We start from the raw sequence: 144,179 nt of genomic DNA on the forward strand, positions 1-144,179 counted from the left end.
TTTTGCGTCACTGTATGCACGCAGATTTCCTCCCGAAAAACACTCATCTAAACACAGAATAAAAAGTGAAGACGCGATGCCACTTTTGCGTCTGTTCAGACCGGCATCATGTAAACGTAGCCTTAGTCAATCTATACAAAACTTGCAGAATTTCCCTCGTCGACCAATAGATTAGTTGAAGAGCAGGTGTAATTTCAGGCGACAAAGATTTCCTTTGGTTGACTGCAGCCCTAAATGATCTTTGACAATAAAAGAAGAATCTGAACACAAATCAACGACTGTCCCTTTAAAAACTGTTTTCTTGGCAGGATGAACAGTTTTAATTGCTGAGATGAATGAACCTTAATCACATTTAATCTGTTGAGGTGTCTAGTGAAATTAATAAATAAAAAATCCATGTCGCTCTGCTGTTTGATACCCAGATCATTTGTTTGTGTGCGTGGGTGTGAGTGTGACATGTGACATTGTTTGTTTCTTTGAGCATACTGAAAGCACTGTATGTTGCTTCTTTATCTGCTGTGTGCACGTGTTATTGTCATGGTATCCCTCATTGGTACTTTCCACAGGGGTGAGCTTGGGTATCCTTACAGTCGTTTCTAGAGGGTGCCCTGTGGCGAGGCCCTGGCTGTTTTCCTGCAGGGGCCACATTTCCTGCCAGGTGAGCGACGGATGATGAGCTGGGTGACCGCTGAGCAGAGGCCTCCTCTGCCTGTAGTTAGCCCAGACCTGCAGAATGGTCTCTTTAAAAGGCCGTGTTGTCAGTGTGTACAGAATGGGGTTCAGGGCGCTGTTGATGGGCAAAATAAATATGACTACCCAGGAGCTGATGGTACCTGCATATAGAGAAGAGACAGAAGTAAAACACAGTTGGCATATAGTCCGTGTTTGAAGATCATTAAGTTTTAACACGGCTATGAGTTTGGAAAAAAAATCTTTTTATGACAAACCCATTTATATAAAAAACATAAACCCCTTTTATCCCAACAGGGAACCTAATTAGAGAGCCAGAGCTCACCAGCTTCTGCATAATGGATTCTGCACAACACTAATGGGTCATTTGGGTATACAGTGCAAACCGAGTAGGTTGCAGTTCAATGGTCTTTATGCAGTGATAAATGCCTTCTGAAAAAGTGTGGATACCGGCTAGACTACTTTGAAATGTTTTAACATGCATTTCCCTGAAGATGGCTCTTAAAGTTGGTATAAACTGCTATTGGTTTATAGATCCAAAGTTAAATTTTGGTGATTTATTGGCAAAACAAAAATTATTGAGCATAGGAATAAACATCAGAGAAGTAAATTATGCTTCAGAAATGTATATGGCCATGTGGATGCTTATTTTTTGGTTGCCATTGAGTTAAAATCGCTGTGAATCCTGCTGTTCTGTGCAAAAGGGCAAGTTATAAACTATTCAGAGCCACTACTATCTCTACTGAGGGGCATATTTGTTACTCAACATGTAGACTTTCATTGGAGTATTCCTTTAAATTATTATAGCATGTCTACTGTACCGGGAATCTCCACCTGCAGCAGTGAAAGGATCTTAAGGATGAAGATGGGGATCCAGCAGAGGGAGTCAGTGATGACGATAGAGAAGAACCTTTTGGCGATGGTCACCTCTTTCTTGATGTGGTTGCTATATTTAGTGGTCTGAGTCCCTGTTCTCTGGATGTTATAAAACATGCTTGCATAGGATAAGACAATGATGAGGAATGCCACCAAGTTCAGACCTGCAGAGAGAATTTTGGTTAGTTTCTGGATTGCTATGAAACAGCAATATCTCATATGCAGATGCAGTGGATATGAAAATGCTATGCATACACATTAAAAACTACCTATAATGCACTCAAGAACGGTTCATCCAATTATATAGTGGGGATGCAAGGGTTTGCAGTGTAGTCTGAGGGTGATCTGTAACCTTTGACCAATCATTCTTAATAAAAAATATTTCCCTGTTTTCCTGGATGCTGTGGGTCGAGACAAATCAATCCATATTGGCCACGCCCATTTGTGTCTCAATCAGTTTTCTGTCATCCAAATCAGTTTATTTTTTTACATTTCTCCTACGCATTTTTTTTTTTTTTTGATGATCTTTGATGATCAATACAGTTTTGCTATAGCTTCCCTTAAATTGTGCTGAACTAGGGTTGATGGGGCTACTGCAAAATATGTCATATCTCCTGAAAGTTCCGCCCTATTGCAACCACATTCCTTGGAAATGTGAGTGACCATAACAAATTTGGTGCTATTGTGCCAATAAATACCACTGTGGCAGCATTGTCAAACTATAAAGGAAGCAATATTTGTCCGTCTTTGTGTGACTGTCCTTCAAAAATCTCAATTACTGGTCATCAAATCGATTCCCCACTTCCAGGTTAATTACTGTGGACACAAAGGAGCACAGCGTGAGGTTAATTGGATGAGTAGTTCTAGAGAACACTGCAAGAAGCACTTCAGGGTGCCATGCAAGGAATGTTTAAATGTTTTATAAATTCCTTGGGGCCAATTGAGTTATCTCTCTGTATGGGCGTAACGAATGACCACAAGCTCTGGACAGGCATGCCCCCTGACATCACACTACTTGAAGAGTGTTCAGACAAGAAAAGTCGAGAAAATAGGTCAAAGGACTGTTGCAAGAACAAATACCCACCCAGGAAAATGACGATGGAGTAAACATGAGCCCAAAGTGTCTCTGGCTGCTCAGAGTGAAGCGGGAAGCAAACTCCATTGGTCCCATAGAAGTTGCGAAACAGCCCCTTGCAGGCCAGTGGCAGAAGGGCAACAATAAAGCCGAACACCCATATCCCAAGAAGGATGGTGACAGTTCGTCGCCAGCCGGGCGTCAAGTACCGGAAAGGGTAGACGATGCAGATGTATTTCTCCAGAGTGAGGTAAGTGAGGAGAAGGACGGATACCTCAGTGGACAGCATGGCCAAAGAGCCGATGACCTGACACTGGCTGCTGTCCATCCAGGCCTGAGCGTGCCGGTTGTACTCGCCACGGAACTTCAGATCATACGCACCAATCATGAAGAGGTAGATGCCCATCAGCCCGTCTGCACCTGCAAGGAAACAGAGCAGCCATTTACAACATATTCAGAAAATCTTTTGACTATGAATATGTCTGGGTTATATGATGTTTCAGGCAATGATTTGATCTACAAGATCTTCTTTAGGCAGAATTTTGTCTTCGCTACAACTATACCTGGAGCCAGCCAACAGTGTGCATACCTCCTTTGTGCCCTGCAGTAAAATTCCTTTTTTTGTCTTGCTTGAATGCATGCACAATTGGTCCCTCTTGGGTTATACGATTAAGCAACTTTAACGATGCATAAGATCAAGTGTGTGTCGAGGTTTTAAAACATCAAACACCTGATCTGGTTTGGTTCATACAGAGCACAATATTAGAAAAACGTATTTAAACCTAAAATAAAGATACCAAGCCTTTGTGATGAAGCAGGTCTTCTGAAAGCAGTTCTCTTCAAAGGGAACCGCTATACCGTTTTTTAGAAGTGATAATAGTATTAAACCAAGTTCAGAAGTGGTCCGACATGAAAGGCTTCCGGTCTATAATATAGGGATGGATGATGATTAGCAAACAGACAGCAGCCACACAAAATGAAAATACATGCATAAAAAGAAAGAAACCAACGACGAACCACTTGATGCAACATTAGGCTACATCCTTCACATGCTCTTTGCTGCTATGATCAATAGAGCACAGCAAAGACAACAGAGAACATTGTGCTTTTGTTGTCAAGAGAGACGGCCATAAAACATACTTCTGTGCAAGCTTGTCTATTCTTTATACTGATTACATTAGATCACTAATCACTTATACATTGATGCACATAAATGGCATAATATACATTCGAAATCAAGAACTCTACCCTCTTTATCACACTGCATATTGTTTGAGAAGTGGCATTAGGTTTGATCCCATCTCCATTATTCCAACCCTATATACGATACAACAGAAAGATTGCATGTGCATCTTGACACACAAACTTTCACATGAAAATTTAAAGAAAATGGCATACAGGGAATAGTTTGACATTTGCTGAGAGCATGAAAAGATCCTCTCATATCTGCACTGTAAGTGTGTATTTAAGCCAGCAGTTCAGTTTGCCCTATTTTTTTTCTTTAAACTCACAACTCAGGCTCTTTATGTTGATGCTGGCTGCTAGCTAACTCAACATAAAGCGAATTAACTTATTATTCTAATGATGATGTTAATAAATACCGGAATGTATGAACACACATGACATGGCAAAAACATTTGATAATAGCTTTCTACCGATGATTGATGGACCGCAACAAGACTAACAGTACATTGGGGCTTTTTTTGTAGTGCAAAGACTGCACATGTATATTTCTCATTTCAAACATAGACTGTTCGATTAATGATATATTAATAAATACCAATGTCACATATTGTTTCCCTTCACTCCTACTTGCTCTGCCCCCAGGCAGAATATTTCGCTGACACTTTGTGTGAAGTTGAAATTGAACCCACAACTTTGAGGTGTTTGCGTCTGCTTCATCAGTCACTACTTGATGTTGAGTCCTTTGATATTATAGTAAATTCAAACCCACTGATAGTAATGCCTTTGATATGGAAACATACCAGTGCTCTTCAAAGAGCATTTTTAATCTCGCACAATATATATCATCATTAAAGACTGCATGTATGCTTTTTATGTTAATAGTGGTCATGTGAAAATAAAGTGGGACAGCTGAGCTGAAGCTTTGTTGTTCGTAATTCAGTTTACAGTTGACACATACCTCTATATCTATATCTATATCTATATATATATATTTCCTGTGCAGCTGCGAGTTGTTATTAAGTTATTTCATTACAGAATATATATGCAGTTTACATTGATATGAAATTCCCAGGAGTACATCAAAGTGTTAAAGATAAAAGTTCACCTCTGGCTCAACTGGGCTCAAGGTCCTCTTTGAGTTGATTGACTGTTATTTATTTTATTATGTATATCTGTAAAGACTTTTTGAGAAATAACTCAGAAAGGGTTAGGAAAGAAAATGTCACATACAGAGAGGCACAGAATTATAGAGGATAACTGTCTGAAAGGACTCAAGGTAACATAAAATAATTAATTAATTCGGCTCATTTAGAACTCAGGAAGAATCATTTTTTTAAGTTAACTCTCGTTCCGGCTCTTAACCGCAAAACTGGTGACTCATCTGCATGACTCTACTTTGTTACTAGACTCAACTTGTTCCATTCTTTTAATAAATGGATTAAAAGCAACACTCAAACATATTCTTTCATGGAGAGATATAATCCATTGTTTTTAGAAAGAAGCAAAGAATGAATAATATCTTGCTCATGTTAATTACCTTAAGCTCTGTTTTTGTCTTTGTCTAAGCCAGCAGATATTGGTGTGCCACTGAAAACAGTACCCACTGACATTTTAGTAATAAACTTTTTAAGGTCAACGAATTAAGCAAGTGAGCACCAAAATGAGACAATGAACAACGGAGCTTTTGAAAGATGACCGAGGCCCTGACCGAGGAAATGAGACAGATTTAAAAGAAGCGACTGACTCAGTTTAAGCTTAAATCATAACTTTATATAGTTATTATTCTGAGTCATGGGTTTTCTAATTTAAATTTGCAGGTTTCTCATTTAGTACTTTTAATTGTTTTATTGCCATTTTTTATTTATTTTGTGCAAAAAGTTTTTATTATAAATATTACATTTATAAAAGCTGGCTTCCTTTGCTTGGCTGTTATGTCAGTGTAACAGGTCAGAGAGTTGATATCTGATATAAAATAGAAATTCTGCTTGCATTTCTGAGCTCTTTGATGTCAGCTACTTTGAGACTTATAGTAAGTCCATATAGGATCCTTTATATTAATCTTATAGATGTAAAACGCAAAAATAGGCCATTTATTTCCTATATAGTTTGCGCTTTTATATTTTTTTCTCATGGGAATGATAACCACGATGTCAGTGTACACAAGACAGTCTTTATAGCTGCAGAGATCCATTCACTGGCTCCCTTTCAAGATGGATTTTTTTTGCTTTGTATTCTATTCAACAACATACTGTCATTTCTTCAGTTATACTACTTTGACTAATATATTATATATGCCGGTGAGAACACTGTATGTCAATCAGAAACTAAAGGAAAAATACATTACAGGGTTTCTGCAATGAGCAGCATATATTAAACTTCTACCTGTGCCTCTCTCATCTTCAAACAATATCTTTCCATGAGCGCACACACATCAAACCTTATCTCAAGCACTGTATTCACAGTATTAACTGTGCATTTTAAACCAATAAACCTGAGATTCTCCTTTTAAACACTGCTTTATTTCCTCAACAATTTTCTCCCTGTAGACAGAATATTTTAGAGCAGTATTACATAACTGCCTGCCCAGTGGCCTTATCTGGTCCACAATAGGGTGCTGGCTGGTGCACAGACCATTTTCTATTTCAAAATGAAAATAAATTACTTCACAATGGGATTTCTCTTAATTTTGAATAGGAAAAGATGCAAGAGAGAGCTTTTTAAAATATAAATAGGCCTATATATAGAAAAAAATGCCCTAGAAATGCCCCATGCATACACCTAACCTGTGCAAGGTTGCAGCGACTGGATTTTAACCTTTATCAACATTTGGAGTCTATACTTTGTGCTGGTCCTTATTCCTTCCCTTCTCAAGATTGTTGCTTTCTGTTCCATATACCCATACTGAATTTGGTAAAAGGGCTTTTGTGAATTAATTTCATTGAGCGCTTTTAAATCTAAACTACTAGAGTACTTGAGGCCGCCTCTACAACATGTGCGTGTTTTTCATAATCTGCTTGTAAATTTAATAATTTTTCCTTTTTTGTTTGCCCCTTTGTGTTTAAACTGTGGAACTGTGTTTGTGTTTGCTGCTGCTAATCTTGGCCAAGTCTCCCTTGAAAAAGAGGTGTTTAATCTAAATAAAGGTTATAATAATAATAATAATAATAATAATAATAATAATAATAATAATAAAAATGGCTCCCCGACCCATCTCTCAAACACCTTCATATCGTTTGCTGATGACACCACCGTGGTCGGACTCATCTCTGGTGAAGATGAGTCTGCCTACCGAGATGAAGTCAAAGGACTCACAGTCAACAACCTCACTCTCAACACCATAAAAACCAAAGAAATAATTCTGGACTTTAGGAAAGGCAGGGCAGACCCAGCACCACTCTACATAAACGTGACAGTGTAGAAAGAGTGCACTCTTTTAAAGTCCTTGGGGTGTACATCTCCGATGACCTCTCCTGGACTGCTAACACCATGGCGGTGAAGAAGGCACAGCAGCGTCTCCACTTCCTGAGAATACTCAGGAAAAACAACCTAGAGGATAAGCTGCTGGTTGCCTTCTATCGTGCTACTGTCGAGAGCATCCTGGCATACTGTGTCTCAGTGTGGTATGCTGGCTGCACAGCAGCGGACAGAAAAGCGTTGCAAAGAGTGATAAATGCTGCACAGAAGATCACTGGCTGCTCTCTGCTCAGCCTGGAGGACATCGCCACTGCCCGCTTCCTCGGCAGAGCAGAAAAAATAATCTAGGACAATCACCACCCCGGTCATCATCTGTTTGGCCTGCTGCCCTCTGGCAGGAGCTACAGGTCACATAAAACACGGACTAACACACTGAGGGATAGCTTCTTTCATTGAGCTATCACCACCATAAATACTCGGAAAAATTAGATCCACACACAACCTTCATCCGTCTTCTGTATCTGCTGCCTCCTGTTCTTACCGTATAAGTGCAATAATATTATGGTGCAATATATTTATATTATCTAAATTACTACCTCTACATGCTACCACTCATCCTCATTCGCCTCCTTTACATACAAAGCTATTTATTCTATATTCAGTATTTTTGGCCATTCAATTATTTATTCTTGCTGTGGTATTTTATACTTTTTATACCTCTATAACTTATTGCCCTTAAGTGTTGAGACTATTCTATTCTATTCTAAATCAATGGACGAGTGCAATATCAAAATCGCAGAAGGCAAATCCTGAATTAAGGACTGTAGTGTTGCAAAATATCCGGTTGACGCATGAGTGGATTTTCACTCCTTCCACTCACACACAGAAACTTGTGCCCTGTCCAAATCTCAGAAGAATTACTCCTACAGTCCCTTCTAATGAGGACCTGCTGCTAGGAAACTTTTTTTCTAACAATTTTGGCCAATAGGAGTCCAGAAAAAAGCAAAGCAAGATGAGTATCTCTGCTGTTAAGGAGGAAGAAGCCCTTTCACAAACTCTCACAGACCTTATCTGAATGCCTTCCCATATCTAAGCAGTCGATCAGGTTGCATATCCAAACACCACACTCACACATTTCTCAGAGAAGCTGATGCATTCATGTGAAGTCCTTTCTTATTTAGAGTGTACGCCCAGCAAATAGTAATCGATATAAAACACACTTTATATGTAAAAGGGATGTATGTATATATTTAAGTATTTAGCTAGTGTCAATGTTTCTATTTCCAGAATCTTTGACTATTTAATGCCATGAATCATTTCTGGGAGAAGGAAAATCTTTTTATTGATGTGGAAAATATAAATTAATCAATTTTGGAAGGATGTTTTAATATTTTTACATTGAGTATTCATGAGGATGTCTAACTGTGTGTGTAATATGAAATCAGGGTTGAGGGAAAAACACTGATAAGCACATTGGAAACTCATTTTCTACGAAGGCTCACAAGCAGAAAATTAAAATAATTTTGTAGAGTTTGTCCCTTCTATAGTTGGCATAAATCCAGAGACTACTGAGGTCCATACACATAATTAAGTAGTAAATATAAATGTGGGTAAACCACCATTTCCTCGTGATTATAACTGTTTTTTTTGGCAGTAAATAACTGTGAGGGTAAAGGTTATTATGTGATTATGAGAGCTCATTTGTGTAGCGTGACTTACAGCAGAGAGAGATGATGCACATGGCATGGAGTTTGTTCTCTGACCGGATGTAGGAGCGCATGCAGATGACGAATATGTTGCCGAAGCAGGTGGTGGCAGAGACCACCCACACAAAGACCCTCAGCACGATGTTGGCCAGCAGGTCTTCCAGGGACGAGATGCCGTCAGTGTTGGGTTTGCAGCTGCGTACATGAGGCGCATAGCCACAGTACTGGAACTTCTTAAAGTAGCTGTGATAATAGATAAATAAAGGTATCAAGGTTATTCATTTTGGCAATGTTTGGTGATCTTAAAGTTGAGTGAGCAGTCCAATTTCTTTTACAGGGTTTTGCTTTTTATGAATTGAAACAGTTGGAAAGCAGGAAAAGTGTCTCAGAAAAAAAATTGACCCAGTCAAAAAACCTATTTGGACTGAAATTGACACATTTCTTCTTTGTGAAACTTTTTGGCACAGCGAAGATGAATGAAATGCCATTTGTGAGCCTCACAGAAATAAAAATTACATTGGAGAAGGCATCTGGCCAGTCTTGAAGCTTTGTTAAAAGTGAGTATGCTAAAATGCTTACAATGGCATTTTTTAATATATATAATATTGTGTGGGACATATAACCTGACCACATCATCAGAGATGGCCCCATCTGGTGTCTGAAGTGATAAGAAATAACCATGTACCAATGTAACTCTTAAAATGTTTCATTGCAGCATAAAAGGGTGCGGTGAGAAATTTTAAGTGCACTAGTGCAACCAATATAAAAAGCGGGTCTGGAGCCCTGCATTAACGGTGTGTCCTCCGGCCTCTACAGTGCTCTCGCTCAATACTAAAACAGTTTCAAAAACAGTCACCCCCAATAATCACTTACACAAAAAACCCGGTAAAATAAGTTTTTAGTAATACCAACATTCTCTGTTAACATCCTAGCCTTAGGTTGTTCATGTTTACCATGGTCACCATCTTAGCTTAGTGTGTTAGCATGCTTATATCTGCTAATTAGTGCTGGACACAAAACACAGCTGAGGCTGATGGGAATGTCATTAATTTTGCATGTGATGTGTTAATGAATCTTTTGCAAGATAAAAGCTCAGAAGATCACCAAAGTTGTTACAATCTATCCTGGGGGTAACATGAATGTCTGTGCCAATTTTTATGGCAATCTAGCTGTGGTGACATTTAACTCTAACCCACCTCAAGGTTTAGGTTGGGGTGAGATATTTCAGTCTGGACTGACGTTGTGAATGAACCGGCCCACCTTCCAAAAGCCACTGGAATGGTTAAAGACTGAACAGCAATATATCTCTCTAGAACCATTGTTCTGGCAACACTTCACTTTGAAAAGTTTTCTTGCTACGAAAGAGATGTTGTTATTAAAAAATGGTAATATTCTTTTTTGATTATCTGAGCGTCACAATTTAAATTGCATTCACTTACACTGTGTTTCTGCAGAAGCAGAAATCCCATACAAAAAAAGCAAAAGAAAATAGACTCAGGTTTGAACTATAACAATCTTTGTGGAACTTAAACGAATCTCTACGAGATAAAGAGCCTTGAAGAGATTGAATGTATGCGGGGCGGAGAGGGTGTTCATTTTGCTCTGTTGCATCTTTTCTTGGAACTGCATGGGTGCATCTGAAGCAGTTCTACCCACAGAGAAGATGGATTAAACTAAGCCTGACATAATCATCTCCCAGTTGGAAGAGAAGCCTGAGAGCTTTGATAAGGCTTGCTGTGGACTCATATAAAGACACTAAAGATGTTCGTATGTAAGTCCTATGGTCAACATGACAGTCCAGACTGAATAACATGGATTAATAGAGCATGAGAACAGAATACTTACATATGAGTCAAGTACTTGAGAGGTTCAAACATCCTCCGCTGTATGTTTCCAATTTCTATGCCTTCTATGCTCCTATAGATGAAAAGCATATATAAAGTCTTTGTCAGATGCCACACACTTCTACAAGAGTCAATAATAAACAGCTGTCTGTCAGGCTCTCAACAAGTAGCTTTTTGGCTTCTCAAGGTCTTAAAGGGTAACATTTCTTCTCAATCAAACATTTTTATTTCAACTGTTAATACAGATTTGTCTGTTTGAGCTCATTCTTTTGTCTTAAAAGAAAGAGACCAACAACATCTGAATAACCATATTATGCAGTAAATTACCCTCACAAAATAGTACATGGTAATAATAATTACTCTAATGGCTTGTCAGGGCCTTTTCCTTCTATTTTCATTACCAATGCTCATCACACAATGTGATGAGAAGAAAGTTTTTTCCGGGTAAGGCTTATGAGCAAATTCAAAAGGTTTATGCTGAGTTACAATGGCAATTTATGCTGGCTAATTAGTTGAACTTGCATTTGAAACTTAACTGAAACAATCAGCAATATTGATTTGTTTAATTTGCTTTATCACATATTACATTTCACTATAAGCTCATGATAGACAACTCTGTGGTATTTTTATACTATATAGTATAAATATAGAAAATGTTTTGGACTACATCATAATACCATAAACAAACCATTTTGTATTCCAGTAATATTTTATCTGTTTATCTAAATTTGATCCAAAAAGAATAAATAAAATTAGAAAACACTATAGTGATGTATAGTATATGTAAAGTAATTTCCTATAGTGCCTAAAAAAAACATAGAAAAACTACAAGAAACACTATACCTACTATATAAATACGTATAAGATCATCATTAAGAAACTCTTATAACTCTAAATATTCTTATAGTCATTTTCTACAGGACATTCCAAAAAACATTAGAAATACTACCGTCAACACAAGATAACTAGTATACAGTTATACTATAACTAGTATAGTATAACTGTCACCATCAGATCTTCATAAACAAACTATATAGTATTAATGTATATATTAGATATCATTTATCTATAGTGAATTGTGAAAAACATAGGAATTCTACAGGAAACACTATAGTATTATAACTGTAATTTCAGTATAAAGATCACCATATACCCTACTCAATACTTTGTGATTATTTTTGGTATTTCTATAGTATTTTTTAATAGGAAGATGATAATACTTTTTGTAAGGCCCCTCATTCAGCAACACATACTCATACACTTACAATGACTTCAGTTTATGCAACTTGTCAAAGTGGTCAACTTGGAGCTCCAGGATGGGATTGTACGATATATTCCTAGAAGACAAAAAAAGAAAAGAAACCCACAGTTAGATAGTAAGAAAATAAATCCCATTTTCCCCATGATTATTACTTAAGTAACATTTTCTGCCTGTCTGAAATGTTTCTTTCAACTCCCACAACTGTCCTGTGCTGCTGCATGTCTTTAAGATGTTTCCATGCATTATTTCCCTTTAAGTGTCATCTTGTTTTCCATCCACCACAATGTTGAGATTCAGTGCAATCATGTTTTCATGAAATCAATCCTCATTTTAATACTATGTACGGTCAGCATGATCTCACATATACAAGTTTCAATAACCTATTTATATGGTAATTTTTATTGTGGCATTGCTGCGTTGAATTCAGATTACAGATACAGAAAAACAATGCAGCATGTAATTATGTCTCCTTGATGATAATAGCTTCACTGAAACAAAACAGATCAAAACATCCTGTGCATGCTGCTTCACATTAAAAGCTACAACTGGTAGAAACACCAGGTGGCTTTTATTGTGGAGCAACCAAAAGGAAATGCAATGTTTTGGTCACCATGGTTGCACTAATCTAGAAGAGTATATTTTGTATTCACTAATAGTAGTGAATTCTGTTGTCATTCTCTGGCATCAAAAAAGATGAATCCTATTAAATATTAATGTGGAAAATACGGTTGTGTGCAGAGCTGTACATCTTGTATATTTTTGTACTCACAGTTGGAGCAAATCCCCGAGTAAGACAAAGAGATTGGGAGGGATTGCTTCCAGTCTGTTGCTGGATAGATCTCTGTGCACAAACAGACAGACAAACAAACATAATGCCTTGGTATCTGACAGGTGTTTACACATCCTTACAAACATCCATCCACTGTAAGTCTTGCAGCGTACAAGAGGCAGATTGCATGACATTTAAACTGAATGCAACAATCCTGCAATAAATACTATATATATATATATATATGTATATATCACCTTTTTGGTGCATCCACAGCTTCATTAGACACAATGGCCTGCACATAAACTTGCAGTGTTCAGCAGTAACTTAAATGATGAAATAGAGATAGCTATGGTGCTAATGATCATAGCTCCAGGAAAGCATGAACTTTCACAGTCGATAAAAAGTCTCAGCCTTCACAAAACATGTTGCTGCCGCTAGACATTAAGGTCCGCTGAGGATTCATGCTGTTTACAGTTCATTACTCCTGAAGAACAAGGGCAGATGATTTTTGGAACTACATTATATGCACAGAAAAAAGATATGGGTGAGTTTCACGTACAACTTAATTCCTTTGTGACCTGCTCACCAATTTTATTTTTGGTACATGAAATTGTCTAGATTCTTGTGAAATGATAATTTCAGTCATTTTAAAAGACACACTAAGAAGGTTGCCCGTTTTCACAGTCTTGTCTTCTAAAGGATGTGAGCCTCTAAAGATAGCGACTGATGTTAATGGAAGCAGAATTCGAATTTCACAGTTCATATGTGTTCAATAATATCCACAAACTGTCCTTCATAGAGGCAGAAGCAGAGTCAAAATCAATAAAGTTTTCAGGAGAGTTGTTAAATCTCACAAAGCTTTTCACAGCTACAAAGAATTCAGTCAGCCAAAAGTAAAACACATAAAACGAAAGAAACTCAAAGGGGCACTGTGCAAAGATCACAGAAAATAACAGTGTGCAGTGTGACCAAGGTATCAAAGTATAAATATGTCAGTAACAAGAAGGGACTGAGGAGAGCGGTGTCCATTGAGGTATGCCACAAAGAAAAGTATTCATGTGGAATAATACTGTTAAGGCTTAGATTCACATTACTACTGTAACAATCTGGCAAGACATGAAGCCAACCATATCATACCCCCCAAAAAAACTAAGGGAAGAATATGTTCTCAGAGTTCAATCATTGTATACAGGTTATTTTAATTACGGTCAAGAGACGGTGCTAATAATTTATGTTTGTTGTCAGGTTCATGCTTTTATTCCTATTCTTAAAACTTAAAAGTGCCTGGTTGTCTACCATAGCTCTTTTACTCATAGTGCATTTGTTCCTGGTTAGGTTAAAGCACCAAAACCAATTTCCTAAGATTTGTAAAAAGAACAGGGTTAGGCTAAAAAAAAAACTATTTCTGTTCAGCTCCACATTCTCATTCCTGCAGTTCTCACTCTCCCAGGAATTTTCCACTCTACCTGCCAGCCACTCCCACCTCATCAGCCAACTCCAGCCTCACAAATAGTGATGGTGAAACGAAGCCTCATGAAGCTTTCTATCCAATTGGATGAAGCTTCATGGTGCTTCATTTGCTCTACTGCGCTGTCAAGTGGACAATGGCATAGCAAATGAATCACAATGAAGCTTCGGTCCATGAGCTTTGGTGTGTGAAGCTTTGAATAAAATTGTTCTTAAATGATTAAATTAAATTAATCCCAATAAGTAAATATACTTATTAATATAGTGTCTGTTTTTCTGATTGAATCATGGCAGGGACAGTAGGGAAGTTTAAACAGATTGGGAGATGGGTATCGATTTGCATGTGATACTTAGAACTTTGATTATTCATATTTGAGTGTTCCCTTCAGGGTTATTTTCTGACCATTTTTCCTGATGCTTAGAAGACTATTCAACGCTGCATTGAGTATGTTTTTTTTTTCATTTAATTTTCCTCTGCAGGTATTTCTGAAGTCATCATGTGTTGCACATTTTTAGATCAGCATTATTTCATCTTCTTATTGCTGCAACCCTACAAGTGTTTCTAAACAGTCTTTTTGGATATTTAAACAAAATTAACTTACAATTCTCCGAGCTTTTGGAGGACTGAGAAGGCCTGTTCGTGTATGTGGCTGATCCTGTTTTGCTGTAAAACACTGGAGAAATGCAATAAATAAATAGACATTGAACTTTCTTCTTCTTGCTCAAATAAAAAATAAAAATAATAATTACCCTGCATTTATTCACATTTTGAGAAACTAGGGCTGATTTACAAGCATCTCACAGAAAACCGGGCAAAAGTCAGAACTGGCAGGTAAAACTTTGCCTTTGCTGGTTTTATAATTATTATGTAAATGTATACTTACAGAACTGTCAGCATACTGCATGAGCAGAATGACACATTTCCAATGGTTTCAATGAGATTTCCCTCCAAGTCACTGGAAGAGCATGCCAGAAAATGCACACACGAAGAGTATATATACGCTCAGCCATATACACAGAAAAATTAAACACAAAATGTCACTTTTATAACAAGCAACTTTGGATTTGATATACGACTTACAGCCAGTTCAACCTCGGCATTTCCCGACAGATGTCATCCAGCTTTGTCAAAGAGTTATTCAACATAACCCTGTCAATCAGCGAGACACAATGTAACAAATTGCAGTGCATTTTCCATCAGCGTTCAAAGATCAACAAAAGCTCTTAAAGCCTGAAAATGTGATGATTTGAAAGGACATCACAGGAAAAAAAGCTCTGAGTGCTGTCGCGTAAAGTAAAAAAATAAAAACTCACAGTAACACGAGGGAGTTGAGTCCTGAAAAGGTCATGGAGGATATTTGGTGGATATTGTTATTTTCTAGGATCCTACAACAACAAAAAACACAGGATGTATTTCAGCCTCATTTGCAGAATATGGATTCACAAAAAAATGCATCAATAGAAATAAGTGTGATGTATTACGTATTATGCAATGAAAAAATAAAATCCACTGTGATCAGTAAGATCACTTATCACAAAACTGGAACTCCTAACCTTTGGCAAACCCATATTTACAGCAAATTAAGTATCCTTGTATGCTATGCATGCAGAATTATTGTGCAGCAGAACTTTCTTTCAGTATAGAATGAACATACAACCACTCCAGCTTGTGCAGGTCCTGGAACACCCCCGGCATCAGAACAGATATCTTGTTATAGCTCAGATATCTAAGAGAGGAAAGACGAGTTTGAAGATTTCCTGAAGGAAGGAGGATGTTCCAGAAGCAAACTTGTAACCTTTTGTTTTTATTGCACAGCTAAGTTTTATAATTTAAAGTTAAAGTTAAGCTAAAAGTCTTCATTTCATTTCATAGTTTATATATTTTCTATTAGCTTATACTTTTTCTGTTTTCTACACTCTTATGATGTATGTGCACATATTGAAGCTTCATCTATTAGCAAGATTTGTGTACTTTGTCCTGTTTATACTGTATGAATGATAATATGAAATAATGCTAAAGCGATACACACTGACAAGTTTTATAGAGTAAAGCAGAGGGAATATTGAATATGTTTCCATTGTCACTTAACTTTGAAAAATCAGCCTGATTAAATGTGACGGCTGTCTTAACAGACAATCTTACACTGTGAAACACTTCTCTTGACATTTAACCTCTACTCATCAACCCTCTTAGTCCATATATTGCCTCTCATTGTCCCCGCTGTTCTCTATAATTACAGTAATATATAGTATAGCACGTAGCATTTCAGTCAGAAACATGCAGAGGATTAGGCTATTTAGAGGAAATTACAAAGTAGATAGAAAAACAGTTCTGCACTTGGAGGGAGCTCTGAGAGAGTCTGAACAGCAATGGGGAGTCTACTCAGAGAGTTAATATCCCCTTCATCAGCACGCATAGTACTTAAATCAACAGTGATATAAACTAATTAAGGCGGAGGTTTGATCAAAGCCCTAAGAGGTAAGTGTGAAAAAAAACCCTCATGTTCTCAATGGACTGAAAGCATTTGTGTTTTCTGCCAGTTGAGTAACAGTTATGTTATAAAACTTGCTTAAACATAATATGTACCTTGCGTTCAGAAAGCATGGAGAAATTGCAAACCTGTTTAGAACGTAGGGCAGCTGTAGACAAAGTGTTCTTAAGTAATTAAATCAGGAGAGAAAGCTGGTCAGACTAAGATAATAGATGTTTTATCCCATCTACCAGCATGTACAGTTGGATGTGCATGACACAATAAACAGTGAGAAGTGTCAGGTCATCATGGCCGTGTTGCATGCAAATGATTTTATGCAGCTAGTTGAGTCAACAGCTGTGTATGAGCCAATATAGTGACTACGAAGCAGGAATGAAACAGCTGATGCCAACAAGCAGTAGCCTGAACTACTCTGATCCACTCTGCTTAAATAATATAATGTAGCATGCAGAAGAACTCCTAAGTACAGTCTAATCAAGTGATTTAATGCTGAATGAACCTCATTACAAAAATAAACAACAGTCAACTTACAGTCTCGTTAGATTATGAAGCCCTCTGAATGCGTCGGGACTCACGTCTTGAATTCTGTTGTGTTGGAGATATCTGGAATAATAATCATAATGTCAAACATTTGAATTAAAAAAAAACAATTTGAAACAAAATGAGAAAAACATTAAAAGGAAACTTGTATTTTTCAACCTGGACCATATTTTCCAATGTTTTTCTGGCAAAGTGACTCATCGGGACAACGGTCTCTAAAATTGGTCCAGTATTGAGTGAGAGCACTGCAGCCATGAAACAAGCTGCAATGTAATTGATTGGGGTAATTGTCAACAGTCAACATATGTGCCCTTACAGTGCTTGTTTTTGAACTTATGACAGGCTCAGATTGTTTGAATAAGTGACAGACAATGTCAAACAAAGGAACTGACAGAGAAATGTAATATTTTTCTTCTGCCTTAACCAGCCAGTTTATTAGTTTGTCTCATGCTGAAATCTGAATATAGTAACGACAGACTCTTTACAAAAAGGCATTCTGGGCGATATTATTTGTTATATTGGCCTATAAATGACATCAATACACAGCATCAGCTTATATATCAGCATATATGCTGTCTGATATGTGGTGATATAAAAACTTTGTTTACAGACCAATATATGCAAAAAAAAATGCTTAGGGATATTTAGAAGTGGTATTGGCTATTTATGTTGCTTTTGTTTATTATTTACTGAAATGGTCGACAACTGACTGATACTGAACACACAGTATTGATGTTTATTGATGTTTATCTATTTTTATTTAGTCTTTATTTTGTCATTTACTTGACAATGAAATACATTATATGTACAACTCCAGTTTAATATACATAATTATGAAAAACAAAAATCTGAATGCATTGACCTTCATTCAACTGATTACAGTGAAGAGATTAGATATAGAGATTAGACATTTGTAAAGCCCTTTATAGGGCACTCATTGAAATATTTGGAAATTTCAACGCAACCAAGTGTTATTGGAGGATATTACAACCTTTTACGTTTTTTTCAAAATGTTTCCTTATTTATGTTGCAAATCAAGGTCAGTTGAGTTATTATTATTATTATTATTATTATTACTACTATACTGACTGGTCAGATGCCATGGTATCACTATCTGTGATGTAGCCTGATCTTCACTGATTCGTGGTTCTATGACCTCATGGAGAGGCATGGGGACTCCGCTGAAGTTACCAAATATGGTTATTTTCCCGATAAAGGGTTTTAGGAAAGCAGCCTTCTGAGTACCTTTGCATAGTACCTTTGCATAGACATACTGGGGCAAAATCCACATAAAATTATTTTTATTATCTATTTTTAATTAGGCTGAAAAAAAAATCAGGATATTGGCTGTCACATCAGTAACATGGGAATGTTTCCCTCTAAAATTGGTCTCAAAAATCACATATGGGTCAGGCCCCACTCACTTCACCCACAGGAACACATCCGGCTTTCAACTGCTGAATCACTCTCCTTTGCCTTCTCTCTCTCTCTCTGAATTCAAAGTACCCTTTGCTTCACTTTGTCATAATAATCTTATTGAAAATCTTTTAGATAATACTAAGCTTCACTTTCTGTGCACTGACACCTCTCAACTCTCACACTCACATTTCCACAATATATCCTCTCAGGAAATTCAGACTTTTCCTCTCCTTCTCTTTCTGTATTTTTGTCAGACACCAATGATAACAACCTAAGCCTGTCAGTAGCATAAACAAGCACTTATAGTGGATGTAATCAATGGTTGACAATTGCCTTGAGTAATTAATTTGCAGCTAATGGCTGAAGAGCTCACACACACACACACACACACACACACCAACACACCAACACACCCACACACACACACCACAGCCCCAATTAGTCACATGCGCACAAAAACACTGGGACAATAGCATTGAGTTGAAAATGTTTCCCCTTCAAATAACCCTTGAGCCTGTTGGTATAATTAAAAACACATGCACGCACACTAAAATAAACTTTGTTTACATTTTAAATCCAGCTGAGAGAAATTAGTAGCTACATAATGACAAGAATGGTCTGTGTAATACCTGGCATGATCCTTCTGTGAGCTAAACAAACTTCTGCTGACAGCTGTGTTTTATCTCTGTGCATTTCACACACCTGGCCATTCATTCTGATGTTTATTCATGCATATCTAGTTCCATTTCGTTTTCAATCCAATCGCTCCTTCAGAGCAGCGACTGAAGTCTGACAGCCTGAAATAGTTTCTGGCATGGGATCACACCTATTCTCCAGCCGCCACAGTCAGTGGCATTGTGTGAGGCTGATAAACAACTTAAAGTGGTCATGAATGAATCTGCAGCAGAGAAGGACAATTGCTTCTGTCAGCGTTCCCAGCGGTCCTCTTTGCTTCGCACACATCAGCATGGTCGCTGTGAAACTCGCTCGCTGCGTATGTCACTCAAAAGCAAGACATTATCTCAGCTCAGCTAATTTTTCACTGCATGAAGAATGCAGGCTCTCATGCATGCTAAACATTTTTATTTTCTCTATCTCGTGCAGATATCTATCAATCTTTCCAGATCAAGTAAGCAGATCTGCACCAGGTGTGTCTACCTCTCTCCTCCCAAACAAAAATCAATCTCAGTCATTCTATACCCTGCAGTCATGATGGCAATGAAGATAACAAAAATGAGGATTTATTCATCTTCTGTGGTGCCTCACGTCAGTGGATCGGAAAATATTAGATATGGAATTAATCTGCAGGTGCTCCAATTCAAAATTAAACCCAACTTTCGATTGATGTCAGCTTTTGAGCCTGAACAAAATTTGGCCTTCAGCAGACGAGGTAAAGCCTTTTTTTTAGCCAAGCCTATTAGTGGGTCCGGATCTAGAAGTCAGATAAAAATCATACACCCACACACGACCAAATGCATGATCCACTCCAGGCTTACACCTGGTGGAAATACCGATTGCACAAAATATGAAGCTGTACATTGAAATAGAATAACGTAATATATATGTAAATGGCATGCAATCCATAATTCATGTGAAACTCACAGTTTTTGAAGGCTCTGGTATTTATAGAAAATCTTTGCTTTCAGTATCTGGAGATGGTTTCTTTGTAGAGACCTGAAGAAGAAAAGAAGCTCAAAATCAGAATACAGATCGACGTTTACATCACAAGCAATGCTGATTAAAAATCAGTTCTGATGCCTTAGGATCAACAATATTAGTATTGTATTGATAACAAGTGAGTTTGAATGATTAAGTGTCTGATTAATGGGGTATTTACCTACCTATTCAATGTTAAAATGTCTCATTTCAGTCTCAGCTTTTGGTATATACAAAAATGCAACAATACTGCAGTACTTTTTCCTCTCTCTCAGTGGTGAATCTTAATTTTAATTGGTGCACTGAGTCTAAAAAACAAACAAAACAGACAAATTGCATTCCTCAATCTCACTTTTGAATCACATTATGTTTGTTTGTCAGAAGGATTACAGAAAAAATATTGGCACATTTTTTGTGAATATATAAATACATAATATATATGAATAGGATGAGCCATTAAAGAACCAACAATTATATTTAGAAGCTGATCATCATTACGTAGTGGACACACAAAGTATTTTTTTCCCTTATGTTAACATTGCAAGATAAGGCGTTTGGTCCAGAGTGCCCTTATGTGTCCTATGTTTTTAAATGTGTAAAATGTCACTTTTCCATCTTTAATTTCCATGGACCAAGTTTTTGTGTCAGGACTTTTTTAGGCAAAGTAAAAAAATTGGATTCCAAAGGTAGGCAGATATAAAATATTTCACAGCCCTAAAAAAACACATTTTTTGTACACATTTTCCACTTTTAAACTAAATATAGCGCATAAAATGCTCGAAAAGTTTGACTTCCCTGTTAGCGATTTAAATCCCACCCCTTAATGCTATAGATTGTTGTGTTTGAAATTTTATTGGCTATATGAAACGCCAGTCATCAGCTTGCTGGGCTGTGAGTGGTTCATCCTACAGCTGACCAAAGATGGGCGGGTACCTTCCCTCAACACGGACCCTCATTGGCTATTGGAGGTTGTTGGTTGGACATAAAGTTCCGAATTGGTCAAATGTCAATCGAAAGGTCAGAGTTCAGCAGCCATTTTGATAAAATTTGCAATTTTGAATTATGACAGAGAATGAGCCAAATTAGACATATCTACAGAATTTTTATAAAGACGAAACAGCAGTCTGTGGGAAGTTATGAAAATATAAATGTATTTTGGACCAAAAAAATCAACTAGTGACCGTTTTTGATGTAATATTATTGATTACTAGATTACCATGAGACTTCAAAGGTTGCATAATTTCTGTAATTTGCTATTGGTCTGCCAGAGGCGTCGATAAATTCGGCTGTTTTGGTTGCATCTTAAAATGTTAAAATGTGGTTTTGTACATAAGCGTAACACAGGCGGCAACCTCCGGGTCTGAGCAGGGAGGGCCCCATTTAGAAGAAAATAGAAGATAAAGAATCGTATGATTTGTGGCGTGGCTACCTTTGATTGACAGGTGGCTAACAAGGCGAGCCGTCATCAGGAGGGAAGCAGAAGAATGCGTATCCACGGCATATATAACGTTATATAGATATAAAAAAGGACTTTTACTGGTTTGGTCTCATAACTTTGACTCCTTCACTGTATTTTCACTTAAGTTTATTATTAAAATGTCTTGTTTAGCGTTTGGTTGGACGAACAGACACTCCAAGGAGTCGCTGTTCAGTTTTCTGAGGTCAGTAACATACATTTTGTTTTGTTTTTTTGCTTGGATGCATGGCATACATAGCCTCCTGATCTTTATAATCTCAAAGTGACAAGGGTTGATTCATCTGTTGATTCCGAAGCTTTTAACGGATTAAAGGCTGATTAAAGGCTCTCCGACTCACAAACTGTCATGCCAAGCTCTTGGAAGAGGTCAGTTTTGGGACAATATAAGATTTTCTCTGTGTTAACACGGTCTCCTTAGGCTCACCTTGGGCTCTCTAACACTGTATTTTTTGGCCGACTGATGGATGACTGGTCCATTACTGTGACAACACTTAATGTACTCTGAGGATAATCTGTCAACAAACATGTTTTCATACCAAAACACATTAAGCTTCATACAAGAACATTTTTCATATTCTTTTCCTAAACCTCTCCAAGGATTCTTCTCCAAACCTGTCGTAAATTGCTCATTTCAGCCTGGTGAACATCACCTGTTCATGAGGAGGTACATTTGTGAGATTTCATCATTAGCATTAGAGATACAATGATGTCTCATTTGACAGAAAATGAATCTGTAACTATTTTGATCATCAACATACTGTTTTCATTTTTTGTTTTAAAGCAAAAGTGCCAAATATTTGATGTTTCCAGATTGTTAAATGTGATGATTTGATGCATAAAAACAAGACATTTAAAGACAGCACCTTGTCACTGTTTTTATATTATCATACTATTACTGCTACAGTTCCAGCCTAATAAGCATAATTCATTCCTAAAATTGTCGTACAAGGCTACAATTTCCACTTTTTGGTTTCATTCAAATAATTGTCATACACCATTATACAGAAAAATGTGCATGCATCAAGTCCTATCTTGAAAATCAGCAGACAAAAACATAACTTCAGCAGTTCACTTCATCAGTTATGAGTGAACTTTTCCCCTCTCAAATCGTCATTGGCCTCAAATACGTCACATTGGTCGTGCTCTACAGCAAATGTATTATGATTTCAGCCCGAAAGTGTTTTTTCTTTTGTGTGGAGAGAATACCTCTCAATGAAAATTGTTGAGTTGAATTCATTGTGTGTATCCTTGAGGCCAAACACTCATGATGAATCATTTTCTTAAAGCTGTTTTTTTTCTTCCAAAAGCCTTAAACCTGTATTGCTACACTGGCTATGCTTCTTCTTGCCTTGTTTTATTGGTGCACTGCTGCACTCTAAGATGCAGTAGGTGGGCCTGCTGATTTATAGCACAGAAAGTTCTGCAAATATATTTGGTCATTCAAATAAAATCTTCTGCATCCCAGCCCCAGTGAATGACTGCTCAGAGCTGTAAACACATTAAATGGCAACATTGAGGCTACAAATAATCCCTAAAGTAACAGACTCACTCTGTACCCTTGAAACAAACAGCTCTGCAGTCAAACAGAACATTGTCTATTTTGACAATGTCCTTAAATATTACATTTTCTCCATATCAAACACAATTTCTAGACATAATCACTCATAGTCTCATTTTCATGCCAATACAGTTAAGATGTCTCGTATCAACTCATTTCATTCCACCTCAGTCAGGACGCAGACAGAGTTTAGCTAAAAGGTCACACAGATAAAATTTAATTTAACTACAGCCTGATTAGTAAATTCAGGAAGAGAACAGGGACTAAAACTGTTGCACTTGAAAAGAAATAAAGAGTGAAGTGTTCTAATAACAGACTGGGCCTGTGAGCCAGAACTGTGGACTGTTAACAAAACAGTACATTGTGGAGCAGATAAAGGAACTGACTGTCATAACCCGCTAATTGTTTATTATTGCTGTCGCTGTATTTTCTAATTATGGAACAGTCTTCTAACTCATTCATTTCACTTTGGCTCTTCCAAGCACCAACTCTAAATATTTACTGAAAAAATAATTGAATGGAAAAGAAAGTGTGTGTTTATGATTTCAGTACGACTACAGTTACAGCACAGCACTTAACAGTATCATAGATGGCAATAGCTCTAAAGTCAAACGTCACTCAAAGATAAATCAAAGGAACAACGTTTCACTTTGTGTCAAACTTCTTTCTGCATAAAACATTTTGTTCTTCATGCAGTTCAGGTCTCAGCGACTCATTTCACTTCCTGTGACATTTGTTATCTCTGTTTCTTTGTTGTTGATGTTACTGGTTACAATATGTGATTCCTGTTTGTGATTGAAACATCTTAAAGACTGAAAGTTTGAAGCCACCCTAGCAGGTTTTAGACACAGCAGTGCTTTGCAATGAATGCTAAATTCAGCATGCTAACATGCTCGCAATAACAACATGATAATGTTTAATAGGTAAAATATTTGTAATGCTCAGTTTCAATTGGCATTTAAGTATGGCTGAGACTTATGGAAATGTTTTCCTGGTATTTATTTGTAACGTGAATACATTTTATTTTTGACTTGATGGCGCTTGATGAAAGGTAAGGGGGTCAGGGTTCGTCCTCTGTGCACCATGAATGTGGAAATATTTCATTGTGAACCACAGCGGTGGACCATAAGACACACCAACAAATAAATACTTGAGCTGACTGCCTTGTTTCCAAGAAGAAAACACCTATATGATAATAGAGACTCTTTTCCTAGTTGCTGTTGGGCCACAATCAGACAAAATATGTAATTTCATCATTTCACGTCCCTGGCCAATTACTCAAATGGACATATGCTGCACCCAAAAAGGAGAAAAACGACTGATTCTATAGACTCTATCACTAATCTCTCCAGACCACCATCTGAGGGTCACTTTTATACAGCTATTCTGTCATCTAGCCAAAGCCATGTTGCTTGTGAAAGTGAGAAATAAATGATGGAAGTCTGATCTCTACTGAGTGCTCTACAAACTACAAAATATTGCAAAGTAAACTAATGCAAACCAAATATGCCATAATGCAAACGATGCTGTGCCAATAACAGAGCAGACATTTTGTCGGAAATAATGAGGACAAGCCAATCTGCCTGGTAATTTCCTTAATGTTGCCTGAAACTAGCTCAGAGATGTTAATGTTCTTTCTTGATGGGGCATTCACATGAATTTTCCCAGTTGGGAGCTCTTTTCTCTGATTATTCAGACATTAGATGAATGCAGCAGAAATGCCCTATCACGCATTGTTAACAAAAGTGAAAAATAATGAGCATCTGCCCTGTGATTTGGATAATGTAATGGCTTCTTTCTCAGCCAATGCTACACCCTGCCACCAAGTTTCATGAAAATTGGACCAATAGTTTTTCTCTAATCCTGATGACAAACAGACAAATAACTCAAGCCAAAAGCATAACCTCTTTGGCTGAGGTAATAATAATAAGATTGAATAAAAATGATCTTCTTAAAACACTGACACACTTTCTAATAGCTACAGAGTTATATGTCCATGTTTAATACATGATGAAAGATTTTTTTTACCTGTCTCACACCATGAATTATAAACTTTTGACAGAAAGTTCCCTAGATAAGAAACCAAGTGTGTGATGCTTTTATAGTTGCACATTCAAGGACACACTCCTGAGCCGAAAGTGAAGGAGTTGCATTAGTCACTGCCACCAGAGATTTATCTCTAATTCTGTCTCAGACTAAGTGTGGTTTCTCACATGCTGTGGCAGTCACGTCCAGGGATGAAGGCTTCCTGGGGGATTGATTGAGCTTTAAGATTGTGGAAAAAAACAAGGGGGTTATTTTCTACTCACATCATGGTGACATTCATCGCCACCACTGGGATGTCTTGAAGCTGTGCGCCGTCACAGTCCAGCTCCAGGTCTCTGCACTGGCACAGCTCAGGAACGACACCCAGCACTGAGGAGATTGAGGAGAGAGAGAGAGGGAAGGGACAGCAGAGGATACGTCAATCAACTGGTCATGCAGTGACAAAGTGTCAAGCCTTCAGCTGTGGAAGAACTGCAACTAAGTCCTGCTGGAAGGGAATATAAGCAACAGAGAAGAAAAATAAAACCTTGTATTCTTACGATTGACTTGGAGGATAAGCTTACCAAAGTTTTTTCAAGATCTCTTACTGAATAGTCCTGAATGAAGCCAGCTTTAATTGTCTTTCATAAATCCTAGTTTGGGTATGCAAGATGAAAGAGAGCAGATTGATTAATAAATCGTCCTGACTCCAAAGCAAATTATGTTTGAGGACACAACAGAATTAGCCACAAGGGGAAGTTAAAGTAACAAGGTTTTTGTTTTTGTTGAGTTTAATTTAATTGTGACAAAACATGTAATTTACACACAATGGTAGACAAAGAACTTAGATATTCTCCTGAAGTAAAATTTACAATACCACAGTTTTGTTATAAGTAAAATTCCAGCAATCAAAATTCTGCAGACCTTTATTTTTTATTAGTTGATTCATATATATATATATATAAGTAAGTATATACATATATATAAGTAAAAAGTAGAGTAGTTCCATCTAAGATGTAGTAGAGTATTAGTATAAAATGGAAATACTCAGTTATTATAAAATTGTATTCAAGTAAGGTTCATGAGTAAATGTACTTACTTATCTCTACTTTATTTTATTTTCTGCAATCTTGCAGGAGCATCACATGCCCTAAGTACAACTTAAACTACTGTAATGTAAAAAAACAAAAAACTACTGTAATGTACAAAAGTCTTAGGCAGGTGTGAAAAAATGGCTAGAAGAATTGATGCTGGTTTGAAGGTAAAGGATGTTCACACCAAATATTGATTTGATTTAGATATTTCCTCTGTTCACGTACTTCCATTTTGTTTAATAATATAAATTATTAACATTTTCATTTTTGTTAGAACTAGACTTTTGCACAGTACTGTGCATTTCTTTATCTTGAGTTTTTTATTGTGTATCTGCTGATGAGAAAATGAAATAAGAATGACTGTATGAAAAAAACATGCCATTAAATCTTTTAATTATATGGGCAGTGAACCTCAGTGGACATCATCATCATTCTAGTAGTTTTAATTTGTAATTCAGGGCCACTCAAGAGCTCCAGCTTCAGCTTTCAATTCAATAAATGGTAATAGAGAAGCGGATGTCCTTGTACATGTTGAATGCTGCAGTGTCTGTTTGAAGTCACTGAAAATGCTAAATGAATCCTATGTTGGTTCTAAAGTATTGTGCTGCCATGTTGCTGCATCTCCTCCAGCTTAGCACAAAATAACAAATTGGTAGAGAGAAGATATCAAGGTTAAAAAATACAATCATGCACGAACATGCATGAACATACAACGCCATGAAAAGAGATCCCTGCAGTATATATCTAAAATAATTATAAGGCTGATGGGGTAAAACAGAAACCAGATAAAAGTAATGATTAGAGAGTCTCTGCTCAGACCAGAGGTCCACAGCTATAATTCCCACATTGACCATTTTCACAATCAACATGCTAAAAGAGTGACTATTACTCTGTTTTCAACCTTTCGGAGTAAATGTGGATCATTGTGTTTGTGCTCTGAATACACTATTATCTAATTCAATCAACGGTTCAAGAACGGTCTGAGGTTTCTTTTGATTTCAACAGAATAAAACCCTAGCCATCAGGGTGGAATTATTTTGGCTCAACTATAGCCACTTTCATGCCAGCAGAGCTGAAAAGTCTGAGCTTCAGAGAAGAAAAAGAAAAGCAGCAACATGGAATATTGTTTATTAAGTTGTTAAATAAAAGGAAGTGACTGCTAAAGAACATTCAAAAAGATTTATTTCAGGCTATAATAAAATGTAGGTTCCATATAAAAACAAAAGGGAGTACATAGGTCTCTGCTGGGACACAAAACAAATACAGTTTACATGTTATTTATAGTACAAGGAGAGAAGGAATTAACCATAATTGTTGCGGAGGTGGTTTGTGTTTTTAGGAGTAAAACATCCAGGTGTGGTCTCCCAAATTGGTCCAGGTGAGTAGCCAGACTAAGTGCACAAATTGGGACCTCTTTCTGAAGCCAGACCTGTACCGACAGATGAATTTGGGTTTTAAGAATTTCCCTTTTTAAAGTCTTTTGCCAGGGAGTCTAGAAGATCCTGTAGAACTAGTTGTATCTTTTAAAACGATCAATACATTCCATTAAAATGTTGTTTATTATCTACAAAATGAATAAAAAGATTACAATGATTTTGAGAGGGTTATCCATGCATTTGTATCCACTAGACTGGATTATTGTAATGTCCTCCTTGTTGGTGTCTCTCAGTCTTTCATATCACGACTCCAATTAGTCCAAAATGCGGCTGCTCGACTACTAACTGGAGCACGTCGGCGAGAGCACATTTCCACGATCTTAATGTCCCTGGCTTTCATTATTGACTTTTAAGGCTCTTACTGGGTTGGCCCCGTCTTACCTGTCTAGTCTTCTGCACCCCTGTGTTTCATTACATTACATTACATGTCATTTAGCAGACGCTTTTGTCCAAAGCGACTTACAATAAGTGCATTCAACCTGATGGTACTAGACATAGACCATAGGAATCAAGTAAGTACATAATTTTAAGAGCTAACTGTCATCGCTAAAGGAGTGGTATATGTTAAAGAAGAAAAGAAGAGAAAAGAATAAGAGCTTCTTTCTTTTTTTTTTTAAATATATATGTTAGGTGATCATGACTTAACCGAGGTATTGTTGGAAGGGATAGGTCTTCAGCCTGCGGCGGAAGATGTACAGGCTGTCTGAGGTCCTGATGTCGGTGGGGAGCTCGTTCCACCATTTGGGAGCCAAGACAGAGAAAAGTGGTTTTGAGGCGAGTTGACCTAGCAGGGTGGGAGTCGCCAGCTGTTTGGCTGATGCAGAGCGTAGAGGACGGGCAGGAGTGTAGAGTTTGACAAGGTCCTGGATGTAAGTAGGACCTGAACCGTTAGCAGCAGAGTACGCCAGAGCTAGAGTCTTGAAACGTATCCGTGCAGCCACTGGTAGCCAGTGGAGGGAGCGGAGGAGGGGTGTTGTGTGTGAAAATTTGGGAAGATTGAAGACCAATCGAGCAGCTGCATTCTGGATGAGGTGTAGAGGTTGGATGGCTTTGGCAGTCAGACCTGCCATGAGGGAGTTGCAGTAGTCCAGGCGTGAGATGACAAGCGCCTGGATCAGGACCTGAGCTGCCTTCTGAGTGAGAAACAGGCAGATTCTCCTGATGTTATGCAGCAAGAATCTGCAAGATCTGGTAGTGGCGGTGATGTTTGTTGAGAGGGACAGTTGGTTGTCAAGAGTTACGCCAAGGTTTTTGCCGGTTTCTGTGGTTTCATAACGTTCATTGAGGTCTGCGGACAGATCGCTCCTGACTGTCCCGAAAACCAGATTAAAGCAGAGAGGTGAAAGAGCCTTTGCTGTGGTGGCTGGTCCCTACTGGTCCCTACTCCCTGGTCAACGCTGTTGTTTTTAAATGCGCTTTATAAATATTTTCTGCTCTGTGCTGTTTGGAGCTGCTTCAATAACCATTTGCGGCTTTGGGGGGGAAAATAAAAGCCTCTTCAATACATAATTTTTTCTTTCATACAGATCCATTAATAAAATTCCACTTTTTAGTATCAGTATTAGTTGTATTCAATCATGCATTTCTTATCATTATAATCCAATAAATCACAATTTTGAGGAACTACCATCAGCTACTCCCCACGTTACTCTACCTTTCAGATAGAAGTTGTATGTTGATTTCGCCAAAAGCCTATTTCACAGCTAATTTCTGACTGGCGTGTTTAGATCGAACTACTGTCATCTTTAACTTGAAGAAACAGCATGGACATTCTGCTCAGATGGAAGAAACAGCATGGGGCCGCCCCCCTGTTGCTTACCACCTGCTGGGATCGATGTCAGTGTCTGGTTTACTGAAAGTTGTGGAGCAGGAGAAGGAAATACCTTGACAGCAGATTGCTGGCTTTCTTATGTGATTGCAGGGGCAGGAAAGGTCACCTCAACTGGAAATGGAACGAATGACAAGCCACATAAGCTCAATAATGTACTATTATAAAATGCATGTAAAACTAGATAGGTGCACATTCAGAGGATGATTTTCAGTGAACACAGTGTTGGATGTTAGCTTTGCAACTACAGCCTCATTAGGGGGAGAGTCAAGAGGCATGAGCTTACTAAGAAGAAAATAACTGTAAACTGTTTTAAATACTCAGAGCTGAAAATTCATATCATTTAATATAACTGCCAAAAATGAGAACAGACAACTTGATTTCCTCTGACGCGTTTGGGTTCCTAGGTTTGGGATTATGTAATTTAGTATGCATGAAAGTAAGAAATGTAATTATGTCTAGGCCATGCAAACACTATTCACCTTGACATTGATCAGGTCTGACAAAAAGATGGAAGCTAAAGTTAAAGCTGTCAAAGTATAATGTATTTAATTAGAACTTTAAATCATTCAGTTTATTCTCTGGATACATGTAAAGCTCTAAACAAGAACTGACTGTGTGAATAGAAAAGCTGCATAAAATGTACTTGTTTATCTGCAGAAAGGAGGGTGTATCAGAAAAAAAATAATTGACTAAAAATGTTATTGTGCTTAGCATATCAATGCAATGCTACTTTAAAAAGTAATCTGCACTGAAAGCTTTCTACAGTTGGAAAGAGTCCATGGAGGACAGTCCATCTCTCATTTGGAAACAATAATGAGCTTGTTAGTGGTGATTGTAGTGCAGTTTATGTCTTTTACTTTTTCTAACTAAGTACTTTATCACATTTATATCCATGCCTCTACTTTTTATATTTTCTGCCCTTCAGAATTTTCATTTGAATCATTTTATCTTCAGAAAAAAGCTTCACAGTCTCTTTTGTTGTTTCTTGTCTAAAGGACTGTGGAGGCACAGCTTAGCATAGCACAGCATAGTCAGCAGTGGACATGATTTATCAGAACTGCTTGTCGGACGGTCGAACAGCTTTGGAAACACCTAAACTCACGTTTCCAATGTGGTGGGACTGTGCACAGCCATTTCTGAAACAGACATGGTTTTAGTTGGTTTGGTTTTATTTTATTTTATTTGCACAGTTAGAATTACATGAAATGACAAAGATAACATATAATGTAAAGTGCAGGGAGAGGCAGAAAACCCAGATGGGCTTATTTAAAGCCTCCACCGAAAATTTCATTACAAAGTAATAAACTGATAATAGAAAAAAAAAATGTATAACATCAACAAGTTATAATGACAATAACAAAAACAATCAAAAAAAAAAAAAAAAAAAAAAAAAAAATAGCTTTCTCTCTTGGAAAGCAGTCATGTTGTTATTGACCGGCTGTGCATTAATGAGAAAGGAGCGAGGATTTGAACCTTACTCTCTAGCTCTCATTTGTTGCACGCACAACTGCATGTGGCATTTTGCATGTGTCCAACCCAGAGTAACAACATGACTGCTTTCCAAGAGTGAAAGCTATTGCATCTTCCCACTCTAACACAGAACAGATTTTCACTCTTCTTTCACCTGTGGCAGTTCATATTTCTGACATCAGGCTGGAACATGTTGCACAAGCACGTTTGTTTCTACCGTAACCCAGTCTTTATTGGTTTGGACTGGGTTGTGATTGACAAAAGGTTGGACTTCCTATGACCTACAGGTTTTAATCTGCAGATATATAAAACGGATTTGACAAGTAGTGATGTGGCTTTGCTTTCTTTGACAGTTAAAAAGAGAAGCTTAAAGCTTCCTCCTACCTTGTCAAAAGTTTCTTACGCGAAATTTTATGATGCAACTTTGATGCAACCTGTCACTGATGGCTCCTCGTTGACAGTAAATAATCAACTTTATGCTGCAGGACTGTAAGTGTCAAAGCAGTTTGCAACTGAATGATCATGGGATGAGCCTGTAGAGGTTAATTAAACAGTCAATTAACTTTCAAAAATAAATATTTATAGTACTGGAGTATTTTTGGCCTTACCCTGGATGCCTGTATGATCTATGTTCACTTAATTCAGAAATGAACACCTGTATCTAGAGTAATTGACAGTGAAGCCTTTATAATTATGGCTGGTTGTATTTTGATACTTATTTGTTGCTCCTTTTCTCTTTTATCGGTTATGGAGAAGCTTCATGAGGAGGCATAGTCTGTATATATCCCCCTGTACAATTGGTAATCAAAAATATATAATAGTTTAGCATATAAGAACTACCTGAAAAGAAGACTACCAGAAACAGACATTAGGAAAAAAATATTTGAGTTGTACTTTTTAGTTAGCCATGTCCCATCCGCTAACATAGAGGGGGCGGGGCTTATAACCTATACTGCAGCCAGTCACCAGGGGGCGATGGGGATGTTTGAACTTCACTTTTGGGGCGCCACAGTCTATGGAGGAGGGCTTTATGCATCCAGAAGTTCAAGCTATCACCCCTAGACCTCACCTCATCTCTATACAGGAAATCAATCTGTCAGTGTCACTAGAACATCCCTCACTGGATTCCAACTCACATCTGTATACACTCATGCACCCGGGCTGAACTGCAACTGTTGCTGGTAATTAAACCCATGTTGCTGTGTGGAGTGTTTAAACGCCGCCCCCGAGTTCCTTTAAAAGAAAAACTCTCAGCAGTAATGAAAACTAAAACAAAGGAGAAAATGAAGGACAATGATATCACTGCCAATTAAATAACTAATAAGTTATTTTCAAGAGTTTGTGCACAAATTTACCAACATGCAGTTAAGAAACAAAATACCAGTACTTACAGCATATATTGGACTTGGTGCCAGCGTTATAGCTGGGCATTCCAAAGTACTTGTCAAAAAGATGTGGCCATCCATTGTTATCTCCTGGAAAATAAAATAAGACACACAAAAGTAGTGATTACCATCTTTGGTCCTTCATAACCAAACGTTTTTTATGAAGTAAAGACTGAAGTTAAAATCTATCATAAAGTACACAGTTCCTCTTGCTCCTCCCTATTTTGGCATGCACAGGTCGAGTACACATTGCTGCAGGTGAGATGAAGGCTAATCTTGCTAGCTTTACAGTACAAACATATGGGAAATGGTTTTGCACATAAAATAAGTACTTGTGGACAACATTAGTGATTAGTAAAACTATTTTAATGCTATTTACATGTGTTAAATGCATGAAAATGACAAAGTTTAAAGGTGTCATCCGATAATTAAATGTTTGATTTTTGGACTTTGTGTTTGCATTACAAGGTGGTACTCAAGTACAAAAAGATGCCAAACTGTGCTGCTCCAACTCCCTTGGCAGAAGACAATAACTCCTGAGGCACAAAATTGCCAAACAGGAGCTGATAAAAGCAGCGACTCTACCACAAACCATCCAGTGGCACGAAATAACAGTCAGCAGTCTGAAAACATCCATCTTCACTCATTTACTCACCTCTCTCCCTCTCCCCCAATATGTCATTCATAGACAGGTCACATCACAGCAGAGTGTTTTTGCTCTCATTACAATAACAGCTGGTGTATCATTTGACGTGTAACCTCGGACATCTTATATAAATGCTCGCTGCGGCTCAGCCTGCTCTGACTTGGGAAACATCAGCCTCTCACTTGTGTTTACATCCTCCAGGGAACAGATACATGCCATGCGAATGCATACAAATGGTAATAATAGTGTCGATCACAAGATTTAGTGATGCAGACAGCTGCCAAGTCAATGTCAGCTCTAAAGTGCTTCTCAGAGCCAAATAGCCCCGAATCTTCCAACAAATAAAACTAGATTATCTCCTTGCGGTTGTAAGCCTCTGCCAATCAGTCAAGTCGCAAGTCTGTCCAGACTTATATGGAGCCATGCTACAACTTCTGAAACTTTGATGCTTCACACACATCTTGGATCTATACAATCAACACAGTTTAAAGTGGGCACCAAAATAAGTGTCACACATACAGAATCTGACCAAATATGGCATATGATCACAATCTCCCCTTCTGTTCATGAGTTATGGAGCGGAATAGTGGACAGAAAAGTGTTTTGTTGTCAAAAGTTGACCTTTTGGATAGAAAATGTCACCACTTCATGAATTTATCCCATTAGACATTTGTGTGAAAAGGTGGACGTTTGAACCAGATTAAAATAAATTCTCTACAGGCATTCATGAGAACGGCATAAAGGTGAGGTGACAGCGACCTTTGACCACCTAGAAACAAATAAATTCTTCCAATGTTCATGCCCACCTTGAACCTTTGTGGCCAAGCGGTGCACATAGGGACAAAGGAGCCAAGGTTTGAACTTCTCTCTCTTGCTCTTTTATTCCTAATCCTTAACACAACTACTTCTGTGACAATTAATGTGAACAACTGTGTGCACACTATGAATGCCGTCCAGGAGAGACTGTGTGAAAATGTGTCAATTAAAAGGTATCTTTGGGAGTAGATGTTTGCTCTGATTGCCAACTTACAAATGCAAAATCTTTATTATCCACAATGTGGAAATTTGCCTTCGGTTTAAACCATAAGGCATGTCATAAAAACAACAAACACAAAAACAAAACAAACACCTGCTGTCTGACCAAGTGGAAAAATGTTTTTTGTTATGTGTGAGCTCCTTCTGCTGAGGAGAACTGTGTTATATACAGTGCTCAGCATAAATGAGTACACCCCCTTTGAAAAGTAACATTTTAAACAATATCTCAATGAACACAAATAAAATTTCCAAAATGTTGACAAGACCAAGTTAATATAACATCTGTTTATCTCATAACATGAAAGTAAGGTTAATAATATAACTTAGATTACACATTTTTTAGTTTTACTGAAATAAGGGCGATGCAAAAATGAGTACACCCCACAACAAAAACTATTACATCTGGTACTTTGTATGGCCTCCATGATTTTTAATGACAGCACCAAGTCTTCCAGGCATGGAATGAACAAGTTGACAACATTTTGCTCCATTGATCTTTTTTCATTCCTCAAGAATGGCCTCTTTTAGAGACTGGATGGAGAGTGATGCTCAACTTGTCTCTTCAGAATTCCCCATAGGTGTTCAATTGGGTTCAGATCAGGAGACATACTTGGCCACTGAATCACTTTCACCCTGTTCTTCTTCAGAAATCCAACAGTGGCCTTTAGATGTGTGTTTAGGGTCATTGTCATGTCGGAAAAGTGCACGACGACCAAGGGCACGGAGTGATGGTAGCATCTTCTCTTTCAGTATGGAGCAATACATCTGTGAATTCATGATACCATCAATGAAATGCAGCTCCCCGACACCAACAGCACTCATGCAACCCCACATAAGGACACTGCCACCACCATGTTTCACTGTAGGCACCATGCATTTTTCTCTGTAATCCTCACCTTTGCGACGCCACACAGTTTAGAAGCCATCAGTTCCAAAAACATTTATCTTGGTCTCATCACTCCAGAGTACAGAGTCCCAGTAGTCTTCATCTTTGTCAGCATGGCCCTGGTAAACTCTAGACAGGCTTTTTTGTGCCTGGGCTTTAAGAGAGGCTTCCTTCGTGGACGGCACCCATGCATGCCATTCCTCTGCAGTGTACGGCGTATTGTGTCACCAGAAACAGTCACCCCAGTTTGGCTTTCTAATTCCTTAGATAACTGCAATGAACTTGCATGCTGATTTTCTTGGACCCTTCTCATCAGAAGACGCTGCTGTCGAGGTGTTAACTTCTGCGGACGGCCTGGACGTCTCTGTGAGATGGTTGCAGTTCCATCTTTTTTACATTTTTGTACCACTTTTGCTCCAGTATTCTTGACTGATAAGTAAAGCTTTGCTTATCTTCATGTAGCCTTCACCTTTGCGGTGTAAAGAAATTATTTTCCTTCTCAGGTCTTGAGACATGTGGTGCCATTGCTAACAACATGAAATGGGAAGGGGTTTTATTTAAGTAACACCCTTTTATAGTCAACTGTCTGCTGGACATCTGTGTAATGAATAATTAGACTCACCTGGGGTCGATTATTGTTAAATTAGACATTTGTAGTCTAAAACTTAGCTTTGCTCCCGAGACTTTTAGTGGGGTGTACTCATTTTTGCATCACCCTAATTTGAGTAAAACTGAAAATTATGAATGAAAAGTTATATTATTAACCTTACTTTCATGTTATAAGTTAAACAGATGTTATATTAACTTGGTCTTGTCAACATTTTGGAAATTGTATTTGTGTTCATAGAGATATTGTTTAAAATGTTACTTTTCAAAGGGGGTGTACTCATTTATGCTGAGCACTGTAGTTGAGAGCTTGTAAGTTGACCTTGAGTTTTCAGTGTCCAAGGTAAAAAAAAAAACTTTCATATTATACTTAAAATGTCTTTTGTCTGTTTTATATTCATGCAAACTCAGTATGTTTGGGATTTACCCAGAGAAAAGCAGATAAAACCTCACCTCACATTGTTTGGAGTTTTTGATGAGTTTTTGAAAAATCACTTAAACATCAACTCAAATGCAGAGGTGGAGAAAGTACACAGCAGCAGAGCTTGAGTCAAAGTATAGCTACACCTGGTCAAATATTTCTTCAATATAAGTGAAAGTCATGCAGCCGAAGTACTTTTAAAAATCCCCAAGTCCCTCAACTGACTTCAGAGCTTCACAGTAACGAGTACTTTGGAAACTTTCATTAATCAATTAATCAAATGTAGTCAAAAGAACTCAACAGATACTTTACCCTGTGTGAAGCAGCGAGTGTGTTGGGCAAATGAATGATTACTTTCCTCAACATGTCAGAATCTTGATCTGCACGAACTACGGCAGCATTACGAGAACAACATCCTGCAGAGAAATAACTTTTTTTTTTTTTTTAATTTGAGGTGTGCTACTGCCGGGACAGTACAGAGAGTGACTCAGCTTCAGCCTGAGTCCTTGTGAGACTTTGAGGTCAGAACAAACTGCTGTGGAAACCCTTTATCCTGCCCTGACAGACTGCCCAACACATCCAAGTCCAGATTCCAGAGAAGACTTCCTCTCAAGTGTTTTTTAAACCGTCCATTAACCGGTGCTTGACGGCTACTTGCAACCTCAGCCAAGTACTAATCCTCAAGTCACTGTGTGCTGCTGCTGTGTTTCAGATAGCTGCCAGTTCATCTTTATGAGCCAGTCATGACATAAATCCATAAAGCCTCTGTAATGTATTTATACGTTTCCACAGTGGTTGAAAAAGTATTCAGAGGTATTCAAGTTAAAGTACTAATACCACACTGCAGACACTACAAGTAAAAGTCCTGCATTGAAAACCTTATTTAAGTAAAAGTACAAATGTATCCAGCATCAAAATGTACTTAAAGTATCAAAAGAAAAAGTATTATTTGAATATAATGAAATATATTATTGCATTGTTATTATTTATGTAAACAGCATTTTACTGTTGATTTTAACTACATGGTTGCCTATAAAGTTGGTATAATTTTGTCAATTGTTAATTGTTGTTTAATTTTCATTGTGATATGCTTAGAAGAGTGTGATTAATGAAGTTTGAGAAGATATACACTTTATCCGTCAAGAATAAGTCACATTGTTACAATAATTTCATGGAAATAAGTAAAAAACATTGTCATGGTAAAGATTTTTAAGTGGTTTATACAGGCAGAATGAAAAGGAGTCAAAAACCGACAAAATAGCCCCAAACTTCAAAGGGTTGAGTCATGTGAATGCTTAGGCTTAGGCTTAGAAAATGCACATTACATTTATCATGTTTTTCATTGAAATTTTGACTTAAAAGCAACGGAAGCTGGTAGCTAAATGTAGTGGAGTAAAAAAGTACAATATTTTCCTCTAAAATGTAGTTTAGTAGAAGTTTAAAGTTACTTAAATTAAAAATAGTACCTCAAACCTAAAAAAAAGTACATTACTTGAGTAAATGTATATCCACTACTGTATAATATCTATTGCCAGCATATGTACAAATATGGTAGAAAATAATGTTTCAGTAACATGAATCATTTCTTTAATTTGGTGTTTTTGTTTGTGTGTGGTGAAAAAATACATAAATAAATAAATAAAAATATATAAATAATATAAATAATAATAATAATAATAATAATAGTAATAATAAAAATAATAAATAGGATTTATAAGTGCCTTTCTAACACTCAAGGACACTGTACAATAGTTTAAACAAGACAAAACAGGGAATGAAAACGAGACAAACAAGCAAGCAAAAAAAAAAAAGGCACCAAATCACACCATTGCACCACTAATCAGACTGCATTGTGTGGGCTGTAAGAAAGGCTAACTATTTTCATTAACACAGCCCTTGAAAAATTAACTCACTTGATATATTCTGTAAAAAACAAACAAATTTATTATCGAAAGAATCTTTGATTCTATCAGATCTATCAGCCATTCAGATTCAGTGCTTACGTTGACAGAAAGAAATCACCTCAACAAGACATGAAATGACTCACAATCAGAGTGTATTGATCTAAAGGGACAAACCTTGAGCAAAGCTCAATGGGTGATGGAGAGCGCATGCGATCTGCATGTCAATTGTGCCCACTTATAAAAACGGGGGGGGAAAAGATTGCGGAGGAAAGTGTTCTCTACATCAGTCATTATTGTCTGACTGAAATTACCTCATGAAATGTGTACAATTACCTTCCAGCAAGCTAAATTGACAGCTTATAGAATTCATGACTTTAGTAAAATGGAGGATAAAGCGTATTGAACATACGTGACAACAAATTATTATTAAAGGAACACTCCACCGTTTTTTCATATTAAAGCATGTTACTCCTGAGGGGAGAAGATTTTTCAGGAGTGATGATATTACTGCGCCGAGTCGAAGTGCTCCCAAGTGCTATTCCGCCATACATTATAGTTATCCTTTTTATCCGCTTAGAAAAGCGCCACGTTTTATTTTGTGTCGCCATACTTGGTCGTTTAACTACTTGTGTAGCTGTATTTAAATAGGGAAAACGTGGAGGAGTTTGGTCGCTTCTAACTGTCCATCTGTTTGGATCCTAATGAATGAACGGGGCTAAGCTAAGTGCTAGCCAAGTGGCGCCGCACGCCAGGGCGATTGAGTGCACGCATTGAGACGCAAGAGGTCTGTATCAACTCGTCTTACTTGACCGAATAACATGTTTTAATATGAAAAAACGGTGGAGTGTTCCTTTAAGTCCTTAAGTGTCTTTTACTCCATTGCCATTCAGCCCCCTGCTTAGATAATAATAATAATGATACATTTATTTTGTATAGCGGTTTTCATGACACCCAAAGATGCTATATCGGGCACTCATTGAAATACTTGCAAATTCCAAATTTCAACTTTAGAGAATATTGGAGGATATTACATACAGCCAGAATGTGTAAAAAAACATACGAAAATAATATCTTGAGAAAAAAGTTTACGAGATTAAAGGGGCAAAGAGAACAAAATGCGCAGATTTATGAGATTTAAAGTGGTGAATCTGGGAGAAAAAAGTGGCTTTTCCCCCCACTTTTTTCTCGTAAATCTCCGACTTTTTTCGCACAGATTTACCACTTTAAATCTCTTAAATCTGCGACTTTTTTCTTGTAGATTTGCCACTTTAATCTAGTAAATTTGCAACTTTTTTCTCAAAATATTACCTGAAGTTACTATAGTTCTTTGCCTGATAAAGGGTTAACAAGGCAATAACATATACATAAACATACATACGACAGACTTCAGACAGACTTCACATAGAAGTGGGACATCATCTAAAGGCTGGGAACCTGCAGATTAACTTGACATGCAGCTCTGCACTGTGTGTCAAGGATTTCTAGACATAAATATTGCATTTTGTTTGGCAACTTTTTAAATGTTGAAAGTTTAGAGTGCAGGCTTAGAACCTTACAATAGGAGTATATGATGGTAATTCTCTTGTTCAATTATGTCTTATACGTTGTTGCAGAGCTTTTTTTAGTTGATACCATTTGTTACATACATCTGGTGATAACTTTTTTCCAGAGACAATTGATAAAAATGGTCAAATGATCACATCAAGACAACAAGATCTTGATGAACATGTAGAAAAATTTAGTTTTTCTGATTTGGTATAAAAAAAATCATATTGTCAATATACCCAAGAAAGCCATCTATCCTCTAAATGCTCTCGGTCTTTAGTTCATGGTTGTCAACTTTCATGAGGCTGTGATTATATTGGAGGTCACAGCAGGTCATTTTATACAGTGTCATCAAATTTCAAAGAATGGTCTCACTTCATGAAATGCTACTATGACTAACGATGAGTCACACCATCACATAAATAAGTTGGCTCATTAAATCCACAAATTTCCACTTCCCAGTGATACCCGATCAATGCAATTTCAAGACTATTTAAGGACCCCAGTATGCAGAAATATTTAAATGCAATAGGTGAAAATATCACTTTTATATGTATGAGAAAAACTGCACGTATTTGCCCCTAATTGTATGGGGTTCTTAAAGTGGGAATATCTGCATAACATGTCTTTGTTATTTGTTGGTGTCTATATGTACAGTGCTGTGAAAATTAATTCCCACCTGGGGGCAATAAAAATTTAATCTAATGTCTGTAGAAGGAAGGCGCGTGGGTTTCCTTTGAACCCATTTTCATTCAGATATCTTGAGGTCAGGGGTCAAGGGACTGCTTTTAAAATGGCCATGTCAGTATTTCCCTCATCAAATTAAGCCTGTAGCATTTAGAATTATTTAGGGTTATACAACTTATAATGGTTGTATTTTGCATTCATCTTAAATGCTCTCTTGGTTTGTTTTTTTTAAGCCACTGGTCACGTCTCACACAAACTGTTTTCCCTTCTCCTATATATGGTCTCATATCTATTTGGCATCAATGACTGTTGCGACCGGTTTAAAGGAATACAAACAAGCCAGGGTGCTTTTTCCCTTATAGCATGGTGATAATGGAGGCAGCTACAAGACTACAATTTATTTGGAAAAACAGTCATTATCTTTACATTACATTTTGTCAGTTTTGTGTGGTATGAGGTTTGCTTTCCATGCACTCATACTCTCCTGTATGCATTGTCCCCCAGACTCTCAAGAAAAAAAAATGTCTCTGATAAATGCGAAATCCCTCCAATTCTTGCTGTTATTTCAATCAAAATTATAAATGCCAACCTTGGGGAAGCTCTAAAGGAGAAGGTGGGGGATCTAACAAAGTCATTAGTAGTCGAATTCTGAGAACCATGCAGTGCATTTTTTTAGAACTATTATGATTACAGAATACAGTAGGAGGCAAATTAATACTACTCTAGTCTGATAAAAAATAGGCTGGATTACTATTAAGAGCATGTTTTGATGTGCGGTCCCTGTATTGTTTGTGTCAGGTCTTCTATGAACACACAGGAATGCACATATACCACAAGCTCAAACAAAGGTCATGACAGTAGTAAAAGACAGCAATTAGCCAAAATAGGAGGAGAGTAAAGTACACACCACTGTTCCAAACAAAGCTGAGGACCAAAGGTTTCTACTATATTAATTTGTTTTTGTGATACAGGCTGGATATACATGAACGATTTATAATGAGAACTCCACAGGGTACGTTTTTAGCACGAGCATGCATATAATGTTCAGTTAGGGATTTTGGATCTCAGTGTAAAAACAACGGACCATTCGTGTTTAACAGCATAATATGCATCCTAGTTTATTGTGTTATGTAGTTGCAGTATTCCTGTAAAGCCTGCTGGTGGGGTGTCTCTGGGGACACCACCCAGCCCATTAAAAAACAGTTATGCATTATTATTAGCCTCATACATATGGAATGTTGGGATTCACATGTGGCAAGATTCCAACAGGCACAAGAGACGCCTGCTCCAATATCAGCTCAATAAATGCAATTTCAGTAGAATTCACTTTCAGTTGTTTTTTTTCAGTTCATGTGCCAAAGCTATGTGTTTAGATTTAGAAACATATATATATATATATATATATATATAAAAGTTACCTTTTGATTTTATATCATATATATATATATATATAGATATATATATATATATATATAGATTTTATATCATATATATATATATATATATATATATGATATAAAATCAAAAGGTAACTTTTCATTTCACACCATTAGTCCATGACAGGATGTGGACCCTGCTCTCCTCTTTTGCATGCCACTACTTTTGAATGTCACTTCCGCCTTTACTCCTGTAATAATTACTATGGCCACTAGAGGTCAGTGTCTGACAATAAACGTAATTTGCTCCAGTTCTCCTTTTCCCGCTGCAGACACACCTGATCTTCATCAGAGCAATCAAGCTCTCCTACAAAGAGCTTTGATTCATTTTTCAAAATATCATTATTTACATAGGATGTGTTGCGGCATTGCACTGTCTCCGATCGGATGCCTTTTAGGGTAGCTCCGCCCCATTGTGTGATAGGCCTACACCTGGTCAGTAACCCAATTCGCTCTAGATTTCCACGCCTGACCCATCTCATCTGTAAGTCTATTTAGCCTACCTATTTTTCTGAGTTTTAAAGTGCGCTACAAGGTTCGATTTTCCAATAATATTTTAATAGTTTCCAGCGAATATCAATGTTCAATGTGTATGTTCTGGATGGTATGCGTACCTTATGAAAAGTAAGTGTTTTATGGACTTGCAGACGTTGTAGTGGTCTGCATGTAACGTGCAAATTCTGTTATTCGCGATTAGCATGCTAATCGGAGATTTAGCTTTATTGACTACTTATATTGCATTACTATGTAATTCAGGGATGACATTCATGTTGCTTAGCGTAATGGCCATAATCATTTGATATTAGATACTTACATGCAATATAGTACATCAGCTAATTGGGTTCATGTTAATGTACTTTTAGTGCAGCATATTGCGTAATGTGCTATCTCATGATTAGCATGCTAACAAATACATACTTCCTACGGGCACTGCACTAGTAGCTTCAAATGAATGATATTTTCTTTACTGCATGTATAGTGCTAATTATAAAATGTTAGACCTAAGTAAGATGCCGAACATGGTAAGCATTATATCTTTCCAACAGCTGCATGTTATTTTGGTAATTGTGAGAATGTCACTGACTAATTGTTCATGAATAAACTATTATGCATACTGTACATAAATGGAGAGATTACATACCAATCCATGAACCTATCCATGTACACTCATTGTAGCCATTTGAACCAATTTGCTGAGGATTGATATAAAGTCAAAGCGGTAAGAGTGCTGGGGTTGCCCTTCCTGTCACTTTGAGCATTTATGTTTAGTGCTCTACAAATCATTGAACAGCCATTCTTCAAACGGGGGTGGGAGGTCTCACCGATTGCTGCAGTGTGGGTGTGATATGCAAATCTCACAAAGCCTGCCTGCTATGAATACCGTACTGTATCAGCTGTGATAAAAGCAGCTGTGAAAAAAAAAGCACACCTGGCACCAATTGATAAGCCTCCCAATAATGTGTGTTTGGATACACAAGTTTCAAACACTGAGCAAAGTGAGAGATACAGAGAAACGGTTTTATTTTTATTTTTTCACAATGAGAGTGAAGAGAAAGATGCAGAAACCTCATTTTCAGATACAAGTAAAAGACATTACATTATCTGCTACTAAGGACACTATGTCCAAAACCACAATATTGCATGGTAAGCTTACAGATTACAATAAAGATAATGAAGTGCATATGTTCTCTCTGGTTTTCTCCCACACATGCAGGTTAGGGGAACCAGTGAATATCAATTGCCTGTAGGTGTATTTTTGAGCGTCAAAAGTCGTTTGTCTCTGTACTGAATAATGCAGATTGTACACACTGTACATGAAGGATTGATGGTTTAACTTATAATACGATGTGACCTATGTGCCTCATGTAACAAAAAGCCTGATATTAATCCAAAAGAGCACGCTATTGATTGACCTGATGCTTTTCCTCCCGTGCTATGCTGGTTTTTGATCCCGGCTAATTGGACTCAAGTACGTCCTGATGATTGATGAAGTCCCTGTGACATCTCTCCCTTTAAAGATTAGTTCTTGTTTGGTTGTGATAATGACCTCGGACCTAATATTGATTTTCATATAGATTGGTATGGTCATTAACGACTTTTCATACATCTGCATTTATCTTAATCTCTGCATCTGATAAAAAGTTAAACTAATGAAAGCTATGATGAACACTGATATAATAAATGGATTATCATGCTGCATTAAACTTGAACAGGGGTGAAACAGTTCTGAACCATTCTGAAATGAAAGCTTCAACACAGCTTCCAAGGATCTCATTAAAATTTCAAATAAGTGCTGTTTATTTCCTATTTTTAAAACAAGTCCATACGGCCAAAAGTAAGTCGCGTGTTGTAGGGGTGTGCCATATCGTATCGTTCACGATAATACCGGTATATTTTTTTTATGGGTAAAAAAAATGCATATCACGATATTGGCAACATGCCCTACTTCTTGACAAAGTGGCTTAAGGATTTCCTATTAATTACCTAGACCTTGGCGGCCCGCCAGAGTCTCTTGTGCTGCTCTAACGTCACATTTCAAGCTACTGAAAGTATATCTACACTATTCATAGCATAAAGTTTTTTTGCGTTGTGTCTCTGCTCAGCAGAGTGTCTGTCACCCGTCAGTCAGTCTAAGCCCCGACCCACCTCTCTGTCCTCCTCCGAGACATGCGCACGCACGCACGCACTGAATATACCGAGCTGCCCTCCCACTGCGCTTCAAAACAAGCACCTACCTGTCTGTAATGTATCAGTCCCGTCCCCACTCTCTCTCTGTGCGTCTGCGTGTGCGTGAGCCGATCTAAATACTGTCAACATGTCCTGTCAGAGGTCCAAACGGTCCAAACACACTGTTGCATTGTGCCGTTCGTTAGCCGCAAGCTAACATTAGCTAACAATTAAAGTTGTTTTAATCACAAAAAGCTACTATTACTTCCTGTCGCTTCACAAATGCAGCTTTCAAAATAAGAGCACAGAATCCACCACAGAAATTACAAGAAGACTGTCAAAATAAGATGCCTTAAATAAAACATAGAAGAACCTTTATTCTCCTTTACAATAATTAATTAAAATAGGCAATGATGTGTTTGCTCACATTTAGCTCTCAAAGTGGACGAGATTGATCACATTGTACTATAAAATGTACAAAATTTTCTCCCAGGGGGCCCCCAAACCCCCTAGAAGGTTATTTTTTATTATTATTCGCTAATACTCAAGTAAGTTATTTTTTTGTATTTGGCAACTGTTGAGATTTGCAATTTACACTACATTTAGATTTATGATTGATTTTTATTTTGTTGTACAATTTTTATTTATTTATACGGACTAAAAAATAATTTTCTATATATTTTTTAGTATTTTTGATATCGTCAAGAATATCGTTATCGCGATAATACTCTGAAATATCGTGATAATCTTTTAGGGCCATATCGCCCACCCCTAGCGTGTTGTGTGGTTAAAGTGGCTATAGTCAAATTTTTTATAATAACAGTGTCACAATGGGTTATAATTGTGGTTATGATGCTGCAAAGAATTATCACCTGAACTTGCTGCTACTCGCATTTATGGAGCTTTAAAGTGAATTTTATCTCACTATTTGACTTACAAATGCAACTGTACTATTTTGGTTCACCCTAACGGCTCTCACATAATCATTTTCGGCCACAGCAGACACCTGTTTTAAGAGAATTATCTCTAAAAACCCACGGCACACTTCATGCTCAACACCAAACAGCAGACAGACACAGTAAGAGAGAAAATATTTCAGCGTATGTACAGCAAAAACAGGGTTAGACTAGAATGAATACTGGACTTACATTCGACTCTAAATTGGGCTTAAAGGAGCATTTGGCTGAAGCATGACTGGTCATTAAACTGAAAAAATATATTTTCTCATGGCTCGTCAATAAACCTTTACATTAGTCATCCTCTTATGTTTCCTCTCTGTTGTCCTGGTTCAATTCTATATGAAGCTAATCACGACTCAGTGTCCATAAGGATGCTCAGTCATGTTTGCAAGTACTAAATCAGGCAAGAAGAGGCAGCTAGACGGGACTCATTTAGTCCTTAGTGGGGGTTTTTTACACTTTAATGTCACGCAGGGTCTCCTGTGAGCTGTTAAAGCTCCCATGAGATTGTATCATTATGTCCTTATGTCCTCAATGTGATGTATTTCCTGCTATAAGAGGACAGGGAGGGATCCAGTGTTTTCCCTGCTGTTGCCCTCAGGGGTGGCTGAGGAAATGAGCATGCAGGGTGAAATCTACCCACGGTGTTCTGTCAAGTGATGCAGTGACTTTTACCATGTACGCAGAGGGTAACCGTTAGGCCTCAGAGAGACAATTTATAGTTTGAATATAAAGAGAAAACTGCACACTTCTCTATTGTAGTTAAGATAGTTGGATCATGCAAAATGTACCAATATGTTTCTTCCAGAGGCCTATGTCATGCACTTTGCATCTCAGCTAATTTTCCCCATATACCGCTGAAGTACACACACAGCTTAAGTGATGATGCAAATGTGTGTAAGGAGAATTTGCATTTTGCTTAAAGAAATTAGCTGTTCTTTGTTGTTTTTGCACTCTCCATGCTGTTTGCTTGTTTCATTGATATGTCGGTATCCATCAGTATCCATGTACATTTTGTCCGAGATACACTGATATGAATACAATGTTTCATTAGCCATTTATTGTATTTATTTGTTTCTATAATTGGTTGACAAAACATTGTATCATTTATTAATAATGTTTAATAATAATGTGAAATATTCTTTAATAAAGCGATTTGTTTAAGAAAGCAGGGGACCTGTGCATGGTCATATCAGTGGTAATCTACATAGAAAAGGTCCGTTTTCATTCCAGCTCAAAAATGCACTGTATCAACCAATATATTGGATATCAATGGATTTTCTCCTCTAAAATCAGTATCCAATATTGTTCAGACTCTCGTGAGTTTTTTTCTAATCAGAGAATTATGTATATTATGTACATTATGTATATTTTCAAGCTCTGTAGAAAAGTTTACTAGCTGTAGCTGCAAAAACAAGCAAGCAAATGGAAAACGCTGGAATAATCTTAGGTGTAAAAATGAAAACAACAACAACAACAACAACGAAAAAACAATGACAGTATGTTATGGAGATGAATACAGTACATATTTTCTTGGTTGGACTATTTTAGTATGAGTATTGGCACGGACATGTGAATGAAACCTCAGTGGTGAGCTCAAACATCATGTTTACACACAAGACAGCAAGAAGAATAAACACAATGGAGGATTTATTTGTTTTTTTTCCAGTGCACACCAAAAGGGACAAAGCCCTAGTTATTGAAGTGAACAGAATTATGAGTCACACTGACCACTGGTAAACAAGCCAATGATTATTTGAACCCCTCACAATGGGGCCACAGATGTGCCAACAAGCACAGAGGTAAAGGACAAATACAGCAGCATTTCAAAGAAAGGTCTGAACGCTGAGTGGATATCGGAATACACATGAGAGAGGACAGACAGACAGAAGAGAAGAAGAAGTGTTCTTGAAACCCAGAAATCCAGTCAGTCAGAAAACCACTCACCCTGGAGGCCAGACACACAAGCCCCTCAGCCTATGATGGCCCTGAAGTCAAGCTGGCTTACATCTTGTGCCTCTGTTCTATTATAACAACAGCTCTGCCTGTAGCCACATACTGTGCTAACTGTACAAAAGGCACAGTATATCATGACAACATGTTGCTTTTTCACATAAATATTACATGAGGATGTTGAACTTGGCATAAACACACTGTTCTTGTGTTGCAGTGAAGAGTCACTTAGATCTATGGCAGATTCCGTTTTCTAAGCCTCCGTTTACAGTTTACTGAAGATATTATAAGACAGCGAGTGCAGTCCTTTATTCCTCACCGTCTGAACACTGCAGAAAATAGATTGTAACATACAAGTTGCAAATAGCACATTGCATTCCCACTGAACGTACTGCAAAAAATAAGAAAAAGTATTAGCTTGTGAAAAAACATTAGATTTTGAATGCAAAGTGCATGTAAATATACATTTATGCTTATTTTTCTTTTATTTAGCAAGTGACTATGGTATAAGCAGGTTATTGCCCATAATTAGAATGTCACCAGGCATTAACCATTACACGATGACCAATTATAATTAGTTTGTCATTTAAATACTGGGGAATGTATGATGATGAGGAAGGTTTAAGCAATGGCCTACTTTTAGTATTTTGTTGTTTTCATGGATTTTTTCAGGTTTGACAAATGATTTGTAAAAATACAATACCATGTCTAATACTTTGTACTTTTAGCTAGTTAGAGGAACATGCTATCTATTGTAGTTTAGAGCAGATAAACATGCTATTGAATTGTTTATTTCACTGTGTGTTTATGGTTTTGGAAAGGCTCAAAATAAATGTGGAGAAAGTTTTACCGACATGCTGTAGTTACAGTTGCATTGATTATGCTTTGCAGTGATTTTGCTTTGCAAAAATCACTGTTTGGGGAATTGGTTAAGCTTCAGAGAAAACTATAGACAAAATACACAGAAAGTTTTGAATCTAGCTTTTTACAATTAGTCACTCACATTCCAATGCATTGCAATATTGCATTTTGTTTATTATTTTCAGTCAACAGTGTAATTAAAGGGGAAGAAAACCGTGGATGTGATTCCACGGTTTGATAAACCGTGGAAGTGAAATTATCTGAATTTCACTGAGTGACTTTGGCTTCAAAGGCAGATTAATTTATGCCTCTTTATATTATCATGATGAGAGACAAGTTAAAAAGCACAAACAGACTGAAGCTCAATGAAAGCAATTACTGAAGAACTGACTGGCGTCATTGGGGTTCAGAGATCTACAGCCACCGTGACACAAAAAGGGGAAGAGGCAGACAATCTGCGGGAACGTTGTGATGTAGGCGGCACACTATTTGAAGTCAGACTCAAAGAGATACACATGACACGCCTGCAGATACACAGGCAGGGCTTAGAGAAATTAATAATTGCATTTCTTTCTGATAACAACCCATCCCTTTCAATCATCTGTCATCGACCTAAACATTGTAGAAAAAGGCTTCACGCTCCTCTGTGGGCTGGGACACTTTGTTGTTAATGAACACACTTCAGATCAATCAAAAGAATACATAAATATGATCTCAAACAATAGACCTGATCTATATTGTCCCAGCATTCTAAACAGATCCTGAACTACAAATACAGAGAAACGTTCAGTTCTCAATCATCAGTCCAGGTCCTAATGACCTGGAGGTCCTGCTAGTTTTCATTTTAGACATCTAATCTGGATCCAGCCGTCATGCAGAGTAATCAAGTAGCCAGAACAGAAGCAGCACTTATTGTACCAAGGGCTAGGCCCATTGATAGAGAGTTCTTGTGTAATCATTTCTCATCAGGAGTGCACGGTTTCAATGTTTCTACTGCCCATAGAAGAGTACCGTTTTTTTCTCAAGGGCAAATGGATGAAGTACATGCGGCTCTAAAGAGAAGACTTTAATTTGAAGAACATTTCTATATGCCCCATGAGAATGTAACTCAAATTGTAAGGGAACTGAATTGAATCTTGTCCACCAAGGGCAAGTGGAAGCACTTACATCTTTCATAACCAAGACATATACAAGCTTCTCTGGGAAGAAACCTTTGTTACGCCGTGCTATATTCTATCACATGCCAATTGTTACCTCTGCAGTAGAAAACCTTTATGAATGCCCCACTGGAACAAAGTAACCAGAAACAGTTGGATGAATCAGTTCGCAGAAAACACATAATCCATTTTAAGTCCTTTGATGCTCATTTGAAAAAATTATCATCGCTGCACAATGGCCTTGAAATGATGCAACTGTGCTCAACCATAGGGTGTAAACAAAAATTGACTCTGTATGGTTTTCTTTATTCTTCACTGAACCGGATCTTCTCTCAACCACTGAATTTAACATGCAGGGGAAAAAAACACACATCATTTTTGAAAAAATAAACAACAGGTGTTTGCAAAGACTGACTTAAGGAGATCAGGTTTTGGATTTAAGCCCATTTCACACATTAGGCTTAATCCAAAATGTTCCTGGAATTATCCACGTCTAGGTCTTGTTTGCACTGCATTGCCACAAAATGAAAGCTGCATTCTGCACAGCATTTTTTTGGAGCAGAATAAGAAAAAGTTTGAAAATGGGGAATTATGCAGATCCCCATCTCGTGCACAAGGGTGTCAAGAGTGTCAAGATGATACAACACATTCCTGCCAATGGTTTCACACTATTCCACTGAGGCGCAGGTGAAGGTATGGTGCAAAGCAACGCAACAGTTTGCCAACACCGGTAAGGAATAAGATGCATTCAACATATAAATGAATTTTGGTCAGTGATACTGAATGTAAACAACAGAGACTACTTTGTGTCTATTGATAATTACACTACACAATAAGTAATTATGCAGACGACGCACACATTTACATAATCATATCACCATGGTCCAATGCAAACACTGATTAAGTGCAGACACAAATCAGCAATTAGATGTGCCAGAATGTTCTTCAGTTTTAAAAAAAAAAAAAAAAAAAAAAAAAAACTAAACGGAGGTAGTTGTTCTTTAGAGCCACAGAGAACAATCAAAAGCAAACACTCAGCTTCAGTCTGCAAAGTTAAAAACCACAAACCAAACAGAAATCTTGGTTAAGTCATGGTGTGGAATTTCAACAGCCACATTAAGACACTTTCAAAGTCAGCTTACAGTCAGTTTATATGATATGAAAGGTTCAAGGACTTATGTCTCAGTAGGAGACATTTTGTATTTATCTTCAGTAGACTCGACGACTGTGATGTTGACACTGTTTTATGCACCACATATCTGGAATAAACTCCCAGAAAACAGGTCTGCTGTGACTCTCAGTTTCTTTTATTCTTCTCATTTCTTTCTTACTGCACTGTAACGCTTAGTCTTGTTTTTGTTTCTGTTTAATTATATTTTAGCTTGTTGTTATTCTGATTCTCTTAGCTCTTTATGACCATTTTAATTGTATGTAAATGTGTTACATTTGCTCATTGTCTTAATGATTTTGTTGTTTCATGGATAGCACTTTTAATTGTCTCCACACAGCACCTTCAAATGGACAAGCCCTGCTCATTTTTACATTCATATTTGTATTCTGGGTATCTAATAGACAATGTTTAGATTTTTAACATTAAAAACAGACATTTTCTCATACTGTCTGACTGTATATTCCAGTATTCACACTGTGTATGAAATTATAGCACTGGCACCTTTGTAAAGGCACCTTTCAAGTCATGAATGGATATACTTGTGATTGTGGTGCATGTGATTTTTAAAAAGGGAGCCAAACCTGAATAGCTTGTTGAATCAATATTTTGGTATTTCGGCAGCCCACAAAAAAACCTAACAAGGTTTTCTGATTTCACAGTTGGTGGGTTGGACACAAATGTTTGTGTACAAGCACTGAAAAGTGAAAAGCGAAAGTTTTTCACAACACATCCCTTTAAAAAACCCACAACACTCACACCATTAATGTCTGTCTTTCATGGCAGAAATTAGTGGGTGACATGTTTTATTTAATGTTTTTTTTAAAAGAGGTTTAATTCCAGAATCAAATATTCGACAATGTATTAATCAGTGCTCTTTTCATTTGGTCAATCATTACTTAGAAAGTGACTGGAAAAGGTCCCCATCAAGGGCAATCACAGGCTGCACAGTCAATTAACGAACTAATGAGCGTTTTGTGAAAATCAAGACAAGGGGGAATCCGAAAGCTGTTCTTGCTTGCATCATTGGCTTTTCATTGTTTTTCAATGTTAGAACAAAAGCCCACATAATGAAACAACACTGTGATTGAATTCAATTTAAAAAATTATTTGCTACATTGCAGGAATAATTCAACTCGTGGCACCAAAATGAACCAGATACATGCAACCGAGACTTCAGTGTATAGCTGATTTATGGTGAGACATGTTTGACACTTCTGTCTACCGTTACACAGGTACAGGTGTGTGGATTGGGGCTCAATATATTCATCTTTCTGTGGGATGTTTAAACAGGAATCATGGCAGTTGCTGCATTGAAACCCTGAGCCTTTTGTTGACAGGATTTTCTCTCTGACTATCACATCATCCTCCTCTTAATCTTTTCAGCAGCTCTTCCCTCTCTGGGACCGTAAGACAACAACAAACTTGTTTTGTCCTCCTCACTTTGAGCCTATGTTAAGTACTCTTTGTTGAGCTATTCCCCGGGTAAAAAGAACATTTTATCTCTGAGATGTCTGATCTTTTGGCTGTGTTGTCCTGCAGAGTCTGACAAACAGTCAATGTTGATGCAATGCTGACACAAAACCTTACAAAGCCTGAAATAAAATGGAAATTGTGAGTATACATGTTGCCAGTAAGAAAACTGTTTAATAAAACTGGGAGCAAAATATCAATCCCAACATTAACAAATCTGTTTTTACAGAGTCATGAGATTATACACTTTAAAATTCTGAGCACATTTTAGCATTAAATCTAAATGTCATGTAAGCCCATGGGGCTGGACATGGCCGCCTCCATACATGTAGCTGTCACTCAGTTGTATGATTAATTGGTGTTTTATGGAAAACTTAATAAGATTTTCTAAAGCAATTTGTTTGGTGCCAAAATGGTTATTTACCATGTTTTTATTACTTTGGTTTGGGGCCTGTACAAACTCACAGCTAACATTAATCATGATAATTTTTTGTTTTTAAGAGGCAAAAAGCAAAAAACAAAGGGCGGTGGAAATAAGAGGCATTCATCAAAATTAGGATGGTAATATAACTGGCTTAATAAGGCCAGCAAGCGGATTTATACTTCAAAGTAGTATAATAGAGTAGTGGTACAAGCCATGGCAGCTACTGTGGTACTCTGAGAAGAATACAAAGAAGAAGAGAAGAAAAACAGCATAAATTATGTGCCGTCTTTCATAAAAAATATAACATTCAGTTTTTACAAACTCAATGACCACACTGAAATGATTCACTGCATGTTCAGTGGAAAACCCATCACACCAGGGACAATGGCTCTGCAGAGAGTCCTGGAAATGTCACCATATTGCTCAGACATTTTGTGCCACCTGTGTCAGTTTATTGTAAGAAAAAGAAAAGCTTATTTTGGGAAAAAATGCATTCTACACAAAGAAAATAATGACAGTGGGCTGTAGGTAATTTTGTGTAGGAGAGTGGAGTCAAAGTAACTGTGTCACACGTGGGTGTACAACACGCTATATAACTGATAAATCAATAGATTCATAACCTGAATCCATTCTGTTTTTCAAACTCTGATAGTATTATGTTGCCACACATTGCTTGTTTTCTTCTGAACAAAATAAACCTATTGTCCAAAAAGCATAAAAACTGTATTGTTGGATTCAGGTGACATTTTCATTCAACACAGGTGAAGACAACTGTGCCATTCATCTCTGGAGCTCCACGACAGGCTGATTTAACTGAGCGAGGAAGCAAAATGTTTATATAGATATCATTTTTTATACATTTTAATTATTGCCTTGTTTTCATCCATGTTTGCCATCTTCCTTACAATTTGTGGCACACTTCTATGCACACTACTGTTGCCATTTTTCAACATCACCTTAATGCAAACATGTCATTATGTGTGTGCACTGCAGAAACAAAACAGGGAGTCTTTTGTAACATTTTACCAAGATCAGATGACAGTATATTTAACAGCTACATAAAATAAGTGTTGGAAACATTACATTTTGAAAGTAATAGCACCAACACTGCATATAATTTAGTAACTTTAGTGTTTTCTCAGGAAACTTTTAACAGCCTGACAGCAGAAAGCTCTCAGGCCTTTGTCCGATTCCTTCTGCTTGACAAACTTGTCCGTATCTTTCTGTTTTAATTAAAATTTTGATGCATATTCACAAGTGATTATAATTATTGCCAATGTTGTACTGCCAACAGGCTCAGAATCATCCATCATCTCAGAAGCTTTACAGAACACACAGCTTCCTGAAGTGGGAATTAAACCAGTCATAATAGAAACTGCTACCTACTGGTCTTAAAGGTTGATGTGGTGATCATGTTGGAGAGTATAGAGACCACATGCTGAAGAGGTAATGTTTGTTCTTGGAAACCTGTTGTGTTGTTTTCAATCACCCCTTTTTCAGAGAAATAGTAATTGTTTATGAAGGTTGTCATTGCTTCCTAGCTTTCAGAGGGGGTCATTTTCCATTCCACGTATATAAACGGGCAAAAATCAATATGCTATTGACAAGATAATGGTGTACATGTCAGAGGAAGTATTGGTCTTATTTCAAGGCATTTGAGTGTGTCATATAGTGTTATACATTTGAGCTGTAAAGCCTTGAGGAGCAGGGTTGTAATGAAGACACCTCTGAACATTGTGTTCTTTTAGCGACATGAGATATTCTAAGAAAAGCAGAAAGGAAGAGAAAGCTGCCTATATCTAAGGTTCATATCTCGCCCTGCAGTCAACAGTTCATCCTTTCTGCTCTTTAACTGTGACCCTCATGGGTTGAGGAGTACTCATCTTTTTGGACCAAATGTGCCTTTGCAAATGGAAAGAGGTGCAAACAGATGGTGGATATAACCACTCAGAAGGGAAAAGTTTAAGAAGACACAAAGGTAAAATATTCCAGTGAGTGTGATCACGCTACCATGAAAGTACAAAGTCTGATGGCTTTAACCTTCATTCTGATCTATTTTCAAGTATGGGAGTGCAGAAACAATTGCTGTTTTGTTGAGTTTCTGAGATAAAAAACGGGAAATTGTTTTGTTTTTTTTCTGCATGATGATGGAAAAAAAAGAGTTTCACACAAACTAATGATTCTACTCTTGCACATCAGTCAAGCAAACAAAACAATCACCTGCAAGTAATATCCTCCAACCAGCCTGATGTCACCATCAGTGACTGAGTAGCTGCCACCCATTTAAATTATGGCACCTCCTTTACTCAATACACCACACAAAGCTGAGAACTTAAAAATCTCGAGACCAAGGCCAACCCTGTGAAAGATCAAGCCAATCTTTTGCCAACAACACGGAAGAGAGTCCAGCTGTGTTTGAAGAAGCAGTAGTTAGGAAGAGGCAAGGATATAACTTTTTCACCTCTCTAACAAGAAGGAGGAAGCAAACTTCTGTCATCTGTGTATGAGCGTCTGGACACTTTATGTCAGTGTGGCTCTCGTCTCAGTCAGCACAGGGACAGCCAAACAACAGGTTGTCACTCTGAGGGCAGATTGTCAGTCTGTGGAGGTCGGCGGGGCACAGAGGGAGCCAAAGACAGTACCTTATTACACTTTCTCACATGGTGAGGGAGTGTGTGCAGGATATGTTGTGCTCTGTGAGAGGTGGCAGGCAATAATGAAAACAGTAGTAGTATCTTACTGTCCCCTGTGGCATCTCTGCATAACATTCTTACCTGTGTTTCATGGTATTTATGTATTCACAGAGGGGCAGAACTCAGGAGAAATCCAGCTGTGCGCAGATTTTTTATCAGTTGCTTTGCTTTAGTACATCTCTCAGATCAGTACTTAAATTACCAAAACTACTTGTTCAACCTCCACATCATCTCATCACGACAAATGGATCATTTGTTTCAACAAATTGCAGAAGCAAAAGCTGGCACATTCATGCAAATTATGTCCCACTGACTGTGGTTCCCTACGTTATCAATTGCTTTTGTCATGTTGATCAAAATGTATTATTATATGTATTATAATTCTGGTTTTCTGTTGCATAGTCTGGCTACCAAAAACATCCAGAAACCATTTCATTGCATGAGTCATTAAGCTCAAAATGGTCAAACAAGTTAATATAATCTGTCAAGTACATTTTATATTCATTTCTATTTGACATTTTTTGTAAATGTGCCCTGAATTGATGAATAGCTCTCAGGTACATTTTGGCTTTCACTAATGAAGAAGAATGTGTGAAGCCTTAATTAAACACAAAAGTCAACCAGTTCTCCAAAGAATCTCAGAGGTGCATCTCATGAATCTGAAATTGGCAAGCATCTACAGACAGAGTGCAGAAGTGTTACAGTTTCTGACAACGTGATAACAATAAGGAGACAGCGAGAAAGAAGAAGAGGAGGAGTAAGGGGAAGACATCCGTTGGGATGTGGAAGAGAATCTGTGGCCTGACAGGCAGGATCATAATGAGGTGTAGAAAGCTGGTTTACTTTAATTGTTTTTTGTTCCTTTGTTCATTGCTGTAACCAGGCAGCAACCTCCCAGTCTGAGCAGTGAAACAAACCTTTATGAGCCTTAAGTCTGCATTCTTTCAAAAATCTAACAGGGGTCGCCAACAGCGGTTGCAAAAGAACTCCTGTCCTATCTAACTACTTCCTTAACTACTGGCTGCTTTCTTAACTCTCTGAAGGAAGCAAGGGTGAATCCTCTCCTAAAGAAATCCACCCTCGATCCTCGGCTCTCTCGTCCACTCGCATGGCTTCTCCTATCATAGCCATGCCAACAACACCCAGCTAATCCTCTCATTTCCCCAGTCCGAAACACAGGCAGCAGCACGTATCTCTGCATGTCTGACCGACATCTCCCAGTGGATGTCCTCACACCACCTCAAACTCAACCTGGGAAAGACTGAGCTACTTTACCTCTCAGGGAAGGGCTCTCCCACCACTGACCTCCACATCACTGTTGAGAACACAGTGAATACTACCACCAGATCCTGCAGATTCTTGCTGCATAACATCAGGAGAATCCGCCCGTTTCTCACTCAGAAGGCAGCTCAGGTCCTGATCCAGGCGGTTTTCATCTCACGCCTGGACAACTGCAACTCCCTCATGGCAGGTCTGACTGCCAAAGCCATCCGACCTCTGCAACTCATCCAGAATGCAGCTGCTCGATTGGTCTTCAATCTTCCTAAATTTTCACACACAACACCCCTCCTCCGCTCCCTCCACTGGCTACCGGTGGCTGCACGGATACGCTTCGAGACTCTAGCTCTGGCGTACTCCGCTGCTAATGGTTCAGGCCCAGCTTATATCCAGGACCTTGTCAAACCCTACACCCCTGCCCGTCCTCTCCGCTCTGCATCAGCCAAACAGCTGGAGACTCCCACCCAGCGTGGGGCGACTCGCCACAAAACCTCTTCCAGACTTTTCTCTGCTCTGGTTCCCAAATGGTGGAACGAGCTCCCCACCGTCATCAGGACCTCAGACAACCTAGATATCTTCCGCCGCAGGCTGAAGACCTACCTCTTCCAACAATAGCCTGGTTAAAGTCGTCAAGGTCGCCTATCTATATATTAAAGAAAAAAAAATTAAAATATTTCTTCTCTTTTTTTTTTTTAGCATATAACACTCCAGCAATTACAGATGCTCTCAAAGTTATGTATTTACTTGATTCCTGTAGTCTAAGGCTTGTACCATCAGGTTGAATGCACTTATTGTAAGTCGCTTTGGAGAACAAGCGTCAGCCAAATTACATGTAATGTAAAAATGCGACTTTTTTATTTTATTTATTTATTTAACCAGGGAATATCCCACTGAAATTAAGAACCTCTTTTTCAAGGGAGCCCTGGCCAAGAGGCAGCAAACACAGAATACAGTTACATATTTACATAACATACAGACCTTAAACACGTCATGAGAAACAAGTGCATGTTATGGAATTGGCCTCAATAACTCCCAGTTTGGATTTAAAAGTGCTCAAAGAAACAAACTCACTTGTTTTATTACCTCAGAGAAATTTCTTGTGGAAACACAATGAACGTAATCGCTAGTTTCAAGTCTTCTCCAAGAGAATATGATCTTAATTGTGTAACTAATGGTCCTATTTAGAAGAAAATAGATAATAAAGAAGCTTATGATTTGGGGCGTGGCTACCTTTGATTGACAGGTCGTTATCATGGCAGAAAAACGGCACTGTGTACATCTAAATGAACCAGTTTGACGTTGAGGTTTTTGTTTCAAAACTTTGACCCTTTCAACGTGTGTTTTCATCTAAAGAAAGTATATTTGAAAATTTTCATTTAAAAACATTTTGTTCAGCCTTCGGATGTACTGAGAGATACTCCAAATAGTCGGCTGTTTAATTTTTCCGGTAAGTAACGTAGATTTAATTTTTTGCCTAAACAGTTTATTTTTACACACCCGTTCACACGTCTCCCCTGTCCAAATACAGCTTCTCCTGGTTTCAAAAAACAAAGATGGCAACGGACGTAACGATGAACACGATGCTGTCATGGTGACTACGTCCGTTAATTATATACAGTCTATGGCTGTAACACAGTCTTGTCTCCAACATACAGTATTATGTAACTTTGTACTGTTGAAAGTGATAAATGGCATACAGAAAAATTGCAGCCATCCTCTCACAGTACATTGACAAATTCAGTGACATATCTGATCTTTTTTGGAAACAATGACACTAGGACCTGTCAGGCTTTAGTCACTGACATGTTCATTGACATTAATATTTACTTTTGAGTGATAAATGATGGATTTTGAGCAATGTCTGTTAATTAAGTTTAATAAATTCAAGATTAAGATTAAGATTCCCTTATTAGTCCCACAATAATGAACCCCTTAAAAAAAGGCTATTACTCAAGGGAAGGCACAATGTGTATCATGGTTTATGAAACAAAATCGGATATGCAGACTCATCAAAACTAATGAAGTATGGAAGAGATCCACCATCATGTCCGTCAATTCGTGCATGGCACAAGAAATGGAGACCGGGACAGTGTTGGATGAAGAGGAGTGGACGATCAAGAACATCTGATGTGCTTTGTGCAACTAATGGCGCCCATATAGAAGTGTATTAAATGAGGCAAAACATCATAAGGATTCTTATTAGGACTAGCTGTTATCTGTCCCTAATTATCAGCACAGCAAATTAGGTTAGAGTACTCATGGGTGGGGGGGGGGACTTAGCCAAGATCGCGGGGTGCCCCCGGTGCAACACATCGTCAGTTGTGTGCCCCAGCTTCATTAGGTGTTTCGGCCACTTATTTCAAGACACCTTCTGCCAAGGTTGGCCCACCACAGGCTGATCAAGACCTGGGTGTGTGTCGCATGGTGGCACCTCGTGATCATTTATTTAGCAGCCCATGTTGCGTCCCTACGTTTCAGCCACAGCCAGTGACTGCTCCTTTCTGCGACACTGCCAAGTTCTTTGACTGTCCTCTGCTGGGCCTGCCCTTTGATCCCAACTTCTCTCAGGAGCCTTGTGGTGGAGCTGGCTACAAAGCCTCTGCAGCCCACCTCCACTGGACAAACACTCGCCTTCCATCCCCGTCCCTCTGCTTCCGCTGCTAGGTCGGCATACCGCAGTCTCTTCTGCTCAAACGCTTCATCGATTGCATCTTCCCATGGGACGGTCAGCTCCACGATGAAGACACGGTGGCAGGACTTGGACCAGAGGACGAGGTCTGGGCGCAGGTTGGTGGTTGAGATTTCAGTTTGGAAGGTGAGCCTCTGGCTGAGGTCTACTCGCATTTCCCAATCCTGGGCTGCATTCATTGGGCCTGAGTTTGGAGGTGATGGCTTGGTCCTCCGTTTCTCCCCTTCCCGGATGAACATTGTCTCCCGTGGAAAGGTGGTCTGATCATTTGAGGGCATAGCGTTGGTGGTTACTCTCTTGCTCTCAATTTCGGCGGCCAAGCACTTAAGCACTTGGTTATGACGCCAGGTGTATCTCTCTTGTGTTAAGCTGGTCTTGCAACCCACCAGGATGTGTTTGAGGGTTGCTGGGGCTGCACACAGGACGCAGGCTGGGTCCTCACCATACCAGAGATGTAAGTTGGTTGGAGAGGGCAGGACATCATAAGTGGCTCTAATGATGAAGCTTAGTCTATTAGACTCCATGCTCCACATCTCGTTCCACGTGATCTTCCTCCTCTCCACACCTTCCCACCTCATCCAGCGGCCTTGTTGGGCTTGGGAGACTACCTTGGCACACCTGGCTGCCTCCACCTGGCGGCGCACCTCTTCCACCACCATGTGTCGTCGTTCAGTTGGGGTAGCCTTCTGCCATGTGGGTGTCGTTGCCTGCAGACCAAGGCCCCCTCTGCCATGTTGGACATGCCCCACTATATCGCGGTGTCTGAGGGCGGTCTTAGCCACCGATACCACTGCAGATGGCTTCCATTTCTTCCCTGTTGCCAGCGTCGGAGCAGCACCTCTGATGCATGGATCCTGAGATTCCTTGAGAGTCATCTCCAATCTTGTTTTGGCACATTTGTACTCGCTTGAGATTGGCAAGGAGAGGGCTCCATTACCATACAGGCCTATGCTGGTAAGGCATCTCGGCAGTCCCAGCCATTCCAAACTGAAAGCACCACAGCTTCAGCTTCCCTGGGAGCGCAGTGTTGTTGATCTGCTTTAACACTGATTGTATCCTGCCTGAGTTGTTCCACCTGCTCAGAGTCTTTGAGTTCTGCGCTATACCATCGGCCGAGGCTTTTGATAGGCTTCTCCAGCACTGTTGGTATTGGCTCGTTGTTAACATGGAACTTCTCGTTGGTGAGCTTGCCTTTGACAATGGAGATACTGCGGGATTTGCTGGGTTTAATCTCCATTCGTGCCCATTTGCTGTTTCCCTGGAGCTTCTCCAGTAGGCGCTTGGTGCATGCGTTTGTTGTTGTTATTGTCGTCATGTCATCCATGTACGCTCTGATTGGAGGAAGACGCTGCCCGTTCTTCAAACGTTCCCCTCCAACCACCCATCGGGATGCTCGAATAATGAGCTCCATTGCCATGGTAAACGCCAGTGGCGAGATGGTGCAGCCAGCCATAATGCCTCATAATTCGTAATAATTTTCACATATTTGTCTGTTCATTTGCTTTTGTAATACATTTTTAAGTTGTAAAGAGACTTTTTGGACACCCTGTATAATACCATACAGCGATAAAAAGGAAGCAGCAAAGCACGCACCTGGACTTTGCTTAGCTGGAAGACATTCTAATTATCTAGAAAGCAGCTACAGTATTATTAGTAACTTCAGTAATTACTTGTGACGCATTTTGTTTATGTGAGGCTTGAATAGTGAAATTTCCATTAGCGCTAATCAAGCCACACCAATGATGCACAAGCTTTTGTGATGCCTTTGAATTCATTAAAACCTCTCAGAGCTTTATCCTCTCTTATTTACTTTTGTGACACTTATTCTCTTTTATACTAATTATCAAAGTTTGGTTATTATCCACCTGCGTCCCTTTAAACGTACACTATAGTATACGAAGAATATAGTATTTTTTTGTGTGCAGTTTTTTATTTAGAGCCTCACTCCTCTGCCTCTTCATGCATCTGCACAAACTTTAAGTTCACTCGGCTTTCAGTTATTTATCAGTTGGAGGCTTGCCAAATAATGCAGTGAATACATCAGGAGTCGGTAATGTACTGCTGGAGGCAGAAAGCAGACATTAATAAATGGATGTCTTTAAATGTGCTCCACTCAATTAGATGAGTTGTTTTAATAATAAAAGCAATTTAGATTTAATGCGGATATGAGACTGTTTATTTGTGTGAATTAAAGCGGATGATGTTGGACGGATGTTGTACATTTGTTTATTCCTGCTTGTTCTATGAAGTTTTACCTAGTCAGCAAAGATTACTGCTCTCAAAATTTCAGACCTATATCATCCTATAGTTTTATACACTTCAACTTTTTTTACTTTAAATATTTTTTTACCTGTCATTCTGTCAATACTGTCAGTATGATTGTGTGATCATTATTTCAGAGACTTCTTGGCTTGATTTCTTGTTTAAGTGATTCAATCTCGCAAATGCCTTTAGGAGCACCAGGAGGAGGCAGAGGAACCTTTTCAAAAGATTATCTTTCACATGTACTCCTTTCAGGATATAATGACAGTTTAGGCATTTTTTTCCCTACAAGTTATCTACAAAGATTAATCGAAATGTCTGGACTTCATACCCACTTGCAGACTCACAGTTTTGTAAAATCTTTCTAGTCCCATTTGTAGTAAGTCTACGATCGCTAAGAGCACAATATTTATTCAGTCTACAATGGGCTCAAGCAGATTCTCTGCAGACTTCAAGAGAGTTAACTTTGGGTGCAGTCTTCATGACTTAACGAGGTGCGATTTAATGGATTTAGTGTTGACAGAGAGTGATAATTGGATGCTCGCTTGCTGTAAGGACAGTAATGGCTTAATTGTAAACTGCAAAAAAACAACACATGGATGATGGAAGAAGAGGGACCAAGGGGCCATTGGAATGATGCAAAAACTGTCGTCAAAAGTGCAATTATTTTGTTTAAGCCATTATAAAGCAAAAGTATGAAAGGTTTTCTGGTTCCAGCGTCTCTATTCTGCTTTTCTTTGTCTTATTATAGTAAACTGAATAACCTTGGGTTTTGGAAAATAAAGCAAAGCAGTAATCATATTGCCTTTTTTTGTTATTTAGGCAAATTGTGACGGACATTTCCTAGATTTAAAAATAGATTTAAAATTGTTAGCTGAAGCCCTAAAAGAAACCCTCAAACTAGTGGAGCAAATCTGGGACTCTAAGAGGTTTCGTGTACTAACATCAGACCAGCTGAATATCAAGTCCTCCACCCTGAAAACAGTTGACGAAATGACATGTCAGACTGAATACTGGAGAGATAACGAAATGGCGATTCAGTCTGGATATCAGGCCATCACATCACACCCCTGGCACTTGTACTTGTTCTGTCAAAACCCTTTACCACATGCATGTCACCGAGTTTTCAAGTGGGACAAGAGGTTTTTGCTTGTCGCACCCCTGAGGCAGGCTGCTATATTCAGCAGGAGTTTATGACTGAGTGTGATAAATCTTTTAAACAGGTCTGAAATTATGGGATCAAGATTAAGACACATTAAGCTCTTTTGTGAAAAGTCGATAATGAAAATTGTCTCCCAGTTTTTTAAATCTGCTGCCTCATTTTGGTGAATAGAGCAGACACCTTAATACATCTGTCTGAAAAGATGGAGCAAAAAACAGTTCAACAATTTATTCAGCCTCATTTCTGCCGCTTTAGAATTTGAGCTATTTGGTACTTTGCACCATCCCGACTGAAAAATTGATGCATTTACCTGAAAACTTATTCAGTCTTGTCTTGGTGCTCAGGGACCACTGAAAAAAAGGAGTTCCTGTCTAGCTGCCCAAAGAGGATTTCATCAGTGTCCTGAAAACTCTAAGCAATGAGCAAGGTGTTCCTCCTGACAAGAGTGAAATCCAAAAGATCTGGAGTGAGAGGATCATGCAAATTACCTCTTTGCAAATGCACAGAAACAAGTTTACTTTGTTGCAGAAGCTGCATTTGTTCATATCCAAGAAATAATTTTAAGAAATGTTAATTGACGTTTAATCTACCCTGATTTAAATCCTCTAATTTTCTCTTCAACATTTACCAGACTAACATGTAAACAAATTGTCAGCTTGATATCTAAATGAATAAAAAGTAATTTGTGAAATTAATAGAATTAAAAAACAAAATCAGAAATCAAGTGCTAAGTGATGAAGGACTTTTTTCATTGATTAGATGTGAAGCAATATTAGCATTCATTTGATGCCATGTTCATGTCACCCAAATGATTACAATTGAAACATTCACTTGCCTTTAAGCTTTGTTGTGTTCACAACCAACTTTTATATTCCTGAAAATGCTGCCTGCTTCTGAAAACGATGTTAATGAGGGTGGGCACTGATTATCTCCATCATATCAGTTCTTAGAATACATTTTTGCATTGTTAATATAGAAATATAACAGTCTTGCGTTTTAGTGAATTTGTGTGCTGCAGAACAGAGCAGAACATGACAATGACATATGACAAATGACACAATGACAAATGACATAATAGGTTGTGCGTCAATACCACCCATTAGGACAAAAAAGAAAAGAGCACACACGTCATTATACATACACATACGGTTTGCAGTTGTAAAAGAGGCTGTTTCTGTGAATTTATGCCTCAAAACCACTGACCTAGATTGAGGGCAAACAACATCCTGGTAAGGCGTTATAAAAGGCAGTTTGAACAGTAATTACATGTACGTAAATGCTGGAAGTGAAGTAGATACAAGGGTCAGGTGACTGTCGCAGGTTACGTAAAAAACGTAAGTTACGTGAATCACATTTTTGAATGTAACTTGCGTTTCTTTTCTTATGTTAAAAATCGATAACTTGTTTTTACATGGGACGCAAAATCCCGCTCTACTGGGTGAAAATCTGCGGTTTGTTCGACCCAGATGGTGGCGGACAGTGTCATATGTAAATACAGTTCATATTTTGCTGCCTGTACATATGACCTACATTTATGTTTTTGAGGGGAGACCAGTCTGAGAATACATGAAATGTCGATTAATGCCATAATGCTGAACCCAAGATCACAAGCTCAAGTTTTGCGTAAATATTTTTTGATTTATTTACGAGGCTAGCAACACAAGTGGCTTGGCGTGCGAGTCAACCACACTATGGTGAGGACAAATGAAACACAACATGTTAACACATTCACCAGCGTCAACAAGATGCGCCAATCAACGGAATGATAATGAATGTTTGGGCACTTTAAATGTAAACCTAATTGAACCACTCTCCTTGTAATGCACAGGTTTTATTTCTGATTGAACTATGCGTTGAGCATTTTCTGTTTCTTTTTCAGTATTACAATTTGTTGGGACCTTGTTCCTTTGGGAAACTGTTTGTTGTATTTGAAATGTTTCGTACTTTTACAATGAAACATAGTTTACCAAAGTTGCCAGTGGTGGAATGATACCTCCGTTATACACCCAATAAATATGAATGTATGTGTATGAGAGGTGGGCATATATTAAGGATCTTGCTGTAATTTCTATGTCTTCAGTAAAGGCTAGGACAAGGTCAGAGATCATCTATACAATACTTAATTAAATATAAGCACATTGCCCGTTTTCAGTCTTATTCTCATGTTTTATTTATTAAGGTTACGTCTGTCACATTCACAATTCTCTCCAGTGTCGACTGTTTTGCTATAGCCAGCAGCAGCACCATGATTTGCCTCCACCACCCACTGATTCATTATTTTCGCCCCCTATTATTTTCTACAGGGGAGTTGCTGCCATTCAGTGTAATTCTGTCGCTTCTGTCGCTTTTTTTTTTCAATACAGTGATGAGTTGCAGTGTTCCATGGGTTAGGATTCATGCTGCCGGTTGTGTTATTTCAGTGAGTAATTAAAAGACGACATGAATTGTTACCTTTCATTGCCCCTCTCCATGGGAGCGTCACTACAACTGCGTCTGCTGCTGCAGTTAACAACTTTAGTCAGACAATGAACACTAAATGGCTAAACCTCCAAACCGGACTAGAAGACAATTGGTATTTTCCTCTTAATATTAAAAGCAGTGAAATGGTCCCAGCTTTGATAAGACTGCATAAACCAACAGCACTTAATGGATACAGAGCTGACATCAGATCCAAACGCTTCCTGCTGGATGACTAAACTGAGCCTGGGGAATGGACGGAAGTCAGAAGAATTTATGACTGTCATTTATTAAAATTTGACATCTGTTTTATAAGCTGCACCTGCTTCACCAAGGGACTCATGATTGATTATCGTCTCCTCAAGATATATCTAGGAAATCAGTCATGCATGAGCCTGTTTTTTAACAAACTGTTTCAGCCTCCTCACCTCTGCTGATCCCCAACAAAAGTTTCTAATTATTTGCTTGTGTTAATTGTTATATTTGGGTGTTTTTTTTTTAATGAAAGCATACTTTGTTCTACAGAATGAAAAAACAACAACAACAACAATCCAGGCTGTTCTCTTTTGCTGTTATAGTAGCTATACTTATACTAAAAGTAATGCACTGTAATATATAGATAACATAATTGTAAGCCAGGTGGCGCAACTTATTACGACCTTTATTGGTGTTTGTTACTAGGCAGCAGAGACATCTGGTGGCCGTAGTGAATATGACAGGAGAAAAGGAGGTTTGGTAATATAAGGCGAATAAAGTTTAGTGCAGGAGGAGTGGTGGTTTTTAGATCAAACAAAGACAGGACTGTGATGTAGGAGACCGGTGATTGTGTCTATCATGAACCCAAAAATTTACATTGTGATTTTAAGTTAACCTGAACATTAACTTCTCTATGTAAATATGTCATATTCTATGTCACCTATATGTCCAATAGTAATGTATGGAAACAGTCGTTGTAACCCAAACCCTGATCTATTTCCTAAACTTAACTACAAAATGTTAACCATGAATAAAAATAGGGACGTCACATGTTTAAAACAACAACTGAGCCACTGTTTCACAATATCAAATCGCCTGAACTGTTGTGCATACATCTTCTTAAGATATCCTACAAACCAGTTTATGAGAATACGTTGAACAAGCCTATAACGGAAACCAAAGAGGGGAATAATGAAGCCACAAAGCCACATCGAGACAAGCTCCCACAACCCCACAGTGTAAAATAATTTAGAAACCTGTTTTACAGTGTATTCTATCTATTCTATCTATTATTTAGTTGCCCCGCGGAGCTGGTAAAATCCCAGGTGTAGGCATTACATTAAGGTAAATGGTACATGGTGGTGTAAACATTTGTTCAAGTAGAAACATTGAATTACCACAGTTCTCCTCGTCCGCTTGATTTCCACAGTCATCGATGCCATTGCAGTGCAGCAGCTGAGGGAGGCACAGGGTCAGATTGCCACAGGGGAAATATCCAAGTGGACACGTCGCCTTCTCCTCCGTGAGATTGAGTGCTATAAACAAAGCAGAAAACCCAAGATTATGACAATAAATGTAAAATTCCTACCACTCGTCTTTATCAGAGTCTCATGAGACCCCTTGCAATGATTTCAGTTAACATGTAGAGTTTTTGCATCTCATTAAGGAATATTTGTTGCCATTCATCCAAAAGCTTCAGGGAGCTACTGAGTTTCCTTAATCAACCGTCTTGTATGGCTACTCTAGAACTCTGAGTCTAAATTATGCATAGAACAAACAGTACAGACTGACAAATGTGGTGAATGTAAAAACAGATTTCATATGCCATGAAAGCTGCAAGAAAAATATATTCATTCCCTAATTTTCACACTGTCTTGATTATTAACAGTCTTTATTCATGTGCCATAGTGAGTCGGTCTTATCATGCCTCTTGTTTAAAACATAGCAGACAGGCCAATGACAAGCCAGATAACGCATGAGACCTAAAGCTGGCATCTTTGCACTGGACCCCAATTAAGAAATGTACGAATTTGCTCGTTATCTAAGAGGAACTGAACAGCCTGGCTTCAAGTTAAATTAGGGCTTAATTGTGTCATTATGTTTCAACAAAACTTTTCACATTTAACACCTTTTATCCCTAATTAGGAACTGAAAGGTGACTGTGCCTTTTGCTGTCATCCCTTTCATCGTATTAACTATAGTTTAATGAACTGAACATATCTCTTCACATACACGTATTTGGCTTTTCAAGCATAAAGAGGGGGATGACAAAGAGCTTGGGATGCTTGCTTGGTTGATGGCATTTTAAAGTTCATAACTTTACAAAGATAATTTGAATATACCACCTCGTTTTTTATGGAGTATCAATCCCTATTTTAAGTGTATAAATCCTTTGACTCTAGTAAAACACCAGACCCCTTAACAATCTGACCAGAAATGACTGTATGATGTCAATCCCCATTTTAGCATTTAATTTCACTAAGAGTATTTCTTGACACTCGACTTCACTGTAATGACCTGTTGTTTACCTCAGAGATAATCACAGCCTCATGAAAACACAAACTAGGGACCTAGAGCCATTGAATGGGTGCACAGGATTCACAACATGCACACACTCTGCTTGTTACACATTAATGGTGCAGGGAGTACAGATCTAACCCTTTTTTTGGTCACATTATTATTTTTTTAATCAATGTGGCCTTCTATTTCACTGCAATATATAAGACACCTCTATGAAATCAGCAAAACGATGGCTAGAAGTGGAAGAACTCGAAAATGTCTTTTTTGCACAGTTATAATAACATAATTAGAGAATACTTGTTAATGCATCTCCTTCTTGTAATATGAAGTATGTATTGCTGTCTGAATGTGTTGAATAAAAAGTGAGTTTAAAAAAAAGAAGAAGACATAAATCATGACCATGTTGAACCCCAAGCAGGTTCACTGGCCCTCATTTATCAAATGAGAGTACGGCAGAAAGTGCATGTTAAGTGGGCGTACGATAATTTCTAGTCTCTGCATTTATCAATTTGGACGATCAGACCTCACCTCTGGTCTCAGCTCGTGTACGGAAATCTGAGTCGGCATGAAGTCAATAAGTCTGAGTCAGAGAATTGATCTTAGACTATTGTATCGAGGCCTGGAGCTGATAAAACTCAGCATGTTTAGTTTACATCATTATTATCATTAAAACATAATTAAAAATAATTACACCCTGCGACCTTGAAATTCTTTAAACAGAATACTAACCAAGGCTATTAGATGTTATTGTTTTCTCCTATTTACAGTCAGTGTCTCCTCCACCAGCGGTTCTGCCCGAATAGAAACATTTCCAATCAGTCACACGCTCCTCTGACTGGGACAGAGTTCTTACTAAATGTAAAGAAGTGAATAATATCTCTCCATCATAATACTAACAATATTTTGATATCATATAGGTTATTAGGTTTTATATATCACAATGCATAAATGAAATATTCCAATCTCCCCAGGAGTTGAATGGTCCACTGCTACACTTCTGACCGCAGCAATGATTTCATTCCTTTTCACTTTTTATGCTGCCAAACAAAACCAGTTTGTTGTGTTACAGCTGTTGGACATCAGCGTTTCACTTTCTGCCTCTGAGAAAATCCTCTTCTTTTGGAATTAAAACTTACTTTAAAACATTGTTTACCTCCTGGCTATACGATAAACACTTTTTCAAGTGTCATGAATATCGGAAAAACATGCTATATGTATTGAAATATTTACATTTCTACAACCTCTACTTGCAACCTCTCCTCTCTGCTCTGTGCAAACAGCCTGCCTGTCTCTCTGATTTTCAATGAATATTTGTCACGTCACTGTTCGTCTCAGCAGAATCAATCATGGCTTTACACAGTGTTGCTGAGGAGCGCAAAATTGAATGCTTTTAACAGGATCTAGTTATTCCAAACGGTTTCTTTTTGGCAACGCTATAAATGAGACATGTAGAATAAAGTGATTTCATAGAAATATCACAATTTGGGGTCCAGAGGGTTAATAAGAACTGTGTGCTACACTAAAAGTAAAGTCAGTTTCATTTTCATTGCCGTTTATTGTAATGTTGACGGGGTGATTCTTTCAATTCTCGTCCCAAATTTAATTTTCATCCTCCCCGATCACAGGATGAAAGCGTTTGGTGATAGGCTCATGTCGCTGGGCTCCAGATAACAGCGGGTCAAACATCTGTTATGAAACATCATGTTGATAGCAAAAGCATAAAAAAACGTAAGGATCGTTTTGCACATTTCATGTTGTTCTTTTATGATCAGAGAAACAGCAGTAGAAAGACGACAGAAAATGACATGAATCCCTGACATGACTGGGGTTTTGTTGCAGTTAATGGTCAGCAAAAATTGAAATGCTGTGTGGCCAAAAACAAAATACATTTAGGAGGTAGTCTCTCAGAATTCAGAACCAAGGACTATTTTATTATACTCCACCCGGGATATGAAACAAAGTTACAAGGAGAAATCGATCATACAAGTGGGAGGCTCACCTCCAGCTGTTATTTATCCATAATGAGGCAGACACACGACATGTTAGCCCATGTTAACCTTTGGTGACCCGCACAAAGTCATCACTTTAGGTGGATTTGTAATGAACACTTTTCATGATCAGGCATGCCTTGAAGCACAATCAATCACAAAGTGAAGGAAGGCGAAGGCTGTGCCAATTAGAAGCAGCAATACAGACCTTCAGCTTCTGGCCTGAAGCAGGTGGTACATTTATGAATTTCAAGTAATTTGCAAGTTTGCAAAAAAAGTGCAAAAAGCAAACATGAGTCAGTCATTCATATCTAAATCTGAAAAATAAAACATCCGCTGCAGCTTCATTTATGAGGGCACTTCATGAATATGTTGCATTTTTCATGAAGACACAACTGCTGACCTTAATTGACAGCTAGAAGTCAATCCTTTCATAGAAATGTCTTTGCCTGCGGTTAAAAAGTGAAGTTGATCTAGTATGACATTACAGCAACTAGTAAAGCAAAGCAATAACAGTTCTTCCATAATCTCTTTGTGATAACTAGAAGAGGAAAACTATTTAAAACTACTTGTTTTGATGCTTGAGAAAAAAATAACACAAGTTTCCTCTCTTACATAGAATATTAATAAATAGTAATAATAATTAATAAAAAATACCCTTTTTCACTTAAGTTTTACGACTATAGTAATTTATAAACAAAAGCTGAATGAAACATTTTGGGAAATCAACAAAGCAGTAAAAGTTAATTATAAGAGTTAAGATACGTGAAAATAACATTTGTCACAAAACCTGCAAAAATTAATACATGTAGGCATATACAGATTTGTTTGTTGCTAATAATGAGCCTGAACAAATAATAGGTTTAGATGATTTGTTCAGTGCACATTTTTTAAATGATATGATGTTGAAATCATATCAAATCAACACAGGAGAACCATTATTAGCTTTGCATCAAATTTACAGGTGACAGTTCAGTCCTACCACTGTGAAAGTCCCACCTGACAGGAGGTGTACTGATGAACAACACCAACACTCTGTGTTTCCAATCCAGATGGAAAGGGTGTTTCAGAAGATTTCTAAAACAGTTGGCAAATGCACCACAATTCCCTGGAGTAAAAACTTGTCAATTATTGGTAAATGTGAAAGTATTCAAGAACTACGCAGTCTCTATGCGTGGGATGTGCGACAGCTGCCACCACCAACTTATTTAACTCCATCACAGCAGATGACAGTTCAGAGATCACAACAACAGACAAGCACATGGAAACATGATTTATGATTAGTGAAGAAAAGTAGCAAAACACAGCAGCTTCATAAAAACTTGTGAAAGTGTTTAGCCATTGAAAAATAACAGAGAATATCAATCATCTTGATAAAAGGGGAGCATAAATCCCTATTTTTACAATAGATCTCATCAGACACATTATAACCTTTTCAGCAGGACAGTATGTACTGATGACACTATGCATCACTCTTATACAATAACTGCACATTGTTAAGGTTAGCAGAGGGAGAGGAGACCATAAAGCTAAAAGACTAGAAAGTTAATGACAACAGGAATACCTGGATCATTGTGCAGCAGCTGACAGCAGCAAACAAACATACAACAAGTGCAGTACAGATTAAATACATATTTCAATGACATCTTATGCTTTCCTTTCTTGTCAAATGCAATGCATCTTCAAGTAAAAGTTGCACTCAAACACAATGCAAAGACTGCTGAAAGCTATAGTTGAATAGTTTATTTGTCTGTCTTTCCATTATGTTTTTTTTTTCACTATTGCGAAAAAATAAGTGAAAAAAAAACATAATGGAAAGACAAACAAAAAAAACAATTCCTTTGGAATAAATGGTGTCTGCAGTTCGACATTAATGGCCTTCATCACACTGAAGATTTTCTCCCATTGTCTTCACTCAAAGCATGATTTGCAAAGCTGACCAATCGCTTAGACAGCCGGCTCTCACTGACTGCCTCTGCCACTGAGTCAATAAGCTGAGTCAGCCAAACAGCAGCTGATGAGGACCAACTGGAGCCAGGAGCTCCAGGTGCAGCACAGAAACAACATCTGACGGCAGACTGGCTGTGAATCAGGGTCCAAGAAATCTTAAGGGCATTCCTCTGTGAGCTTCGAACAGAAAATAGAATCTCAATTGGTCTCTTCCTCCTGCAGGTGATCCATTTTTCACAAGGAAGAACACATTTTGAATTGCTTCATTTTTTCCACAGATAGAGGGTGAACTGTTGTAGCTAGAATGTGAACAACAGGTTCCTGTCTTGACCAGTACCTTACAGTATCATGACTGCACAACATTATGAACCTCAATGCCCAACTGGTCTGCAGACAAATCATGTTTTTAAATGTCCAAACTGCACATCAAGTTCCAGTGCTCAAAAAAGAAGAAAAAAATCTTGTGATAAGTGACTTCATCCTTGCATCCTTCATTCAAAGCATAGTCTATATTGCTGCAGGGTTACAGCTTATTATTGTGCACAATTTCATTTTGAAATGCCAAACCTTGATTTACAAGAACAAAATACACACACTGGACTAAAGCCCCTGTGCTCTTTGGACGTTATTGTGACCTGACAGTCTCTTGGTAATGCATTCTGACCCTGCAAAGATCCGCTGTCAGTTTGAATTACTTTACCTTTAGTCCGGCAGGCTTCACACGGACGTGCGACCATGCACTTGTCCCTTTAAATGCAGAATGCGCACAAAACTACTGGACTATGACTGATGACAGCTCATATATCCAACGACACAACGCAGTGGGCATAGACTCGGCTTTTGGAGAGAGACTATTGTTAAAGTGATGGATGCACGGAACATGTAATTCAGTGGCTCGTAAAAAAGGCGACAAGAAATCCAATATTAGGAGATACAAAAACACAAAACACAGGGGACATAAAAACAAAGGTCTTTGCTCCACATCAGTATATGGGAATGCTGTCTGTTTAAATCCACAATCTATAATTGATTTTATATCATAGCAGATGAACTAGGTATCCTGTGAGTAATAAAAATCTCCTCCACGTTATAATTTTACAATTTCTAGCCACTTATAATGGGATGCATATCGCCTTGAAACGCTCCCTGGTGATTTAAAACCATACATAAAAACCCTAATTTAGAGAAATCCTGCCAGTGCATTTCCACAAAACAACTCGCTCTCTCAATCGAAAAAGATTTCAGACAAAATCGCTCGGATAAACCCCAGGCTTTTACTTTGAAAAACCACCGTTTTCAATCAGAGCAACAAAACAAGAGACTGTGCGCTATAAAGCATAGAATTAAGTTTCAATTACTTCGTAAATTCTTGAAAAAGAGAAGTTTCCGAACTTACCTGACACTCCATATGCGAGTATCACAGCCACGTAAACTTGCATGGTTCCTCTCGAAGTTTCTGTGAAAATGCCGAAAAAGCGATATTCTTGCTAATTTTCCAAATTGGGCACATGTGCGAAATAACACTTGCACACAAGTTTGTTCGCGTGCAAAGAAGACACGCTGGTGGAGCGTCTGCAGCAGCAGGAGGATCTGGAGAACCTGTGGCAGCTTCGCAAGGTCGACTTGGTCTGCACATCAGTCCTACTGAGAGGAAGGTCTAAATCAGCTGCCATCCTCTGACGCACGAGCAGCAGCAGCAGTTCAGGTGCAGCGTGCACAGAAGGGTGGGAGTGAGAGACAGAGGGAGGGAGAGAGAGAGAGAGAGACAGAGAGAGGGGGACCGATGGATCTATGTGGGACTCTGCAGAAGAGAGATTCTCTCTATAAGAAACATTCGCAATCAAAGTGCTGTTCATCAAATTCTCTGATTTGCATTCATCAGGTGCCGCTTGTCTCTCTTGTAAAGTGCTCTAAAGAGTTTAAGTGCATTGCAAATTAGCCCAAGACAAATTTCATGTTTTGCTTTTCAAGAAAATAAAACTTTCCCCGCATGATTAGCTCAGAGTTTTCCCTCCATGGTTTTTACGCTTTAAATCTTCAAAGTAGGCAGCAGCAGCAGATTTCCAGAGGATGTCAGTAAAGTATGTGTCCAAATATACAACACTTTTTGATTGACAGCGGCTTTGGTTTGAAGCCAAGCCTGAAATCCTCAGTCCTAGTGTGCATTGGCTTGTCTTACCCCCCCTATTAAAGCATGCTTATAGCATACCATCGAAAGCCGTCGTGCAGATTCTTACATCCACCCTCTTTAACTGCAAGACCAGCAAAGATTGCTTGAAAATTTAAAGCTGCATCAATATTGTATGTTAGCAATGGATTACATAATCATAATTGGAGCATTTTTGCTTCTTGCAGCTCATTCTGTTGTTTAAGTAGTGTATCAGATACCTGAGGTAAAAAAGAAGAAAAAAACATGTTTAACTCATAGCTGTTTAAGTGTGTTTTTTGCTCTTTTTACATTTTACTTTCAATGGCCTTGTATTTCACTGCAATATATAAGCCATGTACCACTACAGAATTAGCACAACTTAATTTCTCTGATAATTGTTTTTTTTTTATTGGAATAAAATAAAATGTAAATAGACTCTTATTACCACGCCCCATTTTAAGGGACTGTCCTCCCCAAAATATGACCCCATGTGTCGTTTGTACACACCTTATTTCAAGCCATATTTAAGGTGCATTCTCATTGCATTTGCAGCTACACTTTGTCCCAAAGATTGGAACCACTTTGCTTCAATTATGGCCATGTAAGTGTGGTAATTACATGCACGCAAAATGCAAATAAACAACTTTCCATAAACAAAGCTGCATAAACATGCTTTCATCAGAGACTGACAGAGTAATGTATTGCTGTAGGCTAATCAGTCAGTAAACAGTAGTAGAAGAAGACATTATGCAAGACAGAAAACAGTAGAAGAGATTGAGCAAGAGGGAAAAAAAATAAATAAAAAGAGGTTGCTAATTGGACAATTTTGGCCACCCATCAGAGAAAAAAATGTCTTCAGGAATTGGATCCAATTGGGCAACTTATAATTGTTCTTTCAATGTTCAATGTTCGCTACGTCAGAACTTATTCACGAAAAGCGTTTTCATCTCCCGTTTTGTGGATTAACTATTTTTTTTCAAAAAAGACAAAAACCACCACAAGGGAGCATAAAAAACAATTTTGGTGTTTCCGTCAACATTTTCTCATGCAAATCTTGATGCCAATGTAAAGCCAGGTGCATCTCATATGCAAAAGGATTTCTATATCACACACTGAGGGCTTTAACAAAGCGCCGGTATCTGATGAGTTGGCTGATTCCGATCAGGCTGGTTCCTGGGAGGTAAGGAAATGTTTATGGATAGATCTGGTCACAGCAGGAAAAAGAAATACTCAACAATGCCATTTTCTATGGTTAAATAACCTAAAGTTGTTTACAGAGTGATATTCCAAAGTGATCTCACCATATCTAAATATTGTTTGTATCTGAACACATCACTTACACTTTTGAATTGGATTTTTTAGATGTCTGCCACCTATTTCATTCCTGCCGCAAGTGCCCCCCAAAAAATATTGCTTCTTAAAAGCTGTGGGTTTATAAAGGTTTAAAATGCATTGTAGATATAAATCAATTATGTGACAATTGCGTTGGTTTAAGGGGGGGTTCTCATTATAAACAGTACATGATTGGATGCAGAGAGGTGCTGTATATAAATCTCTCGTGGAACCTAATGGCCTTGTTTCGTATGAAAGAGGCAGGCAAATTAATAGTTAATTGGCATGTCTTGATTTAGGTGTGCAATGAAAATAATGAAGAATCAATACAGTTTACATACAGACGTAATATCCCTATGTGCAACATATTGGCAAATCAGGATGTTCCTTTTACTGTAATTGGCATGCCTTGATTTATGAAGAATCAATACACAAAGAGCTCCTTATATGCAACTAACTGAAGTTAAACTGCAAAACATAATTTTCCCCTTATCTCTTGCCTTCTAAAAGGTGAGGTTGTCCCAAACCCTTTGGTCTGTTTCTGTGGTTCTATACGGTTCAAACATTCCAAGAGTTTCTTTGAGGTTGAAAATTGTAAAACACATAGCTTTCAAAAACATTAAATGTGCTTGTTTTTCCAAGCAGCTGACAAGCATCAGATTGCCAGATCATTAGATACAAACAAGCCCTGCGGGTGCTTGGCTATATATGGCAGCTTGCAATGTTTTGGCACTCAGTGAATTACTTGAATTACACCACTGAATTCACACTCAAAAACATCTTCAAATCTTTTCTCTGTTCTTGTGAAAGGGAATTGCATATTTATTTTTGGGTTGTTGCTGCTTTAGTATGCAAAGTGTCCCTCAGTTGTTCTTGGTGGATGTGTGTCAGAGCTCTGATTATTTGGATTCAGATTGAGGAAGGTAAATGAGGATAAAATAGATCAGGCAGTGTAGGGGTAAAACATATATAGTTTCACTGAGATTTCAAGAGAGCTCTTTATTAAATACTTCCAAATTAATGTCAGCTTCATTTAGCTCAAATTACTGGGATTACTGGCAGACATATATAAACCTTCATCTTGATACCTTATGTATTTTGTGGAAGATATGCATGCTGCCACCCTGATGTGTTGATATGTTTTCATCTAAATATGTTCACATGCAGCGTTCTTTTTCAGCATAGAAAGTGCTTTTTGTACGGCATGGAGGTCATTGGGAGGTGGTTGGAAACAGAGTCTTCAGAACAATCGGAGGACAGGTTTTTTCTCACAGGAGTTACTTTTACTGCATTCATTCTTCACAGTACATACATTGTATGTCATTGTAAAGGGCAGCTACAATAGATGTGTTTGCTGCTAAATTTGGAGGACATATTTCTTTTTTTAACATTATCTTTCATTGATTTTTCATCAAACAACCCTCTTACAAAACATACAACCCTCAGCATTATAATGCAATATATAACACTGCAAAAACAGCACCACTCCCCCAGACACCCATTTCTTCTCTCTCAACATCTCCCCTGCGTTTAGAGCCAAAATCAATAAAAAGCTATGAAAAAAAATAAATCATACAGTTAAATGGCACCTCGAACACAGTACAGATACAGTAAACAGAGATGATAAGTTTTATATTAGTGTTAGTATTGTATAGTTGGTACAAACAGGATTACAACTCACCAGAGACAGTTTAACATCACCTGATAGCTAATAAATGACCTGGAATGTGAATATGTTTTCATTTGTTTGTCAAAGAGGCACTTCAGCCATACGTCTGACACATTGCCATACCATGAACAATGTTGCACTTTTTAATAAAAATTAAGTTTAAAATTTGATGGACATTTCAATTTTTGCAATACACTTCTGTGAAATTATGTTGATAAAGAATAGGAGCAGGATCCAAAATTTGAGTGATGATACTAAAGGACTTCAAATAAATTGTGGGTTAAGTGCCACTTTAAGGAAAATATTGTAGTCAGGACCACTGAACTGTGACACGTTTTTTCATTCACCAGGGTCAGGCAGAGTAGGTCAGAGGATGACCAGGGACAGCAGACGCACAGACAAAGACTCACTTTCAGGTCTGCAAAGGATATCAGCCTTTTAAATAATTCTCATGTATTTCTTGTTTGCAGAGAATAATACATTTTCTATTTTCCGTTCAACTCTACAAGTGACTTAGGCTACACTTAAGAGGCATTTTTTTCCTATGAAAAAGTTACAAAGTGCAGGTTATATTATTTTGACTGTTACTATAACCTATTTGTGCTTGTGCTCTTATACCATCTTTAAAATTATAGTCGGCAAAAAAATTAAATCAAAGGTGAAAGGGATTATTATTTGGTTATAAGTAATAATAATAATAATAATAACTTTATTTATATAGCACCTTTTAAAAACAGCAGTTTACAAAGTGCTTCGATAGAGAGCAGTTAATCACAAGGAGAATTATGCCATAAGGCTAAAAACAATTCTTACATTAAAAGAAAAACAATAAGAGACAGAGCAGGAACAATCACAAGACATTCTCAGATACACAGAAAATAAAAGGTAAAAAAGGAGTTAAAAAAAGGAAAAGGTGAAGGTGAAGGTGAAAAAGCAAAAAGGAGTAGTAAGAAATAAAGCATTACATCAAATTCGGGCAGCTCTTTCCAAGTCAGGGTGCTCTGGTGGAGAAAGCCCGATCACCTTTGGTTTTCGGTTTTGACTTCGGTCAGGAGGGCGCCACCTGAGGATCCAAGGACGGCTTGTATGGAGTTAATAATTCTGTTAAATAGCTAGACCTAAAAGATCTTTAAAAGTGATCAGAAAAATCTTAAAATCCTAAAACGAACAGGGAGCAAGTGCAGGGAAGTTAAAATCGGGGTGATGTGATGTCTTCTTTTAAAACCGGTAAGAAGCCGAGCTGCTGCGTTCTGAACCAGTTGGAGGCACAAAAGGGATTTCTGGGAGATGCCAGAGAGGAGGGAGTTGCAATAATCTAAATGGGAGAATATGAGAGTGTGACTGAGAATGACTTTTTTCAGGTCAGTGTAAGTGAAGCAGAAAGTAATTAAATGATGTCATATGTGTTAGATATAGCTATAGAGGATGGATTTGGCCAGGACAGCTGCTGTGGAGAAGTCACCAGTGAGCCCCAGTACCTATGTATGTTTAAGTGTTTCATCAGTGCACAAACCTATTTTGATATACATAGTGAATTTCATTTTTTTAGTTTTCTAGTGTCATTTTAAAATGTTGTTTACTGTTCCAGACATCTCATAGTCCAAAGCAGAGAGCCCTGCCGAGCCAAGAGTAAAGACATTCTCCTGGACACCCCAAGGAGATAGGATGAGGTCATTTAGTCACACAAACCAGTCATATAAATGGTTGGAATATTCGGTAAGTTTTTGTTAATGCACATTTCTAAAATATTGTGGCCACCTCTGCACATCCTTTTGCCACCCCCATTAAAATTCCTAGAACCGCCACTGGTCAACACATCAGCCGAAAAGTTCAGAACTATTTGACCTTCCAAGGCTACCAAGGAAATAAATATGAAAATGCCTTTAAATTCTGTAGTTAAAAATACAATATTGTGGTTCTTAGAACACACAAGTATATTATAGTGACTTTGAGACCTTTAGTACCGAATTGGAATGCCAGTATTTGGCAGGCTGAGGATGAAGTTGAATTTTGATTTAGTGATGTTGTGTTTCCAGTTCAGTGCATTCTGCAGGAGGAAGAGGTGCTTGTCAGGCCTAAAACTGAATTACTTATCAAAGAGGGAATCATTCTCAGAACCTAAAAACATGATTAGATCAAGATGTCTATCATTTTCGCTCATAAATTATACATTTTGTGTTGCAGCGTCTTGAAAACTCAAGAAGTTGAAACCCAGTTGAAAATAAAAATATACTTTTATTAATTTGTTAGTGTTGAGGCAGAACCGCAACGTCAATGTGTGAATGTGAGATCACAAATGTCTCAGATTATCCGAGTTAGCTTCTGTATGCTTCTTCTCTCTGTGATTTGTGTGGAAAAGCTTAGGCATGGGCTTTACAGCCAGAAAAAGTGTAATGCATGTAATTTATGATTTTGAATGCGCAGCTCTTTGCATTTTAATGCATGTGCATTGTTTGCTTATGTCCTTTGTCTTCTTGTTGCTTTTGTTTAATCCACAGCACACTTGTGGCTCACATGGCTTTTGTTCCTGAATGTGCTGCGCTGAATATAAATCTATAAAGGTTTAAATAAATAGCTGGAAATGTCACTTTAGACCTCATGCTGAAGGAAAAATATCCTTGTTGAAATAATCATAATTCTGTATTTCCATAATTGATGACACTTTTTCTGATGACACTCTATTTCCTTTTCTCTACATGGCTGTTAATCGGAACTCATACAAAAGGTAGACACAAATAAAAAGGCTTTTGGACTAAAGTGAGCCACATATATTTACTGAAACACTTTATCAATCTTTGACGAATATAGCTGACTATATCATTTCAAACATTAAGTGACACAAACAGAATACATCAGTTGATACATTAATTAATGATCACCTGCTGGAAAAAAAAAAAAGAGAAAACCCATCACAGGTATTAATCAGTACGTGCTGCTGTTCAGTCACACTGCATGGATCAATATTGATTCTCTCACCATAGCACAGTTTAATAGGTTTTTATTCCCATAGTGACCATCCATATACAGCCACTTGCAATGAAGGCTGACAGTGAGCAGGTGGGTGTTCAGCAATGCCATTTGTGTGTTGTGGCAATTATGTATAAAGAAAAGTTTTAGCGTCTTATCTGTGCAAGCTCTGCAAAAGCACTTTGTACTTTAAATGGAAATAATTCTTTCTTCGACAGATACATTTAGCAATCTTTGCTTAACTAATACAAAAACACAAAATGTGTGCAGAAAATGGAGAGGCAAAGTGTTTAACTGAATAAATCTAATTAATTACAGAACCAAATCATGCTCACTTCATCTGAAACGCCACTCAGCTGCTGAAGGCACATCCTAACTTCTATAAAACCGTGCTACAACTCAAAGAGAACACACACAACGTTCTGTCGTAAATTTATATTTATGTGGGTTTATGATTCCTCTTCTGCAGAGAGAATTCTCCCTCAGGGTTATTAAAAACAAAAGAAAAGATTAAGTCAAACTACATTGCAGAAGCAAATGACTCTACAGCAAATTATTCCTCATCCATGAAGGCAAAGTGACTCTATTAATGCAAATGACCTAAACTCACAAAATACTACTCAATGAGTCACCACTGCTTTCTTGCACACCATAATTTACTAATTGGCTATATTGCTTAAATCAGAAGTCCAAATAATCTGTTGGCATGGTATTAAGCGACAATCAGTTCTTTTACACATCTGAAGTACCTAATTATCTGGAGATAAGTATGAAAACCAGGCAAACAGTGTGGTGCAAGCAGAGATATTGATGCATCTTTTATGTCGCAGCAGCATGTTATTAGATCCACCATCCATCTGATAGGTGTGATTGTGAAACCAAACAACGGTACTTTCACACATGTAGTTTTGTTCATTTGGCCTGAGACGAGAAAAGATACTCTGGGGACTTTTGAGACCACATCTTATTACAACCAGTATTTAAGTTTGTAGTCAGCTGTGCCCTCTAAAAACACAGGACTTTCACCCAAGAGATTGGCGTTCGTGTCCTGTGTGAAAAACAAAAGTAAACACTTATTTGATGTAACGCCCATGTGTAACGTTTTTTACGTAACTAATGTAACTGCTCACTTCCGGTAGTTATCTCAGCTACACAACTGCTTCTGGTATTTATGTTAATTAATTTTGCTTTTTAATGCCTAACCATGTCCTTTTTGCCCTAACCCTAGAGAAGTAGTTTTTATGCCTAAACCTAACCAAACTGTGACCTTTTAACAACAGAGACTGTTACATTTACCAAGTTTACTGAATTTATGACAAAAAAGATTGTGCAAATTATCGCAATCACAGCACTCTCGATGCCTTGCTGCATGGATGAAAGAAAGCCATCTACAGCTCACCCTCTCTAAACATGAGCTCAGATCAATCTACCGATCAATATCCAGCTCGGAACAACCCAACTCATGGCCACAAGTTCTACACGAAACTTGGGTGTCATGATTGATGACCAAGTAAGCTTTAAGCTTCATGTGGCCTCGATCTACTGATTGTTTCAATTTGCCCTGCACAACATCAGCAAGATTAGAGCCGACCTGACTGACCAAGCAGCACAGCTCCCTGTGAAATCACTACTGCACCATTGCAACTCCCTTCTGGCAGGTCTCCCCACATGCACATCCAAGCCTCTGCTGCCGATCCAGAATGTGGCAGCTCCAGCCCAAAAGAGCACATGTCACCCTGCGGCTCATATCCCTCCACTGCCTCACAGTTGCTGCCTGCATCAAATTGAAAACCTTGACTCTCACTCACAGGCTAATACTAGAACAATTTGCGATACACAACAATCATGTTTTCATGTGCTTTATGCCATCTGATTGGCTGCAGCATGTTCATTAATTCCTAACAATGGTACTAGTTTTGGTTAAACTCTTTACCATTCTCAACTGGGAAGCTTTTACTTTCTGTCTGATCAAGGAAAACTTTTAAAGATGCTTTCACACCTTACAGGAAGATCAGATCCAAAACTTAAATCGTAAAATAAACAAAACATCCCACACACTGTTGATCGCTTGTCATTTCACAGTTTGAAAACCAAAACATAAACAAAGAGAGTAGAAGCACATGATTGACAGTGTGTGGGATTTGTTTTATTCCCATCTCACTACACTACTACAGGAGATGGTGGAGGTGACATTCATTTCACACAGCACAGGTGTCAAAAACAATCATCACAGAATTATACAATACAGCCAACCAAAACAGGGCACAGTACAATCTAAGCAAAGTAGATTCTACCCGGATAAAACACACAAATGTATGAGCTTCAAAGGGGCTCAAAGGGGTATTCTCTTGAATACAAAAAACAACTATATGGCACTTTTTTGATTGCTGTGCTCATAGTGCCAAAACCATAAAGTGCTTGACTTTATGGAACGAGACATTGCTGTTGAGTTTTTCAAATGTATTTTTGGCACTCTTAGCACTACAAATGAAGTGTAGTCTTATTATATTCAACAGAAGAGATACATCTCTATGGCTGATATCTCCAATATTTGGTAACTTACACCAAAACAAATAAATAGCACTACAGGAAAAAGAAGAAATATGTGTTTTGGAGTTTTGAGGTGAACTGTCCCTTTAAATCCAAAACAGAGCACGCCAGGTTGGCTACAAAGGATTGAGTTCTCATCAAAAAAAGTTAAAGCTACCCACTATTTACAAATGTGCACAATGGTTTCAAGAGCAGGATGCATGCTGGTATCTTTATCAAAGTGAATAAGTGATGAATCACATTCATGCATAAATCGCATATTAATAATAGCTCAGCTGTACACATTATCAGTGATGGTGGCGATACAGAAAAAAAATGAATGCATGGCAAGAATAGCATAATGTTGACAATTTTCAGACCCCCCACTAGATTTCATTATCATGTTTTCATGTGTTTTTAAGAGTCAAGCTCCTCCTGGCTCTCCTGTAGTTTGCTTCATGACCTGAACATTTCTTACAATGCTACAGAATACAAATTGCTATCTTTTTGCCCACCTTTAAAATGATCGGAGGATTTTGAAAGATCAAAACACAGGTATTCCACTGACACCCCAAGAGTCCACATGCCACGTACTGTATACCTCATATTCAAGATGAGGTCTTTGATATGCAAACCTTTCGTTTTTCAAATTTCCATTACTTTCCCCTCTGGCTTTCTGTTCTCTGTGTGTCCATCTCTGCCCTGGTAAACACTGTTTGGCAATGTATATAATTAAATACAGATTGATTTGTTCATGAATTATTTAGATTTAAATCATCCACAACACAACCTGTTTTCCCTGACAGCATGTACACTTTTTTTCCATATTCCAATTGAGGGTCTCAGGACAGTCTTATTGCTGCACAAATAGAAAAAGCTACTTTCTGATTTGTCATATTATAATATTATATATTCTCATATATAAAAACTTGAACTTGAACTGACTTGAACTAAACTGGAGAAATGTGTGCAAAAAAATGCAAGATTTTTTTTTTTTTTTTTATGAAACATTTAAAAAAAATGTAATATCCAATCTGACAGTATACAAATTAAAGGAATACTCTTACAACATGCAGCGTGCTTGGCTCTGATGGATATCTCAATATCATGTTATCTAACAACTAAAATCACAGATTTAAAAGGCAATTTGTATTTCAAAGTGTTGTATTCAAACATTTCTATACAGTTATCCATAAGAAATTAGTTTGTAAACTTTATGTATCCTCCCTCACACAGGAATGTTTGCTTATTAAACAGCTCATGAAACAGATGAAAAATAGAACAAAACATAAAAAGAAGACTTCAAAAAAACTCTCTATCTATGCTATCATGTTGGTTCTCCCTGATCACTCCAAGAAACATCTTTTGATTTTTTTTTTTCATCAAATCCATAATATATTTAGACATTTTCTTCTTGTAGGCATGTGTTTCATAATCTCCGACATATGGCGTCTTTTGTGTCCTCCTCAGTGAACAGCTGTCGTTTTTATTTCTGTACATGACATTCATCTTTATGAAATGATCGTGTCAAAGCTCCTTTTTAATCAGCACTTTATCTAATGACATTTAGAAAACTATGTAAAATGCTACCAAACTTTTAGCTCTTTCATGTCTGGGAAACATTATTGCATCACCAGCTGGTTTTATGCTTTATATCTTAAAGATTTTGTGCCTGCCACTGTACATCTGGTTGATGCTTTGGGACTGAAAAGTGTTTTTTCTTAACCATAATAATGATCGTCAAGTAGATACAGCCAGATTGTTGAGTGGTTTTGGTCCTTTCATACTAATTGATTGTGGTGAAATTATTATAATCTTCACATCCAGTTGTTTTTTGGAAACAACAGGAAATCCAACTTTAGAGTAGTTTTTTTGCAAACGCCAATTTGCACTTAAAAAAAGAGACACAAAGAGAAGCTGAAAGTTATGGACAAGGCTTTTTCTCCCGAAAAGCAGCCAATTAGATAAGAGTGAGAACACATTTATTATGAGCTTCCAATACCACAATTAATTGCAATGAATGCTTGCGTCATTGCTCTGAAGAGCCTGGCTACCTCAAGCTCTTCAAAGCAACATGTCTGCATTATACTCATGATCTGGGATTGGCACAGTTTAGACATCTAAGGTGAGCTAAAGGTTTTTGAACTCCTGGCTATGTATAACTTAGCCTTACTATTATTAAAACAGATAAGTTACATAAAATTGTCATGAATGGGGAAATTCGCTACATTGACCAAAACGTTTTTCTGACCAGGCGGTTTAACATCTTTATTCAAGACTGCTCTCCCCTCAAAAACAACCATTTGGCAAAATATAACATACAGATATTTAAGATTTAGACTATCCTATAGTGGGCATAGTAGTAATGTTTGATGGTGATGCAATGTTTTAATTTACACTTTGGGTGGTTGATGAGTCAAACAGACTCTGACTTTCACCTAGGAGAACGGGGTTCATGTCCAATGTAAAAACAAAAATAAACCATGTGATTTAAACATCACAGAACCTCATGCTTTGTTTTTAGGTAACTATGTCACTTCCTGTAGTTACGTCGTCCTCGCAACTACTCCACTTCTGGCAATTACGTACATTTATTTACTTGTCTTTTATAAAGCCTAACCAGGAAGTTTTTTTTGCCCTAAACCAACACCAGTAGGCAAAGGTAGGCTAACGTGTGATATTTCTAGAGCTCAACTCTGTACTGCATACCGTGAAATGTTCATATGGGTCGTTATGAGTGTTATTGACAAATGCCCTTTCTTGTCGTTTAGGTTGGAGATCATGATATTTATGCATAACTTAGTCTTAATATCAATACAGCAGGTAATTCGCAACAGGGACCATCTGTTTTATGTTTTATTTCTGCAGTAAAGGCGGACATTTTCAATATAGAATTTATATTGATGAGAGATTCTGCAAAATAAGATTAAAAAGAAGACAGAACACTGAGGATTCTGCTCTAAATCTCATCAGACCAGAAATAAAATGAAAATAAAAAATAAAAAATAAAGAGATTTGAATTAGCCATTCTGCTCACTGTGATGTTTCAGAGGTGTATAATGTTTGATGATGATTCTGATATTTTTCTTGGCAGCCTTAATCTCCTTATCTAAATCTGCAATACAAACAAATAAATAAATAAAATAATCTTTCTTTTTCTCATTATTTTCTCGGTTGGCATGTAATCTTATAGATGGACAGCAATGAAGAACAAGCCAAGAACAATAAAGACAAAGTCTCCAGCAGTGAACATTTTTATTACAGCTGTCATGTCAGCATGTCGTGCTTTTGATCTACACTAATCTCAACCACCAGCCCTGTTCAGAAGGTTTTTGTCCCCTTTTCTGGTGACATAATTTAAGATAAGATTTGAGATACTTTCTTGATGATTTCCAACCACCCGGCAGGTGTGAACTTGTTGCATTAAACTGAAGAAATTAGACTAAAAAGACGTGATGTTGCTCAAAGGGAAAAACGGTGGCTGCATTCCTTTCCAGGTCAAACGGGCTATTGCCAAGGCAACTGTGACAGAGGAAATCAATTTTAGCATCCAATGACAAGGACGATACAGGGAAAGATCAGTTTTTCTGGGTGTTTTTTTTTTCTCTGGTGGTTCACTTTGAAAGAAAATAATTTAAAAGCAAATATGTTTTAGAAATCACATCCAAGACAAAGTGCATTTCTTTTGTTGTATAAACATTTCTCAGAGGGGAAGCAGCTCTGTCTGTTGTTAAATCTGGTTTAGTTTTATAAGATGGAAATAAATACAAACAAAACACATAAAAATATTTGTATGCAAACATGGTTACATCAAGTATATGTATGACACCCGTAACATTCATTTGAAATGCCTTTTCAGGAAAAGCTTTGATGTTTTGGCTTAGGCCAGTGTGCAAAGGAAATGTGAAACAGAACACTGTTAGAGTGGAATATATATAAATATGTATATAAAGAGACAAGGTACCAAACAAGCAGCAGGCGTCTCAAGCTGTCTTTCAACCGCAAGACACAATCTGAGCTGAAGCTCATGTAGCAGTCATTCACTGACGATATACTGAAAAATAAGCTGTCAAACCAGCGATTAGGGATCTCATGCTGACACTTGACCTCACAGTTGGGGCCAAGTGTATGCAGTCGGAATAAAGTGAAAATTATATTGAGCAATCTCATTTAACTTGCCTGACCTCTCAGTGTGCTGTCAGTCCAGAACAGAAGCTTTCAACATGTAGCGTTTCACTGTGCATGACTAATGACCACTGAATGATCAAAACATTGTAAGACCATGAGAGAAAATGTTTCAAATGTATTTTAAAAAAAGGCAGAAAAAGCTTAAAGCCTGGGTGAAATCAAGCACACTGTTAAGTGGACCCATGGTGACACCCGTGTAACAAACACTTTAAATCTTTTAGAATCTCCCATATTCAGCTTTATGCTTCACATTAACTCATTAAATCCCTAAGCGACACATATTCAACACCCTGGTAAGCTGGTCATGTAACTGTGACAAGAAGTGAATTCTCCAAAATGTGGGTGTGACTGCAAACAGAAATGTGAAAAAGTAGATAATTTCAAAAAGCTTATTTTTTTGTTACAAGGCTAAATTTAAACCCTTTTAACAATTCTACTCTGTTAAGAGGATGTCCTGTATTGCATTTAACTTGTTCTGACCATATTTCCTGAACAAATTAAAGTCAGAGTTTTGATAAATGTTATTGGTATATGTTATTTGTTTTTATTTATTATTGATTTATTCATATTTTGTTACTTAAAAACAAATCTGAAAAATAATTTATTGTTAAACAGCACGATTAATGTCACAATTTTTCTAAATGTTGTGGAGATGCAAAGAAAAAGGCAAATTTGTGTTTCTGTGCAGATAATGTGTCTAGTTTTATTTATTTTAAAATAAAAAATATCTATATAATATATATATATATCTATATAAACATAAATATCGTAAATTACCATTGTAACGTATCTGTCACATTACAGATCTTTGACATTTAGGGGTAGAATTTTTTTTTAAAACATCATAGATGTGTTCTATGTGGTCCACTTGGTCTGTGGTATATCCCCAATAATTTTCCTTTAAGCATTACTGGGTCTGGGATAATGTAGGATGATGTGGGATAACAGACTGATCCAGCCAGGATCACCAGAAACACATGCAGCATAGAGGCATCATGTAGAAATGCTGCCATATCCCTGGAAAGCCTTTTCATGATTTGACTCTCCTTCAAATATAATAGGAAAAAATACATCCCAGGAGAACAAAAAGATTTTATCAGACACTATGTTGTTTAATCAGAAAGGAAAATATCCCTCAGATTTGCAGTACGAGCACAGACTGTATAAAATAGAGTATGATACATAAATATAGAGAGCAAATGAGCAAAGAGACAAGTCAATTAAAAAGAGAAATAAAATAGTCATTGTGTCTGTTTTTTCCTTAGAAAACTATGTTACAAGAATGCAATATGGTGTGCAGATAATATCATTAGTCAGGAAGCCAAAGTTCTGCTCCGACAATCAGCTTATGCATTGATAAATATTAAGATAGAGCTTCAGAATATTGGAAGCATGCTATTAGTTCCAGTATTTAATGTGCTGAGATGCTACGGTTGTCTGAATATAATGGACTCTCTATCTAATCTTTTTTAATTTGTGGGAATCTGACACTTTGCTAAAAATAAATAAATATAGGACCCTGCTGAGTGCAGTTATATTTGCTCTTAAAAAAAATAGTCATTTAAATAATACAAAGGCACAGAACAGTGCGAGTGAATGGTGCTGACATTGTGGTTTCAATTGTCCGCGTGCAAAGCCAATTTATTTCAGGTGGTGAAACTGCAGGGAACTTGAGGGAAACAGTCATACTGCGTGAAGTCAGGACGTGACTATTGCATTTGTTTTTTAAGTCAAGCAATCTATTCATTTTGAAAAGCCACATTTTGTTTTAGGGACAATCATTTTTGACAAATTAAAGGGGCATCCTAAAAAAGCCAAGCGTTTATCTTGAGGAAATTATCTATATATATGAAATATCAAAATTTATATGGTTCATTCCATCTTTGCTGTTACGTACAATTAGAAAAACATACTTTAATTTTTTTTTTTTTAAATCAAGTACCTATCTTGATATTGCAACAATATTGAAGGGTTGATTATTGGTGCTTTCACAAAGTATATACACACAATGAGATTTTTGATATATAATCGTTGTTGTTTTTTTTTAAATGTAATGACTTAGTACATCAAGGCAAATAATAAAAACAGCTAGAACAGTCTGCTTTATTGAGAAAATAACATTACTTATGCCATCTATGAGTCATGAGTCACTCAAATTAAGGCAATATTACACGGCCAATGTTTTTTTTTAAATTGCAACTAATAAAAAATTACAGTATGTATATATGTTATAGACATTTTTATGTAATGTTGATGATAAATGTCCCCATATTGCTGTTTTTTTAATCAAGTTTCTACTCAACAGCCTGTGTCTTTCGCCGCACAGATATTGACTTATTAGAAAGGGGATATGTTAAGGCAGATTCTAGCAGACTCTGTCTCAAGCTAAAATATCCTGATGTGAAAAACTGACACATGAGCTTATAAACTGAACCTACGATTCGCCTATTCATTCATTTGGCGCAGATGAGATGAACCAAGACCGCTCTTTCCAACACTTAACTCTGTAACTCTGAACTCCATTTAGCTCCGTCTGTGACAATAAAATGTGTGTTGAACGTCACCTCTCTGTGTCCTCTCCTCTGTCATCAAACCACAACAAAAACACATTATATCAATTAGAGGTCCCATTAGAGGGCACAGAAACTCTAGCATTATCAGTACAATTAGTATTTCATAAAGTTGCGGTCACACATGCAAGTGAATGCAGGCCAGTAGTTTCACACCATCAAATTCAGACCTGCATCTTCCTTCACACTCCACTATATCCATACATACGTCCATTGTTCTGAATGTTGTGTACAGACACTTTAAACCATCTGATACAACACAACACTTTATGTTACATATTATACATGGTCCCTTGCAAATAAACAAACAATTTTTCAGAAAGAACATGCCAGATTATATTTGTCTAAAGCACAAAGTGGCAGGAAGCAGAAGCAGAGAGAAAATTAAATGTTTACCAAGAGATCCCGGAAATGTGGGTGTAAATGCTGCTGAAATAATTCAATCTGTTGTTCACTGGAAGAATAAAGACTTAATGCCTGCATCATTGCAAAGCCCTGGACCAATGGAACTTGACTCACAGATGTACGTATGAAGAAGAATAAGCAATGCATTAAGTTAAGAAACTTTAAGAAGTTACAATGATGATGTTTTGATGTTTTACAGGTGCAAACTGCCTTGAATTTTTAATCCCAACAAAACCAAATGATACAACACTGTGTTTCTATTGTACAGCAAGGTGCTGGCCAGTTTCAAACTATTGGCCTTTCCTCCAAAGCCAATATATTCACAGCTGGAAGAAATTAGAATATATTGATAACAGGGTAGGACAGCAACAGGAACACCTCAGAGAACAAACAGACTTGAAATGAATAAATAAATAAAATAAAAATTGCATCTGTTTAAATCTAAAAATATTAAGAGTGGCACATTGTATATAATATCACATTGTAAAGGGAAATCAATACAGTGCTCCATGATTGTGTGTCATTCTGAGAGGCAGATAGACTTTTGTCTTGTTACAAAGAGCTTTAAGAGCATTGTTTTAAGAGCATTAAATGTCTATTTGTTGAGAATATATACTCAATAATTGCCAGGAGCTGTTCTGAGCCAGATCGAAGAAAAACATCATCCATCACCACTTAAAAGCAATAAATGTACTATTAATACATCAAGAAGATGCTGGTGACCTTGAAAAACAAATACCTCTTTATTTAACAGTTCAAGGAATTAAAATGTTAACAAACATGACACACACACAAACAATTTGACCTTATAAATTATTGTCAGAGGGACTGACCTCTCCGCTTAATGAACCGTATGTGTTCATGGCAACTGTTGAGAACCGCAGACTATATGACTGTCAAAGCCAAATCATTGTGTCTTTATCATCCTACAACAGAGACTGACAGAATACTAAAAACCTTGTACTTGTTGTATGAAATGGTAGTAAGCCTTATTACCGCTTTAAATTCGTTTTTTTGTACTAACTGTTGTACACACCACAAGAAAGCATCTAAGCAACACATTGACTTAATCAAATACTAATGCAATTATAGTCTGATCTACTTGTCGGACAGAAAGAGTGTTCACACTAGATAATGCTCCCATAGATATAAAGTAATTACCTCTCAGTGACGTTTTGACCATCAAACTCTTGCTGACTTCTTTTCTGGATACATGTGCAGAGAAAAAGGTGTTCTGTAGAGTTTCATCACCTTCAGCTCCCACTGTTTTTTCTCCTTTCCTCCCTGTTTCAGGTGCTCACAGTGTGAATGAAATGTGACCTTGGTGTATGTAGGTGAGCAGCTTAGATGAGTGTTTGTCAGTTACACCTACTCTCCATCGCATGGCATCAAAATGTGTAAACATCTACTTTAGTGGAAGTATGAGGTGTCAAATGTTTCCTTCATCTTTGTTTTTTTTCTTTCTTGTACCTTTATGTAATATTACTTTATGGTTAGAAAGCTATTCATGTATACTTTTCAAAGATGCTGCACTGTGGTGCTGTGATATGAAAAAGCCTTTTTAAACCTTTCATTTTCAGGAGCCTCATATACTACCACAAAGTACTCTTCTCCCTCTTCAGGCTTACATCATGCAATCTGTTTTTGGGACTGTAACACTGCAACTAATAACGTCTTATCCTAGCATTCATAGTTTTCAGCAAAACAAAGCTACTACAGTGTGCCTGCAGGCACTCACTTTCCTTCTCAGCTGTTAGTGCTCTTTTCTTCGGCGGTATCTGCCCTAGATATCCTTCTGAGAGGCAAACAAGCAACTCTTAGCATCTGCCTTGATGCACTAACCTGAAAGACAAATAAAAAGAAAATTTAAAGAGATGCTCTTCTGCAATTTGTCTGAAAATGGAAGAGTCTCCACACTTTTGAAGGATAAAACCTAGAAAAGAAACATCTATATTTTCTCAGGGGCTGTGTTATGTAATCTTACCCACCACAGAAGAATATGAAAAACAAACAAACATGCAGAAACAACTGTCACGACCTGGCTCTAAAGCCATGACAAAAGATTGGGAAACGCAGTCAAACGGCAATTTACCAAATTATTTATTTTAACAAAGGATAATAAATCAGTCAGAACATAAATCAAAGACACAATGAGGTGTGATTATCAGTAAAGTCAGTAGTGTGGGTGAGTGTATGCATGAGTGTAGCTGTAATGTGAAAGGAAGATGTTGTGTGTCCACAAACAAAACAACAAAGGCATAAAGGAGAGAGAGAGCGCTAGGCTCCAGGTAGGCAGGGTTATATAGCTGGAGAGCACCGGGCCCAGGTGCTCGCAACTATCATTAGTGGCACTCTGCCTCCCAGGTACCTGCTACAATAGAACACAGGACATGATCTATAAACAGTCAGGGGACCGTCACACAACCAGAAAACAAATAAAGTATGACCAGGTTTGTGTTCAGTTCATTGTGGGTCACTGTGCGTGCATGTTCTTGGAACCTCGTTTTCTGGACACATTTCAGTTCAGTGCATCCTATACAGGTTTGCCATTAGTCCTTATGTCTTTAAGATGTTCATTATAATTGTCTGCCATTCTCACTATGCTTTGCAACAATATCTGCCTGCTATAACCCTTGAAACTCTGATAGTGTATGGAATATTAATTGTTTCATTATTATAGTATTTATTGCAGGATTTTTTTTATTGAATTGAAATCTGTAAGACTGTGCTCCAAAGAAAATCAACAGCAAAATGCCCAAAAGCAACATAAGATGTTCAGGCCAATCACCAGAAAAACATGTTTTTCTGCAAACCACAGATACATTGATATGAGAGGTTTTCAGCACCCTTTCATGAAGGGGGGAGTTCGCGTGTTTGGACAGTCTGTTCTCACTTCCAACTCATCAGCTACCAACATTTTGTCACGTTCTCTCCCTTGTGATAGCAACGCACCAGATGCACCAGGCTTTCCATTGACTTTAATGTAAAGCCATCTGCATTAATGTTATACACCTTGAGTAAATTACTGAATATAAATAGCAGGAATGTTCGATCAAGGTGCATGGGAGAGGAGATCGAGGTGTCAACAAAACAAAAGGACTTTATGTCAAGTCAAGCCAGATTTATATATAAAGCACATTTAAAAACAATTCATGTTGAGCAAAGTGCTGCAGCCACAGCATGTATTTTATCTTTAAAAAGAAAAAGAAACATGTTTTGAGCCTGGACTTACAAGAGTCAATGCAGGGGGCAAATCTGATAGGGAGGGGGATGCTGTTCCACAGGCTAGGGACTGCAACAGCAAAAGCATGGTCCCCCCAAGCTTAAGTTTGGATTGCAGGACAGACAAGAGCACCAAGTCAGCCAACCTGAGTGACCTGAAGGTAGACAAGGGATTTAAGGATCTGTTATATAGGAGGGATTTGGGGATAAAGAGGCATTTAGGGATTTATAGATAAAGAGGAGAAGCTTAAAATCAATTCAGAACAGGTCTAGTAGCCAGTGAAGAGAGACATTTATTGGAGTGATATGGCTTGGCAGTCGTCCAAAAGGGAGGATATAAAGGTGTTAATGACTTCGACCCAGGAGACCAGTATATTTGTGAAACAGAAAGTCAACGTTGTTTTGAAGTAAACTTTTGTAATTGTGTCCAATCCCTCTTTGTGCAGGCAGCAAAATATGACCCATATTTACGTTTTAGCCTGTCCACCACCACCCTCCAGCGGCCCTAATATTAATGACTGACAGCGATGCAGAGTTTAAATGATAGAATTCACCCTCGGGACGGGAAGGAGTGGCGGTGGATGGGTTCGAACAGACGTTTGACTTTCACGCAGGAGAACGGTGTTTGTGTCCCATGCGAGAACAGAAGTAAACGATGTGCTTGAAACATCACAGAACTTCCGTGCCTCACGCTTTGCATATCATGTTTTCACGTAACCACATTTGGTAGTCACGTCACCCTTGTAACTTCTTCACTTCTGGCATCTACGTACATTTATCTACTTCTTAAACTGACTGTTAAGTTAAGTTAAGTTCTCAAATGCCTGTGTAAGTTATTAGTGGACCATGCTGGATAGGGGAGCTTCACTTTACAAATCCTACACTGTGCTTTCACGTTGTCACAAGTGTCAAAATGCATCCAAATGCTACTTCTTTTTCGACTTCCGTGAGTCGGCTCCCATCGTTCACAAAGCTCTTTGGACCAGCTCGTTCGTGGCCGACACATCACTATTATACAGTATTGCAATAATAGCACATCTGGACTCTGACTGTAACATATGTCAGTGGTTTTGTAGCCTAAATTCAACAAAACTGCAGCCTTTTTAAAAAAAACTGCAAACTGTACATGTATATATATATATATATATATATATATATATATATATATATATATAATGGTGTGTGGGATATCCTTATAATGCTCTGCACTGTAAGCCACAAAACGCTCATATGTGTCGTTAAGTATGCTATTAACAAACGACCTAGTCTGTCATTTAGGTTGGAGATCTTGTTGCCCTTAATTATGGGACTAGTTATTTTTCAGCCCAACCCATTTCTTTTACCCGTCAAGTGGTTTATGTCTAAAATTGACAGTTGAATGTAAACACATAACTTTAGTTTCTGTGTTGAACTCAACTCAATTGAATGCAAAGTAACTTAAGGCAATGACATTAAAACTTGAGGTGGAGACTCAATCAGTGTAACTTATCGCAGAGTTTTTTAATTAACTGTGGATCATGGCAACGCGGGATACCCAAGCAACTTAATGAGGTGGGATCGGATCACTGCATCCCTATGTTCTTCCTTCTCGGTGCTGATAAAAAGTAACAAAGCAGACAGAAGACTCAACTCAGTGGCGTATCAAAGTGTGTTTGAAACAGAAATATCATTGAAAATAATGGTTCACCTTCACTGACGGTGCATACACACAATTTGTGACAAAAGTCTTTTGAATGCTGATAAGCTTTTTTTTAGAAAAACGGACAAAGACCTTTTGAAATGAGTGAATCCACTCATGCAAACATTATAAAGGCCACAGAACGCGACATGATGATTACCAAACCCATTCACATTTATAATGGGTAGAAACTTGTACATTCTGTACAATATCTTATTTAAAGTTAATCTGGCTCCCACTCTTAATAATTACTTATCATATTTATGAATTAACTGCTCATTAATTTCCTTTTGACACTGTCCGGTTTTGCTCTTTCATCCAATCATTAATATTTAACTAACAGTTAATTATTACCTGTTGGCCCATGTAGTAACACTATTACTTGCTGCAATTGTTAATTAGCAACCCACACAGATATTTCCACCTTTCAGGGTATGGTAAGGTGCTTGAGACTGATCCTCTTTACTTCTTAATTGCTAACCCTTTAAAAGAGCTTTATGAAAGCAAGTCCTGAACAACTATTACGCTGAATGAACATTTTTGGGATAAGATGGCCAATTAAAAAAATATAACATGCCTGAAGGTCAGGTTTATCTATGGTGGCTTTGCATATCTAATCCACTGCACAGATGATTTCTACACACACATAAATGTGTTCTTAGACTGGAGCATATAAGAAGGAGATTTATGTTTAAGCAGTATCTCTTCATACGCTGCAGAGATGCAGGGAGTACTGAAATTAAATTCAGGCACCAGGGCTGTGATTAGTGAAATAGTCTCCACCTTTTTATGCATTTATCTTTATGCAGTGATCTGTAGCACTGCAGCAGGGCGGGCTGACAGATCACATTTACATAATGACACTATCTGATTATAAAAGTTCATAAAAGGCCGGGACAGGATGTACTCCTATAATCAGGACTGCGTTATGACTTAGTGGAGCTGGGATGGCACCGGAAAAAAACAAAAAAACATATATATATATATATATATATATATATGTAACATAGTTGAATAAGGCAGTTAATAAATTCTGCTAAGTTGAACAGCGCCGTCTGCTGGCGCTATTATGTACCTGCATTGCAATCGCAATTAATAAGGCAAAGGATTGTGGGTAATCCTCAGCAAGACGGAGGATTATCACAAAGGTAACGTGTCTGTAAAATCCTGTGGACAAAAGTAATGTTAACGATGTGAATGAATATCAAATGTTGCACTATTGATATGTGGGTGGATATTATGTGTCTGTGGTCTGAATTTAGCACATATCTTCCGAGTTGCAAATTGTTTCACTATGTTTTAGGGTGGTAGATATGCCGCTAGCATAGCCAGCTAACTATAACGTGGCGTTATCCTTCTAGACTGAAATGTGCTAGTTGTCCACGGCAGATGACGTTACCTATGGTGTCTCCTTTTGTCATAAATTCAGGTATGTATTATGTGAAGTTTAATATGTGTTTTCTATATGAATTAAGTGTTCATTCCATGTTATTAAGAAAATAATACTAAAAAGTTGGTAACAGTCCAGTTGAAAATGTATTTTATTGTGCAATATCATTTTTTATATTATGCAAACTTCAGTTGTTTAAATGATTTATTTTGTAAAAACCACTATATGATCAATGGATTATTTTATTTATTATATACAATTTTGTGTAAACTCAGTAAGACGGAGGATTATCACAAAGACTGAAATGTGCCAGTTGTCCATGGCAGATGACGTTACCTATGGTGTCTCCTTTTGTCATAAATGCAGATGTTAATAAATCCTGCTGTTACCAAGAGCTGAGCGGCGTAAAGAGTTTTCCTTCAACACAAGACACAACGCAGAGGTCACATTGGTGCCGTGACCCGTCGATGACCACGCCGGACCGGGCTGAATTCTTCTCGCCGCTGCATCGTTTTGGAGCTGTATTCCTTTCTCCATTGCATTGAATGTCAGATTTATGAACTTCATCCCTTGTACTGTGGGATTTACTGGTGTTGTGTTTTGCTATCTGACAACCAAATATGAGCCTCAGCAAATTTGGTATATTTGATACTCCTTGCAATGTTGGTCGGGGTAGAGGGTTATTCAGAACACCTGTTCCATTTTCACTGAATGGCAGTCAGGTGGAGTGTGAAAATGCTGGTGGAAATTCTGTTCACAGTCCCCTTGAATGTAATAATGTTGTGTCACCTGAAAATGAGCCCACACTTGAGTTTCCCCTGCCACAGTGTTCTAGCACATCAAGTAGAGACCCTCCTCCTGCTAATAATGTAATACTCGATCAGATGAGCACTATTGTGCAACAGATAGGCCAACAATTAGCTGATAACATCATATCACGCATTAACACGCCAAGTCCTGCAGCTGTTAAGCACAAGAGTCATGAAGAAACATACAATAAGATAGACCCCTCACCCAGCTACACTCTTGATCTCTCCCAAGTCCAATTGGTCACCCAGAGAGGAGCTAAGGAACCACCTGTGTTCCGAGGGGAAAGTTCAGATTCACTTGCTGTCGATGAGTGGTAAGATTCAATGAAAAATTACATCCGGAAATGTGGTGTTCAGTTGGAAGATCAGTCTGAGCAAATCCTGACCCATCTGAGAGGCAGAGCAAAGGATGTAGTGAGATTCGGTATAAGAAATGGTGGAATTGATGTGCAGCATAACCCACAGGCCATCTATGGACTCCTGCGCAAACATTTCAGCTCTGGCCACTGTTCCTCTGTACCGCTGGCTGACTTTTACGCTACCCTGCCAAGAGAACAGGAGGACTCCTATAGCTATTGGTTGAGACTCAACAGAGCTGCTGATGTTGCTGCGACATGTCTTAAAGAGCAAGGTAAAACTTTTGACAACCCCGGTATTGAAGTCACACGCATGTTCATCAGGCACTGCCCCAGTAGAGATTTGGCTCTGACTTTCAGGTCTAAAACTATTGATAAATGGTCAGCATGTGAGGTTCAGGAAGTGTTAGATGAGTACCATTTTGAGAAGGGAGCCATGTCTTCTGCCCAGGACAGTAGAAAAATCAACATAAACAGAGCAGAGGTTGGCTCTAATGCCGCTTTGAGCCCAGCTTCAGACACACTTGAACATAACAAAAATGTATGCCAGGACAACTATACTCTGGAGAGGCTGATTGGAATGTTGGAGAAAGTATTGCTTCAGGGCCCAGGTTATGCTCAGAACAGTAGGAAGCCACAAACCAACAACAGACTTCCAAGAATAGAAGGCTTGAATGACATGCCATGTTCAGTATGTTCGGACAGCTCTCACTCTGCCTTCACACACTGCAGAGATAACAGACTGTGTTTCCTGTGTCACTTGCCTGGCCATTCCAGACGTAACTGCCCAGAGGGGAAGCATCCTCCTCTCCATGGCCAGCAGGGAAACTAAATGATCTGCGCGAAGGGGAGGACAGCGCAGATCAAGTGGGTGAACCTCCCATCTTGGACATTGATTATGAAACATTGTGTCACACCTATAGTGGCATGGTGTCGCCAGAAAAGACTGTGATTGTGCAGAGGCTTCAAAAACTTGAAAAGACTGATGGCCTTTTCTACACAAATGTGACCACAGATACTGGACATGCCCTGAGAGCATTAGTGGACAGTGGGTCGATGGCGTGTACTATGAGTGTAGCAGCCGACACAAAACTGACTCAGGCTATGCCTGACATTGAAAAGAAATCAGCTGAGGACTTTGTCATTGTGGGTTGTGGCGGTCACCTTGTCACACCCACTGCCTTGTATGACCTAACTGTATCTGTTTATGGCTATAAAGTAATGATCCCTGTTCTAGTTGTCCCAGGCCAGATGGATGACATGATCCTTGGAAGTAACGCTATCAAGTGGCTGATTTCACGTATGGGAGACACTGTTGGTGACCAGCACGCCACCACCATAGTGGATGATGTTCCACGCGACAATCTGCCCTGTTTGGTGTCTTTGCTGTCTCGTCTGGATGAACGTGAAACTGGACCAAAGCTGACCAGGATTGGCACAGCTAAGCTAAAGAGATCTGTTACTCTCCAACCCATGTCAGAACATTTAGTGTGGGCTAAGCAGCCTGCACCTGAGGTCTCTGCTGTAGGGAGCACTGTCGTTGTTGAACCCACACAGTCCAAAACCAGACCAGCACAAATCCTGGTGGGAAGAGTCGTCACTCACCTATGGGGAGATGGATGGGTTCCAGTTAAAGTTGTAAACCCAACTGAGAAGCAACTAACCCTTAAGAGAAATGCAAAGATTGCTGATGTGACCCCATGTCTTTCTGTGAAGGGCCTGCCTGAACCAGTTCACATTCAATCTAGTACACAGTATGCACAGAGCTCATCACATACGTCGAGATCAGCCGAAGAGATGTCACGCGTCTTAACTGACATGGGCCTACAGGACCTAGACCTCTCATCCTGTGAGGTTTCCCCTGAGTGGAAAGACAAACTCTTGCAGATCATAGAGCAATATGAGTCCATCTTTTCGAGGCATAAAATGGACTGTGGTGAAGCGATGGATTTTGTCCACAGAATCCGCCTACTGGATGACAAACCTTTTAGACTTCCATACAGACGAGTACCACCATGCCATTATGACAAGCTTCACGTTGCCCTGGATGAGATGGAAGAATTGGGGATAATTCGCAAATCTCAGAGTGAGTACTCATCTCCCCTTGTCTTGGTTACTAAACCAAATGGTGATCTTCGCATCTGCAATGACTTCAGATGGTTGAACGCAAGAACTGTGAAAGATGCACACCCTCTTCCTCATCAGACAGACGCTCTCGCTGCACTTGGTGGCAACGTGTTCTTCTCCACGATGGACCTTACATCAGGGTTCTACAATGTTCGTCTGCATGAGGACGACAAAAAATACACAGCGTTCTCCTCTCCATTTGGTCTCCATGAATATAACAGGATGCCTCAGGGCCTGACGAATAGCCCTGCCACTTTCATGCGTATGATGATGTCCATATTTGGTGACCAGAACTTCACAAGCCTTTTATGCTACCTTGATGACCTTATGGTATATGCTCCATCTGAACAAGTTGCACTTGAGCGTCTGCAGATGGTTTTCTCACGTCTTGCTGCCAATAACCTGAAGCTCTCACCTAAGAAGTGCCATTTTCTACGACGGTCCGTCAAGTTCCTGGGACACATCATATGTGGAGATGGTGTTAAAACTGACCCCAGTAAAGTGCGGGCTATAAATGATGTGCAGGAAGCTGACCTCATGGAATCTGATGGAGAAACACCTTGTGCTAAGAAAATCAGATCTTTCCTTGGAATGGTCCTCTATTACCACCACTTCATCGAGGGGTGCTCTGCTAAGGCAAAGCCCTTGTTCAGCCTTGTGGCTGAGCCTGCTGCACCACACAAAAAGAGAGGCCGTAAAACGAGGTTCAAAAAGGGCCATGTTAGACTATCCCCTTCTGACTGGACTGATAAGTGCAAAGAAGCATTTAGGACTCTGAAACATGAGCTAGTTCACAGTGTCACATTGGCCCACACAGACTTCACTGCGCCATTCATCCTTGCAGTTGATGCCTCATTTGATGGCCTAGGAGCAGTGCTGTCACAGCTGCCTCCTGGTGAAAAGATCGCCAGACCAGTGGCGTTTGCTAGCAAGACTCTTTCGAACTCCCAACTGAACTATCCAGCACATCGCCTGGAGTTTCTTGCTCTAAAATGGGCAGTGTGTGACAAGTTTAGCCATTGGCTAAAAGGACGGTGCTTCACAGTCTGGACGGACAATAATCCACTAACATATGTCTTGACGAAGCCACGGTTGGATGCTTGTGAACAGCGATGGGTTTCAAAGCTTGCGGCATACAATTTCAACCTGAAATATGTCCCTGGCACGAAGAATGTGGTGGCCGACGCCTTAAGCAGAGAGCCCTTCGTCCAGTCGTGTATGAGCCATCGTCTTGTCACCGAACCTTATGCCTCATTACTGAACCAAGTTAATGGGATGGTGGATAGTACAGTGCAAGATGCGTTCAGATATACAACAAATTGCCAGTTTGTTCGCACCCAGTCAGGGGAGGAAGCTGTTGTCGCCACATCTCCTCAAGGGTCTCTCTCTTCACAGGATGTCTCAGCTGTATTGGATGCACAGAACTCTGGAGGTATCAGCCAAATGAATGGCACAGGACCAGTTATTCCTCAGCTTGCCAGTGTTGACCAAACCACCTCCGTACCAAGGAGTGAACTGATAAATCAGCAGGAGCAAGATGATGTCTTGAGCAGAGTCTTCTTTTACGTCCAGCGTCACAGGAGGCCCTCAAGACGTGAACGTGCTGAAGAGCCTTGTGGTGTGGTAAAACTACTGCGGCTTTGGCCCAAGCTCTGTATCAGGGATGGCATGCTGTACAAGACAAAGAAGGACAGACAAATGAATATGGCAGTTCATCAGTTCATTGTTCCAGATTCTCTGAAAACACAGGTCCTCCAAGGCCTCCACGACTCAGCTGGTCACCAAGGGCAGGCTCGAACACTTTCTCTCGCCAGACAGAGGTTCTTTTGGACAGGGATGGAGCGTGATATCATCAATCATGTCAAGAACTGCTTTCGCTGTGTGGTCGGGAAGACCCCTGAGCCTAACAGTCGTGCACTTCTTGAAAGCATTTGTACTTCTGAGCCAATGGAACTAGTATGTATCGACTTTTGGACTGCTGAGCAAACAGACAAGAAGTGTGTGGACGTTTTGGTGGTCACGGATCACTTTTCAAAGCTGTGGCATGCCTTTCCATGCAAAAACCAGTCAGCAAAACAAGTTGCCCGTCGTCTCTGGAATGACTACTTCTGTATATATGGGTTCCCTAAACGCATCCATTCAGATCAGGGGGCGAATTTTGAGAGTCAGCTTATTAAAGAGCTCCTGGAAATGGCTGGCATCCAGAAATCCCACACGACACCCTATCATCCGATGGGGAATGGAGTTGTAGAGCGTTACAACAGGACTCTTGGGCCACCTCCACTTTGCACTAGGGCAGGTAGATCTATCAAACCCCCAGCTCGACTCATTTGTGAGATGAATGAACATATTATAGATGATTCAGCGTCAACAACAGATTCTTTGTTTTCCTTTGTGAGAAATATGTTCTCTGGATAGACATGTATATGTTTTGAAATGTGTTTTTTTTTATTAGTACAAACCTGAAGTGTCTTACAGCTGTCCCTGTACGATGTTTATAATAAGAGAGGGGTACACTGCATCTTTCGAGTCAATGTTGGTTTCTGGGATTGGCCAGCCCATTGCTGACATTATTCCAAGTGGAAAGTTTTTTTTACTGACTTAAACTGAGTTATACTCGTGTTGCTGCACTGGGTTTTGTTGTAACGTTGGGTTGTTTTATACTTTGTGATTCCCCAAGTTAGCAGAATTTAAAGGGGGTGTAAGTAACATAGTTGAATAAGGCAGTTAATAAATTCTGCTAAGTTGAACAGCGCCGTCTGCTGGCACTATTATGTATCTGCATTGCAATTGCAATTAATAAGGCAAAGGATTGTGGGTAATCCTCAGTAAGACGGAGGATTATCACAAAGGTAACGTGTCTGTAAAATCCTGTGGACAAAAGTAATGTTAACGATGTGAATGAATATCAAATGTTGCACTATTGATATGTGGGTGGATATTATGTGTCTGTGGTCTGAATTTAGCACATATCTTCCGAGTTGCAAATTGTTTCACTATGTTTTAGGGTGGTAGATATGCCGCTAGCATAGCCAGCTAACTATAACGTGGCGTTATCTTTCTAGACTGAAATGTGCCAGTTGTCCACGGCAGATGACGTTATCTATGGTGTCTCCTTTTGTCATAAATGCAGGTATGTATTATGTGAAGTTTAATATGTGTTTTCTATATGAATTAAGTGTTCATTCCATGTTATTAAGAAAATAATACTAAAAAGTTGGTAATAGTCCAGTTGAAAATGTATTTTATTGTGCAATATCATTTTTTATATTATGCAAACTTCAGTTGTTTAAATTATTTATTTTGTAAAAACCACTATATGATCAATGGATTATTTTATTTATTATATACAATTTTGTGTAAACTCAGTAAGACGGAGGATTATCACAAAGACTGAAATGTGCCAGTTGTCCACGGCAAATGACGTTACCTATGGTGTCTCCTTTTGTCATAAATGCAGATGTTAATAAATCCTGCTGTTACCAAGAGCTGAGCGGCGTAAAGAGTTTTCCTTCAACACAAGACACAACGCAGAGGTCACATATATATATATCAGAAAACTATGGGTAACGTAATGGAGAAGACGTTCTTTAAGTACAGAGTATGTAGTATTGATTTGCTGTACAGCTATGACTATGAGGTTAAAGTGCTGGTTTTCAGCTTTGAGTGTACGAGTGTACATCCACTTCTGATTAATACTTTGTAGCATACACACCCAATGGCAAAAAGGGCCGCTAGTCCCTTCCACCCTGAGGCGACATCAACCTTAAAACACTGTTAAAGCTGAAAGTATTTTTAAAGTCCAAACTGCAAGAGGAGAGCAAGAACTGTTGAACTGAAGCAGACTTTTTACAACAGGGCGCAAAGTATTTTCTTTATACACATGAAAACACATAAACTAACTGGTTGATGTAGTGTACATATGCTTTTCTCTGTATATTTATAGATTCACTTGGTGTCTAGAGCATGGGTCAGCAATACATTTTCAAATGTCCTTGTTAATCTGTGTGACATTTAACATTAAGGCTAACATTTTAGTTTAATTATAACATTATAATCACAATATAATAAGTAATCACAATTTTATTCAATGTATATTCACAATTTGCATAGCAATATATATATATATATATATATATAGGAGCAATAGCAGCAAAAGGCTTGAAAAAGGTAAAAATGTAGCCTAACAAGAATGCTGCCGTCCTTATGAATCCAAGTTTAAATCATAAATCCTTTTCACAAGCAATAGACTTTATATGCACAGTTCATATTTCAATGCACTCCTTTCAATTACTCATTTACAAAGTGGTGCAGAAATGTTGAAAAAAGGCATAATTAAGTGAAACGATGTGCTGGTTCAGTCAATGTCTGCTAGGGGGTAGGTGTGGTTTTAGCTTGATTGACAGGATCAGACTGACATGTGCACATATGAGGGGTGTGTTGTTTGACTCAATCAAGCCCAACAGGCTGCAGGACAGGTGGTTGAAATCAATCAAGCCCAGAAAGCTACAGCAACACACTGGAAAAAGACACTGAAAGAGAACACCAGAGAAAGAGCAGGCTGGCAGGCTCAGAGACACTGGATCCAGCAGGCTGTTTTGGAGCGAGGACGAGAAGTGGCTGGATGAGTCTTAAACACATAATCCCTCCCAGACGTAGGCAAGAGTCACACTCACCCAGGCAAGCTTAAGTCTCACTCTCAAGTTAACCGCAACACGAAGGGAAAGGAGACCAGTGATTTATATTATTTGCTAGCCTAGCCTTTAGTAGCTGTGTCCTTGCTAGTACGAGCCTAGGTTGGCTTGTCAACCATTACAAACATCAACATCTGAAATGAAACAATGAGCGAGGACAAAAGCCACATTATGCAAAATCTTGCATGCTAGAAATAAACAGATGTCAGTCACTGTGACTCGAAGTCCAACATTCAAACATGGCTGCTTCTACCTGGCTCAACAACGTCAAATTAACCAGCCAGTTTGTCGATTTTCCGACTCAGACAACAATGATTACGGTGTCCTGAGCTGCACAAAATGAAAAGAGGGTCTCCTCCACACACTAGTGACCATAGACTGTATAAAATATGGACAGAGTCTCCATGACATCACCCATAGGGTTCTGAGGAGCACAATAAGCTTTGTGGGTGTTCCCACAGTCGCCATCTTTGCAACACTGACTCCGCCCAACTCCCCAGGTAATCCAAAAATGGGCAGAGAGCTGCAGCTGAGGCGGCCGAAACACGCCCACCTAGCTCGAAGCTACCAAGCTAGCGGAGGCTACAGAGGCTAGCAAGCTAGGCTACATTCACACTGGGATGGATACAGTGTTGCCAACTTAGCAACTCTGTCACTATATTTAGCGACTTTTCAGAGTAGCCCCCCCCCCGTAGCAATTTTTTTTTTTAAAAGCGACTAGCGACAAACCTAGCAACTTTTGCTGGTGTTACTGGAGGCTTTTGGAAACTCGTACTTACTCTTTTTAACGAGCAGCGGGTGCTGCCGGCGGCCCCTCCCTCGTCCAAAAGCACTCACAAACGGCACAGTCCTCCCATAAGAGTCTCTCCCTGGTCCCTGGTTTACAGTGTCAGTGTCTCTTTGGGACACTTTTGCCGGTCCTAAGGCCGGATAAAGGAGGAGGGTTGGAATTGTACCAGAAGACAGCGCATTTGCCGTTCTAAACATATTTAGAATACTTCTGCGGAGGCTTCACAGCTCAGGACCAGAGGCTGTTGCTTTCTAGTGAGTCATTAGTGATGATTGAAAGGAATTAAGTTTTTAAGTTGCACACAACATCTTGATTTGTCTGTTGTTAAACGATTGTGGGAGGGACGGTTAACATTCTCCATGTAGAGTATTTGTAGACTGTCAGTGAAGTCGATGTAAGTTCTGTGATCCGGTCCTGCTGTGGCTTCCGGTTGTTTCCACAGCTCTGCAAACTATCTCACCTTAGTGTTGAACTCTTCAGTCAGCTGCATTGTCATGACCTGTATATCTAGCCTAGCAGTCCATCAGAGAAAGTGAAATTCACAAAATCATGTTTTGAACTCCAACTCAAGCCTGCTCATGCATTTGCATATTTCATTGTTGCTGATTCTGAGCTGCATTGACAGCTCCCTTAAGTGTCTAAAGTGGTGGTAGCAGCATGGCTTGGTAAAATTTGTTAGCTTTCCAACAAATGTCACCAGTAGAATAAACAGACAGATGTATACCATACTTGGAATAAAATCATGTGAATGAAAAAGAAACTTCAATTTTGATTCCTTTAAAAATGTGCACCCAGTGATTTTAACGAGTAACGTGAAATCTGACAAGTTTCTTGTGTGATGTGTCATGCAAGGCATGATGACAATTATTATGTTTTGTGCAGGAGGAGGTTTGACATTAGAAGAATAATTGACTACTTTTTCGATGGAAAAATAACAATAATTCTATTTATTTCAGTGTTGCTGCTCTTGTGTTCAGGTGCTGTATTGTTCTTCATACATTGGTATATATGCAAAGTAGGCCAGCTGCATTTTAAACTTGCACAGTCTGCACTTTTTTATGCTATATGCAGACATGTGCTTGGATTTACCAGAAATGTATTGGCACAAATGCAGTTGGATGCATAAAACCAGACTGTAAAACAGGCTCACAAACATTTTGCAAGTGAAAACTACAGAAGAGCTTGGCTGCAGACTTTCTTCTTCAGTAAGGAAGACTTTTTTTTATTGGATTATTTAAATGACTCCCTCTTTGTGATTTTAACAAATCAGAAATTTCAAATTTTTCTATTTAAATGTGCACATTTATTTTACTGCATGGCGGAAAAGAAAATCTTCTTACACTGCAGTGTGCCAAATTAAGCCTCTGTGGGATTTTGGCAAAACTTTTTAAAGTTTCATATCAAGGCAAAGTTGAGCAACATGTCTCCACTTCAGTATACAAGGAAATGTTGCCAATTTCTATTTACATCACATGTAACGCTCATGGGTTATTTGTCAAAAGAAAAGTTTTTTCCTCAACATTTCATATTTATTCTGATCACTAGGTTGGCAATTTATTTATTAAGCATTTTTAGCCTTAGTATTTGGCTCAGTGAACTTTTGTGGACAGTGAGAGTAAATATAAGAAGCCGCAAGCCACCTGCTAGGACACTTTTTAAAAATTGGAATCATTTTTCTCTCCTCTTATCCTCCCTCTGTGAGGCTGGTATTCACTGTATTTGCTGTTAAAGGCTCTCAAATAAATAAGTAAAATAAAGACATGAAATGCTCTGAGCAACTGGAGTCACGTCTATCACCAAGCAAAGGCTCAAATGTGTTGAACTTTGTGTCTGTGTCTGAGACAGTTGTGTTATCACCGCTGTCGGAGGGAAACTGAAATGAAATAAATGAATGTAAACTGACAGGCCCAATGCATCACTGTGGCTTTCCTACTAACACACACACACACACACACACACACACACACACAATCTATCACTTCGAGTAAGTGACCTACAGTGCCTTTGAGTTTCCACCTAACAGTGAATGCTTCCTTATGTCTGGATTAATGACTTAATTTATCACTAGTCTGATTAAATAACTTTTTTTTTTACATAACTCATGATGACTCTGAACCCACAGTGCATAGTCACAGGATAAATATTAAGTTAGTTGTATTATAAAGAAGATGCATGAAGCATCTGTGAGGTTTATTAATATCTAATCGACCTTCCTACTATAGATTTTGCTGCCTTCTCTGACTGCTATATGTTTTGGATGATCCTCAAATGAATAGGCAAATCAAACTCCTTTCAGCCTTCAAAGGGGGCGGGCAGCAGTTGATGATTATTTCATGTCCATAGAGGGTTACATTTATTAAAACTGATGGGGACAGATCTTCCTCCAACTTGTATCAAAGCCCATCCTTTCAAGATTTTCCAACCGTATGTGTGATTAGTTATATTGGACAGGTTGTCCATCTTCCTCCTACAGCTCTTCCCCTTATCTGCTCCCTCTCCGTCTGCGTCTGCTAGAGATGAGGAAACCTTCAGTGGTGGTTCTCTCTCCTGAGAGCTTAGCTGCATTTGGGTCAAAAGTGGAACTTGCTGTCTCTTTGTTGAGGATTAAGTATACGGACTCAAAGAAGGCGTGAGAAATGTGTATAAATAAACAGACACTCGGTGGTTGGCTGGTACAAAAGTATGAGCAGTGTTATTTTAAAAGTACTAGGCTATCATCATGAAAAGATAAAGTTCAGTTGACTGTTTTTAAATGTATTTTAAAATTAACAAAGGATCAAGGACAAAATAAGCACATTTAATAATAAGGAAAAAAAAGCAATAATAGCTTTTTTTTTAGAGTTTTAAGATGAGCTTTTAAAGGGCAGTCTATGTGCAAAACATTGGTTGGATAGATGGACTTATGTGAGGGCTCATTTGAATTGCTGTGATGAAGTTAAAAAAATATGAAGGAAGAAAAATCCTGAGTGTGTTCCTTCAGTGGAGCTTATTAAATTGAGATTGGAAGTACAGTAATGATGGGGTGAGAAAAGAGCTATGGGGACAAGAGCTATGTGGAAAAAGTAAGATATTGATAATTTCATGCAAATATTTCATGAAAAGGACGGAAGACTTCTTATGGCCTTTTATATACCAATCTAAAGTCCTTTCAAGGACAGGTAAGAGAGCTTGAGTGTGACTGAGGAAATGCACACAAGCTCTATAGGTCAAGGCCAAAGAGGTAGTAGAATAAGAATCACGCCAACCTGCTTCGCGGGTCAGCTCACATGCAGCAGCACGTTGTTATTCAGGTAAGTTCAGAGAGCTGTTCCTTAAAGCTGGAGATTAAAGTCCAACACCTGACTTGAATGAACCGAAGAAATCAGTCACAGAGAGCTTCCATGAGGATGAATCCAAGCTTCATGCATTAAATTAATCCCAGACAGGTTCACATAGTCAAGATAAGCGTATGTGCAAGCAATTTTTAAGCAGGACAAGAGGTTGAAAACGGATAAAAATCTATACGCACTGAGAAACAGCAGTGATTAAGAGAGATGTAGTTTTATATGTATGGCTGTGATGTTCACGAACATGTAAGATATTGTAGCAGCTGGCAGGACTGAATCCTGTTTTGACTGTCTTGTGCTGAAGGAGTGCAAAGGCGCATGGGAGCGTGTTATAAACTGTTTCTGTTCTGTTTAAGTGTTTTTAATTCATATATATATATATATATCTGAATCTGTCTCCACACCTTTGTGTCATGGTTGAAAATGGCTTTTCTGCACTTATTCTTTTCTGTTATTGTTGGAAGACCACATACTTTCTTTCTATTCTCCCTCTAACTGTCTTGTGGTGTGTGCATTTCAGACTGAATTGTTCATTCTGAAAATGATTTTTCTCTCTTATGCAACTCTTCCTTTTCTTCCTTGTGTAAAGCCTTGTATCTTCTGATCTGAACTGTGCTATACAAACAAAGTTCGCCTGCTTGCTTTGCAGTTTTTGAGCATTCATTTATTATAAGAGGCAGCTTTATTTGATGTTGAGGCGAGATTATTCAGAACTCAGCTGTGATGAGTTTATTTGTTGTTGGGTGAGTAGCCGGCAAGCGGAAATGAGGCTAATCAGCTATTTAAATGAAATTATATAAAATGGTTACAGTAAAGGCATATTTTCAGAGGAAGAGAAGCATTTTTTTTTTCAGTATACTGTAACTTTTTCAGAGCATAATGATTGAGAACACATTTAGACAAAGTGACTGTGTGTTTGTTCTATAAGTCGAGGAGAAATCTTCTCACCACTCAGAGCTCTCCTCCTACACACTCTGTAGAGGCTTTCAAATGTAAACATCAGAGTAACACTGAGGAGAAGTTGAAAAGACTCCTGCTATGACATGTACATCACAAGGAAGCATGGAGGCAGAGTCAGATGCAATTCCTGGATGCTCCCTACAGAGCATCCTGCCGGTCAGTGTGCAGGCGTCTGATGGTGAGCTGGGCAGCCTCCATACCCATATTGATTTTTTTTTTTAACAGGATGTGGTGTCCTTTGTTTCACAGAAACATGTCTGCAGTCTGTGTTAAACAGACAAGATGTTCTACAGGGTGAATCTCTCTGTGTTCAGGTCTCGAAGGCACATTGTGCTTTATGAGGAATAATGAACAAGTTGAAGGAGCTGACAGGAATTGATTTCAATGAAGTTGTGTTCAGTTTCATGAGAAGAATGCAATACAATAGAATACAATTGATTGACTGGTTGAACATGTTGTCTTGCACAATCCAGATTCCAAAAAAAGGGACATTTTCTAATGCATAAATAAAACACAAATTAGGTCCTTTATTTATTAAAAATAATCATGCTGTTTTTTACTTGCAACAGCAATATTAAAACTCCTTTCATTGGAGATATCTTGTTTATATAATATCATTAAAAAGCAGTGAATGACTGCAAAAAAAGTCTTATTTTGGTATAAACCTAGTTGGGTTTTATCTGTGTCAGACAGATAGATTTGATGTAAATATATTTTTGTCAAGTTTTCTTACAGTTATATAAAGTTACATTAAGAGGTTACAGGCTAAAAAGACTAAACAGACGTTTAACAAATGGATACGAGTAAAGAGTAAAGCTCAGGGCAACTGTCATGTTCCAGGAATAATTTAAACAGTATTTATTTATGATGATGAATAAATAATTTAGAAACCTGCACTTTAAAATTCTGGGTATGTGTATAAATAATGCTGTGGAAATAGAGTTGTAAATCAAGTATGTGCATGTTATGACAACATTAATCATGTATTATTATTACACTCAACAGTGTGTGTGGTATTTTTACAAATTGAATACAATTAGAGAATACCAGAGTTGGGGGGGGGGGGGCGTCAGACATCAATTGAGTCCGTAAAGTAACAGTTTTTTTCTGTTCCTTACATTGAAGAGAAAATTGCCCTTTAACTTTCTATAGAACCATGAAAGAGCTGTCTGTGACATCGCAGAAGTGTACTGATGGACAGAAGCAGCAAATAGCTGTCAAACCAATGTCAAAACTCTTCACTGTACTGACGGAAAGCCTTTTCACTGAGATTGCTGCACAAAACAGGCATTACGACACTGCAAAACATGTTTGATGGTATAATTGTTAATCAAAGAAGTCGCATCCAACTAAAACTAAAAAATATCTCTCTGCTACAACACAGTTTGCAGAGATTGAAAACAAACAAAAAATATAGATAGAAATCATGCCAGCTGGCTTTCAGGAAATAAATAAAATACATGATCTATTTGTATCTAAGAATGGCAATAAGCCACTCTGATGTGATATCAGTCAATGTCTTGGCATAAAAATATGCCACCACCACACATTTTATGGGCTGCCAATTCTCAAATGAGGACAGAAATCATTATGCTGAAGTATGTGGAAAAAATGATGGATGTGTTTAAATCTGCAGCAATATGTTGATATAGTGAAGGCCTAAAGCAAATAATATCTGCCCAGACAGAAAGTGGGACTGCATATGTGTTGTGCATCCCATTTCAAGTAATAGACCTGTTTTATGTTCAGTGTACCTCACCAAATTTTTAGTTATATTTGGGTGTTGGATGTTGTCATAGATGGGGGACCCACTTGTCCCATAGGACTCAATTGAGAGTGAAATAGAAAACTCTCAGCAGCATGTGCCTCTACCTGTTTCTCACCAGCTCTATCCCCACCAGCAGGCAATTATAGATCCAACAAATGTGCATCTTACTGCTTCGCTTTACAGGATTTCTAGGTAATGCATTACTCAAAATTCAAACTTTTCATACCTTCTGCCTTTTGAAGGCACCAATGTGTGAAATTACCCAGAGGAGCTTTGAAGCTAAAATGCATTGGATCTTTTAGATTCAAATACCCAAATATAATACACAGCTACTCCTTGGCAGTTAAGATGGTGGAAAGACATCAGAAACAAAATAACATACAGGGTCATTCAAAGCGCTGCTCCATAACAGCATTAATGGAACAGTCCCTATATGCACCATCTGCTCTGTCAGCTCCTGCGGGGGCTTTTTAGATGCTGCTTGTCTTGCCCTCAGGCGATTTGGTGTTTTAAGGCCGACAGCTCATCAAGATGAGCAACAAGTGTTCAGGCTCAGGACGGACCAGCTAAGGTGGAGGAGGACAGGACTAACAAGACAATTCGAACTGAAATGCTGCATATTGAGTTTTACCTGAAAATACAGAAATTCATAAAAAACATATTTATTATGTTTGATGTTGAAGGAGTTCTAGATGATGTTAGATGTACTTCTTGCACAATGAATTTATGTCACACTTAATTAGGTGCTGAGGAAGAGCATCTCTTTACTAATTCTGCATGGATGCTTTTTTCAGATTTGATCGTTTTGTGGCTCTAAGGAGTGGGTTTGAATTGACTGCACTGCGGCTGGCAAAAGTGTCACAACATACCTGGAAGCAAATTTTTTATGGCAGCTGTTCTGATGCCTGTTTTTACTACAACACTGCTCTACTGCAGGTTTACACTAATAAGGGGAGTTTTATACACCTGATCTGAAACGTGTGTTGTTTTACTCTACCTCTACCAGCCATACATAATTGTGAATAATGGCAACATTAAGGAGTGAAAGAAACAGAGTTTGAAGCACAAAAAGTCAACCTAGTCAATGCCACAAACTGCCTGAACCTTAAACTACCTCTACTTATAGATACATATAATAGAAATATTATGAATTCAAAGGATAAATAGCTGCACATACGGCAAATAGTTCTGTACATTATTCATTCTGGACAAAGACTCCTCCATCTCCTCTGACACAGGGTGGGATATTCATATTTATAGATCGAGGGTTGTGGCTGTATAGAATAATTATGTACATTAAGGCCAAGGAGAGAGGAGATTTCTTTACCACCTGTTCCAACTATCTGCATGGAAATTCAAACACATCTGTGCACTCTGAAAAAGAAAATTAGGATATGCTCTAGCATGACCTTTATTATTTAATAATTCCATTTTTTTTTATTCTAATAAAAACAGCCATGGCTCCAAATTTGTTACTCTGCTAACTATTTTTTCAATAAACTAATTCATTGTTTGGCTGTCAGGAAATTGTGAAAAACGCATTTACAAGTTCTCATAGCCTAAGGTGATGTCATACAATTGCTCTTTTTTATATTTAGTTTACAATCATGTAACAGAAAGGAAAATAGCGAATCACTTGGAAAGCCTGAGCTCGACAATGTTTAATTTTTTGCTTGAAAATGGCCTAAACGATTATCAAACAATTGGCAATGAATTAATTCTGTCAATACATTTAACACATAATCAAGTAGCTACATGAGGTCATAATGACATTGTTGAAAACCACAAAATATTTACTTATAATTATAATTATATTAAATTGAAGTGGGGATTCCAAAAATCCCTTTTTTTCAGGCTTAATTTAGGGAAAAGTGTATAAAAGTAATACATGTGGAATATTCCCATTTACTGAATGATGCAGCCATAAACAAAACATAACTTACGTCAAGTACCAGCAGGAGATTTCTGCCCTAGAAAACACAAAGATGAGATTCATGCTTTCTCTAAAGTGTAATAATTTACAGTGTTTTACAGTTTTACACGAGAATAGACACAGTTATCTCAGTTAAAAAGCAGAAAACAATCGTTTCCCCGTCCGAAATGAGTCTACAGGTGCATGATTGCTATTTAACCCACCCATTTCATTCAAACAGTGATGCGTTTCCTGGTAAAATAATGTTAAACAAACATCAGTAGGAAACTAAAGCTGTCAGTAACAGAAGTCAGACACATCTACATCTAAAGTGACAAAAAGACAAGCTACTCCAAAGAAAATATGTCACAAGAATTGCACTGCTTATGAATATTAGGTTATGAAATTCAATATTTTCTCAATTTAGCACACTTCTCTTAGCACTGTACATCTCCACTCTTCTATCTGAATACAGACAAAGATATTTTTGTTGGTGGAACTTATTTATCCCGTCTGAGAGCAAAAGCTCATCTTCGTCAATGCACCCCACTGCTTCCACACTCGCCATCCAAAAACCACCTGGTTAATGTCAGCGAGCCATGTGTGAAGTCTAATCTAAGCTGAAACAGTTGTTACAATGCCTAAAACTTCAGAAGTCAAGAAACCAATTTTGCAAAACAGTGCAGTAAACTGCGGTGGATGACCACATTGACTGTATACAATGCTGGCAGAGGCTCTCACGTCAGCTCTTTAATTACAAGTTGTTTGCTGAACAGCCAACTCTGTCTCTCCTCTTCTATCTATCTGTCTGTCTGTCTGTCTGTCTGTCTGTCTGTCTGCAGAGATAGGAGACATACACAGCTGGATGTCTTATGATGCAATGCCACTGGTGCCCACATCACAAAGGTGAGTTCAAGCATCAGAAGGTCTGGTGCAATTCACCTGAGAGAGCCTCACTTTTCATCAATCATTCAGTGTTGGTGGTCTGTTACCTCTGAGCCACACTGACTAAAGCTTTATATCTGTGGGAAGCATAATCTTAACTCCTCTGTCTGTATGAGATATCACTTGAACACCTGCTGTGGTCTTTATTTAGTTCCTATTACTGTGCACATATGCAGTATGACTGCAAAGCAAATTAATCTAATGCATAAAACATTTGCCGTTAAATGAGTCTTTCTGTAATGCAGTGACAGCTTGCATAGCAGATTGGAGGATTACAGCCATTTCTCAGGAACAACAGAGCTGCTCTGGAGGCTGGGGGCCCTGTCTGACTTTTTTGACTCGTTATCTCTGCCAAAAATATGAATCCCAAAACTACAACTCTAATTAGATTTTTTTCAAGAATCAGGCCAACAACATGTAAGGTTGGCTCAGTATATTCTCGACCTTGGAAACAGCAGGTGAGAATAACCACAAGGTCAGTTGTGCTGTTCTTCTGGGGGTCGTGATCATGTCAGGTGATCTTTATCTGCCGACGGACTTTACCCAGTGTTGTGGGATTAAAAATGACTATATAGTATAGTATTGACATTTTTTTTTTTTACCTGAGCAAATCAAATTGACCAAATGTTTATTTGCTGATGAAGATGATATGATTTCATCAAAAGCTACTTAATTGATAGTGATCCCAAACTGAAGAACAAACTTTGGACCTTGGATTTTAATCCAACATGGATAAAACAACCTTAACACATTGAGGCCTAAAACGCCTGTAAAACCTCTGGGCGATTTTAAAATAAGCCCCTAAAACCTGAAGTTTTTCTGGAAATTTAACAGAAGTGTCAACGCTTCTACTAAATAATAGATTTTTCAGCCTCTGTAGCAGATAGAAATTAAATTCAAAAAGTATTTGAGAGCTTATACAAATACTACAAAACGACATATCCGATTTCCAGGCTTCAATGGGTTAAAGTGTTCAGAAAAAAAGTCAAATATGAACAATTGCCATTCCCTGACAACTGGGAAAATTCTAAAAGAAATTTTGATCAAATGCTTCAGTAACTAACAACTTCTAGACTGCGTGAACACCCTCAAGCACTCTTTAGCTTCAGTAGGAAAGATAAAGCAGCCCAAGCAGTCCCTTGCAGTTTTTATGGGCATGCACAGTGTAACATGACACAAAAAAAAACATATTAAATAAGATGTGGTTCAGGGAAATTTAAAAGTTGTAGAGAAAGTCTTTTTTAAAATTCTCTTTCATGTCTTATTCAAACTACTAATGGAAACGTTATCATTCTGCTGGTGCTATTGTGTACAGGGCTGTTCTGTTCTGTAAAGATCAGTTCTCTTAGCTCTTTCTCTTTATCATTTATTTGTTATATATTTTTTTCATATATACATTACTGGATTTTTAAGTACTGCAATTCCCAGTACAATTACTGCAGGTCCACCGCCCCTGCTGCTTTTGTGGAACAGAAAGACTCTATGAAACACTTGCTTTTTTGAGTCATTTTGACCTAAGTCAATGTAACTCGCTTCATGAATATACAGATTACTACATTACAAATATATATATATATATATATATATATATACATATATACATACATATATATACACACATATATATATACTGTATACATATATATATATATATATATATATATATACATATATATATATATTTATACAGTGCATTTTAAACAAGCTTTTCAAAGATTTCTAAAATATTTATGTTTTCTCATTTTTAAGACAGGTGGTCTAAAAAAATTGTTAAGCACTATGTATACATATATAAAAAGTTATATTTGTATTTCTTTGTGACGCAAACAGTTTCTGCTCTACACTCAAAATGGGTGCAGTTTGTTACAATCCAATCACATAGACTTCAGTCCAATTTAATTACCCTACACTAACACCAATACAGGATGTCATCTGGCACTGTAAATAAAACATTTCTCAACCAGAGAAATAACAACTGTAAACAGAATATATATATATATATATATAATAGCAATATATCTTAGGTTAGTCTGACATTGTAGAAAAGAAGGTCATAGCATACCGCTAGAATAGTGACTCTTTTTCTCCATACATACGTGCACCAATGTTTCAGTTTAGCTGTAAAGGTGAAAGGTCTGAAAATAAAGTTATTTTGTACACAACAAGCGTCGCTGCAGTACTAACCTTTTCAAAAAAGTCAAAACAGAATATAGGTGATCTTTGACCTGTGAGATGAAGTGTGCACCAAAACAAGAAAACACAGCATTCTTGAGTTTTTCTTTTACCAAATTAAAATGATCATATTTTGTGAAAAATGCAAGCCTTTCAACTCTAATTTGTGATTGGACTATACGTATATGTGCATAAATGAATTTTAAGCTGCGTTAGGAGAAATGAATGGATTTAATTGACCTCACCTTTATGGGACCTTCTGTTTTGTAATAATTCAACATACTGAATAACAATGAGATGCTTTGGCGACTGACAATCATGAAGGTATTCCACACACAAAAAAAAGCAAAGGAGTACAGAAACAGTAAGAAGCACAGCCCCATATAATGCAAAACTAACCTTGTTGTCCTCAGTTAAAAATGTAATAATCAAACATGTGGATGTCTTTCATCTGACTTCCAAAAAATAACGCAAAATTTCAAAAACAAGAGTAGCAGCACTTCATGTCAGTGCAGGGATGCAGTTATTTTATGGACTCAATTCTCCTTTTTTGCACCTTCCTAATAAGGCACTTTATTCAGAAACACCCATATAATTACCTACTTTGGACAAGTGGTGCACTCAGTGAATTAAGCCCACTGTTAACTGTTACGCCACTATTATTTGTAATCATTCTGATTACAAAATGGTCTTCAGTGACCATTGGCCTTTCAAATATGAGTCTACATGGATCCACATACTATTAACTCCAGCTTCAGAAACAGTATTGTACCCACTTGAGGGAGCTAATTTGAAGAGTGTCCTCTGTCAAGAGCCTCTGCAGGAGCTCAGGAGGGAGCTGGGCTGTGGTATTATCAAAGAAATTATGGAAGAGAGCGTGAGATGAGGGGAGAGAAATATACCCATAATAATTTTAATGAAACCCTGGGCACAGTAGCTGTTTCCATTGAGACTCAGCAGCAGATCTAGCAACAGCTTGAAGTCCTGTGGTGACCTGAAAAAAAAAATAGCTATGGGCTCCAATGAAATAAATGAAGGAACAAAGCTGTGCCCTCTCTGTGGGTAAAATTAACTGCTGGTAACATGTCTTCTAAAAGAGCTGCAACATCAAGAAAGTCATAACGTAGTGAATGTTAAAAGCTTGGAGATAATACCAGGGCAGGAAATGTGCACTTTAATTAAGACTCTGAAAACATGAGTGGAAGAGCAATTGCTCCTCTAAACTGCACCTTTTTGAAGCTTGGCCACTAGTGACCTACAGGAATACCATTTGCAGGTCTACTGTGTTATTCACAGTGCAGCATAGAAATGGCCCTGTATGCAAAATGAGCTTCACAAGGTCCAACTGCAAAACATTTCTCAACATTTTCAAGCTGTGGTTGACTGCTAACAAATCGCAGCTTTGGGGATTCAAAAGAAGGTGAAGAAGAAAGACTTTTGCATTAAAGTGGTTCTGAACAGTGTGTGTGTGTGTGTGTGTGTGTTGAAATCTTCATGAATGGTTCACAAATGACTAAAACCCAGCAAGTGATGTGAAAATATATTTTTATAAGCCACTGACTTCTAAATGGTCAAAACCAACACAGCAGTGCAGCAGAAACTTTGATGACTGTAAAACCTGAAAAGGATCGTTTCATACAACAAAACTGCATTCTTGGTTTGAAGGGAAACAAATTTTCAAATATTTCCTCCCTAAGAGAGTCAAACGTGATATAACAAAAAATAAATCTGACATTGTCCACAATTGTAAAGGTATTTTTAGAGGACCATTATAGTCCAATTTCATCCAGAGAGAATTCATTCATTCAAAAGTTTCGAAGCAAAGTACGAACAAGTGATTGCACTCTCTAACTGTACAAAATGTCACATGTAAATGGACATATGAAATATCAAACAGGATATTGGGACTTTTTCCTGCATGTAATTACTGAATAAATGGTGGAGCACTCAGTCATCCACATTGTAGCAGAAGTTCAGTGTTTTCAGGTCTTGATTTCTGATTCAAAACATCTGCAGCCATAAAAACACTGACAAAAACAACTTAAAATGTATTTTTTAAATGTCAGATGTCCACAGCTGTAGCTTTGCCTCAGAAGAAACTACAAATGGTAGTACACAGGCCAATATTGCCTTAGCAGAGGTGAATCATTAGAAATTTTTTTAAGTTTTAATTTTTAGGTAGAGCTACTCCTTTGACAAGACACACTAAAATTATTTGCTGATCAACAGTTGTGGTGTCTTTGAAACAATTGTTTTAAAATTACATGGTATTAATTCCCACATCAATCTGCCTGAGAGGACATTTGTGGAATGTAGACAGGTTCGTAGACACATAAATAGAGATTGAGGAGCACTGAATGACATTTATTCTGAGCTCAGTTTCTCATGCATTAAAGCTGCCTGTCGCCATGATGGATTTATGTCATATGTGTATCTGCACTTCTCTTTCTATCCAATGCCAAGCAGTCATCCTTTCGCTGGAATGACAGAGCATTGCTCCAAAAGTGTCTATATGTGAGGTATAAATCAGCTGACTGATGTTGGCAGTTTACAGTATGTTAAAATGCTGCAGTAGTGTTAAAATCTTCCATTAATTACCAATGTTACAAGATCCTTATTTCTTGTGTTATGCAGCTGCATCATCCCCTCCCTTCTCTCCTCTTTGTCCGGTTCATTATTCAAACAAACCTCTGCTGTTATTTCTCATCTTTCATTCCACACCTGTTCACCGGCTGACACGACATTTCAGCTCATTACCTGGCCCTGTCCTCTGCCCACCCAGCTTCTCTTCATTCGTGCCCAGCTTCTGTGCAAACACAGAGGACAACTATCAATCACTATCTTACCTGTCTGCACCAGGTCGGATCCCTGTCCTCTCAGTGATTGTTCTTTTCTACTGCTTTATTGATAGATATACCGAGTGAAAGGAGAAGATAGGGAAAGGGCCCTGGGCCAGATTCAAGCCCAGGCCCACTGCGTTGCAAGGACTAAGCTTTAATATTATGCGCTCTATCAGCGAACTAGGACACCGCTATAAACCGATTTTTATCTCTTCTTTTATCACGTCTATTTCAATAATGGCTTTTAGCTCAGAGTTTGTGCTGAATCTATTATTGCATCTTATATCTTGAACTTCTTGTACTTCTTTACGCTGGTAGAGAAGATAGATGCACAACAGAAACATGAGGTTACTGTATACTCTTTGTTTGTATTTTGTAAATAAATGATCACCATCCATCTCTAAGGGGTGCACTCTTGGGAACCATTTGTTTGACAAATGTAATGTCAAGAAAAGCCTCTAAGGGAGACAATTCACAAAGACTGTACTACCTTACAGCAAGGTATAAGGATTTTATGTCTGCAGAATTTATGTAGAAGAAATGCATTTGGGATAATACATCACATAAAGTAAGAAATAGTGTTTAATGTTAATGTCTTAATAGTTCAGCACTTCAAGCGATATTCCAAAAAGTCCTCCAAACCCCCAAATACAACCCAGAGGGGTGTTTGCCAAAGCATCATGTGGACACCTATTACAAAATATTGTGAAGGATTTAATGAAGTATTTAAAAAAAAGCTACACAGAAAATAATTACTTTATTACCGACAAAAATATATATTTCCAAACAACAATACTGCATTCTTGGTTTTAAGTGAAACATATGTTTCCCAAGTCCCAGTGTTACAGAAGAGTATTAGGACCAAGGACATTAAAAAAAAAAGAAAATTAGAATTACAAGAATAAAATGTTGAGAATGCAGTCGGATGTTATGCTATAACAACAAATACATCAGAGAGAGAAAAAAGTCGAAATGTGCCAAAAACACTCAAAAAGTCAAGGATAAAGCTGATATGTTGCAAAGTAAAAATGTTGAGAACGCTCAAAAGATCCACTTCAATCTAGATATGAAGTTTATTCTTGACCTTTCAATTTTTTTTTACAAAATTGCAAAACACTCTCCTCTGTGATTTCAAAGGAATTTTTAGGAGACCATAATAGTCCATGTTCGTTCTGTGTGAGTTGGTATCTGACAAGTTGGAATAAGAATGTGTTTAAAGTACATGGTAAAGTACAGCTGTTAATTGCTGAAGTGATTTAGTTACTAGTTGATAATGTTAAGTGTGACTATGAGGATGAGTTACAATACTTTGTTTACATTTGTTTTCACACAGGACACCAACGCTGTTCTTCTGGATTAAAGTTTAACATCCACGCCCTCCCTTCCCTTCACTTGTAATTGGACTTTGTCACTCTTTATACTGTCACTTCACCGTCCGCCATCATATAAACAAACTGTAAGTGATATCTATAGTCTAATCAAACTCAGCAAGAAAACAAACAAGCTTATTTCACAATTTGATGTGTTTTTCTGAATATGTAGCCCCATAAATTTAATTGGAAAAATAAGAAAGCCATCTAAGCGTGTGGTGAAGAAATGGTCTTAATACACTTTTTGTCCTGTTTTTCAAGTTATATTTTCACATTTTTTTATTGATTTAATATTTTTTAAATAGGACCAAAACAGTTTGTTGCCAACATCTCTTTCTTGTTTGTTCTGAGTTAACAGACCTTTACTGTGGGGTGCCTAATTTAGAAACAGATGGTCCTTGTTGCATCACGTGTACATACACTGCACTCTAATTGTGTGTGTAGAAATGAAGGTGCCTTAACAAGCTCACAAAACATTTAACTGCCACTGTGTGTATCCAAGATTTGCATCACTAAAGGGATGAGATCCTCTGTGTGTGTTAATCCTGTTTAAGAGGATAACACCATTATGACAAATTTCCTTTTCAAGATAAAGCTTTTCACTATAAAGTCACAGAGCATGAAAAACACTGCTCTAGTTTTAACGCAAGTCTGTTTTAATTTCATGCCTCACTCGTCATAGGAGAAGCAGGATTTGGCTTTAAAGTTGACTGCACCTTACAAGCGGTTTATATGCAGAGAAACAACACACGATGACCATGTTTGAACAGTTCCAGTCTGAGAAAAAAAAAGTCAATTTTCCCTCTTCATGTTTTGTCTTTTTACTTGGATTTTTTTAATATATTAAATACTTTAATTAATTACACAAGTTGCTCAGAATCTCATTGCTTCATTTTTATTCTGTCTCAAAACTACATTGATTATTAATTGTGCAAGAGTGTAAAGAGGACACAGGAGAGATTCATAAGGATTTTTTAAAGTTCAATGTCCAACTTTGTGATTGTCTTTTTATCTTACTTGGGACTTTCTATTACGAACTGAAAAAAATGTGTTTTGTAATGAATTTAAGGAGCTGCTCAGAAGTTCTTAATTGGTCAATGTGGATTCTAGGATAACTCCAATGAATGTCACTGAAGATAACAGTTCAGAAAGCCCTTATCTCCAGATATTCAGCTCGTCACATCAATGCGCTGCACATCGTGTCAGCTTGCATCATCACGTGTCGCAAAAACAAACTGGAGTTGAAGGGCTGTTGCTTTGCCAAGTTTAACTGTGTGAAAACAAGCACTGGTTGCAGCTAAACTGGATATTAAATTCTACAAACATGAATAATTTAAATCAGTGCCACCCAGTAATGGTTGACATATGGTACATTGTTCTTTTTCTGATGTTCTACAACCTTACCTACTTCCAGTAAAGCCACAGTAAAGACCTGAAGGCATCTCTGGATGTATGGATTTCCACAGTTTAACATAGTGACACAGAGGACCAAAAGAAAAACAGAGCATTGGGTTTATTCTTAATCCTAATTAGGCATCAGCAATCAAGCCTCTCTTTAGACATGTTTTGACATTGTATCTGCTGCTGTGGAGAAACAAATGGGCAGGTTGAAATGTGTATGAAAATAAATAAAAACTAAAAGATTAACAAAGCCTTAATGTTGAAATTAATGGTTGTTCCAGCTAAATGTCACCTCCTTCCTGTGTTATCCAGCCAACTGGTGTCATCTCACATTTTTATAATGTCTGTCTCTTGTCACTGTGACCTGTCTTCTGAAGCATTAATGCCAAAATAAAAAAGGTCTATAAAAAGGACACTTCCTCAGAAATGCTTGAGGAAGTTCCATTACTCGGTCACCCCGAAAATGGCGATAGTCTAACCCTCTAAACTACAGTGAGGCAGAGCCATCAGACTGTTGAATGAAAGGAGGCAATCTGAACGTTAAAATGACTGAAGTATTAAATAAAAATTTTGCAAATGAGACCAAACTGACAAAATTAACCACAAGTCAATCAGAATGATCCTTTTTAAACTGCATAAGTATCGTAACAAGCTCTGACGTCATTATGTCTGAGGACATTCATACTTGTTCTGCAACAGCACAATATTGGCATCCCTCCACATTGTAATCTGGCATTGTGGAACGAAGCTGGGGGAGACGGTAGTGCTGTGTAACAGAACATGATTCGATTACTGTCAGATTCATGTGAGAGGTGTGTTTCTGATGATACGGCCCACGTCCTTTTATGACCCATGTGTTAGTCACACAAAGACACAGTATTTTGCTTACCGACTTCGACATTCAGCATGAAGGCAAATGTCAGGGAGGCGTAGACTGGCTTGAAACGCCAGTCTGAAAGGGGCAAGTGGAACCCTGAGGGGGACCAGCGGTTGTTCGTTACACTCCCAGGACCATGCCGTGGGTCAGGAAGGGATCTTCTGCGATAACTGAGAGCAGTGCAGAGCGGAAGAAAGTGGGACACATATGGGGACTCACATGCACAAACATGCATGTGTGGGCAGGCTGTCTACCAAAATTGGAATAAAATGGAATTTATGTATACAAAACACGTGTTTAATACACAAGTGCCTAAGTGTCATAAATATTAGGTCTCCACATGCTATACATATTGAACTATTTCCAATTTTACAACCTCTACTGTCCTCTCTGCTCTGTGTAAACAGTCAGCTGTTCTGTTCTATTGCAGAAATATCACAATTTTAAGCTTCTTTTAAGTTGTGGCTACTTTTTCTAACAGAAACTTTAACATTTGATAACATTTGTTCAAGGACAGGAAGGTTCAAATTTCAACAATACTAGTTTCTTTTTAGGGGAATTGTTTAAAGAAAACGTGGGGTGCAGAGTGTGACTTCATTATTACCCCACTGTATCTACATCTATAGTTAGTATTTGTTTACTGCAACATTAATGGCCTCAGTGTCGTGTGCAGACCCTTTAAACTGTGAGAACAGCTTTGCACCATTTTGTCTTAGAGAACATTACATTACATTACATGTCATTTAGCAGACGCTTTTGTCCAAAGCGACTTACAATAAGTGCATTCAACCTGATGGTACTAGACATAGACCATAGGAATCGAGTAAGTACATAACTTTAAGAGCTAACTGTCATTGCTAAGGAGTGCTATATGTTAAAGAAGAAAAGAAGAGAAAAGAATAAGATTTTTTTTTTTTTTTTTAAATATATATATCTGTTAGGTGACCATGACTTAACCGAGGTATTGTTGGAAGAGATAGGTCTTCAGCCTGCGGCAGAAGATGTACAGGCTGTCTGAGGTCCTGATGTCGGTGGGGAGCTCGTTCCACCATTTGGGAGCCAAGACAGAGAAAAGTCTGGAGGAGGTTTTGAGGCGAGTTGACCCACGCAAGGTGGGAGTCGCCAGCTGTTTGGCTGATGCAGAGCGGAGAGGACGGGCAGGAGTGTAGAGATTGACAAGGTCCTGGATGTAAGTAGGACCTGAACCGTTAGCAGCAGAGTACGCCAGAGCTAGAGTCTTGAAGCGTATCCGCGCAGCCACTGGTAGCCAGTGGAGGGAGCGGAGGAGGGGTGTTGTGTGTGAAAATTTGGGAAGATTGAAGACCAATCGAGCAGCTGCATTCTGGATGAGTTGTAGAGGTCGGATGGCTTTGGCAGGCAGACCTGCCATGAGGGAGTTGCAGTAGTCCAGGCGTGAGATGACCAGTGCCTGGACCAGGACCTGAGCTGCCTTCTGGGTGAGAAACGGGCGGATTCTCCTGATGTTATGCAGCAAGAATCTGCAAGATCTGGTAGTGGCGGTGATGTTTGTTGAGAGGGACAGTTGGTTGTCAAGAGTTACGCCAAGGTTTTTGGCGGTTTCTGTGGAGGCAACCACTGTGTCCTGGACAGTGATGTGGAAGTCAGTGGTGGGAGAGCCCTTCCCTGGGAGGTAAAGTAGCTCAGTCTTTCCCAGGTTGAGTTTGAGGTGGTGTGAGGACATCCACTGGGAGATGTCGGCCAGACATGCAGAGATACGTGCTGCTGCACGTGTTTCAGACTGGGGAAATGAGAAGATTAGCTGGGTGTCGTCGGCATAGCTATGATAGGAGAAGCCATGCGAGTGGATGAGGGAACCAAGGGAGTTGGTGTAAATCGAGAAGAGGAGCGGACCAAGGACCGAGCCTTGAGGGACCCCGGTGGTGAGAAGACAGGGTTCTGAAACAGAACCCCTCCAAGTTACACGGAAGGTGCGGTCCTTGAGATAGGATTTGAGCAGAGAGAGGGCAGAGCCAGATACTCCAAGGTGGTGAAGGGTGGAGATGAGGATCTGGTGATCCACAGTGTCAAAAGCTGCAGAAAAGGTCCAGTAGAACCACAACAGATGAGAGAGAGGCCGCCTTCGCCTCAAAGAACAAAGTGTGACATTTATAGGTTCTATAGAGCGGCTTAAAGATTGCGTTCCAATTCAATGAATCTGACCTTTGTATTTCTTTAACTGTAATCCATGCCAAACCTTACCATTGGCTTTAATGCAGACCAAGCAAACACATATCAGTATAAATCATCTGAAACATAACCAAGTTCTGCTTTTATATTTGCAATATCTACTCACTCTTTTGAGTACTTCTTGACCCAGTAACACCTCATTAACACAAACACTTTACACCTCCGATGTGATTTAAGTGGATGTGTATAATTTTATATATACAGAGATGAAACTATAACAACTTTGCCCTATCGTCTATTTTCTCACATTTGCAAATGTTCTGTCAAAATCCATAAAAAGCATACTGCTTTCATGTCACAAACTGAGCTGCAGAGAAGCAGGCACCCGGACATGAACTGTCAAAAGTTGACAGAAATATAAATACGGTATGCCAGATGGCTATATAAAGCAAATTAATATAAAATGTTGTTTGTAGGAGCACCAGTAGACAGTGTTTTAGATTTGTTTTAATGGCAAAATATGTGAAGAAGTAGTGACCCATTTTGTTATGCTGTCAGAAAAGCAAAAAAGTGACATACAAAATAAATAAAAATTGTGTCTCAAAAACAAGCATTAGATGTGTTCAACGTGTGTGGGAATTTTGTGTGCAGCAACGAAAAAGGTGACAAAACTTATTTTCAACAACAGATACATTTCAAACAACAAATACAACACTAAACTTCCTCTTTGAACCAACCAGAAAGCACAGAGGTCAGACACTGCCACCAAATGTTAGCTCAGAGTACAAACTGATCATTTTCCAATCTAGCAAAGACTGTTTACATTCAGCTCAACCATCATGCATTTTGTATTTATTTTAATGGGGATTCAAAGAGTTTTATAAAACCAAGAACAATATTTTCCAGGGAAATAGGTGTATATAATGTAAATATGACAATCCCCAGATGTTTTCACTCAACATCACACTCTTCTGCATTATTAAAGCTTTGAGATGGCAGTCAGCAAGGAACCAGTCAGCACGACACAGGAGGCCAAGGCGAAGATTAAACAGTTGACTAAGCCCTGAGAGGAAAAACTGGTTTAACATCTGCTCTGCCCAAATTGTTTGGTTTCTTCATTTCAAATTCAGCTGGACATTAGTGTCATTAGTGGAACTGTGCCTGTATACTTAAACTGGGCATACACTGCACCATTTGAGCCCGTCTCTGACGCCATTACTCAGCCGCAAGATTCCTTTTTGAGTCGGGGAGAATTTCAGGTTTGTTGGCTGTCGTTTGCCGGGTCGTAAACAGGAGGAAGCAAGCCTGCTCTAAGTGGCCAATGGATAGAAAATATGAAGGCCAAGTTTAGCATTGCATTATTTTCTAAATAACCTCTGCTGGCAAACAAACTTCAACAAACTGCCTAGCCTACTGGTTGAGTTGTACGGAAGCCCTGAACCGCAAGTGAAGAAATTTTTTTTTGAGATGTTATCTTGTAATTTCGAGATCATATCTCGTTATTTCAAGATAATATCTCATTATTTCGAGATAATACACATATGTAAAAAAAAAAATAAGAATTAAAAAAAAAAAAAAATCTTCCAAAATTTTTTTTTTCTTCAGATATTATCTCATTATTTCGAGATAATATCTCGTAATTACGAGATAATATCTCGTTATTTCGAGATAACACACCTATGTAAAAAAAAAAATTATTATTTTTTTTTAATTATAATTTTTTTACATATGTGTATTATCTCGAAATAATGAGATATTGTCTTGAAATAACGAGATATGATCTCGAAATAACAAGATAACATCTCAAAAAAAAAATTTCTTCACTTGCGGTTCAGGGCTTCCGTAGAGTTGCTTGTCAATTGCCAATAAAGTTTTGTAAAAAAATTAAAGAATCTTCAATGGCAATTGTCAAATGTTTACCGCCATCAGGTTAGAGTCAGGGTTGCGTCCTTCGATGTCATAAACTCTAGGGGCGAGGCCTCTAAACCCAGTTTATACATTAGAGCATGATATTTAAATGAAGCTCATTTTCTGCCAGTACATTAAACACCCGATCATTCTTACACTGTGATTGGCGAGATATGAACATTTCATGAATCACACATGAACTCTGTTGTAAGATGATTTATACGTTCAGATATGCGCTGGTTTCTGCGTTTGATTGATAAATGAGGACCAGTGTGAGCACTCAAGTCGTGGCTACATGAGAATATGAGTTGGAATTAAACAACACTACTAAAATTGTAGAGTGTATGCCCAGCTGAACAAGATGTAGATTCCGGATCATGACCAGTTTTGTGTCTCTTACCTTAACCTCTTTGAACACAAGGGATCCCCACAGTGCTGCAACCAGACCATATCCCTACAGAGTAGAAAACAAACAACAAACTGTTAATTGAGCACAAACCAACGATTCAAATCATTTACTTTTAATTGGTTTTCACTTAGGTCTTGCAGAGGAGAGGTTTAAAGCCACACACATATAACACATGCAAGTTTTTTTCTTCTTGCATAGATTGGTAAAACAACCTCTAAGCTCCAAAGATGTGTCAGTGTAGATTTATCTAGTTATGCTTTATATACACATAATTGCTACTATGCATTAGCTGTTACATTAATGAACAGTTTGACAGACTGTCTAAATTGTCTTAACAAGCATGGAGGGATGGATCTTTTTTTCTTAAGCCTATTTATGCATTTATTATTTTTACGCATTTATTATTTTCAATGCATTTAATTGGGACAGTTTTAATGTGCAACTGTATTTGTATTGCTTTTGTGAGGGATTATAACAACGAGTTTAGTTCTTTTAGCAGCCTATAGAAGCAGCCACGCCAGTTTCACTTAATGACTTGAATGTGTTGACAGGAAGTGTTGGTCTGAACAAATGCGGGCAAGCTCTATATTGTTAAGATCTTTCAATAAACAAGCTTTGAAGTCAACATGAGGGATGGAATTCATTTTTTTATGAGAATTACCTCCGAAAATTACCAATATTCGAGTTCAGTGTAAAACCAAAAGTCAGTGTTCAGTTATTTTAACTAAACATTAAGCCAATCCATAATCTATTCCTAAAGTCAACCAATTAATTTTGTTGCCTAAACACAACTAATCCACAGAGATTATTTCTAAATATTCACTACACAATCATACAATCACAACATCACAATCACAAGTTTATGTATGAGGATATGTTTATCTCCTGCCAGTGGTAGGGGTGTTAATTTAGTATACGCTCCCATGGGTGGGGTTAAGAGTGGAGGAACAATCACCCTATGATGTACGAGTTGAAGGACTTGTTGGTTTTGACCCACCAGGGCCTAAGAACAGCAGGTTCATCAATCAAACGCCATGGTTGGCAAAACTAAATCAAAATTGGTTATTAAAAATCCTGAATTATTCCCTGGCACAATGTCACCTTTCATTTAGTTTGAAATTTTCCCTTTATCGACACCTTTCTCTATGAACTGATGGCTCGATTTTTTTTAAATCCCTGGAGGATGAATTCAAAAGTTTTTCCTTTGACATTTTTGCAAGACCACCATCAAACAAAAAGTCAACAAAATGTCAAAAAAGGATTGCTATGGCATTTGCTGAGCAGTCCTGTTCCTGTGGGAAATTGCCTTCTTAAAACACTAAGATTCCCTGTAGCATCACTACCACAGGAACAACATAATCAGAGACGGAAAAGCAAATGTCATGCTGGATAAATCATGCAAGGCTAGATGCCTCGAGTAATTAGAAGTGAAGGCAAAATAATTTGCTTTTATTTTCAGCTGGACAGAGGGATTTTGACATGTTAAACTTTACTGAAACTTTTGAATACAAAATCATTGCTTTTTTGTAATCTACTTTTACTAAAGAAAAGATTGACATTTCACTCCCAACAGTGACAGATTGATATTGAAGATTCTCACAGTGCTCAGTACAAGTGATGGCAGAAAGACAGTTTTTCAATTACCTAACCCACTACCCCTAACCTCAGGACATGATGTACTTACTGCGGTTACAATAGGAAAAGTAATGACTGAGCTCAGGTGGTTATTGGCCAGGAACCAGCAATATGTGGCCAATGCCCACATCAGTCCACACAATAGACCTGAAGAGTAGAAGGACATGAGAGAGGTCAATCACAGCAGGAAAGCAAGTAGATGTTACAATACAGGTAGGCATATTCAAGTAGATAAACTAAGATGAGATGATGAAGAGGTGCCAGGAGCCAAAGACTGCACAAAAGAAGTAAATATAGTCATTGGCTTGTGCACTACCATTTTAAGGTCAAGTTTTTGGAGCCAAGAGTGACTATATTTAGGTGGAAGTGCTGATCTGACTGAGAAACTGTGGGCACTATGCACACCAAGCTGTACCGGCAGGCCTGACTGCATGTGGCTACACTATGCAAAGTAGCTGTTAACAATTTCAGCTTTCAAAAGGTAAAAATAACAAAACAAAGACACAGCTATTTAAATGTACACACTGCCATGGATATGGATGCAATGCTACACCTCAAACTTTTTTTAATCTAAAGTATTCTTGCATCAGTCGACCAATTCACAAATGCTTACGTGTCTGGAACCATACAGATCCTTTTTTCAATGGGTGCAGACAAAAATGCTTCTGAACAATATCATTGAATGATCTACAACCAGTCAGAGCAACATGCCTTAGTAGTTATGAATAACAGAGAAAGAGATGTTACAGAGTGTGAAAGCGAAGACGAGGCAAAGGAAAAGGAGTATAAATCACAGAAAGTCACCCTTTCAGTGGGTGTGAGGGGACATGGATTGGTAGAACCAACCGGGACTTTCAAATAGGAGACTGGGGTTCGTTACCCACGTCAAAACAAATATTGACTATTAAGTAGTCCTTCCACATGACCAACATAACTATATGACTTCTGGTACTCACACTGTCACTCTCAATACCTTAACTTCCGACATATTTTGCTTTTTAAATGCTTTTATAACACCTAACTAGGACAATTTGTTTTACCTGTAGATAAGTAGTTTTGAAGCATAATTATATCCAAACTGAGGCCTTTTGACTAAACATTACTACTTTGTCTTTAGCAAGCAATGATTGAACAGGCTGATAACCTTCTCATGGAGCTGATAACACCCATTCAATCATCAGATAACACCCAAAAAAGGTGTTTTGGTCAATGGATGACACATTGAAGAGTGTTCCATTTTCAGTCACTGTGTGTGTGAAAATGGTGGCCAAGCTTCATAACACTGATGTCCAGTCTCTAAAGGCTTCACACAGACCATAAACAAAAAGGACAGATTTAAATCAACAAGCCATGTTGCATGCCAGCTTTTAGGCTGGATTAGACACGTTTCCCCCCAGAAGTTTTCCCTGAATCATAAAAAAAATCCAACCCTCCCTTAAATACAGTTGCAAGAAAAAGTATGTGTACCCTTTGAAATCACCTAGTTTTCTGCACTAATTTGTCATAAAATGGGATCCAAATCTCGAGTATAGACAAACAACATGCTTAACCTAATAGCACACAAACAATTATTATATTTCATGTCTTTATTGAACACATCCATTAAACATTGATAATGCTGGTAAAAAAAAACTAAGTGAACCCTTAAGCTAATGACTCCATTAAGAGCTAATTGGAGTCAGGAGTTAGCAAACTTGGAGTCCTAACAATAAAATGAGATTTGAGTTTTGTGTAGAGAAACTTTGACCTGTAAAAACCACTCAAACTTTTTGAGTTTACTATTCACAAGAAGCATCTGCTGATGTGAACAATGCCTCGCAAAAAAAAAGATCTCTCTGAAGACCTGCAATCAAGAATTGTTTATTTGCATCATGGAAGGGAGATAGAGCAGGACAATGACCTTAAAAATCGAAGTAAATCTACTACAGAATGCCTTAAAAAAAAAATCCACCTTTTGGAGTGGCCAAATCAGAGCTCAGGCCTCAATCCAATAGAGATGCTGTGAAATGACCTCAAGAGAGCCGTTCACACCAGACATCCTATCCATATGGCTGAGCTGAAGCAGTTCTATAAGGAAGAATGATCCAAAATTCCTCCTGAACGTTGTGCAGGTCTGATTAGCAGCTATCAGAAGTGTTTGGTTGAGGTTTTTGGTGCCAAAAGGAGGCTCGACCAGTTATTAAATCAAGGGTTACACTTACTCTTTCCACAATCACTGTGAATGTTTAATGGATGTGTTTAATAAAAACATGTAGTATTATAATTGTTTGTGTGGTATTGGGTTAAGCACTTTGTGTTTCTCTACTTGGGACATAGATGCAGATCACATCACATTTTATGATAAATATATGCAGAAAAGTTCATTTCTAAGGGTTCACATACTTTTTCTTGCAACTGTAAATGTGTTTGCACACATATCTTGGCAAAAAGGAAGCTGCTGAATTTCATCCTTGTCTTACAGCGTTGGTGGGAGTCAAAGTGGAGCTATTATTAGGCACCCCGGTGGCCTCTGGTGCATGACAAGTTAGTGGTTCACAGAAATAAATCAGCTGCTGGAAAATGGTGTCATACTGTAGCCAAGACCTCTAGCTTTTACTCTCTTGTCTGAGCTGAACAGTGTGACAGACCAGAACCCAATTTTGTAATTTGTTCCCTGTCACAGGGTTTCCAACATTTGGCTTACGGTTTTACAGCACCTCATTATTATTTATCGTCTGACTAGACATGAACTAAGGACAGGTTTCCCTTTCTGACCAATTTATTTGAATGTTAACATGTTTGGCATCCCCTGTTTACCAGACATATTTTCACACTGGTAACAACCTCTCTCTCTCAAAAGAACAGTATATGGAATAAACAACTGCCAAGCCCTGTCTTACATAGAACAATATCTGTGAAGGTAAAAAAAAAAAAAAAAGCTTTTCCACAAAAGTCTTTCATCAAACCAATTCTATCTGTAAATAAATCCCCAAGCCTCATTTTCTTAGTAGAGTGAGAATTTCCATATTTTTCCAATTGAAATCAATATATTTCAAGATTTCTGTGATTCAAGTGTTTGAAACAAGAAGTTGACAGATACCTACTTGATAAAGAACAAATTGATTCCTGATGAAAATAAATATTCTCACTGCACAGATTTTTTTAAAGTTGTTTTGTTTTAAGGAAATGCAACCTTTAGGACTAAAGTTGCAGACAAACATCGTGATTAATATTGACAGCGTTAGACTGCATGTATATATTGAATAAAAGTGGTAACTTAGTGTAAAACAGCTTAAATTTTAACTAATCGTGACTCAAAAGATGACAATAAATTGTGCGTTACCTGGCAGGATGGCTCTGGAGTAGACCCTGGGCCTGTTACCCATGGCAGCACAGTAGATGGCAAAGTACACTGTGCTTGCAAGAAAAATGCCGGAGCACTGTGCATGCACATAGTCGAGGTCTGTGAAGAAATAAGGACATCAGGGTTTTTATATCACTTGTGTTTGTCCTCATAGGTTTGCAATAAAAGAAGTTAAACTCAGCTGCATTCCTTTCCTTTAAGAGGTCAGTCAACATTGGCAGTATGAAGGCTATAAAGTGATACATAAGAGAAAGCATTTTTATTAATACTTGAGCTACCTCACTGACAGTGAGAATCTCACAGAAAACTGGATATTAAACCTTGATCGCTGGAGAATACAGTATTATTTAACGTATGATACAGTCGGAAACCTGAGAGGATGTTTTAATTTTTCTGTGGTGGCCAGCATCCTCTTCTATGCTGTGGTTTTGCAGGGGAAGAAGGAGCAAGAAGAGGGATGCTGCTCGACTGGACAGATTGGTGAGGAGGGCTGGCTCAGTGGTGGGCACAGAGCTGGACTCTCTGGTGACAGTGTCAGAAAGAAGGACCCTGGACAAACTGCTGTCCATACTAAGCAACACCTTCACCAGAGTGTGTGTTCAGTGGTAGAGTCCTGTCCCAATCCAGCTCCACCAACAGACTCAAAAACTCTCGACCCCTGGCCATCAGACTGTACGACAGCTCTCAGTCAGGGCAGGGATGTGTGTAAAGTGTATGTTCAATGTATGTTTGAATAAAGTATCTATCTCATTTCTTCAAGAATAGATTATCGCTTTCAGGGTAAATTGAAACCCTGATCGAACAGTACCATAGACGCTGGCTCCATGGAACATGCTGTCATGGCATGATGAATGGTTCTTTATGAAGAGGATGGGTGTGAAGGAGGACCCGTACAGCAGGCCCGACACAACAGCAAGCAGGCAGCCTCTAAAACAAGAGTGAAAGAGTGCATAATGGATGGATTTTAAACATCCACTGACACATTGTTAAATTAATCATCAACAAGTGGATACAAAACAGATTCTTAACCGTTTTATTTTTAGCATGCAATCTAAAAGCTACATTCAGGTCTGTCACTCTGTTTGCAGCATTATTGGTTTTGCATTTGTTGAATATTTGCTTCTGTTTGATTGCTTCATGTCATAGAGTGCCTACCTTTCCCCCCCTGTTTATTGTGTTATTTTTCCACTGCAACTCATTAACCACAAAGTGATCAATGTATTATAATTGCAATTTTTTGCAGAGGGTAGGCTTACGGTTCATTAACCTTGCTTAGTTTGCAAACACAGTATTTGTGAACACAGCTCAGTGACTGCTAATGAGTTGAGCTCACATTAACCGCCTGGTCTTTGGTCCGACGGCTTCTATCCAGATCTCTGAAGTACTTTGTCCATAGCTGCTTGTATTTGTTCTCTGCAGAATGGAACAGGAATGGAATATTGTCATATTGTCTTTCGAAAACAATGGCTCCATTAGAACAAAACAAGACAAAGTCATCACAGCTTACTTTGAGAAACCAAGTGGCAGATATTGATTGCCTCTCAGACCAATCTAAATGTATCAATATCCTCTCAAGGAGGATCCGAGTGTGATGACAGAAATTTTAGGAGACAAATAACATCCAATCAATGTACTCACCCTGTCGAGAAGCAATGGAATCGATTCAGAGTTGGGATGCAGTTCGACGTCCGTTTTCACAAAGAAAAAGATCAGGCCACTGGAACATACATAATCATATCAGTCATCTTATATTCGAAACAACACCAACAAATGAGTTTTTTTCTCCTTTTCTTACAGTCATTAAAACCATTGCACTGTGAAGGTGGGAGACTTCAAACAATTTACCTGAGCAGACACAACCCAGCTCCACAATAATTTAGTACTGGTCTGGAAACATCCTGAGAATCAATCCCAAACCAGCCGAATCTAAAGAAAAGAGAAAGATCATCACTCTCTTCTGAATATGTACCAGCTTTCCCTGATAAAAAGTTAGTTAATTTCATTGATTTAAAAACAGTCACCAAAAGAAAGGACATTTATGTTCCAGTCTGGGTGGAGGAGCATACATGATTCACCTTGAAGTGGCCCAGCCCATCAACAAACTTGAAGCACCCCAAATTAAAGTCCCAAGGCCAATTCCAATGGCTTTAATAATTGGAACAACTGCTATATTCCCTGTAGATGACAAAGGAGAAAAGTCTTAGCAACGAGCCAGGTTACGCTGGTGACAAACAACTGTCTATACTCTTTACATGATAAGAGTAGAGTCAGCAAATGCAAAGACTGTAGTGCACACTTTTGAGCATTCCTAACTGGGAAGAAATGTTTCAACATCATGCACATAACAGACTCTCAGGATTTATGGCAGTGCTGGTGTTTCAGCCAGGTGCAGCATTGAATGGATTACTGGGCATAGGCATAGGCCCAGGGATCCAAAGTGTCATATACTGACCACAAAGAGATTTTAAATGACCACAAAGAAACACAAACTACATTGGAGACCAAAAGAGATACAAAGAGATTCACAACCACTACGATAAGGGGCAAAGAGATTCAAAATGAGTACAAAATGGAGCAATAACTACAGACAAAAAAATAATACAAATAAGACACAAAACCACAGAAAGATGCATAATAACTATTAAGACATAGGAAACTAAATGTAGGATTGGTGGTGGGGCCTTAAGCATGTCTGTGAGGGGCACATTGCCTCATAATCCACACATGGGTGTACCTAAATAAACTGACAGGTAGGGTGCAGTATGAAATTGTGACACACTTTCAGTTTCCTCAAAGTCTGTGACGTCTCAGAGGAAACTGTATTAACACCATCGTTTAAAGAGAGGCCCCAGCAGATGGAGTCTTTTAAGTCTACTCTCTTGAAGCTGTTTTTCATGTCCATGTGCAGCTGCCCGACTCTTCCACACTTGAAGGAGACTTGCTCAAGTGAGACCAAATATCATTAGTCATATGGAAAATAACATTTGAGTTTGAACTTAAATAAGACAATACCTGTAGCCCAGAAGACTCCTCCAAGCATCGCTAAAGGGTGGAATTTGGGTGACTTAAGAATCAAGTCTCCAACCAGAGACACGACCCATATAGATGCACAGTTTATCCACTGGAAAAACATACCTGGAAACAGAACACAGGCAAAAATGATGTAAGCCTTTAAAACAACTTGAAAACTATTTAAACCTCTCTTCATGCAAAACAGGAAAATAAATACAAGTGATCTTAACTTACCATCTCCTGTCTCTATTCTTTTGATTGGAACAAAATTGCTTCCATACAATATCACAGCAACCAGATTTGCAGCAATTCCATAGGCGAAATGGGTCATATTGGTGGAGTTAAAGGTGAACTCCAATGTTTGCAAGTTGACAGCTTCAGCATTTTCTCCACCTGTATGAGTTTTGAAGCAAAACAAAGACCGAGTATTGTTGATTTGGGATGTCTCTGCAGACTCAGGCTTCCTCAGATTCATCACAGAAAAATTATGGTCCACATGCCTTGTTCAGGAGCACGCTCAGTGTTATGACAGCTCACCATCAATATTGTGCTAACAAATAAAAGCAAAGGTGAATATTTTGCCTGAAGCATGTTAAAACAAAATATTTGTTTTCTATGATGGAGCCGGTGCACGTTGTTAAAACAGCTAGAGGCTGAGTGTGTCTGCAGTGGTGTGGAGTTACACACAGCCAGGTGCTGCCAGTTATCTAATCACTCAAGCTAACACACTGAGGCTGCAGCGGGAACATGTCAACTGGGATTCAAATGCTGCAAAACAGGTGGAAAAATCATTTTAATATGATGTTTTCCATCATACCTGTTTTCAGGAATAATTCTGGTCTTGTGAGATATTTTTCATCTTGCAGCTTTACTCGTATTTGTGGCCTGCACATACATTAATAAATATTTCATATTGATATTAAATAATTCTGAAACAGGAAACACAGAAATACATATCAAATAATAATAATAATAATAATAATAACATTAATAAACTTTATCTATAAAGTGCTTTTCTGAACAATGCTACAAGGTGCATAACAAAAAAAGATAAAATCAATAAAAATTCAAATTAAATAAGAATCAGATCAGAATAAGGACCATGTACAATATAATTTAAATGTATGTAAATCAAACTTTTCATAATTAAATCTTATTTATCATTATCATTATGTATCATTTCATTGACTGCATTTATTTAACAACTTCAGTAACTTTGCAGATTCAGATTAATGATACAAAACGTAATATTATAGATTCAAGTTAAACTTTATTGAATCCCAGGGTGACATCTACAAGCCATCCAGCAGATAAAGAGAATAAAATATTGTTAAAATCAGTTCCACCTTTACCAGCATTAAAGTAAACATTAAATTAAAAATATCAATAATTATAATCCAATATTATAATAAACACTATTTTGAAATGGACCACTCTGCACAATGAGTACTTTTACTTTGAGTCATTTAAATAATGAAAGTAAAAATCTATTTACAGGTATATGGACTTTTACTTACCCTTCGTACAAGATTTTAATAAATATTTCACCTCTATTGTTTTATTCGCCTGGCGTGCAGAAAAGGACAGCACTTATCTGGTCATCACTAGGTTTTTTTTTTATAGCCCACAACACAATAGTTCTATATTTAAACCTGCTTATTTGGCTCAGGATATCCTGTACAGGGGCTGCTATAGTCTGATTTTCCCTTCCAGGGGAGGAGATATTTGTCTTCCTGCTGTTAACTGTTTCCCTTTTTCACATTTCCACTGTATTCTTCTTTGTGATATATGCTATTTTATTATATCCTATTGTGTCTCCAAAAGTCTGCACTCAGTCAATTAAGAGTTAATGAAATGGACCAGCAGATGTCGCCTAAAACGTGTGGATGCATAATGGATTACATATTTTGAGTACTTAGTACTTAATCACCTCCAACTTTAATCTTTGTATTAATAAGTTTATTAAGTTATTTCACCATAAAGTCTACAGCAGTCCTCATAAAGATTAAGGTACATCAACCAAATTTTTTTCTTTCTTTCATTTTAGCACTTACTGCTATGATTTCCCAAATGTTTATATGACTTTATAACCTGAGCACTTTTGCAGAACATATTAAAGTTTGTAAACTGAGGCTTTGTTAGCGAGAGTTCAATGCCTTTCAGCAGCATGTGCAGGCTGATGTGGGCCATGGGAGAGAACAGAATTACATTCAGGTGTCCTTTCACTGCTTGTTATGCATTTTACCATACTGAGTTATAGCTATACATCTTATGAATATATATTCTAAAAAGTTAAAATCGCCTCATGTTGAGTTAGAGGGTGGTTTCGCTGCTCTTTCATCACCTACATGCAGTTGTCTCAGTGCATAATGTGTCCGCAAATCCTCTCTCCCAAAATGAGTTTCGGAGGTTGTGCGCTCCTCCCTGGTCTGCTTAAAAAAAGACACTCAACCATGATGATAACATAAGTTCTAATGGGGAAGTCTCGCTTTCACTGGCTCTGCTTCCCTTTTCTAAAAGTGACCACCAGTTTTCGGAGGTGCCCTCTTTCCAAAAGGAGTTTGATCATTGCGAGCGTGTGTGTTGTCTATTTGTTGGTGGTTTCACAAGTTGGATTCTCACAGCAGCACCGGGGCAGGAGGACAGATAGAGACAAGTACCGACACACCCGTGGATTGTACAATTTGGATGATACGCTCCCGGAGTTACAGACAGAGGCGAGCTCTGTGGTCCCGACACGGTACAACGTGGTGTACATAACGCTAAAGTCCAGACGCCTGAAACCAGCTCATATACGGGGCACAATCAGGCCAAAGCTGAGGAGAAAAGTGAGAGGGAATAAGGAAGCAAACTCAGCTTTTACGCATAACAAACTTGGGACTTTGGAGCGGGACACTGGTCAAAGTAAGGGCAACTTTGCGCCCAAGGGTTCCTCAGGAGAAACCGGGGATGTCTTTTATAAATCTTTGGATATAATCCACACTTCTCATACAGATTCAAATGCAGACTCTCACATTAGTTCAATCCGAATTTACAGCCAGAGAGCGCCGCCATGGCTGAGCCCACAGGACGTGAGAGCCATGCGCTTTCTTGCGGACGCCAAAGTTTTGCGCGTCAAAGAAGTTTCGCATGGAGACGCTCCGTCGCTTCTGATATTTGAAGGCGAGACAAACGCTTCAGTGAGCAACCAAAAACACACACAACGGAATAATGTGTGTTCAGGCCAGTGTGGGGTGATAAACAGCCCCGTGGACACCACTGAGGTCTTTGCTTTCCATCTGGACAGGGTGCTGGGGCTCAATAGGACATTACCAGCTGTAAGCAGAAAGTTCAGCTTTTTACACGGTACGTCAACAGAAACAAGGCTGTCTTTGATTTCTTTTTTTTCTGACCAAAGGTGGATTAATCTTAGTACGGAGTACTTTAAAACCAAGTAAATTCAGACTGAATGAGTTTTCAGTGAAGGCTGATAGTCAGAGAGAGAGAGAGAGAGAAAGAGAGAGAGAGAGAGAGAGAGAGAGAGAGAGAGAGAGAGAGAGAGAGAGAGAGAGAGCACTAGGGAGGTGGAGATGAATGCAACTGAGGACAATAAATTACATTTTATGGTCTAGTTGCACATTACATCACACACATTACTGGTATTACTTCTAAGGACAAACTGAGTCAAACACATAATACTACCCTGATTAAGTGAGTCTATGTGGTTTTGTCGAATAATTACAGGGTTTTAGAGATAAAGGCATTACAATACAGACTAATAATCCAGCACAAACCTCTTGAATGTGTTGTTTTAAAACTTTAAGTCAAAGATTGGCCCATTAAATCAGTTGCTCTGAGCTTATGGGGGGATAAAATAGTTGTGTTTTTCTGAACCACACACAGAGATAAGATAAGATAAGATAAGATAAGATAAGATAAGACTTTATTCATCCCGCAGTAGGAAAATTCAGACGTCACAGCAGCTCAAGATACAGACACAAAGATATAAAAAGACAGAATAAAGAATATAAAAAGTAAGACATATACATACAATATATACACCTTATATACATAAATCACTTATACAGCTGCTATTTGGCATTTATTATTAATATATCTTTTTGTTTGTTTACCTGAGAGTAGCCTACTTTGCGTTTTACAGATATTGCACATTTGAGAAAATATATTTTAGTAAATATGTTAAATAGGTTGTTGCATGTAGTAGTATGAACGTCAATGAATAAAATATAAAAAATATGCATAGTATATACACAGTATATATATATATATATATATATATATATATATATATATATATATATATCAGTGGGCCTTTTGTCAAGGCCACATGAAACAGGACTGTGTTCAGATGGTTGAATAGGTTGAATAGGTTGAATAGTACTGTAATAAGGCATGTTGAAGGTGTGCATTAGAGAATGGCAGCATGAGCTCTTCTCAGAGATGTAAGAATATTGGTGCATATACATAGCAGGTAACAGAAGGCCACTTTCCACATTATTTCCCACATCACCATTATTCCATCTATGAAGCACACTGGTGTCTTTTTTTACATCAGCATAGAAAAAAGGACATCTTAATTTTACTTTGCCTCAAGTAACACAATATCCTGTTTCCGAGAGTTGGATTTATTAGTGGTAATCCATTAAAAACACGTTTTTACAGTAAATGCTTGAAAATGTAATTCAAAAAAGCACCATAAATGGTAGTGCAGTTTTGATGTGCAAGGTAAAAGGATGAGACTGAGAGCAACACTGCTCAATAGATATATTCTTTGCAAGGGTTCTTATGAATTCCTACAAACACGTGTGCAATGTCATTCGTGTGATATCCTACAAAATTATATAGTGCTGTTTTAAACATCACAGCTTCATTTAGCCATCAGAACTTTCAGGTTTGGAAAAAAGAACATGGTAAGGCTGAAAAAACTCTACCTCCTGACAAAACCAGGACATGAACACCGGTCTCAAAAGTGAGGATTTGACCCATCCACCCAACAGGCAACCTATATGACTTTTAGTATTACCTTGCTTCATAACCAGTAAAAATGTGTGGGCTACACATAAATTCCACTGCATTATTTTTCATAGGGAATCATATGAACTGTTCATGAGGGCAGCCAGATGGTTTGCAGTGCTCAGTGAGACTTTCCTGGATAAAAATAGGTTAAAAAAACCCACTGAACTGAGGCTGAATAGTTGCTGAAACTTGACCATATAATCCTTTTATCCTCCCTCTTTAGATGGACAGTCCTGTCCAGTGGTGTCATTGGATGCATCCCTTTACCCAGAGGGCCTTGCTGCAGGCTTGTCCAATGTGAGGTTAACATGGGGGGAGTACCAGAGCTCCCTGAAACAGAGGTGTTGGCATAAAAACATCAGCCCAAAGCCTAACTCTGGCTGCTCCACGGTTCATCACTATGAGTGGAGTAAACTGGCTCTGTTTGACTTCTTGTTACAGGTAACACAAGCAGTTTGAACTATTAAAACTTACTGTGATAATGACACACCGTCAGCATCTTTTCTGTCCACCTGTCCAGGCTTTATTTAATTCCAAAAATGCATCATAAATGACTTATGCAAATATTTTTTTGTCTGATATAGAGCAATATGCTCCTGCAGCTGTTGTTGCTGAGGAAATAGGTTAAATATCCTCAGAGGTCCTTGTCCTTTGGCTGAATAGATGTCTTGTTTCCTGTGTGGAAGGCCTGGATCTGTGATCAGATTTTGGCATCGAGGACACATCTCCTGAGAATTCTCTAAAATTCATCCCACGATCATGACAGAGTAAACAAAGCAGTGTGAGGAAATGGAAAATACATACTTTTAAATTGTTTGGATACTACTAAATAAGCCACGGAGGCCATCATGCCACAGGTGTGATTTTTTTATCTTTGTGCTTTATTTCAAGTCCCTTGGAATAGATTATGAAAAATGAATAAGAAATTCACATTCGGCAGTTAAGAGAAACAGATTTGAAACATTTTGTGCATATAAAACATCTTATCAAGATACAAGTGAACTCAATATAGTGAAGTTAATAAATTGGTTTGTTTGATTCTGAATAACAAATCACTTTCTATCTCTGTTCATATTGTGAGAAATAGTAGAAGTTACACACACACACACACACACACACACACACACACACACACATATATATATATATATATATATATATGTGTGTGTGTGTGTGTGTGTGTGTGTGTGTGTGTGTGTGTGTAACTTCTACTATTTCTCTTGTGTTTCAAATCAATCCAAAGGGTTCAAATTATTAGGGTTAGGTATTTCAGCTCATCACACTTCATGCTTTGGTGGCTGCTCATCGACCCAAGTCGCCCCAACTGCAGGTTTCTGAAAAAGATGCCTCTGACAGGCATCTAATCCTGGCTTTCAAAGTCCCATCTGAAACCTATGAGTGACATATCCTTGATTCTACTTTTGGAGCGTCATTGAAAACATCTGCCAATCAAATTGTTATGCCTACGGAATGGGTTGAAGCCATCGCAGGGATTATAGGTTGCCAGTACTTGTGGAGCGAGTAGGGGATGTATTATAGGCGATGTGTGTCTTATCGGCTTAAAAACTCCCCTGTGCTGTCATGTCACTCACACGCCAGATGGTCTAATCAATACCCATGTCGAATTACATAATCAAGCAGCAAGGTTACTGAAGAGGCACTGCAAAAGCCCCCCTGATGAATATGTTTATTCTTTTTCTCTGTGAAATCATTTTAATTCTTTTATCTTGTAATACAAAAAAATGAGGTTTTCCAGGGTTATAAAAAAAAAACTACTACCTCAGTTTCTATGTAACCTTGTAGAAAAGTGGAACATGGGTGAAGGAAAAACACATACAAAGCTTTAGTAAACCCAGTCACGGAGCGAATACAAAAATTGTATTTCACTTTCGTTGTTGCGAGATAGTGCACGGCCTTGAAACAAGTCTGCTTTCTCCCAGTGCCCTTATGGTTGCAAAATGTGCTTGTTAAGGGCAATAAAAACTCTGGCCAAGATCATAAAACACAAGGAAGTAAACTCCATAAACACCATAAATACCAAACTGAAAAATCATAAAAGCCAGTCATAACTGTGATTGTATTCTAAGTATTGTCTGAAGAAATATGAACTTACTCTTTCAGATTCACAACCGTCTGGATCAGAGCTGCTGTGGGTTCAGGCCCAGGCTGGAGGATGTGTGTGTGGAGCTCGGCCTCAAAGCTGAATGTCGAGACCAAAACCACATACGACTGACCAACATCATCCACAGGGGTCACGACCCCAGACACCTGGTCTTCACCAGCAACAAGGGGTTCTTCGACCGCAATGAGGACAACCTGGACTTCAAGCTCCTGGAAGGAATCAAAGAGTAAGTTTGGATCACACAAACATTGATTCTGTAATAAATTCTGATGTCAGTGGTTTTGTTTTTCATTGCTCTGTTAAATTAGCAGATTTGGTTTGTTGTACTTCAAACAATGCATCTCATTCATGACAATTTGTGCACGAAGATTTGATCAAGATGAGAACTTTTGTGAGATTTATCAATGTTTTTTCTGATTTTTTAGGTTAAGGGTTGCAAAATTCCTGCATGCGAAGCTTAAAAAAGCAGATTTAAATCTGAGGGTAGTGAGATGAGTCTCTGGAACTAAAACATTCTGCAAGTACAAAGCATAGTTTACAAGCATTTTCAGGCAAATCCTGCTTCATCATTTTAAACTGTAGTTTAAGTGTTTACTTTTACCTCACAGTGTGTAATATTTACCTTTGACTCAACAAAGTAAATGTGTCTGCTGGAGGCGTAATAATGTTTTCTTTATCCCCCGCACATCTGTGTAGATCTGTAATTCCAAACCACACTGTGATGATGTTGCTTTCTTTTTGTACATCTTTTGATCCATAATTCACTGACTCAGTAAGTCATAGCACTGAAGTCACAGAGGAGAAACTGTGGTTTGGCCAAGGCGCTCATGTGTCCTCCCTAACAAGGGTCCTTTGATCCCCATCAAAACTGTAGCTTCTGTTATGGCATTTAAATGACATATATAGTCTAAATGTTGTCGGATTACTTTAAGCTGCAAGATCACTGGACGCCATTAATGCCTGATATTTTTTAACCTTATGTTGAATTCTTTGTAGATCTAAGAAGAACCCATCTCTTTGACTTTTATGCAAAATCGACTGATGTTTTCCATGCACAATCCAAGCTGACATGTTCAACATACAGTATCATAATTTATTGGTAAATCTGAGCTGATTGAAAGGCAAATTTTAGTCTCTCTGTGGCATTTTTCCAGTCATTTCAAATTCCACACGGTCATGTCCTTCCTCTCTCCCCTGTGGTCTGTCATTAAAGTTGTACAAACATCTTCCTGCATGCAGATCCTCTCTGCATGCAATAACAACATCCACTGAAAACCTATGTTTGAGTGAAGCAGCGAATAGCACTCATTCACAACCATCGACCAGCCTACAAAGTAGCAGTCATTCTTCAAACCAGGTATTTTGTTCTTGTTCAAACCAAGTGAGGTGTCACTCGCCCACCTTTATATTTCAGTGAAATAGAAAAAAGGGCCGAGCTCACGTCCCACGGCCAGCTGCTGTACAGCTTTACGTGATACATGATCTCCTTTTTCTATCTGCTGATATTTCATGAATGGCGCCTTTACGGACTTGCAATCTGTTTAAATGTCAAGCAAAATACCAGAAGTACTAACTCTTAGCCTCTGACACTTAACTGTAGTCACACAAAGATACTCAGAAGAAATCAATGCTGAATTTGAAACAGACCTTTGTGTAATGTCCACCACCAAACAGCCACTGCGTTTCACACTAATGTAAATGACAAGCTGTGGTCAAACACAATGTAAAACAAAGAAATGTAGCCAATTGATCTGGAAGCCTGTCATCATTTGTTGTATGTTGCTTGTATGTTTGCTTGACAAACTATTGTACTCTAACATACTCCTGTTGCCAAAAAGAAAATACATCATAATTGTTTACAGACTGTAAAAGGGTCTATAAGGTGGCTGGACGTGTTGGTGGTGGAATGGTCAAGCAAATGTTACGTTATTAATGTAAACCTATAAGTCTATGTCACCTACATAACAGCATGGTAGTTATGTACAGAAGACATTGTTTGAACCCATCCCTAATCTTTCTTTCTACCAAGTTTTGTTGCCAAAAGTAGTACAGTTTCAAACCTTGAACTCAAGATTCAGTTATTTTTAACATAGACTGTATAAATAATGGACGTAGTCACCGTGACGTCACCCATTGGTTTGTGGACTGCGCATTGGAAGCATCAAGTTCAGCGTTACACTCGTCACCATTTTGTGTCGCCATCTTGCGTCGCCATCTTGTTTCCGATACGGGGAGCAGACCATATTTGGACTGTGGAGGAGCGAGAGGGATCTGACGACACTGACTACACGCCTCTCTACACCTCAACCTGACTGAGAGAAGCTGCTGCTAATTTATGTTAGCATTTACTGGAATGTTAATGTTGGCAACCAAAAAACAAAAATAAATGTACGTGACTTACCTCAGAAAAAAGAAACGCAACTTCTTGGAGTGTCTGTTAGTCCAACCAAACGCTGAACAAGACATTTTTAATGAACAAAATGTTCAAATAAAGTCATAAAATGAAAATACAGTGAATGGGTCAAAGTTAAATGGTAAAAGTCCTTTTTTTTTATATCTATTTGACATTTATTGACACATTGCTGTGGATATGCATTACTCTGCTTCTCTCCTGATGACAGCTCACCTTGTTAGTGACCTGTCAATCAAAGGTAGCCACGCCCT

The 144,179-nt window shown here is 38.2% G+C and overlaps 3 protein-coding genes across 3 annotated transcripts in view; 1 reads left to right on the forward strand and 2 right to left on the reverse strand.

Moving 5' to 3' along the window:
* Nucleotides 1-301: 301 nt before the first annotated feature.
* rxfp1 (relaxin family peptide receptor 1) lies at nt 302-73,120 on the reverse strand. The gene is made up of 18 exons (XM_059346470.1): nt 72,873-73,120; nt 66,416-66,553; nt 32,680-32,763; nt 25,742-25,847; nt 20,344-20,415; nt 17,314-17,385; nt 15,946-16,017; nt 15,605-15,676; nt 15,372-15,440; nt 15,175-15,246; nt 14,893-14,964; nt 12,821-12,892; nt 12,056-12,127; nt 10,792-10,863; nt 8,960-9,189; nt 2,651-3,061; nt 1,512-1,730; nt 302-833 (listed from the first exon to the last, which is right to left on the reverse strand). The coding sequence occupies exons 1-18, from the start codon at nt 72,913-72,915 to the stop codon at nt 424-426; spliced, it is 2,358 nt and encodes a 785-aa protein (XP_059202453.1). The 5' UTR covers nt 72,916-73,120; the 3' UTR covers nt 302-423.
* A 51,439-nt stretch (nt 73,121-124,559) lies between these two features.
* On the reverse strand, nt 124,560-135,070 carry tmem144b (transmembrane protein 144b). The gene is made up of 12 exons (XM_059345507.1): nt 134,878-135,070; nt 134,612-134,770; nt 134,378-134,500; nt 133,441-133,540; nt 133,211-133,291; nt 133,004-133,082; nt 132,699-132,778; nt 132,174-132,292; nt 131,345-131,464; nt 128,072-128,169; nt 126,379-126,432; nt 124,560-125,133 (listed from the first exon to the last, which is right to left on the reverse strand). Exons 1-12 carry the CDS (start codon nt 134,966-134,968, stop codon nt 125,050-125,052), a joined length of 1,188 nt encoding a protein of 395 aa, XP_059201490.1. The 5' UTR covers nt 134,969-135,070; the 3' UTR covers nt 124,560-125,049.
* A 1,781-nt stretch (nt 135,071-136,851) lies between these two features.
* Nucleotides 136,852-144,179, forward strand: part of gask1b (golgi associated kinase 1B) — a 9,935-nt gene continuing 2,607 nt past the window's right edge. Inside the window, exons 1-3 of the mRNA XM_059345490.1 lie at nt 136,852-137,722; nt 139,617-139,834; nt 141,515-141,741. Of these exons, the coding sequence (XP_059201473.1) occupies nt 136,852-137,722; nt 139,617-139,834; nt 141,515-141,741 (1,316 nt within the window). The remainder of the gene's footprint in view (nt 137,723-139,616; nt 139,835-141,514; nt 141,742-144,179) is intronic.

The sequence above is a fragment of the Centropristis striata genome, chromosome 12 (assembly GCF_030273125.1).
Source record: "Centropristis striata isolate RG_2023a ecotype Rhode Island chromosome 12, C.striata_1.0, whole genome shotgun sequence".
Taxonomy (NCBI): Eukaryota; Metazoa; Chordata; class Actinopteri; order Perciformes; family Serranidae; genus Centropristis; species Centropristis striata.

Coding starts and splice junctions, on each gene's coding strand:
- rxfp1 (XM_059346470.1), bottom strand. CDS start 72,915: ATGCAAGTTTACGTGGCTGTGATACTCGCATATGGAGTGTCAG. Junction 10,864..12,055: donor TTGCATAAACTGAAGTCATT/GTAAGTGTATGA, acceptor TTTCATCTATAG/GAGCATAGAAGGCATAGAAA. Junction 9,190..10,791: donor CTCAAGTACTTGACTCATAT/GTAAGTATTCTG, acceptor CTATTATCACAG/CTACTTTAAGAAGTTCCAGT.
- tmem144b (XM_059345507.1), bottom strand. CDS start 134,968: ATGCTTCAGGCAAAATATTCACCTTTGCTTTTATTTGTTAGCACAATA. Junction 134,771..134,877: donor TGAGCGTGCTCCTGAACAAG/GCATGTGGACCA, acceptor AAACTCATACAG/GTGGAGAAAATGCTGAAGCT. Junction 132,779..133,003: donor TTCCATTGCTTCTCGACAGG/GTGAGTACATTG, acceptor TCCATTCTGCAG/AGAACAAATACAAGCAGCTA.